This window comes from Convolutriloba macropyga, chromosome 9, assembly GCF_964194025.1.
Source record: "Convolutriloba macropyga chromosome 9, txConMacr16.3, whole genome shotgun sequence".
Taxonomy (NCBI): Eukaryota; Metazoa; Xenacoelomorpha; order Acoela; family Convolutidae; genus Convolutriloba; species Convolutriloba macropyga.
In genome coordinates this window covers 5940164-6084342 of record NC_134476.1, presented here as the reverse complement: position 1 = coordinate 6084342, position 144179 = coordinate 5940164, and the positions used below count along the sequence as shown (strand labels likewise).

The window sequence follows — 144179 nt, the reverse complement described above, 5'->3', positions numbered from 1 at the left end:
GTCAGCTAGCAATCGCTCTAATGAACTTTGATAACCAAATGCACCATGACTTAATGACCGCGCTTAATCGTTCATCCCATTTCTTTTGATTCTCCTCTTTTGACTTTGACTGTATTCACTACATTGCCTAATTCAATTGGTGGAAGAAAATAAAATCCATTCAGTTAAAACAATGAGTGAGGTAATCTTCAAAATCGTGACTTATGTAAATCGAAAAACCTGATCAAAAGCCAATTTAAAAAAACATAGCAGAAAAATTCTGGCCCGCGATTCAATTTTCTTTGACTTCACATAAAAAATTAGACGTAGTATGGACTATTAAGAAAATAAATCCTACAAAAAAAATCGAAAAAACAAGAATCAAAGCCAAAGTGCCGCATGTGAACAAAAACATGGCGAGAATGCAAATTTCTGTTCACACACCGTTTTAGCACTCTAAAACTCTAAAACTTAAGTAAAAAAATGCCACGTCAAAAAACCGCTCGCTTTTTTGTTCAGGCCCACTTCTTGTTTAGGCGCGACCGAAATCATTTCTTCAATTTGACCTCAAAAATAATGAAAATGTGTAAACAGATCTTTTCAGAAAACATAGCTGGAAAAATTGCGGAAACGACTCGAAGTCGTATCCCACGAAAGAAATGGCTTTTCAAATAGCTAACATCTCCTCACAAAAGTCAAAGTCTTAAGTCAAAGAACAAAAGAAAATTTGCCAGAAAAAATTAGGGAAACCAATTTATTTTTCATGTAGATCAATACACACAAAAAAACCGTTGCCTTATGCAACGAAAACTAGTTAAACAACTACAAAATATCAGCCAAGCCTCAATGAACTCACAAACATCTCTTTTTTTGAAGAAAAGGAGAAAAAAGAAATTGATTATTTGGCAAATTGCATAGAAACAGACAACTTTGTAGCAAAAGAAATTTTCATCCTTTGTAAAAAACAGAGCCCAAAAGCATGAGGCCGATTACCAAAAAATTCAATTAAAAGATACAATGGGCCCAAAAATTCAAAAAGAGTAAAAATAAGCATTGAAAAACCTTCAAATTATTCAACAAAAACACAAAAAAAAACAGAATACAAAGGAAAAAAACGTTTAAAATCAAAATTAAGACAGAGAAAAAATAGTAGAAAGTACGTATCACTCAAAATGATGCAACGGCACTCAAGCAAATTCTTAGTGATGTACTAAGTTAAATGAAATCAATTGCGATCAAGAAGCTAAGAAAAAGGCTAAAATCATTTTTTTAGCAAAGTCGTCAAAAAAATTAAACCAAAATTTCACATACGATAAAAATTTAGAAAAAATTCAAATTCTGAACGCAAAAAATAATCCAATTATTCGAAAGAGAATTAGGATCCCTGAAAGTGCACAAAAAAGAAAAATTTAACTAAATGAGTGAAAAAACTTAAAATCCATTTAATTGAAACAGTGAGTGAGGTAAGTCAGAAGTCAATTGTGAAAATCGTGACTTATGCAACACGAGAAAAACGTGATCAAAAGGTAAAGCGAATTTAGAAAAATGTACAAAAAAATACCAAAAACGGGCAAGCATGAGTTGAACTCATTAAAACATATATACCTCACGTTATAAAAAGGCATTCAATGCAAGAAATATTAAAGGTAAATTGCCATTTGCACTGATTTTTGAAAGCAATTCCGCTTTAAGATTCCAAAGCAAGAAATTAATTTAAAAACCTAAAAATGAAATGAAAAATTGGGAAATATGTTCATTAAGATTTTAAATTGCATTACCAGACTCTCAAAACACTGTGTTATCAATTTCAAAGGTTCACATATTAATAGAGCTTCTAATAAAATTCTACAAAATCTAAATACGCAAAATAATTAGGCCCATTGAACAAAAAAACGCCTTAAAATGGTTATCTTGAAACTCATCATCGAAAACTTCTCTCGCTGAGGCAAACTAGGTCACAGCAATTTTGCTCTTTTTCGCTTTTAGGTCAAAACGCCGTCTGAACGAATAGTACTTCCGGTAAAAATATAGCCGGCAGATAACCGGAAAATAGCCGCCGTTGACGCACATAGCAGTTGAAACTGAAGAAAGAAATGGACAATTTTTTTGGTGTCAAACAATTTTCTAATTTGTGGGGTAGTTTCAGTTAGATTCCTAAACCATACTTAACTCAGTTCCCAAACAGAAGACTATTAAGCTTAAAACTAATGTCGGCTTTGATCACCCAATGCACTATAACTTAATGACCGCGCTTAATCGATTCATCCCAATTATTTTGATTCTGCTCTTTTGACTTCGACTGTATTAACTACATTGCCTAATTCGATGCGTGAAAGAGTTTAAAATCCATTCAGTTGAAACAGTGAGAGAGGTAAGTCAAAAATCAAGCGTCAAATCGTGACTTACGTAAAACGAAAAACGTGATCACGAACAGATTTTTTGAAAAAAAACATAAAAGGACAAGTTCTGACCCACAATTCAAAAAATTTTCCTTGGTTAACAAAAAAAGACGTAGGATGGACTATTAAGAAAACAAAACCTACAAAAAAATGGAAAATACAAGAATTAAAGCGAAAATGCCTTGTGAACAAAAAACCAATAGCTAGAAAGCAAATTTTTCTTCACACACCGTTTTAGTAATCTATCTAAAACTTAAATGGAAAAACTCCCCACGCAAAACCTCTCGCTTTTTTTGTTTAGGCCCACTTCTTGTTTAGTCGAGACCAAAATCATTGCTTCAATTTATCCTCAAAAATCATGAAAATGTTTAACAGATCTTTTCAGAAAACATAGCGGGAAAAATTCCGGGAACGACTCGAGTCTTATCCTATGAAAACACTGGCTTTATAAATAGCTAACATCTCCTCGATATTCCTTCTTCAAGCTATCTTACTGAAAATTATTGGTAAACATAGCAGACAGATTGCAAATTCAATAATGTATAAAGATAGAAATAACAAAAGACAGAAACAGCATACAGACAGAAAAAAAGTAATAGCATAAAAAGAAATAAACATACGCGTCAGATTTCCGGAAAATACCCGCTGTTGATTCCCATAACCAAGATTGGGATTGAAAGAAGAGAAAAAACTGACAAAAATGATTTTTGTACACAAACAATTTTAAAGTGCGAACTATTTTGTCTTTGTGGAGCTGAACAAACTCCTGTTTCGTAGTGAAACGACACAGGGGCTACTATCAATGCCCAGAAGAATTAGAGATGTTAACTAAGAAAAAACTGAGTAACGGCATCTAAAATTGGGCTTTATGGATTTATCCCGTTTCTATTTCTGATTTAGTTTTTTGATACTGACTCTGTTCATTTTGAATTGCTTTGCTGAGCAACTGCTGTCTAAAAATACTTTTAGCAGAAGTAGAGAAGAGTGAAACTAGCCTTAGGATGTCAAAAAGATTTCACGTCACGCTAAATGTTGATCAAGCTGTGAACTAAGGTAAATCGAAAAAACTTTTGTTCGACCAAGTAAAAAAATAGGAGCGCAATAATAGCCAGCTGAGAAGCTGAGGCAACTATTAATGAACATAGGCCGCAAAATTCCGGAAAAAAGCCGCCGTTGACCCGCTTGCATATTCGGTTAGATTCTAAGATTACACTTAATTGAGCTTTTAAACTGAACGCTGTTAAGCATAATACTAAAGCAAGGTAGCAATGCCTTTACAAACTTTAGAAACTTTGCCAGCCTAAACCACTATGACTTAATGACAGGGTTTCATCGGTTTATCCCGTTCTTTTCATTTTGCACTTTTGAAGTTGGCCGTATTCACATTACGTAATTCAATACGTGAAAGAATTTAAAATCAATTCAGTTGAAACAGTCAGTGACGGAAAATGGATGTAAAACGGAAAACCTGGTCAACACGCAAAGCGAATTAAAAGCATAGCAGGACAAGTCCTGACATACAATTCAAAGAATTTTCATTGACTAAACAAAAAACTGGAACTAAAAGGGACTATGAGTGAATTGGGAAAACCGTTTCAAAATTCAGATAGAAAAAATAAAAAACAGAAAATCAATGTCAAAATGCCACATGTGAAGAAAAAACCACTAACGAGAAATCGAAATTTAGTTGAAACAAAAAACTAGGCCTAGAATGAACTATGAATTGATTGGAAAAACCACTTAGAAATCCGATCAAAAAAATTGAACTGTAAAAATCGAAGTGAAAGTGCCGCATGTGAAAAAATTACTAGCGAGAAAGCGAACTTTTGTTCAAACACCGTTTTCTCACTCTACTATAAAATTTGAGCGAAAAAATTCACGCCGCAAAACCACTCGCTTTTTCGCTCCACTTCCTGTTTCGGCGTGACCAAAATCACTACTCCAAATTGACTTCAGAAATCATGAAAATGTGTGAACAGATCTCAAAGACAGCGCGCCCCAATACAGTTCAAATTCTTTGAATTTAGAAAACAGACCTGTTGTACATCAAACTGTGTCATGAGTCCATGCTCTCTGCTTTCCTTAATACCCATCTTACACGTGACGTAATCAGGCACCTCGATCGGCTTGTTATCTTTCGTCTTCAACTTGGGCAACACACTCTGAGCCACTGACACGTTGTTCTCATCTGTCTCAAAATACCTGAGAAACAGAACTTGATTTTCTTCAAAAACTCTCCCATTTTTTGCCAATATAAGTTATTGTCTTAAAAAAGAATATTATCCACAAAATTTATTCAATTCTATTCAATTTTGGGAACTGTTTCTTTAGTCAGAACCCACGTTAAATCGTGTCACCCCACCCAAAAATCAAAAATAGAGCAAAATTACACACCACTTTGTTCACACACAATTATGATAACAGCCGTTGAGAGGCTAATGGCGGTTATTAAAAACATAGCCGGCAAATTGCCGGAAAATAGCCGCCGTTGACGCTCATTGCGGTTGAAACAAAAAAAGAAAACATTAATCGACTAACGTCGGAAAAATTGCTCTCGAATGACAGGCGGGGAAATTTAATTCAGGGGCTGTAGCCTAGATAAATTTTTCTTTAAGTGCAAAAACATCAGACTAAGGTCGGGTTCGAACCCCGACCTCCTGCGTCCAATTCCGTCACCTCCACAGAGTTATTAACCACTCGGTTATCACGGCCTTTTCCTCATCTCTCTAACAATCAGTTTTGTTTGAACAACAAACATTATTTCTTTATTTCGGAGAGAGCAATTGAAATCACCCAGGTCAAGAAGTTCGCGAAAAAGTCACTTGTGGAGAGAAAGAAAGAAGAGCGCAAAAACGCTCAAATGAAAGATTTGCATAAAAAAGACACACGTTTACAATAATTGCTTCTCATTCGAGACCAATTAAAAAAACAGAAAGAAATTGCCAAAGTGTCAAAGTTCTCATTTGATGTGCAAATTCGGCATATTCGCCTGGATTCCAAAATTATATACAATTCAGCTTCTAAACTGAAGGCTATTGAGCACAATACAAATGTTAGCCAGCATTCGCTTTAATGAACTTTGATAACCTTATGCCCTATGACTTAATGACCAGGCTTTATATGTTTACCCCGTTCCTTTTGATTTTGCCCTTCTGACATTGACCCTATTCAATACATTACGTAACTAAATGAGTGAAAAAACTTAAAATCCATTTAATTGAAACAGTGAGTGAGGTAAGTCAGAAGACAATTGTGAAAATCGTGACTTATGCAACACGAGAAAAACGTGATCAAAAGGTAAAGCGAATTTAGAAAAATGTACAAAAAAATACCAAAAACGGGCAAGCATGAGTTGAACTCATTAAAACATATATACCTCACGTTATAAAAAGGCATTCAATGCAAGAAATATTAAAGGTAAATTGCCATATGTACTGATTTTTGAAAATAAGTCCGCTTTAAGATTCAAAAGCAAGAAATTAATTTAAAAACCTAAAAATCAATTTAAAAATTGGGAAATATATTCATTAAGATTTTAAAATGCATTATCAGACTCTCAAAAACACTGGTATCAATTTCAGAGTTTCACACATTAATAAAGCTTCTATTAAAATTAATTTCTACAAAATCTAAATAATAAGAAAAAATAGGCCGATTGAACAAAAAACTCCTTAAAATGGTTATCTATATGCGGCATGCTGTCAATAACACTTCGAAGTCGAAAAGCATTCACTGATCGAAACTCATGATCAAAAAACGCCTCTCGCTCAAAAAAATTAGTTCAAACAGCAATTTTGCTCTTTCGCTTTTAGGTCAGAACGCTGTATGAACGGATTTTACTTCCGGTAAAAAACCAATACTCGAGTCGTGACAAAAGTCAGCGCCCCAATACCATTCAAATAGCCGTTGAGAGGCTGACGGCGGCTATTAAACAAAACTTTTCTCCACAGGGGCAGGAAAAAATAGATTATAACCGACTAACGTCGGGAGAATTGCTCTCAAACGACCAGCGAGCGGTTGGCTTTGTCAGTAGCTAGCCACGGTTTAGTGACGCTAGCTTGAGCTTAATTGAAGGGGCATGAGGTGAGCGCAGCGGTTGGGGTGCACCGGGGGTGGCAAAAGTGGGCGGGGGCAACGTTGAGAGGGGGCTCTTTGGCTGCACGGGGCCCTTACGGCCTGAAAAATGTGCAGGTGCGCGGAGTGGGGGGAGGGGGTAAAGTGCGTGGGGGATGATGGGGGAAGGGGGTTGTTGACTAGGGGGGACTAGGGGGGCGCTACCTGTGTATACCTGGGGGACTAGTGAGCTGAAAGGCTCTAAGAGAACTTAAGGTCCGCTGGGCGCTACCTGTGTATCCCATTTTGGAGGACGATAAGTCAAATGGGTCAGACGAAAAATCGGTCGAGCGAAAAAAAGCATAAGACCAACAGGACTAACATACTTGCTACAAACTTCCTTTGAGAGCAATTAATCATAATTTTGAATGTCAATGAAAAGCAGGATGGATGCTTATTATATTCAACATTCTGCTTATTTTTGTAGAAAAAAAAACGAGGTAAGGCTGGGTACTAAAAACTTCCAAAATCACTCTTTAAATGGTAATTCAGTTTCTGAACATTGCGAATGGCTTCGACTATTTTCCTCATTCGTTCACAAATAATTTCACTTGCGTTATCCGATAATATACTCTCCTGTTTGTGCAAAAATCTTGAAAACATCATTCTGGGCCATTTTGGCTGCTCAAATATGCTGCAATTATTAGCAAATGAATGATAATCAATTGACAAATGTAATCTTGATTTTAGTGAGTTATTATACCTGAGATTGAATGGCATGAACTGGAACTGGGTGTTGGCATAATTGAAGAAGTGTCGACTCCTCTTACTCTTGAGACTGTAGTGCACTTGCTCCAGCTTGAAGATTGTCGTGTCTAACTCTGTCGGCCTACACGTTCCTAAAATAAAAACAATTCTTAACATCCTTTTTCTTTTCGTTGATTTCTTTGAGATTCTTTTTCATTCGAAAATGAGGTTGTCAAAAAGTTTTCTTAATATTGTCACGAATTTGTTCACAGAGCTTATGTGAAACGGACCTTACCTCTAAACCATTTGATCCCATCGAAAAATTACGGACAATTGCTCGAAGGGGGAGGGGTTGACTTTGATTGTAAGCGGCTTACGCTTCGCAGAGCTGGCCTCCGTTGGTGAGGATTAAATCTGGAGATAGTCCAAGCCTCTCAAAATTGCCCTTCACAATTTTTTTGCCTAAGTGTTTCTCGGCAACTGCGCTAAAACCTTATAATTAACGCCTGCTAAGAGAACTTCTCAGAAACTTGATACTCTTGGATTTGCCAGTTTATACTGTTTCTTTTGACGAAAACTCAAATGAGTCAAGCGAGCAAAAGAACATACGAGAAAAACGGTCAAGCTAAAAATTCTGCATAAAATCATCAAAAATTCAATAATTGCAATAAAAAATGGACGATCAGTTACCTTTGCCAGATGAGACTAGAACATCGACTGCGTAAACATCGAACTCTTTTACATCAGGTTGTGAGTGATCCTTTTTGCCCTCTACACTCCCGTTGATTAGAATGCCTGTTTCACCCTCTAATCTAAAAATTAATATATTATTGCAAAAAATCAGTAACCTTTGCAAAAAATCAGTAACCTCCCCATAAGCGGGATTCTTGGTAAAAAAACAATAAACCTTTATGGTCATGGATTTGGTTGGAGAGCAACAATGATCTTATCGAAGAATGTTCGGACCTTTTCCGTTTGTTCCCTTTCCCAAATAAGTGGTTGCATATTGTTTACCACACACACGTGCTCTGTAACTGGGCGGTTCATTACGTACTGGGGGGGGGGGGGGGGGGGGGTGCATGGGGGGGGTCACAAACGGAAAAGATTTTCACTCCCTAAAAAACTGTCAGAGTGACTTTTTCTACATCATTTCAGCCTGGAGTTTTTTATACGGTCAGATATATGTCTATCAAAGCCTTTACAGGCAATACATCCTGCATTTGGCTCCACATCTAATTGTGCACCCTGGGTGCCAGTTGAAAACAAAGAAAAATCAAGCGGCAGCTCAGCCCACGTTGCTTCTGCGATTCCATAACTACTTCTTGCGTGATCAGGGATCATATTGCTTAGGCGGAGGGAGGCATTCAAAAATTTTATACACCAATTGAACTATAAAAATCTACTTCGAAGTATAACTGACTTGTTCTGGTCCATAGCATAGAAGAGCATGTTTTCGACCGGCTTGCACTCAAACTCAGCAGTTGTATTCTGAACAATATCTGCCACGCTCTGGCCAGGAGTACCCACTTTTAGGGTTCTAATGGCAGCCTCTGCTCCGTAATAAGCTGCCAAAATGACATCTGCCTTCTTGCCAGTCGCCGGAGACTCCTAAAGCAGTGCGTATCAGGCAGTATACATTTAAGGTTGCATATAATAACTAGCAATACGGTTCGTGCGAGTCTGTGCGTAACACTAAATGTTAACGTACTTTTGCCGAAAATATCTATCTGTTATCAGAGAATTTATTTCCTAAGATTATCAGATAAAAAATAGAACCAGTTTTTAGAGTTTGAAGTTATGCGTACTCTACATTTTCCAAGTGCTGCAAAATGAAGTAGACCGAAAACCTTATTGGCAAATTGATGTTTTTTATCGTCATTAAAAATCTTCGAAGGTTGCTCATTTTCAGAGCTGGGAGTACCAACTTTTTTTCATGACAGAATAGCGGACAAAAAACAGAACGTCAGCTCTCACAGACTCCCAATTTTTCCCGTTTTTTCATATTTTCCTTCCAATCGCATAAAGGTTGGTTTTAACATATAAACGTAAATGACTACCGTCGGAAGAATTGCTCTCGAAAGACTAGTGGGAGCTCTAATTAACTGAAGTCTGCTTCAGTGGGGGTAAGTCTGAAAGCGACTTAAAAAAATCACTATTGGGCTTCAAATAGGCTCACTATAGGTTAATATATACCACTATTAAGTAAAAAATAGCATCTCGTTGCAATTATCATTTGACTTTTAGTATTAAATTGCCGCCAATTGAGGTCAGCTGCTTGAAATTAAGAATGAGAGAGAACTTAGATCACGCAAAACGCAGAAAATCAAGGGCGTAAAAGTCACTAGAAACGTCAAAACACGAAAAAACATAGCCGGTAGAATACCGGAAATAACTCGAAGAGTTGTGCAATAAAAACTCCTAGCCTTACCTAAGTCAGAAATATGAAGAAAAAAGCAATATGTAGTCAGAAGAAATCAATTTATAGTGAGAAATGTCGGTATGTAGGTGGAGAGAAGGGAGTAGGTGTTGGTGGAGGAGGAGGCTAGGCGTGGGGAGAGCAATTGGGGGGGGGGTAGGTTAGATAGGTTGGAGTGACTTAATTGCGATCAAAATTTTTAGTGACCTTTTCACCTTGAATATTACCAGCAGTTCCCAATTACTATACATCATGAACTAAGTTACTCTTAAAGTCCAATGTTCGAAAACAAAAATAAACGCCCTAAAAAAGAAGTTAAAGTTCGAAAACAAAAGTCAAACATAAACCGACTAATGTCTGAAGAATTGCTCTCGGACGACAGGCGAGGCAATTTCATTCAGGTTCTGTAGCTAAATTTTTTTATGGGTGCAAAAATTTTTGACCACACCGGGATCCAAAACATGGTCCTCCCGATCCCTCACCAGCAGCACTGCCAATTCGGCTATCAGTCCCTTCTTGTTGGTATTCTTGTTCAGCAACAAGCTTTACTTCGAAATGAGAACAATAGAGATCACTCAAAAATGAAGAACGAAAGAGTAAAAAAGTCACTCGAGAAGCCACAGAATAATCTAAAAGAAAAGCGCAAAAATGGTCCAGCAAAAAATTTGCATAAAAAAGACCAACACTTTTACAATAATTGCTATGAACTTCGTTCACGGGCAATTAAAAAAAGTACGTCATGAACTTGCTTCAGCCAAAAAACCTGTAGACTCTCAATACTCCTCTTTGAGTTGTAAAAACACACACATACACGTTTACAATAATTGGTTCGCTTCGAGAGCAATTAAAAAACAAATGGTCGTGAGCAATTAAAAAAATGTTTTTGCTGCAAAAAATTAGGGAGTCACCGAATAGGTCTGGTAAAGAAACGCAGAAAAGTTCTATTCTTTTAGATTATTCGCAGAAATATTCAAAAGGGAGCCAGCTGACCACACTCAGAACACTTCCAAATAATTCGGCGCTAAAGATGAATTTCAACATTAAAATTGTTTTCCCTGTTTCCAAAAACTTCCAAAGAAATAACATTTGCAAATTTATCCAGCCCAAAAATTTGCTTCTTGCCAAGCCGTTCCTGAGTCAAAAAACATCTCAAAAAATATCTCAAAAACCAACGGTTGCGACACTTAAATTATTTTTCTTCTTGAAAATTTTTCAAAAAATACACTCTAAGAGCAAAAAAAATGGTGTCATGGAGAGAAAAGTTATAAGTTCTATTGAACAAAATTTATCGTGCAGTGCTTTGTTTATTCTCACAGTACTTTAACAATTCAGTGTTCACTGCTGTAAAGCATTATCAAAGAACTAATAAAAATTAGTAAATAAACTAACAATAAACAATAAACCAAATAACTAATAATTATTAGTAAATAAACAAATAATAAGAATTAATATGAAACTAATAAATTATAAATTTCAAACTAAATTAAAAAGTCACCTCAAAAAATTTCAAACATTCTTTTTTCAAAAAGCCAATGTCATTGCATAAGTTGAATTATCAGCAACTTGCGAGCTCAATATGCTTGACTTTAATATTGTGAAATTTAAAAATGAAAAAAAAAAATCACTATTTGAAATTTGTATCACCAATTCTAGTTTCGCTCATTTGTCATCTCACCCAAAATATCACGCATTTTTTCGATCTTGTCCAACTATTGAAACAATTTTGCTGGCAGCATATATTTTGGTTATCTTTACAGTAAAAAACAAAATGCAAAAGAGTAAACTTCGCAAATGTTTTTAAAAATTATTTAATTTCAAGTTGATAGCTGATCATTTATAAAAACATTTTGAAATTTAGTTCAAATATAAAATTCAAAAGCTTAAATTTGCATAGATTTGTATTGCAGATAATCTCCAGTTGAAAAATTCCATGTAAAACTCTTCTTGGAGTCTTACCACAATTTCTGCTGCTCTCTCCAAATGAGCGTTTTTCTCATTCTGCCTGTAAACTTTTTCAACGATAAGAGCTGAGTTTTTATTTTAAAAATCTTGACTTTTCAGAGATTTCAGAGAAAACCCGTTTACTTTAACTGAAGTGTTCATTTTAAACAGGCATTCAGAGAAAGAAGAAGTTCTGAAATTGTAAACTTTTGAATATATTTAAATTTAGTAAATAATTAGTAAAATTTAGTAAACAATTAGTAAATTTTACCTTGGAAGCAAAATCGAGAAGCTAAAAAGATACTGTCTCTCTTTTCTTGAGGCTCAGATCTTTTCTGTGTTATAATTAGTTATATTTAAGAACGATTTTTTAAAATCGAATCAGGCATCATTTTTTAATAACAAATCTGAAGTGAAAACGAAAAAAAGTTCAATTTCAGGAATTTTTTTCCGTTTTTAAAAGTTGTTCAACTTAGAATTTTTCTATTTTAACAGATCTATAAGTTGCGTCCAGTTGTCCTAAGTTCAAGAAATGCTAGTATTAGGAAGAAAAATGGAAAAAAATGGGTTTTGTTTAACTTTCAAAAACCCACGTTTTTACTCATGAAATGAATACTGATAATTTATGTTCGTGCGTATTATGGAGAAAAATCTATTGCACGAGAGGAAAAACATGGGCACGAGTTAGTTACGGAAACAAAAAACAAAGTAGCGAATTGTGTTTCTGCATTTTTGCAAAAACATTTTGAACAAAACCATTTTAATTTGTCTATAAAGCAAAGTTTAGAAACTCAAAAATGCCCCGAATCTGCTGTTCCAGATCATTATTTTTTCTATGGAATTTTTCCCTTTGAAACCTTTAAGTACTGCCCCATCAATCAAATATTTGAAAAATCGAAAGCTTTTTTATTTGAAAGTAGACTCGAGGAGCTACGTAATGGCTTTTATCTTTTTCTCTTCGATACGTAAACACCAAATTAAAATTTGACTGAAGAAAAAACAAAATTGTGGAACGTAACCGATTAAAGTCGGGCGAATTGCTCTCAAACGACTGGCGAGAGTTTAGCGTCGTCAACAGCTAGCTACTAAAGTGAAGAGGGTTAAATGGGGGTTCGAACTTTAGGAACCGCCTTTCGCACCAAAAATCTATGTCTCCAAAACAGTTTCTGACAATCGCACACTTAAAGTCTAGTAAGCGGAAAGGCTCTAAGCTCTAAGAGAACTTAGTGCCCTCCGGTTCTAAAAAAAATCAGCGAAGCAGAAAATTGCATTAAAAATGACCAGAGGACTAATATAATTGCTACGAACTTAATTTGAGAGAAATTAAAAAGCGTCCAAAAATGGAAAAAAAAACTCACATGTCACATAAGGTTCCAAAAATATAATATAAACAAATTAACAGATTTTTGAGAACGCAGCATGAAACTATTCCACTAAATCGAAGTTGGGACCTTTTATGTCTTACTTCTACGTTTAACAGCGCACAGCCAAACATGGGACATTAATTATGCTTATAATTATCCTTGATTTTACAAATGATACTACGTGATATCAATTATAGAGATTAAATTGTAGAAGTAAACATAAACATGTGAAATTTGGTTATGTGTTTGAATTGAAAATAAAAGCCTGCCTCGTATATATATTCGCCCATTTTTAAAATTTTGGAACAATTATAATCAACGGGTTATTTAAAAACGAGAGCGTATACCTTCGATGCTCCAACAACAAACGAAAAGGCAGATATGGCTACGTATCCATCAACATGAGTTCCCAACTCCAATTTCACCAGATCTCCATTCTTCAAACACACGTCATTGGCCTTGAGAGGTGAAAAATGGGCCAGGTGCCCGTTAAGGGAGAGACAAGTTGGGAAAGCGATGCCCTTCTTATAGGTTGCTTTCTTGGCAAATTCGCCGGTTTTTTGGATAATAAGATTGTCACCTTCTTGACAGAGATCGACAACTGAAGCTCCACCCACGCATTTGCTCTGGATGGTTTTTATCGTATCTAATTGAAGAAAACATTTAAAATGACAATAATTCAGCTATCTGACTTTAATCACTAACTTTAATCATATTAAGCTATATAACTATCCTCTCTAATGAAATTCTCTACTCGAAACCAATGCACAGATAATCGTCTCCGCTACAAAACGGTTATTCAAAAATATAAATACCGTTTGTTATTCTAGCTGCAGTTTTGTACTTCTCGGCAACTTCAGCTGACGAAATGTTTGGCACTTTGTCCTCGTTTTCACTCTTCTCATCGCCCGAATGGCTGTTCTCGGATGCACTACGTGAAGACATGACAAAACTGATGAACAATTAAAGTTGCGATGCCTATTTTCTTACTCTGAAAAATGTGATTATACTAACTTATTCTGTAACCGATGCATTACTTTCCGAGGGAAAAGAGTCCAGTGCGAACCGTGCAAAAACTGGTTTCAGACAAAATGACAAGGTATCAGTGACGCGAAGTAAAAAAACATGCAGGAAATTGTATGAATCTGTTCCTATTGTGCAGAAAAAAGGTACAACAGAAGACAAACAGGAATTAAAATTATTCAAGAGGTATGTGGTATGTGGATGACATAGTGTACACTGTCAAGGGAAACCCTCTAGATTACCTTGAGTTTGCAAATTCTCTTCAGAAAAACTTACGATTCACTCTTGAGACACCCAACGGTAATGCAGACTTGGCGTTCCTAGATCTGAACATATACGTATAAGATGAAAAATTAGGTGTCATTGGTATCAAAAATCGGCTGATACCGGCATAATCTTAAATTTCCACATCTGTGCACCGTGACATGACTTGTAACTCAACGGACGGTACATAGGATTTTCAACGCAACCAGTGAGAGAGAGAGAGAGTTTAGGCTTCTGTGGGTCTTTCCACATGGGTTTGCACCCTTCATATAACGACTGAGCTGAGCTTCTGCACCGGGTTACAATGTCCACAGCTGCAGTTGAAAGCCCAGGAACATAAGTTGACTTCCGAATAACTTTTGAAGAAGTAGTTCCAGTATATTTTTGTTAAATATTTCTTATCAATTTGATCGAGATCGACGTTCCCTACTTTTCGTATTATATTTATTAAATAACTGGTTCTTTTCCAGAAGTTTTCATCAGCCTTCCTTGTTCTTGTTTTATTAATTGTTATTAGCTCGTTTTGACGTGTGCTTAACAACCCTTCATTATTGTTTGTTTTAATGGGTATTTTTATATTGTAAGATCGTTTAAGCAGTGAGATGAGCATTAATAGATCATGCAATTCGAAGTAATATGACAAAGGCAGCAACTTCAGTGTGGTCAGTCTTTGCTTGTAACTAATTTCCCAGTTACTGATTATCCACGACGTTGCTTTTCTTTGAATGCGCTCGAAGTCTTTGCTTTCGGTCTTATTCGCGAACCATGCTTGTGAGGCATAACTTATGACTGGTATAACGTAGCCGACATATGCATTGAGTTTTGTTGTTTGCTATGCAAGGTTTGATATGTTTCATTTTAGGAAATAAAACGCTTTCCAGGCTTTGCTACAACGTTTCCTTATATTCCCTTTCCATGATAACTTAGTAGCCATAATTATACCTAGATCTTTTTGCTCGCTTTTATTTGAGAGAGTTTTAGAGTTTTAGAGTAAGTATAAAGGAGTGCCAGTTTTTTTCGTTTTTTTTTTTAATCGGCAGGATGTGACATTTGCTTTCATTGAGTTGCATTTTGTTGTTATGGCACCATTTTTCGATTTTTTCCAGGTCACTTTGTATATTTGCTGGATTTGTTGATACAAGCTTGAAATCATCTGCGTAGCCAAACGCAGAGCATTTTGATGTTTGTTGTGGAAGATCGTTTATATATATTATGAAAAGTAGGTGACCTAGGAGAGATCCTTGGGGGACACCACTGGTTACTGGTACAGTTTCAGATTCCGAGTCATTTACTTTCACGTATTGTTTTCTATTTGATAGGTAACTGGCTACAATCTTTAAGAAATTTTCCCCTACACCCAGGTTCTCCATTTTGTTAATCAGAAGATCGTGAGGAACTGTATCGAACGCTTTTTTGAAGTCAAGGTAAAGTACAAAAATTTCGTTGTCTTTTTCGTCGAATTCATTATACAACAGGTCTAGGAAAAGCAACATCTGGGTTACTACTGATCTATGCCTTCTAAATCCGTGTTGTGATTCTTCTAGCTTTGTCTTGACAATTTCATATAGTTCGTCGAAAATTAGTTTTTCTAATACTTTTGAGACGCTACATAAGAGACTAATAGGGCGGTATTGTTCAATCATTGCCCGATTCTCATCCTTAAATAATGGTACAACTTCACTGATTTTCCAGTAGGATGGAAAAAAGCCTTTGTTCAAGACAGTTTTGAAAATCAGAAAAAGGGATTTAGACAAGACTGGCAGATTTTTTAGTACCGTGTTTCCTATCCTGTCTGGGCCGCAGGCTTTGTTTTTTTGAAGTTTTGACAGGATTTCTTTGATCTTGCTCTCGTCTATTTCAATTTTATTGTGCTGATTTATATCGAAGGAGTTTTTCTTGATTTGATTGGTTTTAAGGAAAACTTTAGAAAAGAATTCACTGATAAACGCACACTTTTTCTTATCTTCATTAGTTTGTGCATCCTTGTACTTCATTGTTTCCGGGTATCTACTACTTTTATGACTTGACTTGAGATATTTTTGAAGATCCGAAAAACGTCTACCTTGAAAGACTTTACTTTCGAATTCTGCTTGGTCCTCATTCAAGGAATTTCTTAATCGTTTTTCCATTTTCTTCAGGTTTATTAATCTCGCCAAGGTGGATTATCGTTCACGACTGTTGTTTGATTTCAGTTCAGGAATGCCTCGGAATCTTATGCCTTCATAGTTTTCATGGTTTTTTGGGGTTTTTTGTTGGGGAAGTTTTATTGATTTAGTGACTGGCAATCCTTTGATGTAGCTCTTAAGAAAACTGGAGATCTGGACTGAAAATCAGTATACAACTGAGTGGTCTTCCAGTTAATGAGACGTTCGAGAAATAGTCACGAAGGAAAAGGTTACAACAAAGCCCCCAAAAATGAAAAACATCTCAAAACAATTAGGAGTCTCAACAAAAATGAGCTTAAAAAAGATGTTTTTTGTTCAATACAGAGGAAACATCAAAGTGTTGCAAATGTACTGGAAAAATTGTGATATTCAAATCATTTTCACAAGGAGAAAATTAAGAACTTCCCTGCCCACCTTTTTTATCTTTTGATAAAAACCTGAAATCCCATGTGGTATATACAGTTACATGAAAATGGATGTAGTTCTGTGTCGGCCAAACTAGCCGACTTATTACCACAAGAATTTCGGAGCATCAAAAGAAGAACAAACCCAGTGGCACAACACCTCGTTTAATAATGTGGTACAGCGATTCTAGGTGCATGTCGCGTGATTGAAAAACTGATGACAATAGAAGCGATCTAAATCAAAAAGCTGAAAAAGCAGCTAAGTACGCGCGACGAGTACTGGGACCGGGAGTTGACATTGAAGCTTTAGTTCAAATTCAAAAAACTTCGCTTTTGAATTTCAAAAATAATTTTGTTACATGTTAATTCGTCAGCCCCAATAAAGATTGAAATAATTTGGGTTTAATGAAAATAAATAAACTATTGTAAATGTGATTTAAACAGTTAACAATTTCAAAAACTCGACGTCATTTTAATTCATCACTTAGAATTCAATAGATAGAGTCAAAGACAAGTGTATATACTCTGTAAATAATTTTGTTCAGTTTCTAAACCTGACAATGCGCGCAATGTTCACGTTCGTTTTTTATAAATCAATTGAAATTTTAATTGAAAATTTTTTCTCCAATGCAGCTCTAACAGGACAATAAAAAAATATAAAATCTTTTTTTCCTTTGATTTTAGCAAGGAATTTAGCTGCTATCTCCTGGCCTGATTACAAAATGTAAAAACGTAACCAACCCAAAAACATGGCAAAATTATTGAAATATTTAGGTTGCAAGTCCTCTTTATTTACTCTGAAAAGAGTCATTTTAAAAGCAAAAATTTCTGAATTTTTTTTCAGATATTGACTGGGCTGTCAATTCCAGTCACGAATAGGGACTATCATCATATGCCTCGGGCACGCAAGCAATATATTATGCACCCACCAGTTGCAGAGCATGTGACATTACATAGTAAATTAGCATGTGAAATTGCGGCCAGTGAGTTGGCGGCACAAACGTAAACAAACTGTGATACAATATGGGAATATAACCTAAAGATTGGCTCAATAACGATTATAAAAGTGATCTCTAGGCTTCAAATTTGTAGTGAAATAGAAAAAAAATCTGTATCAACATAATGAGAACGGGACTAATAACATTAGCCCCTGCAGTCGTCAATTAAGTATAGAAAAATGAAGAGCTTCAAATAGGTAAACAGATCAAAACTTGTTTTGTCATTCATTTCTGAACAAAAACTCGGCGTTTGAAAGATGGACCACCAAGATTCTCTGTTTAAGAAGAACGCCGACTCTCGGTTTGTTTTTTACATCGCAAAGCAAATTGTAGACATTTCTGAGAAAAAATTCAGAGGAGGACCCCGCAGCATCTCAAAAGCTATAGGCTGGAAGTAGCATTTCTCGGCAAATTCTTTATATTATACCGTTTTTATTTTTCCGGCCTCTCCAGCTGTTCTGTCCCGGTTGGCAAAAAATCCACTCTCAAGGCAAGCGGGGGCAAGATTGTCCGCTACTCTAACATTCCACGAAAACTGGCTGCTTACTTGTCTTCCATGGTACGTGTATGAGCTCATCGGGTCTCTTGATGCCTATTCGGTAGAGAGGACTCCTTTATAGCACTGAAGGTAAATGATCTGAAGCCTGTCGTTGCGAGAGAATCTCCCTGCGTTCCTGGGACACGAAAAACAGTGCCAGCAAACTGACTCTACCATTTTACCATATACGCATTTGTGAGGTTCACAGAGCTTGGCTCCTAGGCACAAATCTATCGAGATTCTTCATTTATCGATAGAATTACATTTAACCATTGGGAAGCAAACTTATCTTGGTAGCTGTTTAAACGATCGACTCCATAAAGACAATTTTCTAAAATGAGTTCCTGAGTGATTTTCTTGTAAACTCGCTTCGACCAATATGTTTAATGTTCATTTCCGCACAGTTTACCTTAAATTTCAGACATTTTCTCCAAATCTTTACTTTGGATCTTTTACGTTTGTGCTCCCCTCGGCATAGTTGGTGCATATTATTTGCACCACCCAGATGTTTTTGTTTTATTCTTTCAAAATGTTCTACTATGTAAGGGCAGGTGCTCTGCAACAGGTGCGCATAGCTTACGATGCACACAAACGGAAAACAATTTTTTTTGAGAGCAGAGAACGCTTCTTGTTCTTTCCGATTGAGGCTCCTAAGACTAAAAGACCACCGTTTGCTGTAACCTTTGAGCTGGGGCATAATTCTGCAATCCGTTGAGGACATTGCTTTTTCTCTGAGTCTGAACTGGTTCTCCCAAGAGATACAAATCACATTTATTTTTAAAGTTACGGCTTAAGCCTAATTCTTTATCAGAAGATAAAGAATTCTGCTTAATTTGTTTTAAGTTTGTAAGAACAATTTTAAATTCATCTGCCAGATTCTCATTGTCCAAATTCAACCTGTTGCTTTTTGACTTCATTTTCATAACAAGTGCCTGTATCGTTTTGGGGGGAAAATGCAGGCGCCTCCTTCTACTATATAATAACATCTCCATATCATAGGATACTCGGTTTACTTAAGGCGGTGGATGCATAATTGAAAGCAATCGAGTAAACTGAGTTATAAACTGAGTAATTGTTTATGTTTTGTTTCCCTAATTAGGCAGTTGAAGGCATTTTAAATATTTTTAACGTAAAATATCAGTTTTGAGGAGCGTGGCGCGAGCAAGTTTCAAAAAATGCATTCAAACCCTAGGAGTTTGACGTTGTTAGCTCTATCTCTGATTATGAAATGAGCTAGAGCTGATCTTTTTCTTCCCAGAGTGATTGGGTGGGCTTCGAAAATGCATAATTGACGCAAAGAGCATAATCATTTTCAGAGGTTTGGAGGGTTTAGTTACAATCCCGTCATTTTAGACCATGAGAGAATTGGCAAGTTGGACCCGTCCGTCTTTAAGAACGCGCTTGAGAAAACGCGGTTTGGAATATTCAACGATGTTATCAAGGCTCAAGATATCATGTTAAAGACCGAGCTCTCCAACAAGCCCTACAATTAAATCTCAAATAATTTTTAAGTTTGAATTCAACAAAAATTTCTTTATGTAACTCTTGGCCTGATTGTTTTTCCAAAAATTTTTATTAATTTTGATTTCACTGAAAAGTTTAAATGTAACTCTTGGACTGATTGTTGTTGTAAAAAAAACAAAAAGAGCAATCAACATAATGAAAAAAAATCAACAACAAACCGCGCCACTGCAACGGCCAACTCATGAAAAAAAATAAAAATTCAACAAATAGAAAACCTATTCAAACTTTGTTTTTGTTATTTAAGGTTTCCAACACAAACGCCGTGTTTGAAACCTGGATCGTACAATAGATTCTCCGCTTTGGAAAAATTCTGGCTCCGAGTCCGTTGTTTCCATCGCAGAGCAGATTATATTTGTCTGCCAAATAGATTCGTGGGGGTCCGGTTTACACTTACACCTCAAAAACTATGAGTTAGCTGTCCGTTCTCAGTATAGTTTGGCCGTCCAGTTGGCCGTTCTCAATGAGTTCGCACTACTTTTTTTAGTGCTTTGGCCACTGCAGATGCTGTGTCCAAGTTTGCTACCCATCTTCTCCTAAGGCCAGCAGGGACAAGCTAGTCTACTGCTATAACACCAAAAAAAGCTGCCTATAGTAATCTATCTCGTCACTTGCCGTCTGTTCTGTTGAGATGTTTTGGTTCTAGCAATTACAATAAATGAACGGAGGAAGTAATTTGCCTATTAAGATAATTGAGATTAGCCTTCCAATAGTGCACCTTCAATCTCATTCTCACATAGAGCACGAAGTACCGTGAAATCCTTATGACACTGCAATTTTACCTTCCTCCTATGCACAAACCTATTGAACTTCTTATTTTTGGTTCAACAGGTTCAACTTTAGGTTTCTGCGGAGTATTATTACAAGAGTTGCCCATGTTCCAGTATGCAAACTGTCTGTTTTTAGACTATTTGAGCTAGGAAATAATCATCAATTGCCAAACTGCCGGTACCAGTGTTGGTTCCGAAGAAATAGTATCCAATGCCCCGTGACTTCCTAGATTAGACGAATAAAGATCCAAAGCAATTCCACCCATTCAAATCCTCGCCAATGAAAAATCCAAGACTTGTGGAATGGCAGACCAAAAATCTGATTTTTCCGAAGTTCAATATCATATCCTTGCCTTGCATGAAAGAAAATTCAAGATATATCCCACTTCATACCCCCAGCAGGCCAATATGATCTAATTGTGTTGTTCATTGGTGGGAACTTTTTCTTCAAAAATTGCATGACCTATACTGGACAACTAGAAGAGATTGAGGAAGAACTAAGTTAGTTAGCAACCAGTTTTTCGCCGCTGGTGAAAAAAATTGTTTTTATCGCAAACTCCTGGTGTTAATTGTCAGCGCTTCTTCAGACTATGTGTTCTCATACGATCACTCTAAGTCATTTCTGAGAGTGGACTCAATAGCACCCTCGCACAAGAAGTGTGTGAACTGGAAACCTGTGTGCGCCAACTGCTGAAGCTAAAACAAGCTGAAAGAGCAATTATTTGGGCAGAAGGGACACAAATCCACCCCTTGAGGTGCGTAAGACTGCGTAAGGAATCACATTTTCATCAAACGTTACGTTTGTTATACTACTCATTCCTGGATTCAATATAACGTCGTATTTTTCCAGTAAATCTTGTTCCAAGAAACGAGGGCTTGTTCTAAGAAAGTAGAGCAATTTCAGTTAACCGAAACAATTTCGGAAGGAAAATAAACCATAGTCTAACAACCGCATCTAATTTATCAAGACATTCTTACATTTTTTCCAGATTTTTATTTTTTTTCTTTTGTTTTTGCGTCCCCCAGCTTAGTGGGCGCATATTATTTGCAGCACCCAGAGGAAGGTATCCTATTCTTTTATTATGGTTTACTATGAGATGGCCGGTATCAATGTTAGTTCCGAAGGAATAAACATCCAATGCCCCGTGAATTCCTAGCCTATACGATTAGAAATCCAAAGCAACTCCACACGTTCAATTCTTCGCCAATGAAAAATCCAAGACTTGCAGAATCAGAGACCAACATTTGATTTTTCCAAAATTTATTATCATATCGTTGCCTAGCGCGAAATTTCATTCTCTGTCCCAGTTCATATCCCCAGCATTTGATAGTGTTGTTCATTGGTAAAAAATATTTCTTCAAAACCTTCATGCTTTCGACTGGAGAACTAGATGAGATGGTGGAAGAACTCAGTTAGTTAGCAAAAAACTCTTCACCGCTAGCGAAATGGCTTTTGTTATCGCAATACCCACCAGAGATGAGTAGCTAGAAAACAAAAAATATCAAAAGCCGTGAACAACATTCTGCCTAAACTAGTAAGCAGCAACGACTGGGACTTTAAGGGAGTCGCAAAGGAGATATTTTGTACCGATTATAACCTAGAAAATGACAAACTACATCTAAACGGTGTATCGCATGGTAGTGTTTGCACAATACTAAAGAAGAACTTTCTTTGTAATAATTTCAGCTTTACGATTGACAACTAACACCATATTTGAACCCAACACACAAGTGCAAAGACGGTGTGTGCGAGCGTGGTTGCTTTAAAATTTAAAGCCAACTGTTCCAGTATTCAATCCAAAGTTAAATTTATAAAATTTATAGTAGTTTTTACTTTTTGCCCAATACTGCCAAGACCAGTACTGGCTCCATAGGTTTTCTTTTTTCCAACGCATTTTCTTTCAAACGTTGCAGCCGGTACTAGCGTGTGTTCTATAGGTTACCGATAACTTTACGGAGACGCTGTACCGGTATTGATTTAATAGGCTTCTCATAACACAATAACAAAAACGAAACCCGCCGTACCAGAATTGGTTCCACAGATTTCAAAAGCAATGAATTAACTAAAATATTTATACAAGACAGCAATGAATAGTTTGCTCCGAATTAAAACCGAAGTTGTTAAATAACATTGTAAGCTGAAATTAGCCTCAAAAACGTATTAGCAGCAATTGCGCACATGCAACAAGACAATCTCTAAAGGTCTAGTTTTGCACCTGTTGCGCAAAAGGATGCACATGTCCCCCAATGCACAAAAATTGGCAACGAAGTCATTAACGCACTACACGAAATCAAACAAAAACAATCGGCAACAATTGCGTACGACATAGCAATCAATACATAGCATCGAACGTGCTTAAAGAGACTCATTAAACATGCTCAGATAGGAAAATTGAAATCAAAACAGAAATTGTAAATACGAAGAACGAAACTATCAGTACCAAACTTGCTGAAATTGAAAACGAAATGAAGCAACAAATCGAAAAACCTAAACATTACAGAACTCAAGCTGCTATACCAATTTCCATACAGGAAGAACCTGTAGTATTGATTCGTGGAGTAAATTAAAGTGATTTCAAGGACGTTTGCGCAGGAGCAGTGCTTTGCAAAACACCAGGACAAGAATTTATAAAGATCTTAAGTCTTAGCATCAAAGTAATTGACCGCAGACGAAAAGGTTCCTATTGGCAGTTAGAAAACAACTTATGTTGGCTAAAATGACTAGCAAGTACGATAAGCGGCTATTTCTGTTATCACTGTCTACGCTAAAACTTCACACAGTCCCCATAAACGTACGCAAACATTTTCTCGCGCATGAAGATGAAATGTTTAAAAAAACTGAAAAAAAACTAAAAATTGATAGACAAAGATGCTTCAAGGTAAGACTTGAAAAATAACGACTCCACATTACTTAAAAAATAGACCGATCACTACATTGAAATGGACCGTAAAACCAATTGACAAGACCAAACCAATCAATTGGAAAAGCAAACTCTTAATGTTCATATACTATTCGGTTTATTTAGCCGACTTTCTTTATCAAATGCAACAATGCCATATTTTCTGTCATCTCATATCTAACAGAAACCTGGTTAACCTCTAGCATACCCAGTGATGCTCTCTTTCTTAATAATTTGAACATATTTCAAAATAATTGCTTGAAAGGCTATTGCTGTACAACCAGACATAGCGTAGTATTAAAAGTGTTTAAAAAATGTCTTAAATTAAAACTCTTGATTGACCCGGAAAACGAATACGACTTTTTTGACACAGTGCCACACTATTGTGTAGTCGCAAAACTTGCAGAAAAAAGAATAAGATGAAAAGATCTTCAATTCATCACAGACTGCATCAAAGACCGAAAACAATCTGTCAAAAACAATATAATGATAAGTCAACTTTCAGAGGTGTAATCAGTGGTTTACCTCAAGGTTCTACCTCAACTCGTAAAGTTTTCGTTGATTATATCAACAATCTGCCACACAACTTTAACCACAGTCTACTCTTGTTTACCCAGATGATTATAAACCCTATGCAAAAACTCAAGACAATTAGAAGCACATCTAAATATTCTCCAAAAAGAGTGTGTTTAAAATGGTATATGCTTTCTTGCATGATAACAAATATACAGCTTTCAAAAGAACCCTTTTAAAAATTACCTATGACATTAAAAGACCTCTGGAATGCAAACTCACAGAAACATCTGCGAGTTATCGTTTGCAAAATCCTCAAAAAGCATGAAAACGCAATACAGAGATCGAAAGGCAATAAGTTTTTTTGGTTCCTGAAAAAGAACCTCCCCTATATGACAAATATAACGTCAAAATTAAACGCATACACAGAATACGTTTTCCTTGTAAGTGCGAACGGCTGTCAGGTCCAGTATAAAACCAAAACAGATCTACATGCGATCGAAAAACTCCAATAAAAAATAGGTCGGTTTCAGGAACAAACAGAAACAACAAAAACGATCTATTAAACTAAAAGTACAGGAACGTTTACTTTAATTTTTGCTTTAGTTTTATTTTAACCTAATTGACTGTAGAAACGATAATAATATCGCTCATCATACAAGGATTACTGAAAACAATATTACAAGACGAATAAAAAGTAGGGAGATAAAAGCACTGAAACTTGTCTTTATAGGAGTGACAAAAACTTTTGGTTACGCGGCTCCGAATTATACATTATCATTAGCGAACAATCAAATCTTTCAGATCCAGAACAAAGGAAATCAGCACTTGGTAACTTTGTTGGTAACTCCTCTGGTGCCAATTTCTAATGTGATTATGGCGAATCTAATACGTGCAGTTGGAGAATATTATGCTCATAAAAATTGCCTTCGGCAAATTTGGCAAATATAACTCACTTGTAATTTAATGATGTGGATTCTAAAACACTGGTACTCAGGTACTAAATTCTAGGTGAATACTACTACCAATACTACTACTATTACTACTATTACAGTCAATCATTTGGAGGCAAGTTGTCGTCGTACCCGTTAAAAAGTTTAACTTCTCAAGGATAAAAGTGGAAAACGGGGTCACCAGTGAGTTTTCTCGAAATCGCTCCAACAATTCTGTTTGGTGTTCCAACACAGAAGCCTGATCGGACTGCGTCTTCTCACACCAACTGTCTAGGCCACGATTGAGACTCAATTCATCAATTTCCTCAAGAAGGATCTGGGATAGATTCCCGCGTGCGACCACTGCGGTAGTGCGGGAGAACTATCAAGCGGGAGAGCAAGTCTTTGCAGCTGCCACATAGCAAGTCCACCCCCTGTTGAGACACCAATTCCACCCAAGACTGATTATAGGAACAAATTTTCATTCAGTTTAACATTTGCTTCTCTGTTCAATTCTGATTTCAAAATGAAGTCTTGTCTCTGGAATAAACCTTGTTCAAAGAAACAAAGTTTGCTGCTGAGAAAGCGGACAATCTTCGGCATATTGAAACAATGTCGGAGACAATGGAAGCCCAAATTCAAATCTAGTTTATCATTTTTTGACATTTTTTCCTAAAGCTGAAAAAGACTCATGTTCGTCACTATTGGATTACATGTTCGTCTTTTGCTGTAAATTTTACTCCGGGGCATTATTGTGCGAATTGATTCATTATGTTAATTTTTGAGCCTGGGCAAGTATTACCAACAATCAACTCATATTGGGCAAACTAAGGATGAAGAGATATCCGTCTTCAGAGAATAAATTTAGTTTTAAGTCATTCAATAGTTCAGTTTGATAGTTATTGGACAGATTGCCATAATCGAAGCTCCAAGTTTTGAGTTTTGACATTTGATTAACAAAAACTTGTATTGTTTCGGCGAACAAAGGATGAGCATCATGGTTCACTGCTAATTACTTTCCTCTGACAATGGAACAGCATCTCGTAATGGAGGAAAATGGGTTGACTATTGGGGGCGTATGTAAGTAAGGAACAATGGGTCTGACGTTGCTTCCATGTTTAAGCAGTGTTACCCTATTAGAGGAGTAGGAAGCGTTTCTGAAAAAAAATTTAAAATTTAAAAAATAGCAGTTCAGGGATAGGGTAGTGCCAGCAGCCTTCCAGAACGATGAGCTACTATTTTTGCAACCTGGCGTGCTCACTAACCAAATTGGGAACTACCAAAAAACGTCTAATGTGCGTCAAAAACTTTTGAGTGGCACCCTGAGACACAAATCTACCTAATGCATATGTCAGAACTATTGGGTTTAGACCGCCATTTTAATTGGTGCAATCAGTCTTGCCTCAAAAAAAAAGTTTCAAAGTTTCAAGTCTTTTTGTCTGTAACCAAGTTCAATAATTTCGTAGTATTTTTCAAAAACTGGAAACTACGATGCCGTTAGAATTAAAGAACAAATTTTAAAGAACTTGGGGGCAAAACATATCTTGAAAATGGTGACCTTGCCTAATGTCCAGTCTTGTCCAAGGAGTCAAGTGGGACTTTTGTAAAAACTGGTTCCACGCAATTTGGTAGCGGATTTCAAACACAATTTACACCCGTTATTGCACTTTACTTTTCGAACACTTTAATAAGACAGCAACCAGCGCTTTTTAGATACGTGAATTAACGTAAAAAAGAAAAAGTGCCGATAATCACTTGTTGTGGCTTCAAAATTAAACTGCGGCAGCTGTGATCCCGCCCGGAATAAAAAATCATTCAGGAAACGATTCATCACCTTTTGATGAGCACTAGTAGTTTTAAGTGTTTCAATGAAGCACCGACAAAAAAATGGAAACTGGTGGTAGGATCTTGAAAATCAATATCTTGAGGACTGGATACAAGAAATAATGAAAAGAACGATAAACCAAATCCTAATGAATGAACAACAAAGTAAATTGAAAGTCAAGACTAACGTGAGCAGCCAACAAGAACTTGACAAAACATGAATTTTTATAACAATTAAGCCCGGGTCGAGGTGTCACCGCCATTCAACGCAAAATTATGTAAGATAAGCGGCGATTGTGGAAATTTTTGTAAGATAAGCGGTGAATGCGGTGAAATTACATAAATAAGGCGGTGATTGCGGTGAAAAAACCTTTAGCTCCTGGTAGCGTTGAAATTACATAATTTCACCGCTTAATTTAGCGGTGAAGTTACATAAATTCACCGCTTTGAAAAAAGTTGTACAAATTATGCAAGATTAGCGGTGAATGCGATGAAATAACATAAATTCACCGCTTAACTTAGTGGTGAAATTACATAAATTCACCGCTTAGAAAAAACTGTGAATTGTGGTGAATTTTTCTAAGACCACTCTAACTTACTATATCGGTGAACTTGCATAATTTCACCGCATTCACCGCATTTCATTGCAAAATTATGCACGAAATTTGAGTAAAAAAAAACAACTTTTTTACCACTTATCTTACATATTTTTCCGATTTTTTCTCGACCCGGGATGGTCAACATCTACTATGAACTTCAGATCAAACAACAATATACACATTATTCAGATGATCTTTACCTAAATGAATTTTAGGAGCTGTCTTGCCAGCCTTCAATCTTTCTTCGAAAAATACTAAAGATTGCGTTTGGCATACAAAATCACTTGTAATGAGCGTAATCCGCCTATATTGGGCAAATTGGCCGACATATCACAACGCGGATCAAAAAGCAAAGAGAAATTGGCTGGTCTATTTGAATGCACGGAAATGAGTGCGTCGAGGACAACATAGCATAGCAGACGGAAACAATAAACTACTGCCGCTACCTAAAAATATAATAGAAAAGGAGGCGATCAATAAAAAACAAAGAGTCCTGCTATCATTACGCGCACCAAATGCCGCGCGCAAGATCTCACACTGAAGTTTTTTGTCCTGAAAAGGGTTCGACTACATATGGAGACGTAGGGAATCGAAATGTTTCGTTCTCTAGGTTAAAGAGGAGAGCTCAAGCTGTCTAAAAAATGGAATAGAACTAGTTGATTAACATTTGCTATTTGCTACAGGCAATTAAAAAAAGATACATATCATATAGGTCTGAAGCAAGAACACTTTAGAATAATTAAAATTTATCAGGTTTAGTTTGATCTTTATCATATATTTATTTATTCTTAATACTGATAGATAGACACATAGAATTTTGCTCACGCCAGCAAAAAAGGATGTCTACTATTAGTATAAAGATGTTCATGTACCTCACGTAAAAAAAGACTTTATATGTGGATTTGTGGACTCATGGAACCCTGGCATCTTCATCTTCAATGGGCATCTACAAGCATAAGGTTAGTTTTTTAGTCTGGACATGAACGCACGAATTTTTGTGCGTTCATGATCAGACTCTCGTACGAGAGTCTGATCATGAACGCACAAAAATGCGTGCGTTCATGTCCAGACTCTCGTACGAGAGTCTGATCATGAACGCACAAAAATTCGTGCGTTCATGTCCAGACTCTCGTACGACAGTCTGATCATGAACGCACTAAAATTCGTGCGTTCATGTCCAGACTTTCGTGCGTTCATGTCCAGACTTTCGTGCGTTCGACAGACTTTCGTGCGTTCATGTCCAGACTTTCGTGCGTTCATGTCCAGACTTTCGTGCGTTCGACAGACTTTCGTGCGTTCATGTTCAGACTTTCGTGCGTTTTTTGATGTTTCCAGACTATGTAATTTTGAACGCACGACGCCCCCCTCGTGCGTTCATCTTCGGTCTGGACATACTTGCTTCCGTCTGGGACCTCAACCTGGGTAGTCTCTAACTCCCACTGATTTTGCGAGACTCTTATTGACTGCAACTAATTTGGTGGAACTCGCACTCATTCTCGGCTTGTTGTTGTTTTGTTTATACATCTGCTTTCATCTATTTGTAATTTCCCGTTGTTCTCTCTAACAAAACATCATTCTTTTCCTCCACAATTTTTGTAGTTTTCCTCAATAAATCAGGTTTTCGGATCTATTCTGTTTGGGCCCCCCAGTGTTTTTTATGACCCCCAGTTACAAATTATATGTTGTTATGTAGCACGTTACTATGTAAGAAAATAGCACGTGCGCCTGGGGGTCATTAAAAAGTTATGCTCACTAAGCTGGGGGGGGGGGGCGAAACAGAATAGATCCAGCTTTTCTTTTGTAGGAGTCATGTCAAATCCCATCGCTTTTCAGTATTACTTTGTTCGATCACCTGATAGTCCATCAGCTTCGGATCTTTTCCGTGTGTGCCCCCGCCTAGTAGATGCGTATTATTTTACTTTAATCGGGTCTTTCCCATTATAGCCCCCCCCAGCTTAGTGGTCAGATAACCTATAGCCCCCCCCCCCCTCCAATCATGGTAAATATACCATAATGGGGGGGCTATATTTTCATAGGGGATATAATGGGAAAGAACCCATTAATCATACATCAAACTGTAAACCATTTTACATCAAACACACGTGCCCTGTTTTTACATTATTAATTAACATTAAATAACACGTGCTGTGTAACTGGTTGGAGCATAACGTACTTGGGGCACAAACGGAAAAGACCCGCAGCTTCTATCAAACCCTTCTTCTCGACGCGCTACAATTAATATTTTTTCTCGTTTTACATCACGACGCGAGATCAAATTACTTGGGATTTGGGGCTCCGAAAAGCTTCTTCTGAGTTCTTAGAATACAAAAATTATCCATAAAAACTTTAATAAAAAGCATTTTATAAAAGAAACCTTTTGAGAAATCAACTATCGTGCTTTCCGTCGTGCTTACTATAGATCGTTTTATTGAACGAATATCCTTTTAAATGTTCTCTCATGATTTATTATGCTCGTTTCTTTTTTAATATTCGAAGAGCATTTAATCAAGTTGTTGATCAGTGTTTGTGCAGAAGTTTTGTCATGATTCATTCGAGAAGTTTTTATTTGTTACTGATTTCACTTGGCGCTCTTTTTTGATTACCACGCCTTAAACATTGGAGTTCTAATAGGTCGTCCGTTGAAACAGGAATAATTATCAATTTTGTCTTCTAAATTTTGTAGAAAACCTAAACCTAAAACAATAACATAAATCGAATAAAACTTTTATTATGTGTACAGTAAAACTCATGAAAAAGATTTTACCTGAAACAAACCAGTTTTAACACTTGTGAATAGGTGAATTTATTAAACTACAACTTAAGTAGTATTCTGATGTAGTAGTCATTCGAAATATACAACTTATAGATGGTAAGCTACATTGCTTCGAAGTCCGCCAATGAAAAAAATTTCCCCTCGTTACATATTTATCTGTGTTTTTAGCGGCTAATTCGCCTTATTGTGCTCTTTGTCAAGCTCTTGTACTGTCTAGATCTTCACCTTTGGCAAATTGAGGCCACAAATGTTGGAGAGAGAGACTTTTGTCAAAAGATGGCTTTGACATCATAAAGAGTTCAACAAAGGCAGTTCAAAGGAAATTTAGTAATGTTACTTGTCACAGCTTTTGCAAAAAAGTTTGTTTTCACAAAAATTATTATGTTTAAGAGTTGATTTCATATTTTGCTGTCATTTTCCGCACAAAATCTTTTGAAAACCAGGCAATGAACTCGCAGATATCAAATACGTTCAGAATAACATTTTGATTGACAACTCTTTTATTCTTTTTAATAGTTATTGTCGAACATCGTCTTTTATCTATTTGAGAATTTCTGCGAAATTGTTTTTTTTTTATCAAAATAGACCCCCAGTGGACCCGTGGCTGATAGCACGTAATCCTACTCGCCGTTTTCTTGTTTGATTATCAAATTTTACTTCATATGAGAAAAATACTTGACGTATACTGTTAGTGTATATATGATGTTTTTATGCTTTGGTCAAGTCCTACTTCATTTTGAACAAATTTGTCGCTGGATATTGTTTCATGCGCAACTTGCATTATTGTTCGTATTTAAATAGTTTTTTTTAAGATGACATGCTCTTTGAAAGTTGCCACGCTGTATTCTTAAAGAGTTCCCACTTTTCGACACACTCAAATTGTTCAATTGGTTTGATTTTAGGCTGATCTTTGCATTTAGGTTTTCGTTCCCTTCCTTCACTTTTATACTTGTCATACATTTATCGGTTCCTCTGATTGTGCAAAATTGTTCTCGCTTGTAAATTAATTTTTAAAAGACCTTCTTGAACAGCCCCGAAAAGTTGTGCAAAAAGTACGAGGAATTGTTGTGCAAAAAGTACGCGAATTAAACTCCTGCAAAAAGTACGAGGAATTGTTGAAAAACACGTTGAGGAAGGCTGCAGAAATTGAGGAAAAAATTCCACAATTTCATTGGCTTTCCTCAACGTGTTTTTCAACAATTCGGCGTTCCTTTTTCAGGAGTTAAAGCCCAGCGTTTTTAGATATCAATTTGTTTTTGTTCAATTAATAGTTTAGTCGCTTCTGGCTAATGTTAACGGTCTAGCCCTTCCTCGAGTCGCAATCACTCACATTTTGGTTGTCAGTTTAACAAGTGCACCCAACCGAAATAATTGATGGTTGGGGCGTCAAAGTTTTTTAGCTAATTTTTTTAGGATACTAAGATCTGCTTTGAAGATTTTCATTAATTAAAGCTAATTGTAAACCAAAAGTTTTGAGAACGAACTTTAGTAATTGCATACACTGAAGGATAATAAGTAATATATCTTTAATTAAGGTGAAAAAGAGCAGCAGCATTATTACAGTTTTTGGATTTGAATAATTAATGGTAGATTTCCTCTCCACCAGCGGTTTCTTAACAGTGTATTTCTTTCGAACATTTTGCTGAAAAGGATAAATCTTGTTTGTGGTGTTTTGGAAAATAATCTGTTTTCCGTTTGTAAACTTGACTTAATTTTTAAAATTTTGAGGCGTGAAATTATAAAAGCACATATATATATATATATATATATATATATATATATATATATATATATATATATATATATATATATATATATATATATATTAAGATTTACTCGTTTTTGAGGGTGTTTTTTTATTCAATTTTAGTTTAAAAATTGTACAACGCGACGACCTGCTATATAGGTAAATTGAAAAAAAAACAATTGCAATATGCAGCAAGCTTATCATTAGATATGCATTGATTTCATTTTTGTCCATCATTTACCTTCTGGCCGCCTGGTACAAAAAATGAGAAAATATTGTTCATTTTTTTAAACAATGTTTCGACTTGTTTGTGGTGTTTTGACAATTTGGAAGAAAAAGTATTTATAATTGATTTGTGCCTCCCAAAAAAAAACAAAAATTCATTGAAATTTGACTAAAGTTCTCAATGCCTAAAACAAAATTTTAGCAAAATTCGTTTGACTAAATCATTGATGCTGATCTCTGTCAGCTAAAAAATGCATTTTATTTGTTTTTTGATTAACGGGAAACAAGAAAACAGTCTGATAAAGCTCAAGAAAGTGTGAAAAAAATAGAGAATATTATAGCAATTATTTTCTAGAATATTGGCTTGTTCACGAAGTTTAGCGCCCATAATCACCGAGAAAATTATGTTAGGAAATATTTTTCAACGAGCTCTGATCAAAAATGCACGCTGAAAATCGGAACATTTCCGGCTTTCTTTTTAAAATTATTTTTCATCGCCTTCAGAACGCTAAAACAGCTAATACAAGCTTTCTTGCTTTGCACAGTAACGTTCAAAACGAGAAAAACAAAAATTTGTATTCAAAAGACAAAATGTTTAAGCTGAATTTTGTAGTTAAAGTAGCTTCTTGTACTGTCGACAGAACACATTTTTGAAGAGAAGTATTACAATTCATTTTCATTTTTTATAGTTATAGTTTTAGTTATATCAAACGGCAGATTTTTCTCAAAACAATGAATCAAAATTGCTTTGATACCGACTTAGATCGCTTTTACATGTTCGAGTTTTACAATGAAATATCGGAAAAAGTCGCAGCGAGTTGCAGTGAGGCGTTTACCCTCGTCAAAATGCACTTGGAAAGAATATCTGGTTCGTATAAATTTTCTAAAGACACAACTTTCCAAAATTTGGTTTAAGATTAGTGGTTTAACAAAATGTGACTGATTTTAATGGGTAATTTTTACAAAGCAGGTGTAATGGGTAATTATCTTGCAGATAACGTGATGTTAGAGTCCTGTCAATCAAAAACGTAGATCTTAACACAACTAAGGTAATGTCACAGTGTTAGAAGGGGCAACAAAAATGCCGAAAGTCAGTGGTTCGAGTCTCAAAGACGAAGGTCTAAGCGTTGCAGCAATGCGAAATCAACGCGTCGAAAAAATAATTTTAAGTAAGCTCTACGCTTAGAAACGCAAAACTAAGTAAGATATACGTTTAACACCACAACATTATGTACGATTTACACTTAGAAACGCAAAATTAAATAAGACCTACGCTTAGCAAAATTATGTAATATCTTGGCTTAGAAAAGCAAAAATAAATAAAATCTACGCTTAAAAACGCTTTAAAAAATTTTATGTGCGATTTGCGCTTAGAAATCCAAAGTTTTGTAAATCTTAGAAACGTACGAGATTAATTATGTACGATCTTCGCTTGGAAACGCTAGAAAAGCAAAATTAAATAAGATTTAGGCTTAGCAACTATATTTAAACACAATCTACTATTAGAAACGCAAAATCATGTAAAATAAGCGTTAACTAGCGTTGAGAAGTTCAACGCATTCACTGTAAAACTAAGTTGGAAAACTGCAGTGAACTTTTTAAGTTATCGCTGCTTATCTTACATAGTTTAACCAATTTTTTCAACCCCAGCGCGACTCAAAGACTCCCTCGATAGCTGGCCCCAATATTCCACGTAGGACTTTTTTTTAGTGATATTGTTTTCAAAAAACATTGATCATATCACTGCAGACTCGAATACTTCCGAAATTAACAATTTCAAGATCTCTAAAAAGAAATAACCCAAGAGGGGGCCTTTGATCGAGAAAATGTTATAAGGTTTCATCTCAGAACTTTTTACGTATATGTGGCTTATACTTACCCAAAAATGCTACGCGGGCCGAGGTGTCAACGCTAAAAATCTCGAAATTATGTAATATTGGGGTTGAATGCGTTGAAATTATAGATGATCAACGCTGGAGGGTAGCTCCTACATAAATTCAACGCATTCAACGCCAATCTTACATATTTTGCGTTGAATTTAGCGTAGATCTTACATAAATTCAACGCATTGAACGCAAATCTTAACTATTTTGCGTTGAATTTAGTATAGATCTTATACATTTTGCGTTGAATTTAGCGTAGATCTTACATAAATTCAACGCAATGAAAGCCAATCTTACATACTTTGCGTTGAATTTAGCGTAGATCTTGCATATTTAGCGCTGAATTTGGCCAAGGTCTTACAAATTTTGCGTTGAATTAAGCGTTGATCTTACATAATTTCAACGCATTGAACGCAAATCGTAACTATTTTGCGTTGAATTTAGAGTAGATTTTAGATTTTTTTCGTGGAATTTAGCATAGATCTCATTTATTTTGCGTTGAAGTTAAGGTAGATCGTACATAAATTCAACGCTTTCACCGCCAGTCTTACGTTATTTTACTTTGAGTTTAGCGTAGATCTTACATAAATTGGGACGGGGTACTTTGGGGGAGAAGGTTACTTGAGTGGGAGAGGGGTGTACGAAGCGGGCGCTGTACTTGGGTGTGGGGTTACGTGGAGGAGGGACCGTGGTTGGGGGGCACGTAGGGAGATGGGGTACGTCGGGAGAGGGGACACGTTAGAGGGTACGCGAAGTGGGGGATACGTTGAGGGGGGTGTAACTTGGGGGCAGAGGATACGTGGGAGGGGAAATTGGATGATAGGATGAGGAAGGTATGCACAATTTTTTACCTGTTTTTTCCGAAAATCAAAAACTGCAAGAGAAAAAAAAATTGAAAAATCTAGTTGCCTGAAAGAGAAACTGGAAAGAGTTGAAAGGAGAGAAAAGTAGAGCAAAAATGAACAAAAAACGACTAAAAAACGACTCTAAATTCAACGCAAATTATGTACGATCTACGATTAGAAATGCTGTAATTACGTGAAACGTGACTTTATAGTCCCATTCATAAGGTGTGCGGTTCTTACGCTGAAATAAGCTTCCGTGGCAAAGTGGTAGAAGAGCAGAGAAAAAGGCAAGATGTCAGTGGTTTGAGCCCCAATTACAGAAGTCTACGCGTTGATTATATGTAAGGTCAACGCTTAATTAAACGAAAGATTATGTGAGAACTACGCTAAATTCAGTGCAAAATTAACTAAGATCTACCCCAAAATCAACTCAAAATTTTGTAAGATGAGCGGCAACAAGCGTTGAGAAGTCGGAAAATTCGCTGCTTGCTTCTTACATATTTTGAGTGCGTTAAATTTAAAGACGTAAATTCAACGCATTCATTGCAAAATTATTGAAAGAGATATCGGTGAATTTTCCGACTTGTCAACGCTAGTTACAGCTGATCCTAAACATTTTTGCTTAGGTTGTAATTATATCCAATCTTTGCTAATTAAAAATAGAAGTTTCTTTAGTGTTATCTGCTGCCTTATTATTTCGGCCTATCTTGTATCCTATTCTTATTCTCTTTTTCTTTAAGGAAAATAATTAACAAATGGACTAAAATGCAAAAAAATAACCAAAATTATTTTATTTTTTGATTTTTCAGTGCAATCTTCTTTGCAGAGATATTCGCAGTGGATTATGTCAAGATTATGAGTATAAGTCTCCGACCTCGCGCATGCGCATTTATGTCATAAATGTCAACCATAGGACATTTGGTCAACATAAATGTCTACCAGATAGAAAACACACAAAAACTAAAGCATTGTTCAAAAAAAATGTGTAGGAACAAAAAGACTGCCACCAAAGCAAACACAATATTGGAGTAAAAATTTCTGCAATAGATTGATTAGCTGAGCCATTATTGAGAAAGCAAGTCAAGGCGAACTACAAAATCAAACAAAAATGACAACAAATATTAATTAATTCCAAAACTTTACGTCCATTTTTTAAAAAAGCTTATTAATAAGGTGAATATAGCGTCAAATCAAACTGAAAACAAAAAAAGAACTTGCAACTCACTAGAAACCATATGGAACCTCTCCATAATAAGGCTCGGTAACAAGTAGACAAAAAAACAACAAAAAACAGCAAAGTTGAAAAAAATGGCTTAAATAATTAACATAAATTAAAGCCAGATATGCTCAATTGAGCCAGTTGCAATTGATGTAGTGTGCGACCTCTCATTAAGGAGAATAAGTAAAATGTTGACAAAAAGAGGGAGAAAGGTCAAAAATTAACTAATCTTTTGTATTTCTCAAAAACAAATTTATTCAAAATCATAAAAGCTATTAGCTAAAAAATAAAATAATTAAATAGGTTCGTTTATTTGTCCAAAGGAAGCGCTTGACACCTGTAATTATTCAGAAAATATTTTACGTCAACAAAAAGAACGTCAAATATAGACAAAAAGAACGTCAGATGTGACAATATTGCCATACTGACCTGAGTAGTAATAGGGTGAGCAAGTCTCCCCGGGGGGGGGGGGGGGTGTACACCCCATGTATTAAGTTAGGGTATAGGAGTAATTTTTGAGAGAGGGTCTACACTAATGTATTAAGATGGGGTATAGGCGGCGTACATGTTTTAAGATTAGTAATAGCGGACGCCACGTATTAAGATTAGTAATAGCGGCCGCCACGTATTAAGATTAGTAATAGCGGCCGCCACGTATTAAGATTAGTAATAGCGGCCGCCACGTATTAAGATTAGTTATAGCGGCCGCCACGTATTAAGATTAGTAATAGCGGCCGCCACTTATTAAGATTAGTAATAGCGGCCGCCACGTATTAAGATTAGGAATATCCTCCGCAATGTATTAAGATTGGGGATAAATCTAGGGGTGTTCCAGGGGGTGAGTAGTAAGGTGGGAGCAGATCAGGGTGATTTTTCGGAGCCACTTGTCACGTGATTTTAGAGGTCATTTAGGGATTAGCAGGGAATTATACATGCAGCGCGCAGGGAATTGCACAGTCAGCGCGTACGTACAGGCGGGGAATTATACATGCAGCGCGCAGGGAATTGTACAGTCAGCGCGTACGTACAGGCGGGGAATTGTACAGGCAGCGCGCATTAACGGATAATTTCCCTCGCAGTAAACTTCAACATTTTTTGGTTTAACCACAGCAATGTATTAAGATTAGGTATAGCCGCCGCGATGTATTAAGATTAGGTATAGCCGCCGCAATGTATTAAGATTAGGTATAGCCGCCGCAATGTATTAAGATTACGTATAGCCGCCGCAATGTATTAAGATTAGGTATAGCCGCCGCAATGTATTAAGATTAGGTATAGCCGCCGCAATGTATTAAGATTAGGTATAGCCGCCGCAATGTATTAAGATTAGGTATAGCCGCCGCAATGTATTAAGATTAGGTATAGCCGCCGCAATGTATTAAGATTAGGTATAGCCGGCGCAATGTATTAAGATTAGGTATAGCCGCCGCAATGTATTAAGATTAGGTATAGCCGCCGCAATGTATTAAGATTAGGTATAGCCGCCGCAATGTATTAAGATAAGGTATAGCCGCCGCAATGTATTAAGATTAGGTATAGCCGACCCTAAATAGCAAGATGGCGCAGCGGAAGCGTGCTGGGCTCATAACCCAGAGGTCGGTAGATCGAAACTACCTCTTGCTGATCTGACATTGTCACAGTACTAGTGGAGTTTTACGCGCTCATAACATGGAAAAAGTTAAATAAAAGAAAAAAAAATTGAATTAATAAGTACAAAATAACAGACACAGTACAAATTAAGCACATGCAAATACAAATTTAATCAAACGTTTACATGATGATAGTACAAAAGAAAAGAGTATTAAAGTACATTTAGCCGAGTAGTTAATAAAGTCGACAACAAAAATTTGAGTAACTAACGAAGAATTAAGGAATTTAGAAAAAAATTACTGTCGACTTTATTACACTTCGACTTATTTTACATTAAATTTATCTAATTCACATATAATTACTTATAAAGTTTAAAACATGAACGTCATGAACCTTGTTCAGTTTTGTTTGAAAAAAATTAAATAGTTGAAATGCTGCAAATATTGTGTAAAATCAACACAAATTATCAGTTTTCTGAACTGGTTGTTGTATCATTTTCTGATACTTTTTATTCAAAAATTTGTATTTTGTGATTGGACGAGCCAAAGAATCAGCATAGTAATAAGTTCGATTGAGTCGAGCAATCATTATCCAATGCTCTCCAGCTTCACTGCTCGGAGAAGTGTTGATGATAGCAAAACTGAATGTGGGTAGCCTTGGAACACAATCTGCTGGAAACGATCCAATATAGCGGTATTTGAGTTCTGGGATTCGTTCAATAATCTGTATCAGGGAAGTGTTATCCATGACAAACAATTTTTCTCTGCTTTATTTCGCAAGTACCATTAACACACGGATTTCTAACTGTACAGTCAAGCTGAAAAGACTCATTCTCTTCATAAAAGCAACAATCATTGGACTTTTTTTCTTGCTCTAATAAAAGGTTGCTTGACTTTTTAATTTTGTCAACAGAATTGTTATGGGATTTGGGGTAGAATAAAATAATTATAAAAAGAAGTACCAGAAAAATTAGGAGAGGAACGTAAACAAAAAAGTTCGAATTAGTTCGCCCCCAGTTAGCGTCCATTTTAAGAAATTATTTGGTGAAGAGAATGGCAACTGGGTGACGATAATATATAACCCAAAAATGTTCCAATGCAGAAAGCAATGATGTAAAACCCATAAAAAACTGAAAAAAATATGAAGAAATTTTCGTTAACGCAAAAATCATCAGACATTTTTAGCAACCGTTCCGAACTGATCAATTTTAACAGTGGACATCCTTTCTCCTAGAACAATTAATTCTGTCACGCTTCTTAGCGGGCGGTCGAAAAACATTTCTAATCGGATACTTTCACCACTGAGCTCAGGATAATGAATACTTTCTCCAGCATCTTGAAGTGAAGTGAGATCAAATACAAGCACGTAATGGTTCTGAAATAGATTATGTGGTAACGCGGGAATCTCTTCGTTAAAATTCATTGCTTTCATTGTTGTTACATATGCCCTACAGTCATTGGTTGTATCAGCTGATACTATAGCTCTACCTCCTCGAACAATTCTTAGTTCTCGTAAACCAAATTTCTGATAATGGAAAGGATTTTCTTGAAAATGTCCTGTGAATGCTGAATTTGTGTTCATCGCAATAGCTACTCTTCTGATTGGAGCATTGTTAAAAACATTTTCCTGAATAAACTGGTTCTGTCCTGAATGAATAATAAATGTGCGTGCAATTGTTTCCATAAAGTTGTAACAAGCAGGTTGATGAGTTAATTGATATTTGATAGTCTGGTGATACACTTCGTTAACAACAACACGTCTTGTAAACAGGGAACAGTCAAGAACTTTAAGGGAGACGTGAGGATTGTAGGAGATCATGTAAAAATTGGGTCTTGCACGAATCAATTTAAGTCTAACTTTTGTATTTGGAAGCAGTAACTTTTCACATTGGAACAAATCAATTGCTAATTTACCGTAATAAGTAGTTCCATTTTTCAGCAAAAGTTCTTCCTCTCGATCTATAAAAGGGCTTTTCTCAAAATCGCTGGGTTCTTTTTCAAATTCATATCCATGACAAGCCAAAATACCTTCATTATTTCTTGTGGAAGCGTTAAATTCATTAGAAATTATAGCTTTGTGTCCATAGAGACCATTTGAGTTGTAAACCTGTTGATTGTTCAGATACACCTCACAGTTGGAAAAGAGCGAGTGCAATAAATTGTTGACGTGAGTTAGATAATGTAAATCATCATCTTTGAAGGACATTCCCATATCTGCTTTTCCATGCTCGTCTTTTTTCATAAAGTCATCAAACAATCTTCCCTTTTGTAATCCAACTTTGATTCGAAGGTGGATATCTCTCATATCAAGATATATGCTTCTATCTGTTTCAAACTCGAACTCAATGCTGCTTTCATCCAATGAAGTACTGGGATAAACTTCTTGAACGTGAGAAGATTCAATTGGTTCCAAAACAGGAATTTTGTCAAAAATATCCAAGCAAGAGTTCGTAAAGTGACCATAACGAAAGTTGCTATCGTTTGTTGATCTAGTATTCATTTTAGCTTAGAAAAAATATCTCTTCTATTTCGACGACGTCGACTGGTTTTTGGGGTAATTCTTCGAATTATGCGCCGTTTCCTAATTTTTCCACCACCTAGCTGTTTACGTAATGTTTTCTTTCCAACATCTGCAGCCACAGATTTGAATTTTTTCTTTCCAGTTAGAACATTTCCAATTTCTGGTGCAGCTATATCAAGCAAATCAGCACCAACTCTTTTTGCTGCTGGGACAACATATCTCCTCAAGAATGGAATAGCTGTCCTCCCAATTGTTTGTGCTAACGCTCCGAATCCTCTTCCCCTCTGTCTTGAATAACCACAAAAATACGGTAAATCACTATCAGCAACCATTTTCTACAACTTTAAATCTAAAAATGATTGTCAGAAGTTTTTCTAAACATTAGTACCGCTCTAGTCACACCAACAGAGTTGAAAGGAACTTTTTCACCATAAGAGTCCCGGAGCTCGAGTTTTATGCTGTGGAATGAGTTTTTTAGAATTTTTTTAAATTGTAAGTTTGGAAAATTTTGATAATTCATGTATTGTCCCGTTGAGATGATATCTCCATTCTTAACTTTTGATATAAACGGAATGCATCGTAAAAGAGCAGCTTTTGTATCACCCACAATATTGTATTCAACAATATCACTATATATCATTAAGGTGTGTATTCGTACAATGTCATAAGGAAACTTGGGAAAATGTGGACCACCACCACTCATGAAAACACCCATACCATAAACAACTTCTTCGCATCCAAAGACATGACAAAGATCGGCACTAAAAATGACAAGTAAAGAGTTCTGGTTTGGAAGACTCAAAGAAATTCGCTGTGTAATTTTGTTAACGTGTAACTTGATGGGCGTTTTTTCATATTTTTCACGTTCCTGAATTTTTCTATTCATTTCATTGACAATATCAGAGATCGAGGGGTATAGACCTGGATCAAGTGTGTAATAATCCGATGGTTTTGTATCTGGTGTTGCTTCATCTAGATAGAAGAATTTACCCTCTGTTATGTTTTGGTACAAGGAAGGATACGACAGTTCTGTTATCGCTACCTCCCATTCTCCATCAAGATTAATTTGTTCAGGTAGAAAATTCGTGAAAGAACTTAGTGTATTTTTTGGGTAACAATCAAACGACGCATTGGAAACCAACTCAACAGTGAAAGAACTCATCTTTAAGTGATACACTTTGAAAGCTCTTGTTCATAAAATTTACCTAGAATTTCATCACCTTGTTCTCCACAAAGGTTATAGGTTGGCGGTTTAAAAGTAGCAACTTTAACAATTTTGAATATTTCATTTGTGAACTGTGATTTATAACCTTTTCTGAATGGAATATCTTTTTTTGATATACGAACATTTTCACCAACTTTAAGACGTGGTCGTTTATATTGGTTAATTGGGTTTCTGTAAAAAATTGACAAAAAGTCTTTGTTTGTTACATTTTTTGGAGCTTTACCTGTTGAGCGATTAACTCTTGTGTTCATAGTTTTGACAAAGGAATCCGTTTTTCTCATGTATTTGTCACCATTTTCTTCCATATAGCGATAAATAATGTTTTTCAGGGATTTAATGGCTCGTTCTGCTACAGCAGCTTTCGTTTCACTTCTAGTAGAGTAAATTTTAATTTTCTTGTCCATACAAAACTTTCGAAACTCACCACTGAACTCTGTTCCCTGGTCAACCCATACTTTCGCGGGCATACTTTTTTTACGCAACATTTTTTTGAAAGCTACAACTGCATCGGTAGAGTACTTTGACTTCATTGGTTGCACACGAACAAAGCGAGAAAAGACGTCAACACATACTAATAAATACTTCACTCCATTATTAGTATCCGATAATTTATCCATAAAAGCTGGATCGAGACACCAGATCTCATTGATTCGCTTAGCAAATGCTGGTAATCTTTTGAAATGTCGTGTTGCATGACGATACTTTGTGTAGGAATCTTTACTGTGTAGAAAGTAGGCAATTTTCTTTTTGGATAACCCACTTGCCTTTTGTAGATTTTTAATTGATCCATATGCGGCTTTTCCATCTCTATACAGCCTTTGTAGCTTGGCTTTTTCAGATTTTGAAAGGAATCCAGCTCCCTCTGTCTTTGCTTTTGGCATCTTTGTTTATTACTTTTTGCGGATTTATTCCGGTAGCATCAAGTATTGTGTAATATATGTCGGGAAAATCAACGTTCTTTCTTTTTAATGCAAAAATAAAATCTGCAAAAGCTACTTCTGTATCTCTTCCATCTAATAAAATTGTGTCGTTGAGAGATAGCTTGACTCGCGGTGAATTCAAAATTTGATCTACAATTGATTCGTTCTTTAAAGATCTGGTTTTGTTGCTGATTTCCTTGTAATTAGGGTTCAAATGTGTTGGGACAGAAACTGGTTTCTGCTCAAAAGTGTAAAACTTTTTAACTTCTAATTTGAATTTTTGTTCGTAAAGGTGTTGAGGAATCAAAACAAACTGTTCCATTTCAAGACAATCGATTAATGATAGATGGTGTCAAAATTGATATAAGCTCTATTCCTTTTCGTGAACTTAAAATTGCTCTTCTTTTATTTATTCCGGTTCTTTTTAGCACGAGTTGATGAATTTCGTCTCTGTACTTTATTACGTCTTGTTTTTGTTTTTCCTGTAGTCGTCCCCCGAGAAGGTTTACTATGCATTCGTTTAGAAACTGAATGAAATCTTTTGGACAATTTCTAAGGAACAATTTCTTGAAGTTCTGGGAATACGTTTGGAACGTTATCAGCGTAGAGAGATGTTGTGTGTTCATCGTTCAAAAAAGTAATCTCTTGTTTCGTTTTAGGGAGAAAAAAATAGTGGGAATAGAACCACTGTTTCTGCAAAATCTAAGAGAGTCGACTGTTTTCGGAGTTAGATCAATGAGTAAGTGACCATACGGGATTGAAGTAGCTTTTGTATACCAATCTTTTAATTGTGATCCTAACCCGAGCTGTTGACTAAGAGTGTTAATCTGGAGAACATCTCTAGGAGACTTGAATGAAACTATAGGAGTATTTTGTAACTCAATATCTCTTCCCAACCTACTCTGATGAAAAAGATTATGCTTTATATATATTGTACTAAGACCTTTGTGTCTTCCAGCTGTCGCAATTTTAACAAATTCTTTCGAGCTTGAGATTTCTTCACAAGAATCATCAAAAATCAGCAAATACTTTGTTCCATTATTGGGTAGACTCTGAATGAACTCAAAGTCAACTCCTTGAATAAATTGAATGTTTTTAATGTTTTTGGACATTAGACCGTAAAGTGATTGATAATGTTGATAAAAATAGTAAATTTTATCAAAATCGGGTTGAAAAGTTCCAATAATTAGCCAATCATGGATAAGATGAGATTTTCCAGACCCGCTTGGTCCCACCAATGAAATAAAAATGCGTTCCTTAGTAGAGATTATTTTGTTCATAGTTTAGGAGAAGGTAAAATATAACCGACTGTACTAGATAATATAGCAATCCAAACTGTTGTTTCTTCACAGGTTTTGGCAAGAGTTATTCTTACTATACAGCACGCTAATATTAACAGAATAACAAAAAATTGGGACAAAAAAACCACCAGAGATCTATTACAAGTCTGTCCAAAACATTTCCACGATTGTCGTTCCTGGTTATTATCATCAAAGACAAAATTACCTAAATTTAAACCGTTATCTGTATGCTCGGTCATTTATACCTTATTTTTAAGGGAAAATCAATTTTTTGAACTGGGAATGCAACTTCTCTCTGATTTCAAAAGTAGTAAAATAAAAACAATAAATTACAAAACGATCACAAATACAAATAGAAATTACAAATAGAAATTACAAATATTATACGTTATCAAAAAATCTAGAGTCCAAGTTCCGTAAGCATAAGCCTTCTTCTCTGCACAGTGAAATGTCTTTTTGTGTCGATACGGATAATTGCTACAATCCCAGTCAGGATCCGAGTTATTGAGAAGTTTGGAAACTTTTGGACAACCAAGATCATCTAGATTCTCCACATCTTTACACAAGTAATTTGAGAGGATTACACTTCTCTAACCCTTTTTGCAAAGTATTCTGTCGTAGGTGAACAATGTTGGTGAATGATTGATGACAACTCAGTGTATTCCAGTTTTCCATTGTTCCAATTAATCCCATGTAAATTTTTAGTGTTCCATTTTGCTTGAAAAGTAGGTCTATAGTCTTTGGGTGCGAGGAAACTGTATCCCAATACAATTCCATCCTTGAAAACACCCAACTCCTTGACAATTTTCCCTTCCAAGCACTCAATATCAAACACAACGAGAGACATTCTTTTTTCTAGGTTGAATTATTACAAAAATGATTAGCAGTCTAGCATTTTGAAAATTTGAGGATGATAAAATTTAATAAAGACACAAAAGATTAACCCAGTTAAATGTCCCAAGAAATATGAGCTTGGAAAATTTGGTAACATGTAACAGTATCCTGGTCCCTTGTTTGTAGTTGCTTTAACCGCTCCAGCAGAATCGTGTAGTATAGCATGTAATCGAAAAACTTTCAATCTAGCAAAGAAAAAATCTAAAAAGGAATTTCTATAACCAATAAGTCCTCCATGAGGAAATTTTTGGTTAATTTCCTCCAAATTTATATTCTCGTCCCAAATTTTACAGGCCGCTAAAAGACAGTTTTTGCGTTTTTCATTTTCGGGAAACATTGAAAGGATGCTTCCGTAGCAATTGAATAGGTTGACAAGAATGACAATATCCATCAACTTTGCGTTCCTTCATCCATGTCAATGCAAGTTTTCTTTAACTTTTCAATATAAGATAAAAGTGTAGGGAGATGCTCTAGTAAGTTCTCGTACTCTTCTTTTTATAATTCAATATTTGTCAGAAAACTCCACTGATATCCGTTCCAACAATGTTGTGAAATGGTAACTTGTTGTTTATCTGAACGATATATAAGACTTGTTCTGCGTAATCCGTTGTGAATAACCCACTTAAATTCTAAAATTTGGGACTCTATGTCCAAATTTTCTAATTTGGGAAAATTTTGAGCTTCAAGAACAGTATAGGAATATCTTTTAAGTTCGTAATGAAGTCTAACGTGAAAAACCTTTGACTTGTCTCTGAGACTCAAAAAAATGTTTCTTGAGCAGCCAATATCCCAACTCATTCTCAGATCAAAGATTTTTAAAATGAAAAATTTAATGTAGAGAAGACAAAGACATATTACAAAATCACACAACAATTATTATTGAAATGTACATTGTTCATTGTTAGAAAAGTCATTCAAATTTTGAATCAGTTCCTTGAACTCGTCCAAAGTGTAGCTGACATAAGTCACCTGCTTGAACTCATTGTTTTCTTTGCGACAAAAGAGCCGAATCTGCACATAAATGGAGGCTGGATTCTCCTGAACGTATTGAATGAAATTCACATATATTCGTCGATTTTGTCCTATGCTGACCTCTCTGACTTTGTGACATCGTTGCAGCACATCCTCCATAGATGGGTTCTTATCAAATTGAGTCGGGTGCTCACTCAGTTCCAACTCCCCATCCAGGATATTGTTCTTGAGGAAACAGAATTTCTTGAATTCGTAATCTCCTATTCGAAGTTGTTGGTACTTCTCAAATGTTCCAGAATTATCTTTTTTGAAGACTTGGAAAGTTGATTCGGAATAATTTTGTCCGTTTTTAAAAATCTGGGACACAGTAAATCTCCCAAATCTTTTTGGGTTAGAACAAAAGTCTATATAAAATGGAACCGAATCAGTTCCAGTTTTAGGTTGAGAATCGGTAAACATAGACGGAGCACTCGAGTAAAACGGAGAGACTTGAGAGAGAGACATTTTATCAACTTAATGTGACAGAGAGAAATAAATTGAATGATTTGACTTGCAATTTTACTTCCTCTATTGTTTCCGATCACCTTTATTTGGTAATGATGTCATTATCTTTCTTTCATTTCCAAATATGGAAAGTTCAATTGCGTCATTTTGCAAAAATTCCTTATAAGGAAACTTAGTTAGAAATTTTAAGTTGAGCAAACATTTGAACTAGAGCAGCATATTTATCTTGATGTTTAGCACGTCTGTGTTGCATTAGCGAGTAATAGTGTTTGAAATATTTAGAACAAGTAAAACAACGGATTTTTCTGAGTTGCTGTCTCTTGAACTGTGTCATTTTTCAAATGAAATTTTCGCTGCGTTGGAACTGAATTGCGTTATTTCCTTATACGGTAGTTTAAAAGAATCACTCCAAAATCACTTTGGTTACAGAATGGCAGCAGTTATGTGTCAAGTTTTACCTGACTTTTATAAAAAATTTTGTGAGAAATCCTTGTTCATTTGCGTATCACTTAAGGATTATAAACCTTACTTGCTTACTAGTGAATACTCTGTTGCGTCTCACAATTACACTTTTTCTCCTCTGAAAAATTGTTCTTATCACATAATTCTCATTTCATCTTCCATTAATGAATTACTCCAAAAATTGGATGATTTATCTTTTCAATATCAGACAGTGGACTGCTTATACACCTTATATAAACATCAGTTTTTTGGTCACACAAACGAAGAAGCAGGACTTGTTTTCACCCAATTGAAGAGAGCGGTACAACATAATTCGGCAAACAAATTTGTTGAAAAACTACCCAGCGTGTCTAAGAGATTGAGTAGAAAAAAGTTCGAGAGACATCTACTGAGAGCTGAGCAAAGAAATGCAAGCACACAAACATTGAGATCATCCTTCTTCGACCGAATTCAGTCTCTTAAGAACTCAAAGTATGAGAGTGAATTAATAAAAATTGTTGATTGTTTACTAGATGGTCATGGAATAATTGATAACCCCATGTTGTACTTTGAAGTTAGAAAGTAATAAAGTGTTTGTACTAAAATGTTTTATTATTAGTGTATATTCTAAAAGTCAAAATTTGAAGTCGATTTGTTTGTTAAATGTCGAATTTTCACACAACATTTTTTGTTAAAAGTCAAAAATAGAACCTCAGATTTTTCATTAAAAATCAAAAATGTTACCAAACTGTGGGTGCAAAATGTGCACTTTTTTCTCATTTTTCTTAGTTTTACGGTATGATTTTAAACAAAAAATATAAATTTTAATAATTTTTAAAATGACAAGTTTTGAATCTGTTCTTGCAGCTTAAAAATCGGATTTGTAACAGTAATTTTTTCTTAAAGATCGAATTTTTCCTCGACATTTTTTGTTAAATATCGAAAATAAATTCGACAAATTTCTTAAATATCAAAATTAAATTCGGTATTTTTCTTAATTGTCGAAAAACAAATTTTCAATAATAACCAAGTACCTAAATTATCAAGTAACCTTTCGTGTTAATCTTTTATTCTGGAAAACTATAAAAAAATTATAAAATTGAAAATGTAAATTTAATACGAAACACCCAAAAGGTATTCAGAAACTTTATTATTTTTACGAACAAAAACAAAATAGTTTACAAAATTGAACATAGAAATCATTCAAAAAGAGTTTCAATAACATATTCTGGTAAGTTCTGAATTTCATTACCGAAACCTCTTTGTCGCTCAATTCTACCAGGTAGTTGAGTTGGTTGAACAGTGACTGGGGTATTAGGTACATCACTCAAAAAGATAGGGTTGTGAGCTGTTCCTTCCTCAATCGATGGGGTTGTCATCGAGGGTGTAGTTGACATGTCAGTAGATCCATAGTACTGCGCTGGATCAAAGTTTTCCAGATCGTTAAATGACGTGGTGGTACTAGTATCAATACTCAACTCGCTATGTTCTCTTCTATGAGCTCTTGAAGCTATTTGGAGAAGATTATTTTCCACCTCCGGGCCTGATACCTCACCTACATCCGGTGTAGTGAACCAACTGTTTGGAATTTGCCCTTCCTCCCAAGGAAATGTGTACTGAATATTTCCAGCTACGTAGTTGGCAGGAAAATCAGATCCATTAACGTGAGGATAGTGGTGTCCACTGACAACAGCAACTTCGTGTCCCATCGCGTGAGTTCCGAGTTGATTCTCTGTGATTGGGACCTGTCCCTGATGATATGTATCAAACTGTTGTCGCTGGTGCTCAATAATGTGCCACACAGTAATGGGTAAAGTGATCAGAGTCTCATACAGTCCGTTTGATAAATCTCGAACTCCTATCCGATCAATATCCTCAGTAAAAGAAAATGAGTACAGAAGGTTATTATTTTGAACGGTGAACTCCATTTTGGAATAAATGATAGAAGAGGTTTTTATTAGAAAGTGATGAGAATAGATGAAAAGATTCTTGTCGAGAACGCGATAAAAGCAATCAGTGGAGAGAAAGTTATAAAGCAGCAAATTTCCTTTTTAGGAAGGGAACAGGATATATAAATTAGATTTAAACAAAAGTTAGAACTGAAGTAAGTATTTTTAAACAAAAAGAAAGTGAATGTTGGAGCTCGATAGCAGGATAAAATGTTGAGGAGTAGTTAGTATAATGTGAGAAAGTAGTGATGATGTTTTCAGAGAAGTTGGATCAAATGATAATGTCAAAATCATCAACCTCTATATATAGTGTGCTCTGTCCAATCAGACAACAGTAAACAAAGATGGAAGATTTTATGAGAAAAAGTGACGTTTAGCTTGAAATTTCTGGACGAACTGAAATTCAAATCCAAATTTGGGTAAAATTTTCTAACAAGGTAGGAAGTGAAGGATACATACAGGTTTCCGACTATGCTTTTACCTAAAATGGTCTATTTAAGTTGAAATGAAGTGACATAATTTACCAAAAAAGTCAAGCTTTGATAAATTTTTTCCAATTCGTCAAATTTCAGATCAATCTCGGAAAATGTTCCATTTTTGGAATCAAATTTCTGTATATATACGTTAGGTAAACGAATTCCGAACCTGATCAGTACTCCCACTGCATTGTAGTCGTTGTAATAATGGAAGTACAAAGCACTCTGTAGTGAAGAAGTTATTGTTATTGGCTCTGGGAGAGGAACAAAGTTTGTTTGTGAAATATTTCTGTACTGTTCCAATATATCGGGGACGGAGTTCAAAATGAACAACAATTCGTATTTGCTTACATGCAATTCTGAGGATAAATCGAAAGACTGTTTCGCAATAAACTCCTCATATTCAAATTTTTTAATAGAGAACGTTGCATACTCAAGTCCTTTACTAAATCGGATTATTCTGTTGGATTTTGTGAAAATGTCCAAAAAATTGTAAAAAAAGTATGAATCTACATCGATTTCGTCAATTTTGTATGAATCAGGTATACCTTCTTTTCTCTTGTAAATCTTCTCCAATATTTGTAAGTGGTTTTTGATCAACATGTTTCACAAATGAGTAAAATTTCACGTATTAATCTATTAAAATAAAAAAATGTTAAAAGAGAGAATGAGATAAGCAAAACGATATCATTAACTTTTACAACAAGTTTCTTAATACTAAAATTTGATTGGTTTGTAGTTTGTAATATAATCACGTTAACGTCAATTGTATATAAGTTATCTTCAATTAAAGTAGGAGTTTTCTTCTCTAATGTTTTAATATTATTGTAAAAACACATTTAGTGTTTTATCGATGAAATTACAAAATTAGTTTGTTTACAATAATATTTGTATTCTCTAAGTGAGCAAGCATCTGACAGATAGATTTTGTTAAGAAGTCCGTTTTGGGATGAATAGTATTGTTTTGTAAAAAAGTAACACAAATCAGCAATATGACAAATAAATATAACTTAAGATTTCCGATTTTCCTCCAAGGAATAAGGTTACACATTTTTGATGTTTTCTGGATTTAAATACAATGTATAATGTAACACTGAGACTGCTTCGTAGGAAGTTCTTGAACTTTCGTATTGCGTAATGTTACTAAAAATAGAAATTACGTCATTTCCTTATATGGAAATAATTAGTCATAAAAGTTATTGTAACTAAAAAACCAAAAATTGTATTCATTCTCACTTTGTTATCAGATACAGTTGCTCGGCAATTTACTTAAAATTTATTCAATTTATTTTAGATCACAACAATACAATGCCTTCTCTTGATAGAAATCTACCTGTCAAATGCTCAAAGTGCGAGAAAATGGTTGTCAAGCAGCAAATGGCTCGACACAAAAAATCGTGTGATAGTGGGACTTTAAAATGTCCCAAGTGTCCACATTTCTACACAAAGAGGAAAGAGGACTTGAACTACCACCTTGCTAAGCATCACGCTCCTCAAGAAAAGAAGCTTAGTACAGTGTGCACTATGTGCTTGGAGAAATTTCCAAGTTTTTATTCTCTTCAACAACATAAGAGACGGAAACACGGAACATCGACCAAAGTTGGAACCAAATCCAGCGAAAACTTGAAAGAAGTACTAGAATCGGAAGAATTGGATAGGAACAACGAACAGTTACAGCAGGAACTTAGTGCCTGTCAACACTTCTTTGACAATACTGAGATGGAGAATGGGAGACATAGAGTATTCAATTTTAAATTGTCGAGACTTGATCCCAGCGAAATTAATGAAAAACTGAAGGAAGTGTTTGAAAAGCTTAACTGTGCTGCAAAAATAAATTTATCCCTGGGATTTATTTTACGAAATGTTGACACAGACGAATACCGATACTTTTATGCTCATGAGAACAACACCTTCTTTGAGAAGTCTCATTTACTTTGTTCTAAGGGAGACTTAGTCTCACTTCAGGATAGAGTAGAGAAATTGGATTTGATTGAGTTTTGTGCTCAAGAAAGGGCAAACACAAAATGGCGGTATGCACTAACTACGAATGTAACAGTTTTCTGTGCTCTTCTCAACAATATCCCAATGGGATGTTTAGATGCTGTTATACCTGAACAGTTGTTGAGGAGAAACGATGTAAATTGTCTTGTTACGAATGGATACGGAGAAACCTACAAGGACTACCTTTGCTTGTTTAGAGCTGTGGCTGTTCACTTGTATGGATCAGCTGAGCTGGAAACAAACGCAGCTAAGTTCTTCAGTGACTTTCTCCACGAGTCTGGTCATGACGCAATTAACTTTAGAGGAGTGTCAATGGATCACCTAGTGTTTGTTGAAAATGCTATAAAACACAACATTTTCATTTATGACATTGACATTGAGGACGGGGATTTTGTAGGTGAACTTGCCAGAAGAAGTATTGAGATGTACGAGAACAACATTAATCTACTGCGCTACAACAACCACATTTGCTATGTTGATGATATCAACACGTTTTTCAAACGATTCCGCTGTCCTAATTGTGATACCTTTATTAAGCGTGCTGGTAATTTCCACCGTCACGTGAAATCTTGTAAAGATAGGATACAGCACATTTATCCGAAGAGTGTTTACACTTTGAGAGAAACTTTGTTCGATAAACTTGACGGTTTTGGAATTGGATATGAGGAAGAAGAAAAACTGTTCAAAAACTTGGCTGTATTTGACTTTGAATCAATCTGCGTTCCATCTAATGAACTAAAAGATACCAATACAACTACTTGGATAGGAAAACATGAACCAATATCTGTGTCAATTTCCTCTAATTTATTACAAGAACCTATTTTCCTTTGCAACAGAGACCCCAAGACACTGATTGTATCTTTTGTTGAAGCATTAGAAGAACTAGCTAGCAGAAGTAAAGCAGAAATGTTGCCAAAATTTTCCTCAATTGAAAATGCAATTAAAAACAGAGTAAGTTCTATTTTCGAGAAGCTAAATGGAAGGAAAGATGAGAGTACTCCAATGTTTGAATTTCAATATATCGAAGAAGAAGAAATTGATATGTCGACTCAATTCCTCCAAATTCAGAAAAATCAACTTCTCGAACTACAAAAACATTTTGAACGTTATGTCAGCATTTTACCTGTATTTGGATTCAACAGCGGGAAATATGATCTGAATCTTATCAAGTCTTATTTACTACCCTACCTCATTCACGAGCGCGATATTCAACCAACGGTTATTAAAAAAGCTAATCATTTTGTATCCTTTAAATTTGGCGATGTTCAGTTTCTCGATATTCTAAACATTCTTGGTGGAGCAACATCACTAGATTCGTTCCTCAAAGCTTACAAGACAAATGAGACCAAAGGGTTTTTCCCTTATGAATGGTTCGACTCACCAAACAAATTGGATGTAACTTTCCTACCCCCTTACGAATGTTTCTTTAGTAAGTTGAGAGATCACAATCCCTTGGAAAAAGAATTTACGGATTTCACAAAATTGTTAAATAGTGGACTTTCCCAACAGGAAGCTCTGAAAAAACTTAGGTTGAAGGTAGTGCCGCCCTCGGGATTCGACAACTACAATTACCTGGAAAGTGTGTGGGAGCACGAACAAATGACAACTTTTCAAGACTTTGTCAGGTGGTATAATAACAAAGATGTTGTCCCGACACTAGAAGCGATGCAGAAAATGATGGAATTCTATCATAACAAAGGGATTGAAATGTTAAAACTGGGTTGCACACTACCTAATTTAGCAAATATTTGTCTACACAAATCAACTAATAGTAAATTCTATCCTTTCGTTGAAGCAGACAAAGATTTACATGATAAAATACGCGAAGATATTACCGGTGGTCCCTCTATTGTGTTTACTAGAAAAGCAATTGTGGATCAAACCTACATTCGAAACACAGAAAACATCTGCAAATCAATTGTGGGTATAGTCAACTTTACCCCTTCTCAATGTGTCAAGAAATGCCCACTGGGCTTTACACTAGATGGGAGTTTGATTCAGACTCTCAGAAGTTTAAAGCTAGACAAAATAAATCGAGGAAATTTGAGAACATGGTTATGTCGTACCTACAATCTCAACGTCCTAACTGCACTATTGAAAGCTACTACACAACTGGAACTCAGAGAAAGATTGATTGTTTTAATGTAGACGGATTTTGTGCTCACTGTAAAACTATTTTTGAAGCAATGGGTTGTTACTTTCACTTTTGTGCATGTCAGGAAGCAAGAGCAAGCATGTCAGAGGAAGAGACTCAGAAAGGATTAAAGAAACGGGAATACGATGAACTAAGACGAGACTATTTGCGAAACAAAGGATATAAAGTTGTTGAGATATGGGAATGTAACTGGTGGGAAACTGTCAAAGGTGATGAATCTGTAAAAATTCACGTGAGAAACAATTTCCCATTCAAGCTACCTCTGACTCAAGAATCTCTACTTACAAAGATAAGAGAAGATAAACTATTTGGTTACGTTCAGTGTGATCTCGAAGTTCCAGATGGGTTGAAATACAAATTCTCGAACTTTCCACCAATCTTTAAAAACTATAATGTTAGTCAAGCAGATTTTGGTGATTATATGAGGGATTATGCAATTGATAACGATTTACTCAAGCAACCGCAACGCATGTTAATTTCAAGCTTCAAGTTGGAGAATGGAACAGTCATAACACCATTACTCAATTTTTACCTTAGTCTTGGGCTAAAATGCACCAAAATTTATCGTTTCGTTCAGTACACACCCAAAAAATGCTTCAACAATTTTGTCCAATCGGTTGTTGATGCTAGAAGAGTTGGAGATGAAAATCCTGAATCAAGCGTTGTAGCAGAAACAATGAAATTGTTAGGGAATAGTTCCTATGGTTACCAAATCATGGACAGAAGCAGACATACAGAGACAAAATACTTGAACGATAAAAAGACACACAAAGCTATCAACGGGAAATTGTTTAAGAGACTTAACAGTGTGTCAAAAGAACTATACGAAGTTGAACTTTTAAAATCAAAAATTGAGCACCGTGAACCGATAATAGTAGGCTTTTTTATACTTCAGTACGCAAAATTACGTATGTTGAAGCTTTATTACAATTTTTTTGATAAATTTTGCGATGTCGACACGTTCGAAGAGTTAGAAATGGACACTGACTCCTTATACTTAGCTCTAGCGCACAATAATTTGTACGATTGCATTCGTCCATCTAAAAAAGCAGATTGGGAAACTCTGAGGGAACACGATTGTGATGATTCTTTCAAAGCTGATGCTGTACAAAATTTCTTCCCTAGAACTTGTTGTGATAAACATAAAAAGTACGATAAGCGTGAACCAGGTCTGTTCAAGGAAGAATTTAGATGTACTGAAATGATTTGTCTCTGTAGCAAAACATATTGTTGCTACGATGCCAAATCGGATAAGTACAAATTCAGCAGCAAAGGACTGAACAAACGAACATTGGAAGAGACCGGAGATGGACCATTGGAAAAATATTGGCGAGTGATGGAAGAAATCATCAATTTAACATCTACAAATAGAGGATTTCGGACAATCAACCACTGCGTCGCTACCTATGAACAAACAAAGAAAGGACTCTCATATTTTTATCCTAAACGAAAAGTGTTATCTGATGGAATTCATACTGTACCCCTGAACTTGTAATTTATTGAATCAATTTTTGTATTGTGAGCGCTCTCTGTTGTGTTTAAAATTACTTATAATGTACTTGATTAATACTGTGTCTGTCTTTTTGTACCTTCATAATTCATTCTTTTAAAAATTTTCAATTTTCTCATTTTTAGTGGATATAACTGACCTTAATACATTGCGACGGCTATACCTAATCTTAATACATTGCGGCGGCTATACCTAATCTTAATACATTGCGGCGGCTATACCTAATCTTAATACATTGCTGCGGCTATACCTAATCTTAATACATTGCGGCGGCTATACCTAATCTTAATACATTGCGGCGGCTATACTTAATCTTAATACATTGCGGCGGCTATACCTAATCTTAATACATTGCGGCGGCTATACCTAATCTTAATACATTGCGGCGGCTATACCTAATCTTAATACATCGCGGCGGCTATACCTAATCTTAATACATTGCTGTGGTTAAACCAAAAAATGTTGAAGTTTACTGCGAGGGAAATTATCCGTTAATGCGCGCTGCCTGTACAATTCCCCGCCTGTACGTACGCGCTGACTGTACAATTCCCTGCGCGCTGCATGTATAATTCCCCGCCTGTACGTACGCGCTGACTGTGCAATTCCCTGCGCGCTGCATGTATAATTCCCTGCTAATACCTAAACGACCTCTAAAATCACGTGACAAGTGGCTCCGAAAAATCACCCTGATCTGCTCCCACCTTACTACTCACCCCCTGGAACACCCCTAGATTTATCCCCAATCTTAATACATTGCGGAGGATATTCCTAATCTTAATACGTGGCGGCCGCTATAACTAATCTTAATACGTGGCGGCCGCTATTACTAATCTTAATACGTGGCGGCCGCTATTACTAATCTTAATACGTGGCGGCCGCTATTACTAATCTTAAAACATGTACGCCGCCTATACCCTATCTTAATACATTAGTGTAGACCCTCTCTCAAAAATTACTCCTATACCCTATCTTAATACATGGGGTCTACACCCCCCCGGGGAGACTTGCTCACCCTATTACTACTGACCTGTATTTAAAAAGACTAGGTAACAAAGAGACAAACGAACAAAAACTCGAATTTAAAAAGTGCTTTTTTAAAAATGAATTGTTTTTAAAGTCATGAAAACCATCAGCTATCTATTCAAATCAGAATATATGCTCATTTATTGCTCCATAAAAAGTCAATGAGACTTGTCTTTATCCAATAATTTTCATACGACTAAAAAGACATGGTAATAGCGACAGTTAAAGACAAATGTAAAAATTCATTTGAATTCTTCGAGAAAGGGATGTCCGAGCCGTTAATACTATAATCTATGACTTTGAAGACTTTTATGTGTTAAATTGTGCCCTATTTTGAACACCGATAAAATTATATGTGAACTGTCAACAATGTGATAATGTGACAAAACGAGAAAACATCTTGAAAGTGGGCCAATGCTAAAAAATAAATAAGAATTGTGAAAATTAGTAATATCAAAGGCGGAAATCCATAACAAATCACGAACTGCAAAAAACATTAAATTTTAAAACAGTAGAAAGAAGAGGTTGAAGAAGCATTCCTTCTCTGGTAACACTAAGCTACAAGTTGGCCAAATTAAGAACTTGTCACCTCTAGTTACCGCTGATCTAACACAATTTTGGATAAATTCGATTAGATTGATTAGATTGATTGGCTCGGTCATTATTGAGAAAGAAAGTGAAAAAAATATTTTAGGCAAAATATTTTAGGAAAGAAAGCAAAATTTTAGGCAAAATTCCGCAAAATGTGAATAAAAATAACGCAATTCGGTCTCATATTCACAAAAGTTCAAAACATGATAACTCAATCTAGGAAACGAAACTCAAATATTTATCCCATATTCTACGCAGGACGGGCTTTTTAATGGTACCACTCACAACCCTCTAAGATGATTATATCGATGGGTTGACTGAAAAATTGACTGAATAAAAATAGCCATTTGAGTATATATTTCCTCCCCCACAAGTGAGTTCGGAGCAATAATTATCTTCTTAAATGTCAAATATTCTTATCCTAAATAAAGTACTGTGAGACAGTAGGAGAAGAGGCGACAAGAAAGCAGGAGAGCAGTAGTTCAAGCCCCATACACAGAAGTCTACGCGTTGATTTTATGTAATATCAACGCTAAATTAAACGCAAGATTATGTAAGATCTACACTAATTTCAACGCAATATTATGCAAGATTAGCTGTATCTAGCGTTGACAAGTCGGAAAATTCGCCGCTTGTTTCTTACATAATTTTGCGTTGAATATAAAGACATAAATTCAACGCATTCAACGCAAAATTATGTAAGAAAATTTAGGTGAATTTTCCGACTTGTCAAAGCTAGTTACCGGTGATCTAACACAATTTTGGCTAAATGCCTCGGACCGGTATACTAATATCCAATTTTGGTATTTAAAAGTAGCAGTTTCTTTAGAGTTATCTGCTGCTTAATTATTCCTTCTTATCTTGTATCCTATTCTTATTCTCTGCTTGTTTAAAAAAAATAATTATCATATGGATAAGAATGACAGAAAACATTAATCAATATTAATTTATTTTTCTATTCGTAGTACAATCGTCTTTGCAGAGAGATTCGTAGTGGATTTTGTAAAATTAGATACTACGCTCATAACATTGGCAACGAAACATCCAATTTTTTTTCAAAATATGATGACCGAGACTTGGCGGTTACATGGTCCTTGTGTCAAGATGTGGGAACTATATGATTGCAGTCAATAAATGCGAATCACTGTGTGATCTGGTAAAATGATGATGTTATTAAGAACAGTAGAGGTTACGACAATTAAGCACAAAAATAATGTCATAATGAGCTACCTTCCCTCTTTTTCACTAGTTTTAAATGTGATTTAACAACAAGGCGGCTCGGTAATGTGCAATCGCACATAAGGTTCCGACCCCGCTCATCCACAATTTTGGCATAATTGTCTACCAAATGAGTAACAGATGGAAAAACACAAAAATTCAAGTATTTTTCAAAAAAAACTGGTGTATGAACAAAAAGATAGCCTCCAAAGCAAATAACTCAGTGGAGTAAAAAATGATGCATTAGATTGATGAGATATGTCGATATTAAGAAAGCCAGCGAAGACGAACGGCAAAATCAAACAACAACAACAATCAGTAATTACATCAAAAGACTTAAAAAACAAAACGTAATAACAAAGTCAAAATAGCGTCAGAATAAAACTGAAAATAAACAAAATAACTTTTAATTCACCAGCAAAAAATGGTTTTTCACCAGTTCATAATAAAGCTTGGTAACAATTAGACAAAAAAGAACAGAAACTTTAAAGTTTGAAAATTCGCTGATTTTTTTTTAAAAAACATTTCATTTTAAGGTAATGAAAACCATTAGGAATCAACTAAAATATCCCATAGGTTTACAATAACCAATGCTTCTATAGAAGGGAATTCAAAGAACAACAAATAGACAACAAACTAAAAATCAATTAAAACCTGCTAGAAAACGCTTTAAAAGCCGTAAAGCCATACTTTGGCCCCCAAAAATATGTTCGATTGCACATTCGTCGTACACCAATAATGTATTATCTGGCCGCTGTTAAATGAAAATCAGCAACTATTAGACAAAAACGAAAAAAAATGCAAAATTATTTAAAACTTGTTTTTTTCGAAAATAATTTATTTCCAAAGACATAAAAGCCATTAAATGCAAAATGAAAAATTTGAATAAGTTCGACACCAACCCCTTTCGACATATTCCATTGACAAAAATAAAGTCATCTTTAACCTTTAATTAACGAGACCAGGTAACAATAAAAGGAACAAAATTGCGAAGTTGAAATGTTTTTTTTTCGTTTTGGAAAACAATTGTTTTCAAAGTCATGAAAGCCAATAATTATCTTCTTATATCCAAACATCGGCTCATTTACTCTTCCAGGAAAAGCCAATCAAACCGGGTCATTGTACAGGAATTTAAATTTGACTAAAAAGACAAAGTAAAAACGACAGTTAAAGACAAAATTTAAAAAATAAATTAAATTCTTCGAGAAAGTACTGTCGAAGCGGTAAAGAACCACAATCTACATCGTTAAGGATTTAAATAATATTTATTGTGCGTTATTGGCAACGCGAAAAATGTGATATAAGAACTGACAACAACGTGATATTTTGACAAAACTAGAAAAAATGAAAAAGGGGGCAAACACCTAAAAATTCAAAAAAAAAGTGTGAAATCTAGTAATAGCGAAGCCAGAACACCATAACTTAAGGCGTGAAACCGCATTAAAGACTCAATTCGATTTCAGCAGAAAGAAGGAGCATTCTTTGATTGCTGGCACTAAGCTACAAGTTGACCAAATTAAGAGAAAACTGGAGGCAAAGTTCAATAAGCCATATTTTATTTAAAAATCAAATACTTTTCAAGTCAAAACGACCATAAGCTTTCAAGCAATCAACCAGATAAAAAATTTTTTTTGAGCTAATTAGGAAACCAATAGGAACTATCACTAGTGGGCTTTGATTTGAAATGTTCTGTTTTTTAATTAATATAAAAAAGAATTTTTTTCATAAAAAACCGACTGACGACAATCCGAATTATTTTTAGTTTGTAACGTTCCAAGATTGGTACAGAACTAGTCCTGCTAATGCTGATTGTCCATTGGGATTGTTTAATTTTTTGAATGTCATTGATATAGATATTTTGATAGTTAAAAAATCAAAAGTAGATGCTGCGTTTTTGATAATCAACGAATAAAGTTAGCAAAAAACGCAAAGTTTTAACTACAGAGCACTCTCAACGGAGATTGAATTGAAATTAGCCCCTTTTTCAGTCTACACAGATTGTGTTAGTGGTGTTTGGGTGTGCACTTACTGCAAAATTAATCAGAGTGGACTAAAGAGTGAATATTTAGCCGGAATTTGTGACAAAAAAATTTCAATGAAAATAGCTGACAATATATTTTGTCTTCAGGCGTAAAATCAACAACATTTTCGTTAAAAAAATTATTAAATTTTATCAAATTTGGCGAAATTTTAGTCGAAACTTCTGAAAAAAGGTGAATGAACTCAACGGAATTCACTCTATTTTCTAGAAAGTTCAATTAAAACTTGCCAGAAAATGCTTTGGAAGCCGTAAAGCCATAATTTGGCACCCAAAATATATTCAACTGCACCTTTGTCGAACACCAATAATGTATTATCTGGCCGCTGTTAAATAAAAATCAGCAACTATTAGACAAAAATGAAAAAAATGCAAAATTATTTACAACTTGTTTTTTTTCGAAAATAATTTATTTCCAAAGACATAAAAGCCACTAAATACAAAATGAAAACTTTGAATAATTTCGACACCAACCCCTTTCGACATATTCCATTGACAAAAATAAAGTCATCTTTAACCTTTAATTAACGAGACCAGGTAAAAATAAACGGAACAAAATTGCGAAGTTGAAATGTTTTTTTTTTCATTTTGAAAAACAATTGTTTTCAAAGTCATGAAAGCCATTAATTATCTTCTTATATCCAAACATCGGCTAATTTACTCTTCCAGGAAAAGCCAATCAAACCGGGTCATTGTACAGGAAATTAAATTTGACTAAAAAGACAAAGTAAAAACGACAGTTAAAGACAAAATTTAAAAAATAAATTAAATTCTTCGAGAAAGTACTGTCGAAGCGGTAAAGAACCACAATCTACATCGTTAAAGATTTAAATAATATCTATTGTGCGTTATTGGCAACGCGAAAAATGTGATATAAGAACTGACAATAACGTGATATTTTGACAAAACTAGAAAACATGAAAAGGGGGCAAACACCTAAAAATTCAAAAACAAGTGTGAAATCTAGTAATAGCGAAGCCAGAACACCATAACTTAAGGCGTGAAACCGCACTAAAGACTAAATTCGATTTCAGCAGAAAGAAGGAGCATTCTTTGATTGCTGATACTAAGCTACAAGTTGACCAAATTAAGAGAAAAATGGAGTCAAAGTTCAATAAGCCATATTTTATTTAAAAATCAAATACTTTTCAAGTCAAAACGACCATAAGCTTTCAAGCAATCAGCCAGATGAAAATAATTTTGAGCTAATTAGGGAACCAATAGGAACTATCACTAGTGGGCTTTGATTCGAAATGTTCTGTTTTTTAATTAATACAAAAAAGATCGAATTTTTTTCATAAAAAACCGACTGACGACACTCCGAATTATTTTTAGTTTGTAACGGTCCAAGATTGGTAGAGAACTAGTGCTGCTAATAATGATTGTCCATTAGGATTATTTAATTTTTTGAATGTCATTGATATAGATAGTTTGATAGTTAAAAAATCAAAAGTAAATGCTGCGTTTTTGATAATGAACGAACAAAGTTAGCAAAAAACGCAAAGTTTTAACTACAGAGCACTCTCAACGGAAGTTGAATTGAAATTAGCCCCCTTTTCAGTCTACAAATATTGTGTTAGCGGTGTTTGGGTGTGCACTTACTGCAAATTTAATCAGAGTGGACTAAAGAGTGAATATTTAGCCGGAATTTGTGACAAAAAAAATCAATGATAATAGCTGACAATATATTTTGTCTTCAAGCGTAAAATCAACAACATTTTCGTTAAAAAATTTATTAAATTTTATCAAATTTGGCAAAATTTTAGTCAAAACTTCTGAAAAAAGGTGAATGAACTCAACGGAATTCACTCTATTTTCTAGAAAGTTCAATTGAAACTTGCCAGAAAATGCTTTGGAAGCCGTAAAGCCATAGTTTGGCACCCAAAATATATTCAATTGCACCTTTGTCGAACACCATTAATGTATTATCTGGCCGCTGTTAAATGAAAATCAGCAACTATTAGACAAAAATGAAAAAAATGCAAAATTATTTAAAACTTGTTTTTTTCGAAAATAATTTATTTCCAAAGACATAAAAGCCACTAAATACAAAATGAAAAATTTGAATAATTTCGACACCAACCCCTTTCGACATATTCCATTGACAAAAATAAAGTCATCTTTAACCTTTAATTAACGAGACCAGGTAACAATAAAAGGAACAAAATTGCGAAGTTGAAATGTTTTTTTTTTTCATTTTGGAAAACAATTGTTTTCAAAGTCATGAAAGCCATTTATTATCTTCTAATATCCAAACATCGGCTCATCTACTGTTCCAGGAAAAGCCAATCAAACCGGGTCATTGTACAGGAAATTATATTTGACTAAAAAGACAAAGTAAAAACGACAGTTAAAGACAAAATTTAAAAAATAAATTAAATTCTTCGAGAAAGTACTGTCGAAGCGGTAAAGAACCACAATCTACATCGTTAAGGATTTAAATATTATCTATTGTGCGTTATTGGCAACGCGAAAAATGTGATATAAGAACTGACAATAACGTGATATTTTGACAAAACTAGAAAAAATGAAAAAGGGGGCAAACTGCTATAAATTCAAAAAAAAGTGTGAAATCTAGTAATAGCGAAGCCAGAACACCATAACTTAAGGCGTGAAACCGCATTAAAGACTCAATTCGATTTCAGCAGAAAGAAGGAGCATTCTTTGATTGCTGACACTAAGCTACAAGTTGACCAAATTAAGAGAAAAATGGAGGCAAAGTTCAATAAGCCATATTTTATTTAAAAATCAAATACTTTTCAAGTCAAAACGACCATAAGCTTTCAAGCAATCAACCAGATAAAAATAATTTTGAGCTAATTAGGAAACCAATAGGAACTATCACTAGTGGGCTTTGATTTGAAATGTTCTGTTTTTTAATTAATATAAAAAAGATCGAATTTTTTTCATAAAAAACCGACTGACGACAATCCGAATTATTTTTAGTTTGTAACGGTCCAAGATTGGTACAGAACCAGTCCTGCTAATGCTTATTGTCCATTAGGATTATTTAATTTTTTGAATGTCATTGATATAGATATTTTGATAGTTAAAAAATCAAAAGTAGATGCTGCGTTTTTGATAATCAACGAATAAAGTTAGCAAAAAACGCAAAGTTTTAACTACAGAGCACTCTCAACGGAAGTTGAATTGAAATTAGCCCCCTTTTCAGTCTACAAAGATTGTGTTAGTGGTGTTTGGGTGTGCACTTACTGCAAAATTAATCAGAGTGGACTAAAGAGTGAATATTTAGCCGGAATTTGTGACAAAAAAATTTCAATGAAAATAGCTGACAATATATTTTGTCTTCAAGCGTAAAATCAACAACATTTTCGTTAAAAAATTTATTAAATTTTATCAAATTTGGCGAAATTTTAGTCAAAACTTCTGAAAAAAGGTGAATGAAATCAACGGAATTCACTCTATTTTCTAGAAAGTTCAAACCTCGATATCTCCCTGCCAAAAACGAAAATCAAAAAAATCTTCTTTATTCCTCATTCTACACTGGACAAGCTTTCTAATGATACCAGTCTCAACTCTCTTCGATGAATATATCGATCGGCCAAAATTGACTGAACAAAAAAAACCCATTTGAGTATATAGTTCCTCCCCCCTCAAGAGCGGCCGGAACAAAAAAGAATTTCTCGTTTTGGCATGGCAACACATAGCACAATAGATCAAGAAATATAAAGTGATAAAGTCACGCAACCAAATCAAGAGGACAGGAGAAGAAATTGATTTTTTGAATATTAATATAATTTTTATTAGATAATTTAAAATATTATTTATTGCAGAATTATAGCTTAAATGCAGAGGATCCATTTTCAATATAATGAGAATTGCGTTGACTTTACAGAATTGAAATTAGTAATTGGGATAACTTAGCCAATATGAGATTCATTGCACGTTATTTTCAAAATAAGGCAAGCAAGCCGAATTTTGAAAATGAGTTCAAGTAAGCCGCAAAATTTTGGGATACTCGTAATTTAAGTTGCCGCTGGCGAGCCGCTGGGCCGTGATAACCGGCCCTCGGTTTCCGGATTACATCCAACAGCGGATGAGAGGCATGGCCATGGACAGCGGTCTGCCGAGGCCTGTACCCACTAATTCTGTAAAAATTGACATTTTTGTTTCTTTGGTGCATTGGAATAGAATATGCACTATAATACTACTCGCAGTATTGATTGTAACGGCTAACAATGTATTATTTCTGATAGATTACATAACTATTAAATAACTTTCGGCTTCCTTTTCTGACGGCTTACTTTTATTTCGGCTTCCTTTGCGTTCGCCGTTTTCGCATAGGGTGATCAGAAATGAATTGTAAACTGAAAATGCAATGCAAATGCGCAGTACATATGATGCGAATTGCTTTAAGCATTGTAATTCTTGAACGAAAGTAAAAAGAAATAATTTGTTTTGATTTTTGTTTAACTATAATCAAGAAAAAAAGTTCACTGCATAAAATGACGTTTGTTTGAGTTTCAGAATACCTAATGGTGGATTTCAGAATTCTTTGCCTGCATCCCACACCGATATTTCACGTTCCTATTCCTAGTCGTGGTAGGTATAATCGGCGTATCAAATTCTAAGGTCTGGTCTGGGGGGGGGGGAGGAACTTGTCCAATGACAAGATCTTGACGGTAGGGTGGTAGAATTTGCAATTTATGTTGCTTTTGTATAATTTTTTTTATTGAAACTGTTGCCTGTTCCAAAAGTTCTCCTAAATTATGTTCCTCCTTGCGTTTTCATTTTTCACTTCTGAAGATGACGTTTGCATTGAGGTCAGCGGAGAAGTTTGAGGAGAACAGGGTTTGTCAATGGTCTTTTCCGATTTTGCGTCTTGGTTTTTTTCGGCTTACGAACTGTCATAGCTCTTCAGTTGTCACAGTTTGCAGATGAAACTACTGAAGTCGTATCACGCTGACGATGTCTGATTTTTGTTTGTACACGCTTTTGTTCCCACTGTTGCTGCGTTTTGGGATTTTTCTTTCTGTTGTTTATTGATATGCTAATCTCGGCCAGAGGTTGATATATCACTCAGCCTTTGGGACAAACTTGACAATGTCACCATCTATCATTTTTTTCACAAGATTTTTTCCGGATTCCATAATTATTGAAAGGCCTGCTGATGACTTTGTTACCGTTAAGCCAGGTTGTATTACGTCATTCATTTCAGCAAGAAGCACCTTTGCCCTCTTGTTCGACAGAAGTTTTTGGAACTCTCGAATCTTACTGCTCTAAGCTTAATATCAAGTATGCTTTGAAGTTTTAAGATATATTTTTAAACCATCCTGGTGCACTTGAAGCAGCGACAGTGCGTATAAAGACAAAGAAATTTTAACCTAGCTGCCCGGATGCGTTGAATGAACTGATTCTAGCATTGCCTTTTGGGGTCGGAACTGGTTGATCCACACAAATTAGGCTGATTTTGCAAGGAGATTCATTTAAATTGAACGAAATTTGGACTAACCTACTGAAATCTTTATCATCATTATCATCTTGTAATACAAAACCTCTGATTTACTTCAGATGTCATCTTTTGTATTGAGGGAATGCGAGGAAGGCCATTGTGAAAAAATGATTGATGTTTTTTTTTCAAGTTTTTCCTGCCATGACAGTTTGATTTCCGGATCTTAGGATTATCCCAGTTTTTTGTTACAGTGACGTGTCGTTGTTTGAGTCGAATCAAATGTCGCTTGGTATGCAATGTGGAAGGCTGGTTGTGTTGTCATTGTGTTTGATTCCATGTCTTTTGCTATAGATCACAACTTTTCAACTGGTTTTATACGGCGACTGATGGCAGACAACGCTTGAACTTTGCTTATTTTATTGATTGGAGAATTTTTGTCATTGGACTTTGTTGTATGTAAAGACGTGGTCTTACAACTAGGAGAAGCTCCTCGTCGTAATTGGTTGTGATTTTTTGATTTTCGATTTTGGCGGTCGCGTAATGTAATATGCTAGCCTATCCTGATTCCTGGGATACGCTCAATGCGAAAATCAATTGGTAGTGAACAATTTACCCAACGTGTCAAACGACAGTTTTAAGATTTGCTTGAAAGATTTGTTTGAACGATATTCTTTCAAAACGGAAAAGGATGCTCTACGATCTCTTACAAAATTTAAATAGTTGTCCAGAGAAATTTTAGTCGAAATATTGCAAGGACCAAAAAAGACCAAAACTTTAAAGTTCATTTAAACTCTATCGTTTTACTCTATAATTTTAAAACCTTCATGCGAATGCTAATGTTTGCCATCCTTCAAGAGTTTTCTGTTCTAAAACTGTTCCTGATCCCGTTCTCGAAGCTCTCATTTCGCACAAGCATCGCACAAGCGTCTCCAGATTTGGAATACAATGGGTGTGTTCTGTTGCGTTTGCAAATCTTTAATATAATCAAAATGATTTTGAGGAACTTCGGTCCATTTTAAAAAATGTTGATTGCTAATGTTGGTAAAAGGTGACAAAATAGAACGAAGTTTGGTGTGAAACCACTAAGATTGTAGACACTTCCCAGAATGAAGGCAGTTGCTTTTGGGGTGCTTTGGTTTCAAAAATGGCTGATGTTTTCAATTCAATGGTTGAGATTGCAGTTTGTAGAAATTTGTAACGAAGACAGTGAATGTTTTTGCAAAATGACATTTGGATCTGTTTATACAAGACCAGCTTTATTTAGTTTTTCCCAACATTATTAAATATATCTCGGGTTGTCCGATTTAATACCTCTGCTTAGTGTCGATGCCTTCTAAGAAACAGCATGTTTTCTGAAGTCCGACTAAAGTGTAATCCCGGGCACTTTGATTTTCTGCCAGCATATCGGTTAATCTTTTTCAGACCTGTGTTAAACTTGTATGCACCTGTAAATGCCGCAAATATGTTCAACCGGTGATCATGTTTTGTGAAATCGAGTTTAGTATACATTCTATGCTTGGCATTAAATATTTACTTTTGTATATTGCTTTATTTAGCAATTTTGAGTTAAGTGCAAGTTTTTTGAGTAATCTCGTTTTATGATAAATTGAAGTTTTGACTGGAACAATATTCGGAGTATGTATATACAAACAACAACTTCGGAGTATGTCCTAGAGGAATATGTCTATGAATTTGAAATTTCTTTATAAAAGAGTAATAATCTGGTCTGTTACAATCAACAGTAGCCTCAAATCGAAATGGGGTACTAGATTTTAAATGAAAACATTACCAAAATGTTCAACCAAGAAGATCGGACAGCCCAAAACTGTTATGATTTTGGAGATATGCATTCAATAGAAGGTGTTGGAACCCATGTTAGAAGGTTGAGAGAGAACAACCTATTGTAAATTGTGCCAAAGATAATATTGACAGTTTGTCAAGAAGCTCTGCTTCATCGAGCAGAAGTTGGTTGGAGAATTGAATTGTGAAGGCACAAGAAAGAACTGGAGATTGAGTTAAGAGAGGACCAAGTTCTAGAGAATTGATGTAATGGTTAGCACACTGTGATTGAAAGTAGGAAAAGTTGGTTCGATTCCGGTACTAGTCCAATATCACAGTACGAGCACCCGTTCGTGGGCAACAGCTGGTTCAATCCGAGCTACAAATGTATTGTTTTTCAGGTGACCCTGAAATTTCTTCTAACGAATTGCAGGATCAATTTCATTCAGAGCTTATTCCAGTTCTTCTGTTTCTGGACAACGTTCATCTGGCTCTATGTGCAGACCAGATGAGATTGCTGGACGAAAATGGGGAAAAGCTTGGAAAAACTTACCTGGACGTGGCAGAAAAGATGCAAATGTCGATTGAGAAAAGCAAGCTTGAAGATCACGTGCTTCATCCTGCTCTCAAATATTTTACTATCAAAATGCGAATTTTGTTGTTGCAACAGAACAACAACGTCTTAAGAGTCATAAAAAATTTGTACCGAACTTCAAAAAATTACAGTAAAAACTGCGACATGAACTCAATTTACTGTTTCTGTGCACATGTTTATTTCGAACGTGTATACTTATCCGTATTTTCACGTTTCGGGGAAGTGGATAATAAAAACAAAAAAATGACAGAGCTGAAAGAAACGTTTGATAATTTTCCTCAGCATCATAGTTTTTCTTTCGTCAAATTCTGCTTTGTCAATTTTTTCCATCAAATGATTGAAATGTCGATTGAGAAAGATGACGTCATGCAAACTGACTGGATTGCAAACAAGATGCTTGAAAACGAGCCGAATCTTGTTATGAAAACGGTCGCTTGGCAGTATCAAGCGGTTGTACGTTTAAACACCCCTAAATCGTTTTTCACAACTCATGAAATTAAATACATTGAACAGATAATTGAGGCTGTAAAAACCGAATGGCTCAAAATGCAAGAAAACGAAAATTCAGCTGCGAAACATCACAGATATTTCATTTTTCTAATTCACGCCACGTACACGCTGTTCCAGCGAACTGAAGATGAGGAAATTAAACAAAAATTTGGGGAAGAATTACTTTCAAACTTTGAAGAAAACTGCTTCACGACAGTAATGGGGTCACTGGAATTTGCTAATGTGGATATAGCTAAAACGTATCTGGAAGTCTGTCTTAAAATGCAAAAATATGATAAAATATCTAATTTTTGCAAAAAGTTTCTGAAAGGCAAATCAAAAATCTCTTTGCCCTTTGAGTTTAGAGAGCTTTTGAACGTTGCACAGTTAATATCTTCTGTGGGAAAATTAAACGCAAGCGGTGAAAAAAACTATTTATCAATACGAACGAATTTAAGCAAGCTACAACAGGCAATAAACATTTATACCGACAGTTGTTATAGTCTTCGAAAAAAATCGTGGCTCGACGCTTGTACTAAATTTCAGTATGAGTTTCACAAGGAAATGGGTTCGCCCGAAGAATTTCACAAACTTCGTTTGGAATCAAACTTCCTAATGCCAACTCTCTATGACAGATGCTGTTCCCTTGATATGGGTTCCAATGGAAGCCTTATCACAACCATAACTGAAGTCGAAGAAGTCGCGATAAAATCAGTGAAATTTATTCTAGTCCCAGCACTTTTTCTCACCTGGAGCCCAGAGGAACGTAAAATATTGCAAAAATTCAAAGAAAGTTACGAGCGATTGAAAGATGTTTTAATAGTTGGGTTTCAATTAACGGAAAACAATTTTATCCAATGCGATTACGGGAGCAGAAATTGGGTTTCTTCACTTCAATCTAACCAATCAGGAAGCAGAACGGACCATTCAAGCTATATAATCATTTTCCAACAAGTTGCAGGTAACTTTATCCTTATCAGAAAAATGTACTGGATCATGTGCAATATTAGCAACAATAAGCGCATATAATTTCGAATGCTCAAATTTGCAAATTAAATAAAAAATTGCCGCAAATTGGAACTAATCCTCATTTCAGAGAAAAATAGCAGGACAAGTCCTGACTTGCAATCTAAAAATTGCAAGAACAAAAGATTCCCGTCTACAATTGGTCAAAAACTAGCGTCTGGTGGTCAGCAAAGCAAATGACCCAACACAAACAAAAAAAGACCCAACAAACAAATAATCAGAAGAGATTGAAAATTTTTTTAAAAAAAACAATGTTTTTTTCACATTTTTTAACGAAAAAGTCATCCATACACTTGGTTGTATTCTGAAATCTATAAACTCATCATAGTATTTAAAGTTAAACTGCACATAAACTGCACAACTACACCATGGACTGATTGAAAAAATTATTAACAAATGAAAGATATATAACAATTTCACTACAACAACTACAACTCTTCGTAAAAAACAATTTCTAATCATAAGAACTGTCAGACAATAGGAAAATTAACATAAGACAACAGAAAGATTAACAAAAACGGGCAAAATACAAAAATGCACCAATACTTTTTTGAAAACATAGACTAGTTTATCTTTAAAAAATACTAAAAGAGCTGAGCTTCACGTCTAAGCTGAGAAATTCCTCCTGCAAGAAACCATTGCGCGCGCTTTGTTCATATTTTTACAGTTCAAAGAATTTGAATTGTATTGGGGCGCTGTGTTTTTTTTAAGATGTGTTCACACGTTTTTCAATGACTTTGATCTTTCAAGACGGGATAAACAGTTAAAGCCCAGCGGGCATTAAGTTTCATTAGAGGCCCAAAGTGGGCTTTAGTAGTCGTTCAAGTGCTTAGAGTGGTGCTGCTGCTGGGATGGCCTTAATTCAAGGTTAAAAGGTCATTTTTAGGAGTTTTCGGGCTCATAATGGTGCAATTTTTCATGTTTTTAGTGATTTTGTTGAGTTTTTTTGTTTGATTAGTCTTAGGTTGAAGTTTTTGAAAGTTGATGAAGGCCTTTCGCGAGACAAAATTACTTGTTATGACCCTTTTATGAGCTATATGTTTTGGTACTACAAACACAAACACGCAAAATGATACTAATTTTTGCTATTTTTTTCAAGTTTTTTTGAAAATTTTTGTCAGTTTCTGACTTTTTCCTGCTTCAGGGGCCAGGAAATCTCCATTAGGGTTTGATAATAGGGCATTGAATAGTTTCTAGTAACAATGGATTGGTTTTCAACATTTTAATGTCTCAAATTTCAGCTTTTTTTTTGACAAATCTGCAATTTTTTAAGGTTTTCTAAAGTTTTGTCGATTTTTGATTTTTTTTCCATTCTCAAAAGCCAGAAAACTTATTCCATGGTCTGATAAAAAGTTACGGCATTGTTTTTAGTTTCAATGGATTTGTTTTTCAAAAATTTAACCCTTCGAATTTGAGAATTTTTTTTGGTAAAATATGCAATTTTTTTAGTTTCAAAACATTTGTCTTTTATTCACTTTTCTTGTCTCACTAACAAGGTAACCTCATCCAGTGTTCGATAACATGATATTAATTACTTGCTTGGGGCATTTGAATGGCTTTCAACATTTTAATAGAACAAATTTCTATTTTTTTGAATTTTTCTATTTCTAAAAACTATTGCCAATGAATTTTTTAAGGCTTGAAATTGGCTTACTGAGTAGCCCCTAGAGACAGGAAAATGATTCTGAAAATATTAATATCACGGTTTTTTGCAACATTTCATTAAAGTTTGCAATTGATTTTTTAAAATTTTTTGGTCATTTTCAAGTTAATCGATCTTCAAGGGCCAATGAATTTTTTTGGGGTCTTGCAGATATAATACTCGACCAATTTCAAAAACAAAATTTGGTCTTAAACATATTTTTGAAACATGCATTTTTAAAGGGATGAAATTTTGCCTAAGGTATAAAAAAAGCTTCAAGAGTTTTTGTAATGACTATTTTTTGTTTACTTTGTCTGATTGTTTAAGTTTCTCAATTTTTTAGATGATTTTGTTTATGTTTTGGCTGGCTTTGTTCAATTGATCTGCTGGTCAGGTAGAGTACTTTTAAGTTTTTCATTCAATTCTTTGAATTGTATTTCAGGACTTGTCGTGCTATTTTTTTTCTTTTTACGACTCTTAATCAGACGACGATGCAAAGTGTGAGAGATAGCGTGTTTTATTTATACAAGTTTTATTTAACAAGTTTTAACAAGTTTTTATTTAAAATTCATAATATGCGTTTGGTCAAGCCTCTTGAAAAAACATATTTCAAGCCCGGGTTACTCAACTTTTTATTTTTTTTTATTTTGCAAGTCAATTTGCGGTTGATGTTCTTACCAGAAGAACTGATAAACTAGCAATTTGTTAGCGATTCCAACTACTGATATTCTTTTCAAACCAATACATAATCAGAGAGGTGTTTTTCGCGTTTTACTGTGTCAAAATGAATTATCACTCTACCCTATTCTGACACCTAACGCAAAAATTTTTAGAACTAACCGATTTTGAAAATGGTTATAGGAATCTTTCGGCAATTGGAACATAGCCTCAGGCGCAAGTTCCCTCAGCTCTGAGCTCTAATTGCCTTAGGTTCACAAAAACTGCATTCCTAAATATACTTGGAACATTTGTATTACCTTAGTTGCATTTGCAAAAAAATCAAACCCAGAAAGAGTCATAGGAATATTCAATTTGCTGCACGTGGAAAAAAAAACTTTCTCTTAAGAAAATTGTTCAATCACTATTTTTTTCCAATTTAAAAGACATTGATAAACTTGAGAATAACTTGAAAAATTTCACGATTTAAAGTTACTCCCGTTCCACCACTTGTTTTTTAATAATCCAGTGTAATTAAAATCGTTCCTCACACTTAGCTTCTCAGCGACATCAAAAGGTCCAAAAATGTGAAAAATTTTTGAAAAAAGAGTCCAAATACAATCCGAGCACTTTAGATTGAAAAAACCTCAAAAAAAACCCTCAGAAAAAGCTGAGAAAAATGAGCAACAAAAATTGTTTTCACTGCGCGCGTGAATAAGACTAAATTGCAAACTAAGTTGAGCTACGGGGATATTGAAATGCCGAATATTTTTTAACCTTTTCTCCATCAATTATAATTGTGGCTCCTCTATAACTGTATCTGAACAACGTTAATATTGCAGCTCATGTTCTCAGTTGTCAATCCCAGGTTTAGACCTAGGGTTACGAAATTTTTCCATTTTTTAATGAGAAGTTATCGAGGTTGAGAGTGTTCCCGGACATGAGTCTCAGAGCATTTCAGCGCTGAACCAGCACATTCCAAGCGTAAAAATTTCATTCAATTCTGAAACATTGCAACTCCAGAAAGTTTTCAGTTTCATTATGTGCAGTTTTTCTACATTATGTTCATTTTGAGGTCACAGAGCTCGCTCAGACTAAATTTATCCTATGTAGTAGGAAAATTACTCATAGCTCAGAAATAAGTCTGAGCAAAATAATGTCATACTTTTGTAGCTGATAACTGGTAATTATTATAGTAGTGTACACACTACTTATACATTAGCTAGTTTGTATGAAAGTACCACAAAGCCCATTTAGCTACGCGAATTAAATGTTACAAAAAACCACGTGGAGGTTCGAATCAAATATCAAGGAACCTTTGTTGACGGGAGTTAAGCCGAATATATTATTTCTATGAAGTGAATTTTACTCAAAAATCAAGACTGGCCAGTGTAAATTGTGCTATGAACAGAGTACTGGCCATCCTAAAAAACAGAATGTCTCTACACTCATTCAGCGCTGATTTGCTCTGCCACCAACAGCCTCCGTGTTGTAAAATATTTGGCTGATTTTCACCATTTTTTCCCTTTTTTGTACTTCAACTTCATTTTTTCAATATTCTGGTAAAATATTTTGAATCTTTTGGTATAATGGTGTTGATAATATGTTTAGCATCAAAAAACGACCCGACAACATTTGCCACATTTGGCGAAATATTGAGAATTCAGCTTTTTGAGGAAAAATGGCGCCTAATCAGCTTCTTTTGAGGAAATTGTTGCCCAAATTCTATTTTGCAAAAGTATTTTGAATTTGTCAATCATTCTCAATAAAAAAAATAAGTTCAAAGAGTGTTTCAGATTAGTTTATTCTTGCTAAATGTGGCTGACTTTGCATTATTCACTGTTACCACTAAAAACTGACACAAAATGTTCGATTTAATGACAGAAAATATCTCTTTTTAACCAAATTATGCCAAGAAAAAAAATTAAGCACACTCTAGACTTTTCAGAAGAGCTTTAAGCAACTTTTTAAAGTGTCATAGAAAAAATATGTTCTTCAGTCTAATTGTCAAATTAAATTTTTAGATTTCACTCAATTCACCTTGTTCTTGGGCCAAAAACACTCATTGCCTTCTGGCTTTTAGTGATTTTCTAGAACTGCTTATACTTCCAATTACAATGAAAAACATTTTGATGTTCGTGGAAAGCTATTTTAGTGTTTCGTTTTGTTTTACAATTTTGAACACGTTATAACATTTGTTTGACAACATTCAGTTTTTGTTCCGATCCGATTCTATATAGTGGTTTTTTGTTCAGTCAAATTTGATTCAGCGTATAATAAGGAAACAAAGAGATTTTTCTGAATTTCGTTTTTTCTGGGCAGTTATCGAGGTTCAAAGATTTGTGAACATTGGAATGATATCCGTTATTTTTCGTAAATATAGCAAAAATTTTGAATTTTTGTGAATAATAGTGCTATTCTTTTCACCTAGAGGTCCAAAGGAGGGCTACTGATGCATCTGAACCGACAGTTTTAGCTAAAAGTTTTTTTTTCAAAATTTGGCTTTTTTACATCAAAAATGGCATCAAAAAATAATTTATCAAATTTTTAAGGCTTTTTCTATGTTTTTACAGGCCAAAAAAAAATTCAATCCAAATTCAACTACTACCTACTCACTTTTTTGTCAAAAATAGGCCCTCATTATCATTCCAGAGAGCATTTTATGGTTTCTGTGACTTCAACAAAATGTTTTCTTCAACAGAATTTTTTTGTTTTGACCGCAGTTGTTGTCCTTTCTTCAGTCAAAAGACTGCGCAACAAAAAATAAAGATCCAGAGGGCTTCTCTAAAGGGAATACTTGAACCAATACAACACGTTAATTTGACAACAAATGGCTCTGATGTTTTTGAATTAAATTCTTTTAAGAAAATGTAAGTTTACTTTTGAGTTTTGCCAAATTATTCCGAAATTCTGTCAACCTGTTGCTTAGTGTCAGTAAGCACAAATCACATTCTCTTCAAGGGATCAAACAGTAAACACAAATAACATTTTCTTCAAGGGAGCAAAAAAAATTCCCAGGTTTTTTTTTAATTATTGGCTTCATGCTTCGATACCAGGAGTTCTAAAAAACTATTCTTTTCATTTTTGGACATTTGCCCCTTTTGAAAGTTATTTTTGTAGCCTTGTCCGATCATCACATTGATAACAAGTCACATAAAGTTTGAAAAGAAACGCATGTGTACCTATAGAAAGTTCTTAGTGAGTAGCGTACGATTTTGTGGATAACAACAGGTCTCAGTGGCCTCTTTTCAAGAAGTCATAACCAATCGTATGAAATGATTTCAGATGACTGCTAGTGGTATTAACGACTATGAAGTTTCTCAATTTGAAAAATTTGATTGACCTTTTGAACTCTGCACCATTCGGTTTTTCGCTTTGACAAGTTTTACCTCAGACCTATAAAAGACATCTCTCGTCCACTTATGGCGGAGCAAACAAAAATTGTGTTAACAAAAAATTTTGTTGCAGCTGATGGTTTTTTTGTGACTATGACGCAATGTAGTTTCCGATTTCTTTAAAGAAAATTGTGACTGGTTCCATCAATTGTGGTCTTTCTTGTCATCGTTTTTGCATAGTCTCTTTGTAATGAAGGCTCATTGATATGAAAATTCTCTAAACTAAGCAGTCACAATCTATTCCGTTGACAGCTTATGGTTGTAAAGGCTTCAACAATGTCTTTTTGAAACATTTTTTGAAACAGTTCTGTATCTACTCGTTGTTAATTTGTTGCCTTAAGACTTAGTCTCCTCTAAGGTACTTTTGGCGTGCCATGAATTTATAAAAACTTTTGTTCCACTTTTGTTAAATATATCGTTTTTTAAAATTTTTGAAGAAACTTGTTTCAAAAAGTTTTTCCTGTTTTACTAAAACATTAATAAGGGTTTGCATTCACTTTAAAGATGAGAGCAGGAAATTATAGGTAATGACTTCAATGAATTAAAAATTTCGTTCTCTCCAAAATTTTAACTGAACACTTGGTTATTAGATTTATATCTCACTTTTTAATATAGTCCTATGACAAATTCTGGACAAAAGGGATCTCAATAGTTACCTGCATGGTTGTATGAAAGAGCCTAACAATTATTTTTAGTTGGGAGCTAATTTTTTAATTTAAAATTGTTTTCAAAACTATAAACCTAATCAGATTCCGCTATCTGGTTCTTTTTTCTGTCTCTAGTTCTTTTTTTTGTCTACGTGTTTTCTAGTCCCAGTAGGGACCGGTCCGGATTTTTTGGGAGTAAAGTGAATATTTTTGTTGATTCAAATTAAAGGTTATTGGTGTTTTGATTGATACTATTTAGTCTTTTATCTGATATTTTTTTGCTATTTTTGTTCGTAGTTAGCAGTTGTTTTCTTTAATTATTTTGTTTTTTATGTTGTCTCTTGATCTCAAAATTGGCAATCATCATTGGTTTTCCGTGATAGCGTTATTTAATTCATTTTCTCGCTAATGAATGCTCACAACAGCTACGATTGAGCTCATTGAGTCTATATCTTGTATTTGGATTTGACAGCTCTTTTTAAAATTGTTCCTCTTGACTTCTAAAACGTATTTTATGGAAAAGTCATATCTGTTTTTAGATAAACTACAATTTGATTTTTTATGTTTAGATTTTAACTGATGTATTTTGACTTTGTTAGTGAATTTGTTAAGAAAAAGGAAATAGATTTTGAGTTAGACGGGAATTGATGTTTCATTGTTTTTGTTGCTTATCTTGTTTCTGAGTTATCTTATTAATAGCAGGTATAATCGGTGCTCCAATGCAGTAGCAATTAATTCGTTAATCTGTTTGCATTTAAGGCAAATTACTCATTAATCATTTATTTTCGAAGGGTATGTGTATTTTTGAAAGTTTTCTTTCTCATCCTCATTTGGTTGATGATTTAGTCAAAAATATGAGCGGGCTTGGAACATTATGTGCAAACGCACAATATTGAGCCTCCATGTCTACTTCTATCAAAAAATTTCGACTGAAATGTTGATTCTAGTGCAACAAGAGCAGCACCGATATAATAAAAGAACAGAATAATACTACAAGCTGCAGAAACAACAAAAATTGAAATAACGTAAACTTCAATAGACACTAATTATTCTTTCTGGATTAAAAGTTATATCATTAAATGTTTCGAAGAATATTTTTCTAACGAAATAGTTCTAAGAAGCCTGAATATGGAAATACTAAATAATTGATCCCAATTACCAAGGCAGAACTTTGAAAAATAAATAGAAAAGTTCAGAATTTTTCTGGCTCTAATGGTTTCATTTGATGTTCTTTTTGTTCCATTATTAGGCTGAAAGGTTTCCTTTTCATTAATATTAAACAATTTGAAGTTTCAAGTAGTACAGCTGATAAGAGAAATTTGACAAGTTTGGCTGACATATATATTCCAATGATACCGCTACAATGAAAAGTTACAGCCACTTTTTTTTACTGTTTTAAGAGCGATTACTGATAATTTTCAATTTATCATTGGGTCTGCTTCACAAAACTTTGTCTGCAGTCTTAAATGAAAAAATTTTGATGCTCGACATCGAAAAGTAGTATGATTGATTTTTTTCTGAGATAATAAAGGAATTTTGTCACCAGATTCGTTAATTTAGAGAATTTTTCTGGTCTTTGTGTCATCACTTATAGCAAAACGAAAATTGCGTTTGATTGAATGTTTGTCAAGACAAAACAGCTCAGTAAAAGAAGTGCTAAAAATCGGTACCACGTCCTTTTTTTCTCACCAATAAAATAATGATGTGCTCTATACTTGTACCCTTAAAGTACGAAAAATTTAAGGATAATAACTGCAATTTTACCATTCAACTTCAAAACCTTCCTTCATTTTCGGAACAAAAAAATTATTTCAATTCCAGCGGTAAAATGTAGAAAAAAGTTCATCATATCGTTTTTTGGATTGCCAACTGTTCTTTTCTTTTTTTCAGCAAGTATTACAGCTGAGTACCGATCAATTGAAATTCAATAATAAAGTTAGGGATCAAACACAGCTGAAGAAATTATTTTTGTTTTAAGAAATGTTGCTTCAACACTTTTGCTTTTTCTGCTCTGGAAACACTTTTTATTGTATGTTTTTCATAAGAATGGGGAATATGCTGACTGTAACTCGATACTACAAGGAAACGCTTCAAACTTTTTTAAAAAAAAGTTCAATAAATGAATCCAGAAATCTGTTTATTTTTCAGAAATGGACGAAGCTGCTCTTGCTGGTGCTGCCAACAAAGATGCCTGGGATAGTTGCATTCTGATATTTATATAGATTTTAATTGCCTATTATCTAAATGAATGCCTATTATCTCAGTTTTTTCTTTTTTAATTTTGCTTTTGGTGATTTATTTATGCAGAATGTAATTATCGTCAATTGATGTCCATGCAACGATAGATCAAAATGCGTTTTTTTTGTCATTAGACTAAGAGATGAATTTTAAACTTCAAAGTTAGCGTAAAAGTGTCATTACCTGGCTAGTGTCCGGAAAAAAATATATTTCAGTAAATTTTGTGTTCTGCTAAATCGAGCGACAAAAGTCTGTCCCAAGATTTCACGATTAATATACTGTTTTCTACAAAAGAATGTAGCTACGCAAAAATTGAAAGAAGTAACCTAAAAAACCTATAAAACCTATAAATTAAGTTCCTATAGAAACCTAAGTTGAAAGGTCTCACATTTTGTTACAAATATTCCAGGATAAACGTAACCTATTTCTACAACTCTAAACAAGTAATCAGCCCAAAATTTTAGTGCCTGAATTTGTTTGTGACTACTTGAGACCCATTTCAAAGACTTAGTTGTTCTCGTGAACAATGATATATGTAATTGTCCTCTTAGTCCGCAATTAGCATTGAGAAAGAGATTTCTAAAATAGTCATCAACTGCGTTTTCTTTTGTTTCGAACTAATTGACACCAATATAGTTTTTTTTTGGAAAATGTCACTTATTGTTTGAAAACTCGTAAAATATAGCGTGCAAATTAGTGACGAAAGATGGTCTCAACTTTTCAAGCTAACCCCAAGAAAGAGTTTTGTGAAAAGCGACTATATATATGTATATACATATTATGTTTTTGAGTATTTTGAACAAATTAAGCTTAGTGTAACTCGTTTGCACATACGCTTACGACTCTAATTTTGGAACATGGGTCGTGAAAGACAGATAAAATCGTGTATTTCTACTCAATTTTTTGGATATTGGCTTTGTGAAATTTACATAGAGGCACAATTTCAATTACGAGTAAAAATAAATACAGGTCGTTTTTTGCTTTTAGATATTCCCAATATCACAAAATGTCTATCGAAAGGAGATGTCTACAAAATGTGTTCACAGAGTCTTTCTGGAGCTGTACCTTCAATGGTATGGGTTCTAATGGAGACAATCATCTTGGGTCAATTGCCAAAAAAACTCCAACCAGGTGTGTTTGATTGACACTACCCGGGTTGAGATAATGACCGTATGAAAAAAAAGATATGGTCAAAGAGGGGATGAGGAGGAGGTGGGGGGGGGGGGGTGTTACTTCCATCATCCTTTATTTACATATGGTCAAGACTACAAATAATTTTGACACAAAAGTTTTTCAATGGGTTGACCCCCGATCTTTCACACCCAATATCAGTGCACGACGGTCTTTGTCATCTTTGTCATAAGTGGACTTGACTTCACGACTAGGGCACGTTTGCACGTATGATCTTGTTATAAAATGACAAAGGACGCACTTTTATCGGCAAAAATGTCAATATCATTCTAAAATTTGCGGTTAAAAAGTCGGTTTATTTGCTATAAACAGAAATTTTTTTCCACATTGCAGATTTTTTTTTGCCAAATTTTGCGGTTAAAAAGTCAGTTTCATTTGCTATAAACAGATTTTTTTGCCAAATTTGCAACTTAAATACTCTGTTTTTTTAAACATCTTGAGCGATGTTTCTGTTCTCATTGCCGAGTTTGAACTAACTAATACTTGTTTTGAATAGTATGAAAAGAGGTAGAAAGGATCACTCTGATTTTTATATTTTATTACAAAGTGTTAAAGTATTAACTATGAAGGGTCAAAAGATGCCGCAGATAAAGTTAAAACGAACCCAAAATGAACTTAGCGCAATCTCACCGAAACAAGAAACGTTCATGCTTTTAAACGAAACAACCCAAGGCCAGATCGCTTATTTGTCTTGCAAGATCTTGGAAAACGTTTGGAAATCAATAGTTATCCTGCAAGATGTTGAAAGATAAATAGTTTTTTTGGAAAGATTGTTCTAGTTCATTCCGGTCGAGCCGGGGGGTAGGAACTATATACTCAAATAGGTTTTTTTTGTTCAGACAATTTTGGCCGATCGATATATTCATGGTAGAGAAATGTGACTGGTATGACCAAAAAGCCCGTCCAGCGTAAAAATCGGAATTGAATTTTTTTTTGAGGTTTCTTTGAGGAGTTATCGAGGTTTAAAATTTTGTGTGAACACGGGATATTTGCATGATTTAGTTCACTTTTAGCGTAAATTTCGTTCAAATTAAGATATTTTCATTTAAAAATATTTATTCAAAATTACATTTCACGCTACAAAATGAAATAAATTTGTGTTACCAATAGACGAAAGGCGATAAAAAGCTAGTTCTGGTCTGATAGGGAAGTTTACTATCAAAATGTTCGAATTCAATTAGAGAGCTGTTTTTTTTAGAAAACTTTTCCTATTTTTCATTGTTTTTTAAATCACTTAGAGACCATTCACTTTTCATATTAAGGATCCGTTAATGACAAACCTCATTTAGAGTCAAATGATGCCCAATGAACAAAAATTCTTTTTCAAGGACACCCTCACGTTTTTTGGCTTTTTTTCTGAGTTTTCAAAATGTTTAATAAAATTTTGATTCTCGTTTCGAGATTCATCAAATTTTTGGAGTCCTATGGTATAGACCCGCTCACAAAAATTGCAATAGGTTTCCTAATGTACATCAAGTGAACTTATATAGTGCTTTGAATGAAAAACTAATGGCTGTTAAGACTTTAAAAATAATTTTTCAAATTTTTTTGAACATTAACCGATCTTAAATTTATTTTCGTAAACTGTAGGTCAGTCTCAGTAATTACAGGACACCCTCCATTTTATTGCAACCAAAAAAACTTGGTTCTCGGTTTTATCTGCTAACTTTTGGTTTTCTGACTTCGATGCAACAATTTCTCATTATTTCCTTTTAAAAATTTTGGATATTTTTTTCGTAATAAGGTTTCCTTTTGAAATCTTATCTCTTTATCCTAATACTCACAGTTCCCGTTGGCTTAGAAAAGACGTCCAATGGATCATAGATAAAATTTTGAGAGAAGAGCTTATGTTTTAAATGGCTTCGACAATTTCTTCTCGCACATTTCTTTTGAATTTTTGGTTTTTACCTGTGTTTGTCGTTGTTTTCATAGTCATAAGACCTACTGTGATTTCTTATTGACAACTTTTGAATGACAAACATCCTTGTCTTCCAGTCCCATCGAGGCATAAAATTGGTGTATTTATTGACCTCCGTTAAAAGCTATTGAATTTAATGGCGTTGATACTATGGGTTTTCTCAAAAATATCGTGGTTTTAATATGTTTGTCCATACTTGTTGAGTTTTTGTAGCCATATTGTTGAAAAAGCAGATTTCTATTGCTGTTAAAAAGTTAAATGAAAATGGAAAAGTTTTTAAAGCAAATTTCTTTTTAAATTGCATCGACACTTTTCTTGCTCAATTTTTTCTTTAATTTGCTGCCTTTGCCTGTTTTTTTCTTCATGTAGCCGTAAAATGTTGACTAGTGTCATGAACTTCTAATTGAAGATTGAATGAATGATGATACTCAAAGCAGTCAGTTCATAGCGAATAGTCTTAAACTTTATGATATTATTCGTTTTCAAAGATTTTTTAAAACTTTTTTCAAACTCAAAAATCTTTTTTGATGATCTCTTCATTTGGTTGACAAATAAGTCAAAAATGTAGATGAGCTCTGGTTGGAACATCATCTGCAAACAGACTTTTACGAGCATCCTTGTTGGTTATTTTGAAACACCATCTTTCTTCTTTGACGGAAATTTCCCAAAATATAGTCGCGTTTGCTCTATGAAAAAAAATAATAGAATAAATTGTGAAGATCTGTTTTTAGTTGACACAGAACCATTTTTTGCATACATGCAACTAAGCATAAACCGTTACTTTGTTGATTGAAAATCACTTAAGGATTTCATTTTTTTTGAATTTACACTACTATAGGTTTCAATTACTTGTTGTAAAATTAACTCAATCATTTGATACGAATATTAATTTCGCTTAGATGTCTGTTATATCTTTTCTTACTGAACAGTTTAGGATTCGCGTTGCGAATGCTTTGTCTTAAGAATGTAGTAGCAAGTGCAGGACGAATACACAACTAATTGTGTATTACGAATTCTGTCTATTGGAAACGCGACGCGGATCCACTGCTAAGATTAACTTAGGGTTATGAAGAGCGTTTGCAGAGTAACTTGAATTCAGATTGACTAAATGAGATTATGATTACTAATAATAAACTGGTATGAACAAAATATGAAATAATTTAGTAGACTAACGGGAATATTAATATAGGTGAATAAATGGAAGTCATAACTTTTAGTTTATAAAACACATGATATAATTATAGATATAGAGGGTAAATAATTTAGTACACATAAAGGTTTCGATATATATATATTTAGGTATCCATATGTATCACATTTTCCTCGTGACAAAAAAAATGTTATGTATTTACAATTTTTTAGTATCAACACAAAGCATGAAATTGAATGAGATGAACATAACTTACCTCAAAATGTAGAGGTAATACTATTGTTAAATAATTGTGTAAGTGTAAGGCGAATACGCGTCAAATTTTAAGCATGTAAAGTGAATACATTATACTGAATAATTTAAATGCACACACAGAAATAAAAGGATTCGCAGGGCGAATACTGAAAGAAATTAAAGGCTGACAATTGAGGATGAACTGTAATCAATTAAAAGTAAAATTAACATTAAATTTGGATCAGAAGAGCGGGAACAAGACTAATTAAATGAATGTAGTTTAAGACAGTTTTGCTGAGTTTTTGGGCTTAAATTTCATTCTCGGCATCCCAAACCGACATTTCCCGTTCTTGCTCATATTCAAAATATCGAACTCTGGGGTCCGGTGGTGAAACTTGTCCCAATTGTAAGTCGGGCCGGGGAGGTGACGGGATTCTAGATTGTTCGGCCGTTTGGATGAGAGCTACCACCGAATCTGACTGTTTTGATCGTTTCTTCTCTTTTTTATTCTTGCGCTTCTTTGGTTGAGCAGAACTTGTTGAAGCCAGAGAACTTGTAGGAGAAATGTCGGCATCTGTGAAGCCATAGAATTGGGGTCGATTGCGCTTGCGGCCTTTTGTTTGGTCGTCTTGTGTCTGTGCGGAGGGTACTTGTGATGCAGGTGTAGGTGGAGCCGGTACAATCGAAATGAGGGGCTGGTTTTGAGCTGGTACGTCTTCTTGAATATCAGCTGTGGGGACATTGAGGCGTCTTTTGAATTGTGGTTTGGTCGGCTTGCGTACCGTTAGCGCACGCGATACGTTCGAATTCACAGATGATACTACTGATGTAGTATCACGTTGGCGATGTCTAATTTTGATTTCGCCCCTCTTCTGTTTCTTAAGATCGTTACTATGCTTCGCGATCTTAAATTCTGTGGTTTTTTCGTAAGGGGCAGGTCGTCTCGGGTATATACCCACAAGTTGGTGGATCTTTCGGCTTTAGTCCCAAATTTTGCGAGATCACTATCTCGGACTTTCACTGGGGTTCTGCCAGGCTCATTGATTATCGTCGTTGTTGGTGACGACTTGGTGACGAAGGATCCAGGCTTTAGTACTTCGTACAGACCCGCCAGTTGTCTTTTTGCTCGTTTCTTTTGTGGTAATTTTCGAGCCAGTTTGACATTAAGGGACTGTTCTGTCCTGGGGATAGGGTCTGTGATCTGCGGATGAGTTATGAAACGGGACTCTTTATTGTCGGACTCCCGATAGCGTTGACCTGCGTCTAAGGAGGCCTGGCACATCTTCTGCTCTATCTCAATGTCACTTCTGTTGGCACTGATCCATCCAATTTCGTCCAGCAAATCCTCCGCAGAAACTGTTTCAGCATCTAAAGAGTGATTAACAATTTTTTCATAAGTTAAATTTTGACTTGATGGAAGTGTGCTAATATTCCTTAAAGGAGTATTTGCAGGGCGACCGAAATGAGCTTCAAAAGTTGTTATCTTTGTTGTTTTCTGCTTAGTTAATCGTAAATCAGAGACTATTTGTTTTATTGCTTTAGCTGTGGAAAATGTATCTTTATTTTCGGCTTTCATGCAAGATAAGCGCCTTTTAATTGTTTGGATCATTCGCTCCACCAATCCAATAGCTCTATGATCACCGACCGGAGCGTCGAGAATGTCGATATTATTTTCGTTACAATAGTTTGTAACTTGTCTACCTACAAGACAAGTTGCTTGGTCTAAGCGTATTGTTGGCGGGATTCCATGAGTATATGCATAATCACGAAGAAATTTTACTACGTTTACCTCATTAGCATTGTCGAATATTCTAACAGTTGGATATTTTGAATAACGGTCAATACATGTTAAGAAATAAATGTCTTTGTCTTTATCATTAATTATTGGACCCCCAAAATCAATCTGTATTTCTTCGTTTGGTTCTTGACAAGCTTTGTGTGGGTGCCATTTAGATTTTGGTATAACAGGTTTCAGATTCTTACCAATATCCGTACACGGGACGCAATCAGATGTTTTTGCTAAAATTTCCCTATGCATGTAGGGCCACCTTGCATATTGAGAGAGAGAGATATCATCCCCCAAATACCCGGGTGCGTCAAGTGGATGGATTCGAGCACCGCCTCCTTAATAGAGTTTGGAATGGCCACGCGTTGTTCAACACACAGACACCCAGATTTCACGTGTAAGTCCTTCCAAAAGGAGTGGATGTATGTGCTCACTTCTTTACAACGGGCCTCGTCATCCTGCATTACACAATCGCGGATCTCTTTCAACACCGCGTCTTTGCTCGTGAGGACCGCCAGGAAAGATTTAGTGAAGAGCTGGTTGAGGTTGTTTTCAAATACCTCTTCCCGAGAGAGCTCGATGTCATATTCCTCGGGTGATGATGATGCTTGGGTGTTGCTGGGTCCGGCTCTGGTAGATGAGATGGGGGTGGATTGGGTGCGGATTGTCACTCTTGGGGTGTGTGGAGAAGTTGATGGATTGTTTTGTGGTGCCTCTTTTGCTGACATGTTGTTGTGAAGTACTTGCTGTGTGGAGCTAGCTATCAAATGGCAATTAGAATTTTGCGACTGGATTCGAAATGCGAGTGTGGTATCAGATTGAAGCAATTGATTTGCACGGCAATTAAAGTTAGAAATGAATTCAGAATTGTAATTGTTTACTTGTGCTCGAGGAATGAATGGATTAATTGAGGCATTTGAATTATGCGCGCTAATTTTAGCAGGTTTGCAAGAGTGGACGCGCGTCGGGTGTACTTGTTGCTTATAATTACTAGTTATGTGCCGCTTTTGGAAAGGAATTTCATTTGCGTTACTAAAAAAAGATGTAATCGCGTCGCGGATACGGGAAATTGTTGCTACCATAAATTCCTCATCGTATTGATTGACACTTTTAGCGTTCTGATTTGGTTGTCGCGAAATATAATCAACCAAGCCCATTCGGGTACCAGGAATATGTTCGATGTTAAAATCAAATGGTAACAAACGGTCAATCCATCGTGTTAATCTACTGTTGTAGGATTTATTAGAGCGGTGTGATTTTAAGACTGAAAGAAGTGCTTTGTGATCTGTTAAAACTGTGAAAGTTTTCCCAAATAGATAATATTTAAAATATTCAATGGCCCAAACCACCCCAAGTAATTCGAGTTAATTTACACTATAGCGTTCTTCATTGCTATTAAGAAAACGAGATGCAAAGGCTATTGTTTTCCACCCTTCACAATCTAATTGTTCAAGCGCAGCGCCTAAGCCTTGGCGAGATGCATCGCATTTGATGCGCGTTTCCAGTGTTGGATTAAAATGAGTATTTTCTGTAGCGTTTGCAATAACAGTTTTGATATGTTCAAAATGTAATTGATGATTCTCATTCCAATTAAATTTTTCGTTTTTCTTTAAAAAAGGTCGAAGAGGGTGGCATATTTTGGCAAGATTAGGTATAAATTTGCTTAGATAGTGAACGCTACCTAAAAATGACCGTAATTGTTTCAATGTTTTTGGGGCTTTGATTTCCGCAATTGCCGTTGTTTTAGATTCGATAGGTTTAACACCACGTTGTGAGAATGTAAAGCCAAGCATATTTATTTGATGTTTTGCGAAGTGGCATTTGCTTAAATTAATTCTAAGGTTATCTGCTTCAAGTTTTCGGAGACATTTGTATACGTATTTGAGGTGCGATTCCTGGGTGCCTTTGCTAACTGCGATTATGTCATCCAGAAAACAGTATGTGTTAGTCAGCCCAACCAATGTGTAATCCATTGCCTTTTGAAACTCGGCCGGCATATCTGTAAGGCCATAAAATCCCGTTTTAAAACGATACGTACCTGTTGCTTCGCCGCAAATGATATTAAAATTACAATGACGTGCAGTATCTGGATGCAGCTTTAGTTGGCTATAGGCATATTTTAGATCAATTGTTGAAAAACAGACATTATCTCCCAGATTTGAGTTATTAATATGTTGTGAAATTGAATCGATGTGACTATCTATGTTTGGCATTTGATACTTGTTTTTGTGGATCGCTTTGTTTAATATTTTCGAATCAAGAGCTAATTTTACAGATTTGTCCTTTTTGACCGTAATTACAATGGGAGAAATGAAGTTTTTATCCGAACATTCTTGTGTCAATGTGTCCTTGTTCAGAAAGTTTCTTTAGTTCAGCGGATACTTTGTCTAATAAATTTATAGGAACACGGCGGCCTTTTTGGTGTGATGGGGTATAATGTTTGTGGAATTTTGAACGAACTGTATGTACTTTGGACTTACCAATTCTGGAGATTATGTCGGGGTAATCAATAGCAATCTGTTTTTTGATTGGGCAATATTCTTGATCTACCTGATTGATTGTTACTTGATTACTTGATTGATGTATTGAAAGTCCAAGAGCTGGAAACAAATCTCTACCCAATAGAGAACGATGTCCATCCGCCACTACTTGAATTTCGATTGGATTCGCGTACCAATTGCTGCTTTGAATTGAAGTTTGGAGGATGCCCACCGTATGAATAGGTTCATTTGAAAATGTTTTCAATTGTTTAGGATTCGCTTCGCGTATCCACTTCAATTTTGGGTCATGGGAAATGATTGAGTTCGCCAAGGATTCTTTTATTATTGTGCATACGCTGCCCGAATCCACCAAAACATTTGTTGATGTATTGCCGAGAGTTACAGGGAGATTGGTTGCGTCCACCGAAGTTGCGGAATCTGTTGAAGATATTACTGCTACACAGTTATCTTCATCTGAAGAATAGTTTGACTCCAAATCGGGATCAAAATTGGCCGAAATTTGATTGACATCTTCATTTTGATCGTCTTTTTCTACGTTATTGACCCGCGGTTTAGGTTTTGGGTACGAATTGGGATCTATAGGTTTGCGACAAACCTTTGCGAAGTGGTTTTCAATGCCACAGTTATTGCATCTTTTTCCCCGAGCGGGACATTTATTACGGTGGTCAGAGGTCCAATTAGATCCACAGAAATGACAAAGTGTAGGCTTTTTCCGTGCTGTTGTGTTCATATTGGAAAAAAGGGTAGCAATCGCGATACGTGTCCGTTGTACTTGGTTAATCGTTGATTGTGACTCGGTTTTGCTTGCGTTCATTTTTAGTTGGTTGAGTGTACCCATCTCAATATTAATTGCTATTGCCAATGCTTTTTCCGGGTCTACTGTTTCTTTAAGAAGTTCCTTCTGAATGTCTTCATTTTGCATATTCGCGATAAAGACGTCCCGGATGATAGTGTCCCCTTTATCTCCTAGATCACAGTTTTCCGAAAGTTCTTTGAGATGTCCATAGAACTTCTCAATAGGTTCTTTCTTTTGCTGTTTTCGGGTGAGGAAGAGGTATCTATCGAAGGTTATATTATGGATCCGAATGAAGGTTGTATTTAGAACATCCCAAAGATCCTTCGTTGAGATTGTTTCGAGGTTGACGGTTGAATTTTTTGAGTTGAATACGCGCCGCCCTTCCATGCCTAAGCTCAAGTACATCAGAGAGGATGCTTTTCGATCACATAACTTCCACGGTTTGTCACCACAAAGTACGCCGACTGTAATGACACGTTGACATTGATTTTTCCACGCTGTTTTTGCCTGCTCATTGCGGGTACGTCGATCTCGTTCTGATTGTGCCGTCGGGTTGTCCACTGCGTCATCATATGCTGGTTCAGGAGGTAAGAGAACATGTTCTGGAGGGTCTACCAAGAGAAGGTCCACTTCAATTCCCTCTCTAGCGAGGATTGCGAGTTTCAATTGTATTCTCCAAAACTCCCAGCGAATTGGGGGTTCTAGTGTCGCCTTTTCCCAAAAGGGTTGAATTCCAAGTGGGGATTTGCCGCTGTCCTTTGTCGCTGACTGCGCCATGTTATATCTTTTCTTACTGAACAGTTTAGGATTCGCGTTGCGAATGCTTTGTCTTAAGAATGTAGTAGCAAGTGAAGGACGAATACACAACTAATTGTGTATTACGAATTCTGTCTATTGGAAACGCGACGCGGATCCACTGCTAAGATTAACTTAGGGTTATGAAGAGCGTTTGCAGAGTAACTTGAATTCAGATTGACTTAATGAGATTATGATTACTAATAATAAACTGGTATGAACAAACTATGAAATAATTTAGTAGACTAACGGGAATATTAATATAGGTGAATAAATAGAAGTCATAACTTTTAGTTTATAAAACACATGATATAATTATAGATATAGAGGGTAAATAATTTAGTACACATAAAGGTTTCGATATGTATTTAGGTATCCATATGTATCACAATGTCTTTGCGTTTCAAATGCTCTCGATCCCATTCAGTCTCTTAATACAATAAACTCATAGGTTCTTTACTCATGCTATTTTTCGGTTGCACAGAAAGTACAAATTTGGGGCTGAATTGAGTGTCGAAGGGTGTAGCTTTTTAGACATTACTATTAGCGTCAAATGCTTATCATGCTCATACTTATTCAAGTAATTTGCACATTTGCAATATGATTGGTTATCTTGTAAAATTTTCTCGAAAAATTTGGGAGCTGATGCATAGTTATGCAATATCTAGTAGCAAAAGTATTGCATGAACTCCCGGGCCGAGGTGTCACCGCCATTCAACGCAAAATTATGTAAGATAAGCGGTTAATGGGGAAATTTTTGTAAGATAAGCGGTGAATGCGGTGAAATTACATAAATCAGGCGGTGAATGCGGTGAAAAAAAACTTTATCGACTGGTAGCGCTGAAATTACATAATTTCACCGCTGAATTTAGCGGTGAAATTACATAAATTCACCGCTTCGAAAAAATGTGTCCAAATTATGTAAGATAAGCGGTGAATGCGGTGAAATTACATAAATTCACCGCTCAACTTAGTGGTGAACTTACATAAATTCACCACTTAGAAAAAATTGTTAAAGATGTTCGAGATCAGCAAAGAATGCGGTGAAATTAATGGTGAGTGTGGGAAGAATTGTTAGATTGGCCTTCCCACTAGAACTACCCCTTAACCTTACATCTTTTTGACACTTTTTTCTAAGCGGTGAATTTATGTAATTTCACCACTAGAGTAAGCGGTGATCTTACAAAAATTCACCACATTTCACCGCTAAAATATGTAATTTCACCGCTAAAAATTGCAAATCTTACAAAAATTCACCGCGCATGTTTTGCAGAAAGTAGAGTGAATTCGATTTATATTCAATAAAAAAATAATTGAAGTTAGTGAGAGATGGCGCAGTGGAAGAAGAAGTGGATGACATGCAGGTGGTGAGAGGTTCGGACCCTTCTAAGGGCAGTGAAATTACATATTTTAGCGGTGAATTGCGGTGAATTTTTGTAAGATCACCGCTTAGTCTAGCGGTGAACTTACATAATTTCACCGCATTCACCGCATTTCACCGCAAAATTATGTACGAAATTTGCGGTGAAAAAACTAACTTTTCACCGCTTATCTTACATATTTTTGCATTTTTTTTCTCGACCCGGGCTTGCAAGATGCCTTTTCGTAGATGTCAGGAAACTTAAAATCTGTTGTCCAAACAATCTAATGAGGAGAAACTTGTTTACTGAGTGAAGTATTACTTCAAAAAGTTGATGACCAAAAATTAACTTCTTTTCAGTTGACATTTTCAGAGTTTTAGTTTAATCTTGTCTGCTTAAAGAATTATACTTGCTCAATTTGTTGGCAAAGATATACTATAATTTTCCGCCAAAAGAGAAGCATGGTCACTGGTCACCCGCCCTTTATATATATATATATATATATATATATATATATATATATATATATATATATATATGTATATATATATATATATATATATATATATATATATATATATATATATTGTTATCTATAAAAGGAGGGTGAGCAGTGACCATATTTCTTTTTTGTTGGAAAATTACGGTATATATTTTCAATATTATATCTCTCAATAAAACAATCAATAGCTTTTTTTTTTCATTTTCTTCATCTATTGTGTGAACTTAATTACATCAACAAATTGATTGAAGTAAATTGTATTAAATTTTTAACGATCGAGGTTCTTAAAAAATAAAAATTTAACACTCTGAATGAACGTTGTCAACAGTTATTTGACAAAATTCACACAATCTTTCTGGCTCATTGTAATTTCAATCGAGCCGGTTTTTTGATTCAATTAACATTGCCGTATCTAAATATTTGTGGGATGAAATCACTATTGAATTAGCCCAGAAAAAAACTTGAAAAAATATTTTATTTTTAAAAGATATAACAAAAAGTGGTGTGTTTTTTAATTCAACACAAAAATGGAGGCCTCATAGATTCACCACACTCATTTTGGCATCTATGATGTTATAAAAATATAGGCAAAGGAATTGCAGATTTTCATGCCGTCTGTCACACTCTATTAGATTTGTGTATGCTTTCGCGGTGCGAGAGCGTTTTACTTTGCGAATTGCATGTCGCAGTGCGAAATCACAATTTGGTTTTATCACTAAATTTGCGGCGCGAAATCAAGAAGAAAAAGAGCACATGAATTTGAATTCAATAAATGAAAATATAACTGCTTATGAACAAAGCGTGAACGTATGATCAGACATGTCTGATCACGAGGCGGGAAACAAAAGATAAAAGAATAAGAGGCAAATCGTGACAGGAAGTTAGAACCAAGTTGAATTACAAGGAAAGAAAGGCAATTTAAAACGAACTAAACAAATACATTGTATCTAATTTTACTTCACCGAATAAATAAAATGAAGATACATTCTCAGGTATCACATACCCCCCGATACGAAAAAGAAAATTGAACTTATAGGACAATTGTATCTTTGTTTATAATATTTATGACAATAATTACCAATTAATACTTGGTACCCGGTTAAATAAATAAAAACAATATTTGTAATGGTTACCATACCTAACCTAAAAGATATAATATAAAAATTATGAGTTCATGAGTTTTAAAGTTTGATTGACAAGATCATGAGTTTCAATCATAGCTCTCCTGGTTTTTCGCTTCATACAACGTCATTGATCTAATATGTTCATCGGGAGTCGGGGTCTGCTGATCAATCAAAGGCCGAGCTCGCGGGTCGGGTGGCGATACTTCTCCACTGGGTCATTGGAGAAACATTATCTTCCTCGGGTAGCTGGTCCGCAGTGGTCTGTACCTTTTCAAACACCAATACAGATGGGGGTTGATAATTTTCGATATCATCTGCCCAGCGTGGGCGGTTTGGCGGCGTTGCAATCGTAGAGTCCGACGAGAAATTATCGAAGCCGTAATACAAGGGACTACGGCAGTTTCTATCAGAAGAGCGTTTGGTCTGCGTTGTAGGGGCTGCTGGTGTCAATTGTTATGTGGAAGCCAAATTTTGTGGTAATACTAATTTGCTTTTCAAGTGTTGTGCTGCTTTCGCAGCGCGAGGAAGTTCGGAATACGCCTTCGCATCGCTTGTGAAACGTTTGAGCGTGAAGAGAAAACTACACTAATGAGCTCTCGTCTTCGGTGTTTCATTTTGTTATCGCCCTTTATCTTTCAAGTAAACCGCTATATATGGCTTTGGATCTGTTCGTCGATAATTCATTCGCTGGTGCGAGGCCCACGGTGAACGGTATAAACTTTCAACAGGATTTTTCGTTCTTTCAAGGTGCCCAATTTGGAATGTCACTTTTCCTCAAAGTCACGATTGATTTGCCCGGTTCTCATTTTGTGGACGTAGTTAGGGTCACTTTCATGATTTTTTATCCTGCGGCTAGTACCTCGTAGAGCCCCTCAAGAATATTTTTGGAGCGTCTCTTGCCGTGTATTTTCCGCGCCAATTTGATCTCAACCACTCGCTATGTGAAAGGAATTGGTCGGCAAGTTCCAGAGCAAAAAAATCTGGACTTCAGGTCTGTGCTCTAACTCTCACGTTCATTTGCGTCCCTCGTAGCCCAAGTCAAACCCATCTCAACTTCGATGTCACTCCTGTAGCCGTTGATCTATTTGTCATCTGGTAGGATTCCTTCAGGAGTAACAGTATATTCATCTAAATAGTGGTTTATAATGTTCCCGTAAGAAATATTAGATAGTTTAGGTTTAGTATAGATTACGCTCAACGGGGTATTAGGTTTTCTGCCAAAATGCGCTTCAAAGGGCGAAGTCTTTGTTGTTTTCTGTTTACATATACACAATTGGTGAATAATGATATTTATTGCATGCTTTATATTGAATGAGTTATTAGCCATTTTCTTCTTTGATACATGCCAGTCTATTCTTAATCTTCTGAATTATTCTTTCTACCAAACCAATAGCACAATGATCGTTAACATGAGCTTCACTAATTTCATTGTTTATTCTATTGCAGAAGGTGTTTACTTGGTTCCCAACAAGACATTTTGCTTGATCCAAACGAATGGAACGGGGAATTCCGTGATTTTTCGTGTACATATTCAAAAATTTCAACACATTAGGACCGTTGGTTTTTTTTTAATAAATACGTGCAGTAAGGTATTTATAGAACCGATCTATAGCAGCTAAGAGAAATATTTCAGTCCCCTTTTCATCAAAAATTTGTCCTCCAATATTAATTTGAATTTCCTGGTTCAATTTGACATACTGTATATGGGGTTGAAATTGCTTGGCGGGAATAACAGATTCTTAACGATTGCCGTGCATGGTTTAAAGTCTGTTGATTTAACGATCAACTTGTGATTCATTTATGGCCACTAGCAGTGAGTGGCAACGCATATCATTCCCCAGGTACCTGGGTGGCTCGCATGTATATCATATATCTAAGCTTCGCTGAGAACGTTGGGATGGCGCTATTTTTTAATCTATGCAGATGCAGCCAGAGCAAACAAGTAGGTCTCTCCAATAAAAGTGAAAATATGGATTAAGATATTTAGGGCTTCTTTCATTGTTATTTAATATACAGTGACGGACCTCTTTTAGGACTGCGTCTTTATTAGTGAGTGAAGCAATGGAGGATTTACTAAAGAGCTTGCCTATGATGTTATTGAATGTGGTATTTGAGGGCTAGGGTTTAGGGCAGTGCTGACACCGGACGATACAGCTGGGGCAATTGGGCTATTTGGAGTAGGTTGAAGATTCGCTGTGCGCGAGGAGATTGGGGGAGTCGAAGGTGGATTCTCGGGGGCGGGATGAGTCATTAAGTCAGACTCGAGTGATTCGCTGTTTAGAAGGCATCATAGTTTTATTTAAATTGATGGAGTTGATATCCGAATTTTTAGCTAAATTAAAATGAGATTGAAAGTGAGAGTTATACGACTGAATTCTAGAGTGATCTGGGGCAAAAAGCACTGATATTTTTTTTGGTTGGTGACTTTGGAAAAAATTTTTGGAATGTCTCTTGATTGGCGGGAAATTAGGCTTAGAGAAGTGAGTCTCAGGCCCTGCCGAATACTTTTCTTTCCAATTTTGGAAAGATTGCTTGAATTGAGGTGATTTTCGCTGAGTAAGTGGAGTGTTAATTGGTATTTGCGGTGCGGGGTATACGTATTTAGAATTTTTAAAATTAGAGCCAGTATTTGTTAATCGGATATGCGGCGTAGCGGATAAATAAAAATCATGCGTATGTGAGCGAGTGACAAGTGTGCTTATTGTATTGATTGATTTTTAGCAGGTTCACTTTAGGTGTGATTTGTGTGAGAGATCATGTGCTTGTAATAGAGTACCCAAATGAAATGCAGATTGACTTAAGCTTAAGTTTAATGATTTTACGGATGCAGAAATGAGATCTGGTTTGGCGACAATAAATTCTTCATCCTATGCAGAAACTTTTCTTAGCTTTTTGATTTGGATATCTTGAAATATAGTCCACTAAACCCATTTTCCCCCTTTGCCGCTGGCATATGTTCAATACCAAATTGAAAAGGTAGAATTCTATCTATTCAACGCTTTAAGGGACTATTGTATGATTTGTTAGAACGATTTTCTTTGAATATGGGGATCTTTTCCGTTTGTGCCCCCCAGTACGTTTTGCGCCCCCAGTTACAAAGAACCTGCCATTACATAGTAAATCATTTTGTAAATATTTTGCACGTGCTTCCGGGGGTGAAAATAATATGCGCCACTAAGCTGGGGGGCACAATCGTAAAAGATCCCAATATGGAAAGAAGAGCTCTGTGGTCTAGGACTACTGTAAAATAAATTCCGTACTAATATTTTTTTAAAATATTCAATAGACCAAACTACCCCAAGAAGTTCTAATTCGTTGACACCGTATCTCTCTTTGCAAGAATTCAAAAATCGGGATGTAAACGCAATCGGTTTATATCCGTCGAGTGTTATTTTTTTAAGTGCCGTCCCAAGACCAGCCGAGATGCATCACCTTTTACGGGTGTTTCGAGTTGTGGGTTGTCGTGACTTTTTTCAGTTGCGTTTGCAATGCGATTCTTCATTTCAGAAAAACGTTTCTCATGTACATCAGTCCAGATAAATTTAGATTATTTTTTCAGCAGTGGACGTACTGGTTGGCTAATTTGTGCAAGATTGGGAATAAACTTACTAATCTAGTGTACCGAGCCCAGAAAGGATCGAAGTTTCTATAATGGCTTTGGTGCTCCGAGAGTCAAGCTGAAGTTTTGTTCTCGAGGAGCGAAATAGTAGATTGTGAAATATGACATCCCAGCCAGTCATTTTTTAATATAGATAATTGACATTTTGGAAGATTAATCCTAAGTTTTCTTCATCCAAACGTCAATTTAGAACATACTGTTCGTGCTCTTCTTCCGATCCTTTACTAACAATTAAGATGTCATCAAGAAAACATTAAGTGTTTCTTAAACCAATAAAGGTGTAGTTGATGGCTTTTTAAAATTCCGCGGGCATGTCTGTTAAACCGTAAAACCCAGTTTGAAATCTGTACGTACCGGTAATATTGCCGCTGACTATATTAAAATTGCAAAGATAAGCTGTTTTAGGGTCTAAATTTAAGTGAATACACGCGTACTTTAAATCCAGCGTAGAGATATAAGTAGTGTTTTGCGACGCAGCATCACCTATCTGTTGAGATACAGATTCGATAAGCGTATCGATAATAGGCATTTGATATTTATTTTTGTGAACGACTTTATTTAATATTTTTGAATCGTGTGCAAGTTTAATTGATTGGTCTTTTATACGGTAACCACTATTGGGGAGATAAAACATATATCAGGGCAATTAGTTATTTTTGTTGTGTTTTTCAGCTAATAATTTTTGTGTTCATTGTTAACTTTATTTTGTAAGTTGATGGGTATGCATCTACATTTATGATGTCTGAGTTGAATGTTTTTGTCATATTTTGATTTTGCCACACGGTTTTCTAAACGTCCAATACGGGAGATTATGTTAGGGAATGTGAATGCAATGTTTTATTTGAATTCGGAATATGAGGAAATAGTGTTGACTCGATTACCGACGGAGATTTTGTTACTTCTAGTCCCAATTTGTTCAACAAATGCCGACCGATTAGTGATTTTCAACCGTCAGCGACGACCGTGAATGTAACCGAACGTGCAGTCCAGCCGTTGCTCGAAACCGGAGTTTGTACTTTATCTTCGATACGAATTGGTTCATTCGAAAAAGTCCGGAACTGCGGGTTTGCAAACCCAGAATGCATTTTGACTGCTTTTGACCACTTGCTACGCGAGTGACTGATTGAGAAAATTGCATGCACTCCCGGAGTCCTTAAGCAGTGTAGTTGAGATTTTTCCGATTTCGATCGGCCTGTTCAAGGATTGTATGTTTTGCAATAGAAATTTGAAGGAGAGCAACCATATTGTCCTCCCCGCTACTGTAGTCAGATTCGTAGAGTTTGGAAGATTTAAGAAAAGTTACGGAATCTTCAGAATGTGGGTCTTCGTCCACCGTATTTTCTTTTCTTTGTGTTTTGGGGCTTCAAATTCTTTTGTTTTCGGCATACATTAGCAAAGCGATTTCGCAAACCGCAGTCATTACATATTTTGCCCTTGGCGATGCACTTATTTCGTTGGCTTGGGAGCCAGTTTCCACCACAATTCGAACAAAAGAGAGGTGGACGTTCGCCTTGTTTGTGGAATTTATTCGAGAGTGACCAATTCGATGAAAGACAACTAGGGGGATACTTAATTGCATTTACGGGGGATACGGGATGAGGGTCTCATTATGTTGTTGTATTTGATGTTGATTTCGCATCCCAAGTTGAGTTCTATGTTTAATGCCAACTCCAACGCTTGTCTCGGCTCCACTATCTGTTTAAGGAGTTTTTTTTTGAATCTCTGGATCAATTTATTTGGTGATGAACAGATCGCGCACCAGGGTTTCCTCCTTGTTCTCGAAACCACAATTTCCCCAGTTTTCTGAGCTTTCCGTAGAATTTTTTAACAGTTTCGCCTCGGAGTTGCTTCGTGTTCAGGAAAAGATGACAGTCGAAAGTAATTTTTTGGGGTCGAATGAAAGCAGCCTATACTATTCAAAAGAATTCAGCTGTGGAGAAGTCATTGATCAATTTATGTGGATTTTTGCAATTCAGGATTCTTCTTCCTTCCACCACGAAAGTTAGAGAGAGAGTAAAGAAACCATTTTTTGATCCACGAGTGGTCTAATTTTGTCCCCACATATTATGCCAATTTCATTTAATATTTGACATTTCTGCTGCCAACTCATCTTCCGTTGTGTATTACGAGCGTTTTGTTTTCTCTCGGGTTGCGCAGAAGAGGGAACAATTGTCTCCTCGTAGATGGGTTCCAATGGGAGGTCAGGCACCTCTGGCTTCCGGCCGAGGCGAGTATCTAGAATTATAATTTATTTTACAAGAAGTGCCAGTATCCATTGAACTCTCCACTTCTCCCCTCTTAGTGGTGGGTCGGATGTTGGTTTATCACAGAATGCGTCAATTCAGAGTGATGTTCGCCTATTTGCTGACTGCGCCTTGAGAGCGTTTTACTCTGCGAATTGGAGTTCGCGGTGTGTGAATCACAATTTGGTTTTATCATTAAACTTGCGGCGCGAGATCAACAAGAAAAAAAGCAACTGAATTTGAATTGAATAAATTAATGTATTACTGAAGTGATTATAAACAAAGCGTGAACGTATGATCAGACATGTGTCATCACGAGGCGGCAAACAGAAGGTAAATGAATAAAAAGCAACCCGTGACAGGAAATTTGAACAAAATTGAGTAACAAAGAATTAAAGGCAATTTAAAATCAACTAAATAAATACATTGTTTCAAATATTACTGCACTGAATAAATAAAATGAAGGTACAATCTCAGGTATCACACAGTCAAAGATTGGTAATCTTTTCCAATTATTTCCTGCATTCTTGTTGCTAATGGCTTCAAAAGCTTTATTGCTTTGTTGCAAAAATTTTCACGTTTTGCGGACCTTCGACCTGTAACGAAAAATTAAAAAATTATTATAAAATTTAATTTAAATAAATTAATAGTAGTTTAATTTAATAGTAGTTCTAATAATAGAAGTTTAATAGACACAAAATAAACTTCACTATCTCTGCAATGCAATTTTGCTTTTAATTTTGACAAATTGGCCATAAAGTCAGCGTAAAAAACTTAAATTTTGTCGTTTAGTTTTTTGACGTTTTTGCAATTTTATCCAATTTATTTAAAGATGCAGTCATCTATTTCTTTCGAATACTAAAGAAATTGAGCTCAATTATATATGACCACATGGATCTAAGAAAATGATTACTTAGGTTAGCCAACCCCCCCCCCCCCCCCCCCCACCCCCCATCTCAGCGCCACCTTGACTGGGACGCTGCTTGTTGTTTTATACAATGACCAAAAAGGCTTCCAATAAGATCAACTAGTTTTTTTAGATACCGACGAATTTGACATGTTCCAGCATAACCCATTGGACTGTTATACAACTTCAACGCATTCAAAAATGGAAAACTTGTATGAATTATCGAAAAGGAAAACACTTTTAGATTGTTTACGAGAGAATTTTGCCAGACAACGCGGCCAGAAACAAATTGATGTTCACGACCTTGTGAAGGAAATGACGTCACAATTGGCTTTATCGCCCGAAGATTATGTGTGCAGAAATTTAGAGTCGAGCAATTTGAACTCTAAAGTGTTTCATTTGATATTCTGAATTCGGAGTGAAGTCAAGATAAAAAATTGAAGGAAATCTATTGTATCCTAACCATTTTTGGAAAAATTGCATAATTTAATAGCGCAAAGCGCTCTGGGGCTTGAAATCACATTTGACCTGAAATATTTTGTAGGGGTTGTTGTTGGGGGGGGGGGGGGTCAGAGACTAAGAGATTCAAACGAAAACGCTGCTTTAATTCCTTGTACATTTATACTCTTTCTAGTCTTCAAAACCTAATTTGCCATTAAAATGCGTGAGTGGTGTTATAAAAGAGGTTTTGGAAACTGAATCAAGCGATCCGAACTCAATTGTAAATTTTGATACCCATTTGTTTTTGTCTTAAATACAGACAGACATATATTATAATATAATATACATACATACAAGTAGTGGATAAAACAGGGATTCAAGCCCCCAGTAAGTTTGGCCTATTTCTCGACACGCTAGTCGCGTATGTCGAAATAGGCCAAATTGTACTGCTAACTGGAATCCCTGTTTTATCCACTACTCTATATCCGCTCAAAATCTATCATTTCCCGTCTCACTTAGTGTTATCATATTAAAAAATAAAAATTTTCTTTGTTCCCTTATATCTAAAACTAAAACTTTCTGTCGTTCTCTCGTAGTGGTTAACTCTCTTAGTGGTTAACTCATCGATTCGAGTTAAGTTGCTTTAGCAAACCGAAGGTTTGGGGTTCCTTCCTCACTGTCTCCAGTGAAAGTCCCCCGATTTGAAGAATTACTATGAAACTAAGTGAGATAAAAAAACCAAATTCACATTTCTTAAAAAGGATGATCCCTGCTGTGAGACTGAATATGGGACACACTGTGATGGGTATACAGTCAAAAAAACTAATCACTGTGTTTCGGTGGAAACACAATGATTAGTGTTTTTCAGTGTAACTAGTGAGACCGTGTAAAAAGCACGTAAAATATAACTCCAAAAATTGGTGAAGCCACTTCGTGAATAACTTGAACAAAAAAGAGCAGCTGAACACTTTTATAAATTTTAATTTTGCTAATAATTATATGATACAACTCAACTTGTGCTTATCTTATACACCAAAAGCAGAGCCCCTTCAAACATTAATCAAAGGGAACCTGCTTCGCAGATAGGGCTTCACTCATGTTTCAAAATCGGTGAAACCGCTTCACAGATTTTATATTTATGAAAGTGCTCTCTGAACTGATTTCCAATATGAGTGAATCTATATCTATTAAGATAGATGCACAATCTGCATTTTCCATTTCTAAACCTAAAGAAAGAAATATGTTTATAAACTTTACACATATTTCATGCTAGATATTGATGTGGATTAACATAGTGGTCCCCCAAAATTTTAATATAATTTTTTACTTTAACTATATCCTTGCATATATAACAACAATATTCTAACTCTTTGCAATCATTACAACATTTTTTCCAAGGCTTATTTTTACAATTATCACACTTCATTTTTCACTTTCGAAAAATTATTTATTCCAAAAATTTTCGATAATAAAGTACACCATGTCTCACTCAAAAAACCGTAATGTCTCAATTGTGAAATTCTGCGACGTCTGTAATTTATCTTTTGAAACAAAGAAGGGTTTATACAGGCAGCAATCATAAAATTCTAAACAAAAAGAACTGTTAGAGAAAATGTTTGATCCGCGAAGCATTTTCACTGATTCTGACGAGGATTGGGCTAAAACTGAAGCCCCAGCTAAAACAAAAGAGCGAGTGTATGATTCGGATGGAGACATTACTTTCTATGCCAAACCTTCTATTTAAACTGAAACTCAAGATAATAATAAAAATTTTATTAAAAATAAACCCAGTACAAAAGCTAAAACTAAAACCGAAGATTCTACAATTAAGTCTGAATGTAAAGAATGTCATGAAGAATTTAGAAACAAAATAGCTCTAACTACTCATTCATATAGTCATAATCGTAAGTATCTAGAAAACACAGAAGACATTGATATAAACTCCAGTCAGAACATGAGAAATTTTATATTACTGATGAACCTGGAAATTACATTGAAGATATAGATGAAGCTATTAATAACTCTTTAGAAGAAATTAAAAACTGTTTTCAATCGGAGAACCCGTTGGAGAACCAAGGGCAGAGCCCCTTTCACGGATTCAGAAAAATTAAGAGTTTAAAATATAAGACCAGAGCTAAGTGTGAGCACAAGAAGAGAACCAAAGAAGAAGTTAAAACTACTAAAACATTCTTCAACGCTGACTATATTATTAATAATGCCATATATGAATATGGAGAATTCAAATAACGGTTAGATTTCGAAAAAGAAATATATGAAGGTGAAGGGTATGGCTATGACTTTGAGTTTCGTGGATTAAGAAGTATTCAGATGAATGTTGAACCAACTAAAGCATCTATTGGTAGTTATATAGATTTACCTCCCGATCTCAAAAACTCTATATCAATATTAAAATTACGTAATTATAAATAAAACTGCTTACAACTAACTATTACTGCTTGGCTACATCCTGCTATGGACAATGCAACACTTGAGAGTAAATATGTAAATAATCTAATTGAAGCACGGCAAAGAGATGAAGATGACTTTGTTTATATAATAAGAATACACAAATTATACAATATTAATATATGGGTATACACACTTTGTGGTGAGGGCAAAGTAGATTTGTTTAAACCACTGGATGTTTTTGATAAAGATAGAAAAAATGTGAGATTATTGGTTTGGGAAATTGCTGGAGTAGAACATTGTGCTGTAATTAAAAACATAGGAACATTGATAGAAAGACCGAATAAGAGCCAACACAAATTCTATTATTTTAATAAATGTACATATTGGTTTGATTACCAAATAAAATACGGCAAACATGAATGTAGCCACTCTTTGAAACCCGAGATTGTTTGTCCTAAGAGGAAGGAAATTACTTTTATGAATGAACATAAACGTCAGAATAAAAAAAATATTATAACTGCTGATATAGAATGTTGTGTTGTTCATGTTACCACTAACAGCAATATATATGTAATAATAGCTGAACACATACCAATAAGTGTGGGTTACATCTGTCAAAGTAATTTCAAATACTACTTCGGACTTGATTGTATCAAAAGATTTGCTAGCGATCTATTGAAATTAGAAACTGAGAATAAATTCAAGCGCAATAAACAAATGATATTTACCAAAAAAAATAAATTATGTCATAATGCTACAAACTCTTGTCATATATCTGGTAAAACATGTATTAAAATAGTAAGAGATCACTGTCATGAAACTGTAAATATAGAGGAACATTATATAAAATATGTAATCTAAGATACAAACAAAAAAACTTCATTCCCGTTGTATTCCACAATGGCTCTGGTTATGATTTCAATCTACTATATAGTGAACTCTTAAGACAGAATAATGATAAAAGAAAAGTAGATAACATACCGCTAGCTGCTGGTAAGTCTAAGATGTTTAGCATTGGTTATCTTGAATTCTTAGAGAGTTATAACTTATTAGCTATGGCTCTAGATCAAATGGCAAAGATATATGGGTGTAAAACTAAAACATTATATCCATATGAATATTTTGGTCTAGACCAACGTAGTTTCAGCCCCGCTGATACCTACCCACAAGTTATAGGTAATCTAAATATAGAAGACTTCAAATCTTATTTATCTAATAAATTACCAACACAAGAAGAAGTCGATAACAATAACTCCACAATAACGAAAACAGTCATAACTCTGGTAAAGATCTAACTATAGAGTATTTACAGAATGATGTGGAAATATTAGACTACAGCGTAAATGAATTTGTTAAATTAAGTATGAAGGGAGTTCGGTCTCAAACCTCTACACGACGTAAGTCTCCCAGGTTATAGTTTTGATTGTTGCTTAAAGTCAAGTGGTGCTACATTAGATACAATACAAGATAAACAAGTGCTAGATGATTTTGTTGAAGCAGAGAGTGGGGTATATGTGGTATAATGGGTGATAGATAGTATTGAAGAGCATTGAAAGTGACAGACAGATGGCAGGGCATGACCGGAGGTCCATCTGGTACATAGACGCAAACAACCCATACTTCTATGCAGTAATGCAAAAGCTGCCTTATAAGGACTTCGAGTACACGCAAACATCTCTAGATGAAATAATGAAAATTCCAGATGATAAAAATCATGGTTATTATATAGTTTGCGATTTTGATTACAATGATATTTGTGAAGATAGAAGACAACAACTAGCACTAATGCCCAATAGAAGAAAAATAATTGATAATGATTTAGGTTATAGAAAAAGAGAGAAAGGTAGAGCGAGAACAGAGAAATTAATCTTAGACCAAAACAACAAAACAGAATCTATAGTTCATTATAGGATGTTAAAATTCTATATTAAGATTGGTGTAAAAGTAATAAGCAAAGAGTAATTAAATTAAAACAAGACTATGTTCAAAACAATACTAATGAAAGAGCAACAGCTAAAACTGAAGCAGAAAAGGATGTAAGGAAATTAATGAACAACTCACTATATGGAGGAATGTGCATGAATCCTCTACACTTCATTCAAAGCAACTTCTTACACGATGAAGAAAAAATAACGAAAAGTATAAGTAAACCAACATTTTAGAATATAACTAGATATAAGGTATAAGGATTATAGCCAAATTCAATATACAAAGAAAAAAATAGAATTTGATTCTTCAGTAAGTGTAGGTTTTACTATATTAGATTTAAGTAAACTACACATGTATGATGTATTCTATAGTATTCTTCAACCATCTCTCAAAGATCTACAACTCCATTATATGGATAATGATAGTTTTGTATTAAGCTTTAGCGAGGGTAATGTCGACAATGAACAAATGGACCTAAGTAATCGGGAACCTCCAATCAAAACTAAAAATAAAGTTCCAGATAAATACAAACATGACTTGGGAAGTAGAATAATAGAAGAGTTTATAGACCTATCACAAAAGACATATAGCTTTAAAGATTACCAAATAAATCTAAAGAGGTTGCAATAAAGAACTGTAACAATGATAAACATGAAAAGTACTACAATGCGCCAATGTTTTACACACAGAAAACTGTAGATGAATGTAGAATATAAAAAGTGGGCGATATCATGACAACAACAAAAACTACTAAGATTAGATTAAACACATTTCATGATCAAAGTTTTTATGTAAATAATATCAAAAGCTATCCCCATGATGAGAATCTATATCTATTCCAAAGAGATCTAGTGAATAAAATTAAAGCTGCATTGTTAGATTTAGACAAAGACCAACTGGCTAATAATATTCTAGAACTAACTATTAATGATGATAGAACGTAATTTTTCGCTGCTATTAAACTATATAATGATCTGTGAACAGACTTCGTCTGTGGTTTACCAACAAGCTCCGCTCGTGGTTTACCAAGCAGTTGGATCACCAAGGACTTCGTCCCTTTCACTGATTTAATTAAATTTTTATCTTAATAAATAAAAATAGACTAAGCTAGATAAACCTATGGAATTAAATAAACTAGAAAAAGAAAACAGAAAGAATAGACTAGAAGATAAATTAAAACAACAAGAGTATTTTTGTGAAATAGAAGAATTATTTGATCCTTTGACAAAAATTTTAAATACTATTAACGAAGCATGGCAGGCGCATAGTGAAACATTGCAAGCTCTTCCAAACAAGACATTAGCGGCATTAGACAGTAATACTAATGCTTCAAGGGTTTAGGGTAACAAAGACAAAGCAAGTTTCTTGAAGAACGAGCTGCTCTCCTTTGACCCACACCTGATCCACCTGTAACATTAAAAGATGATAGAGGCAAAACATTTGCTTTAGATAATGATATGATTGATATTTTATTACTAATCGGTAAACAACCAAATAAAGAATTCAATTTATTATCAGTTGATCCAAATTGAAACAAATTTTAAGTAAATGGTATAGATGTATCTGTAGTACCTGATGGCGTAAAAATGAAAGGTAAAGTCCATGATTTTTCTAAGGGCTTTGTTATGTTTGCTTTGTTTATTACTTTAAAAAATGTAACCGAAAGGGATATAAAGGTGATGAAAACAAAATAAAACAAATTCTAAGGGATATCGGTTATAAACAAAAAGGAGATACTAAAAGTATTAGATCAAAACTTATAAGAGGAATGTTATCTAGTACCGGTGAGCCCACTTCACAAATTGCAAAGCCTATAGTGTTTTCCACTAGTTAAGATGAAATATACCGAGGTGATACTAGTTATTATAAAGTAGTAGTTGAAGAAGAAGAAGAAGAAGAAGGAGAAGAGACTGATTACGAGACTGATAAACAAATAGAAGCTAGTGGTCTTAGGAAAGTGAACTAACAAAGTTGTTATCACATAGACCCAAACAAGTTAACAGAAAGATTAGAATTACTAATACTAGAGACAATAGCTGGCCATGATTGATTATATCATGAAATGGTAAATATATCTAAACAACTACTATCACTGAAAATTATTAATAAAGGACAACTAGTTAATTTTGTTTTTAATTATGGTAAATAGGTGACCCCATGACTATGTCCATAAGCAAAGCTATAACTACATCCATAATAAAACTGCAACAGCAACAACAACAAATACTAGCTAACGAAGTATTCAATCCTCTAGCAGAAGACACGAATTTTGTGGTTTCCGTTGACCAACAAAGCCAAATTTCATTTAAGTTTTGCTAGATTACGTTAAATGGCTTCAATTAATGAATGATTTTAAGCAATCAAATTGGGCAAATGAGAAGATTTTTTGGGGTTATTTTGGTCGACTCTTGGCGTCTAAAAATAAGAAGTTGTGGTGGTACTGTTGTTATCTAGTTTAGTAAAAGTGAAGGCAGTTTCAACGTCTAAACCTAATAATTTATCAAAATATCTCAATTCTTTTTTGGAATTAGCTGAATATCTGTCGTGTCATGGCAATATGCATCAATTGCTTTTTTCACTGTGAATTTACAACGAATTTTTCAGAAAAAATCTTCAGAATCTTAGAATAAAAAAACAATAAATTCAGGAGGTTGGTTTATATCATCTGTTTATAACTTTAGAAGTGTTTAATTTAACAGATGAATGTTTTTTGGAATATAGCAAAAGAAAAAGTGTAATATTTTTGTTACTGCAAAATTACGTTGAAAGTGGTACATTTTGCATCGGTTAAAACTTTGAGCTCTGTCGTAAAAAAAATTGACAAAAACTGTCGTAAAATGTATTGACAAAAACTCGACATATATATTTATTTAAGCTCAGTGATCTCCGCTAGTAAAAATCGAAACCCTAACCGTTGTAAAATTGACGAAAATGCAGATGTTAGCATTCACTTCTTGGAAGACTCTTGAATCAATTTTCAAATAATTTCGCTCCTCTAATTTCATTAGTAGCTTTCAAAGACGTTATTCAGAGAAATAATCATTCAGGACAGCCAAGATAATTGTATAAGGCCTAGTTCAGAATAAAAATCACTCCTGCGACTTGTTCTTTTTAATCCGCAGTTAGAAAACGAGGGAGTTTTTTTGTAGTTAATAAACAATTATCTTTTCTCACTTCTTGTAACACGTTGTAAGTTATTAATGTCAATAGATATAATAATGGTGGAAAACAGTGAAGGTGAGAGGGGAAGGAAAAGAAGATCAGGATCAGGATATTGTTATTGTGGTCCAAGGTTGCAAAAAAAATTAAATTGTGCGGACGCATGTGATTATTGCAATCAAATGTGGAGTAGGTCTGAGGTAATTGGACCAACTGTCGTAGTTGCTCATAAACGTTGCTTACAACTCAGCTTTAATTTTGTTTTTGAATAATACAGACATTTCAGTTTTCAAGCAAAAATTTTTTTTATGGGTGCAAAAACATCAACCCACGGCCCACGGTTGGATACGCACCCCAACCTCCTGAGTCAGAATCCGTAATCTCGACAGATGCACTAACCACTCGGCTATAAGAGCCTTGTCATCATCTCTCTAACAATCGGTTTTGTTTGAACGACAAATTTTATTTCTGATAGAGAGCAATTAAAATCACTCAAAAATCGCGAAGTGCGTACAAATTTTGCTTGAGAAGTCTTCTACGATTATTCTAGAAGGAAAGCGCAAAACGGTCAAGTGAAAACATTGCATAAAAAACACACGTTTACAATAATTGCTTCTCATTCGAGAGCTTTTGATTTAAAACGTTTTTCGGCAGAAAACAACATTGATGCCATGAACAGTGTTTTGAATCTTCACAATTGATTTTCCATTTGACTATCGCTTCACTGGAGTTCATTCTATACAAGGAGTCATAAAAAATCAGAGACAAACTATAATATATACTGAACGGCAAAAGTAAATTAGCACCTATTTTAACGAAATAAAATTTCAGTTTTTGAGGTAATACTACTCCAAGTTAAAATCACATTTTGAAAACTGTTTTTACACGATTGATCACCTGCACTAGTCCTCTCACCCAGCTATTAAATTCAGATGAAACACATCGTTCACTTACCAGAAATTCTATTGTGAAATTGATAAAATTCATCCAAGTATCACAGTAACAAGAAAGTTGTCTCAAAATGTGCTGTTTTCACGTTTTTCAGCAATGATTGTGTTTGCATTTGCGTTAAATATTTGAGGGAGAAAAGATGTGATTGAAATGTTATATTGTGGCTCCAGTCAGTTACCACTATGTATAAACCGAATTTCGCAAGACCACTGGACCAAGGGCATCATTGGTGTAAACCTTTTCAAGATTATAATTTGGAGCAATAACGCATAGAAAATTGAACTTTTACCTCGTAAAACTAGTAGATGATAACTTAATTTTGATGTTCAGTATACTAATCATCAATAGTAAGTAAGCACCCCCTTATTTCACCAAGTATCAATTCAATTTTGATGCTATAATACTTAACTTGAAATTAGATTTCAACCAAATTTGTACAATTCATCCACTGCACTAGTCTTGCACTGACTGCTTATAAAAATCAGATATTTTGCAATTATTAAAAAAGGCCATCTAATTTTCACAGTAACAAAGTTGGTCACGAAAATAAAAATTTTTAGCATCAGTTTTATTTTTAATGTATCACTCAAATGCAAATAAAATTATAGTTGAACAAACGAGAAAACATTTCACAATTTCAAACAACTTTCGTTTTATTGTATAACTAGAGAGTGCTCACTCACTTCTGTCAAAGTGACAATAATTATTTATTTCTTTTTTCAGTTTTATTCATGCTTCTACGACCCCCTTGTCCCACATTATTATTTCATTTTGTCCTTCTCCAAATATGCTCTCTCGGACTTCAATCTAAGTGTCTTTTTTATCTCCCTCAACTCAATTTGGACTAAAAAGAATTTTTAATAAAAGGTGAATTAAACTTCTATTTAACAATTTAAGATTAAGGGAAGAAAAAGACATTCAAATAAACCGAAACGTTTAAGAGTTTTTTTTAAATGTCACCAGTTTTATGGTAACACACGGGCTATATCCGGTACCACGTCTTATCCCCAAAGTTATCGTCAATATATACTCATGCCGTAATAACCCAACTTGTGGTATATCAAGCTAATAAAAGTCGAACGTCCGCAAAACTCTGGCGCAACGGTAGTATGCCTGGCTGCGTTTCTGGAGGCAGTCTGTTCGACTCTTCTATGCTCTATATGTTTAGAAGCATACGGACTTGGCTAGTACCTATATGGTTTCGTACACCCAAATGTAAGTCAAAGGCAGTCTAGATTCGTCAATCTCCGATTGAAATCGAGGACTGTTTACCAACCAACCATTTTAGATAAAACTAAATTTACCAAAAGCTTTTAATACAGTTTCTTGTGCGTTAAATGCATGGCTCTTAATACAAAATACGTTTTGGCTATGATATCATATATGATCCTTTTATTAATTATTATACAGAATTATCCGATTAGCGGTTGCAGAAGAAAACACCCACCAAAAAAAGCTCAATTATTTTAGATGTGAATTAAGGCCCCAAGGAAAATAAGTACCCCCCCCCCACACGCGCGCACACACACACACACACACATACACCACACACACACATACACACACATACACCACACACACACACACATACACACACACACACACAAACACACACACACACACACACACACACACACACACACACACACACATGACTGTTTACAAGCTGCACATTTAGCGCCCCAGATTACAAAGAGTTACAAAGTTGAATTAAGTTCAATATTTGAGATCGCATTTTTGGTACCGGGTATAGCCTTAACATTTACTAATTCAAAATGTCATATCGAAATTTCAAGTCGTTATTTGAGCTGGTTTCCACCGTTTTCACCCTTGAGCTGGTATTCTAGTCTAATGGGGTGATTTACCCCATTCACAAACCCCTTTGTGACACCGCCCACTCCACGGACACTGGCTGTCTTTATCACAGTAGATTTCGAAATGGGAATGCACTTTTTCTAAAATAAACCAGAGGTGATTTCAGGATACGGACCATAATTTTCACAATAGAATTTTTTAGAGGAGACTATCGAGATTTTTGCTTTATTAGCCAAAATATATAACGGGAAGACGCTATATTACAGTTTGCTTCATAATTAAATTTAGAATATAAACTTTAATCTATTTCCCTAATTTAAACAGTACTTTGAAATTTTCAAAAATTCTGAGAACAAGAAATTACAGAAGACTAACCGCTGCCTATCAAATATGCGTTTGTTATCGAAAAAACGACAAACATTATTAACCAAGTTATCATCAACTTTTGCATAGTTTTTATGAGGATACTTGCTTTCTCACTGTACCTGTAATTTTTGAACAAATGACTAGTTGCTGAAAAAAAAAAGAAATTTGGTCATTTGGGACCAGAATTTGTTCACTTTTTTGCAGAAATTTTAAGCCCTGAGCTGAACAAATTAGTGACTGCTGAAGCTGAAAATTAAGTGACGGGCGTGAAGTAAATAGGAGTCACGTATTTGAAAAATATTTATCGAATGAAACAAAAATGATTTCTATTACGTCCCGCATTTTAGGTGATTGACGTAGAGTTGAGTGAAAAAATAAGTTCAAGAAACTGAATATTTTCATAACGTTTTTTTTCATTCAATCTGATTCTGTAGTTGTAAGAACGAGCAAAAATAATCATTAATTTTCCATTATTAGGAGAGAACTAATTAATAAATGAGAACACAGTATTAATACTGAATCAACTATCACAATTTGAAATGAATATAGTGTTCGGGTTCTTATTTTTTAAATTCAAACTCGTTCTTTTCAAAACACCACCTGAAAACATTATACCGCATTAATTTAAAGCTATCTAATGTGTTAGATCCAGAAATTACTACACTAATAATCGCAGCAAAACTGTACCAAAAATGACAGACTGGGCTAAGACAGACTGGGTTAAAATAGTTGTTGTAAACTTTAAAGAATTTAAATATTAATTTTGGGTTTTTGGTTCCACAAAAAATGACCTGTTATTTCACCCTTATTTTTTACAAAATAGTTATAATACCTTCATTATTTATACCTCACTATATTTTTTTGTAAGACCAGTTCTTTTTTACGCCCTCAGATGAAATTTTTCAAAATCATTTATTGTACTTCAGCTCCGATATTTCGTTCGGTTTGAGTGTTTGGAACTAATCCGGATAAACATTGATGAAAAATGTTTTGTGAGCCCAAAAGCAGAAAATCTGAAAAAAAATTGTTTTGTTCTAAATGACAAAGTTTTAAATCAGAGCAATAAAACTACCAAATTTGATTATTGTCAGTTGAATTCATTGTTTGATAATTTAAGGGCAAAATTACAGATATTTGATAAGAACTAGAAAACGAAAGTTTCTTTCTAAATTATGAGAATTGATCATTAAATATAAATTCAAGGCAAAAGGTCAGATTCGATTACTACTTCAAGATCCAACGGATCCATAAGAAATACATATACAATACAGTGAATCGAAACTTGGTACATCTTGATAAGAACATAATAAATCTTGGTAAATCTTGCCAAGATCTTGCCATGGTACTTACCAAGAAAACACCAAGATATGTACGAACTTGCAAGTTTTTTGCATGGCTGTCAAGAAACAAGATCTTGGCAGATTTCCAAGAAAGATTAACCATGACATGGTAAGATATATCAAGTATTAAAAATTCAATAGCACCCAAAAACAAGATGTAGCAGGAAATCATAAGATTAAGTAAGAATTATCAAGAAATAGCAAGAATTATCAAGAATTATCAAGAATTATCAAGAATGTCGGAAAATACTGCTCCCGTTAGTTTATTAACCAACAAATGAGCCGCTTTTTTTCCAGTATAATGAAATTTTTAAGTGGATGCTAGCTCGGTATGTACATAGTACACACCTTATACAGGACCGCCACCGTGAAGGCCCCCGCTAAGGTCCCAAAAAAATTTAAAAAATTGTAACATGACATAAGACAAAAAAGCAAGCTTTGAAAAAACAAGACAGCAAAAAACAACAACACTCGGCAAATTGAATACTTACAAAGCAACTACAGTATTTAAGCATCTAGCATCAAATACGAAAAATGAAAAAAAAAGTCAGCTTAAAAACCAAAAATTGTCAGGACTCCATTTTTTTCAAAAACAAAAACTTAGTTAATGCTTTCAGCTTATACCTAATGGCTCTTATGTCTTCTTATTTTTTTGTCGTAAGAAAGTAACAGTTATCGTTGAGTTTGCCACTTTTTTAGATTCGGCCAACTTGCTGCTTTGATCAACAAAAGACAGATTGCATCTTCTTTGTAGAGAATGAAAGTTAAATCTCTCTAGATGTTTAGAGTTTCAATTAATGGTTTCATGGCTTCGCTATTGGGAGTTTTCCTAGAGATTTTTAGCTTTTGGCATTTGCCAAATTTTGTACTTGTTTTTTGTTGTTCTATCATATTATCAACTTAAAACAGGTCCCATTGACTTTTGAGGAAATCGCAATTGAAAATATATTACGTTGTAATTAGCCAAAATAGCTATTTTGTTGTCTCGTTTGTCTGGTCATGGCCGATTTTTCGCTGGATTCCTGGTTCATTTTTCCATCCAGTCACTTCGGGTTGCTTAGAAAAAGTTTTTCTATGTGTCAAGAATTATCAAGATTTTATCAAGTTACACCAAGAAAATTTCTTGACATGTCTTGATAAGATCTTGCCAAGATCTTATCAAGGTGTTCCAAGAAATTTTGTCTATCAAGATCTTGGCAAGATGTGTCAAGTTTTGCACGAGTTGGCAAGATCTTGCATGACATGGCAAGGTGTATCAAGTTTCGTTTCACTGGGGTATAATAACCTTGATTGGCGAGAGAGGGCTATATTTAAAAAGTAAAATGCCAACTAAGCTGGGGGGGAGGGGGCTTTAACGGGAGGACTCTATGTTACAAATTGCTTCATAATTAAATTTAGAAGATAAACTTTAATCTATTTCCCTAATTTAAACAGTACTTTGAAATTTTCAAAAATTCTGAGAACAAGACATTACAGAAGACTAACCGCTGCCTATCAAATATGCGTTTGTTATCGAAAAAACGACAAACATTATTAACCAAGTTATCATCAACTTTTGCATAGTTTTTATGAGGATACTTGCTTTCTCACTGTACTTGTAATTTTTGAACAAATGACTAGTTGCTGAAAAAGAAGAAATTTGGTCATTTGGGACCAGAATTTGTTCACTTTTTTGCAGAAATTTTAAGCCCTCAGCTGAACAAATTAGTGACTGCTGAAGCTGAAAAGTTTCAGCAGTCACTTGCAGGGCGTGAAGTAAATGGGAGTCGCGTATTTGAAAAATTATTATCGAATGAAACAAAAATTATTTCTATTACGTCCCGCATTTTAGCTGATTGACGTAGAGTTGAGTGAAAAAATAAGTTCAAGAAACTGAATATTTTCATAACGTTTTTTTACATACAATCTGATTCTGTAGTTGTAAGAACGAGCAAAAATAATCATGAATTTTCCATTATTAGGAGAGAACTAATTAATAAATGAGAACACAGTATTAATACAGAATCGACTATGACAATTTTAAATGAATATAGTGTTCGGGTTCTTATTTTTTAAATTCAAACTCGTTCTTTTCAAAACACCACGTGAAAACATTATACCGCATTAATTTAAAGCTATCTAATGTGTTAGATCTAGAAATTACTACACTAATAATCGCAGCAAAACTGTACCAAAAATGACAGACTGGGCTAAGACAGACTGGGTTAAAATAGTTGTTATAAACTTTAAAGAATTTAAATATTAATTTTGGGTTTTTGGTTCCACAAAAAATGACCTGTTATTTCACCCTTATTTTTTACAAAATAGTTATAATACCTTCATTATATACACCTCACTATATTTTTTTGTAAGACCAGTTCTTTTTTAAGCCCTCAGATAAAAATTTTCAAAATCATTTATTGTACTTCAGCTCCGATATTTCGTTCGGTTTGAGTGTTTGGAACTAATCCGGATAAACATTGATGAAAAATGTTTTGTGAGCCCAAAAGCAGAAAATCTGAAAAAAAAATTGTTTTGTTCTAAATGACAAAGTTTTAAATCAGAGCAATAAAACTACCAAATTTGATTATTGTCAGTTGAATTCATTGTTTGATAATTTAAGGGCAAAATTACAGATATTTGATAAGAACTAGAAAACGAAAGTTTCTTTCTAAATTATGAGAATTGATCATTAAATATAAATTCAAGGCAAAAGGTCAGATTCGATTACTACTTCAAGATCCAACGGATCCATAAGAAATACATATACAATACTACCTTTGAAAAAATTGAAAACGTGACTCAAAGTTTGCTTTGATTTGAGATACTAGGTTGGTTTAAAAATCACTATTTTCGAAAACTTTAATTTTTTTGATATTGTCAACCCAGACACGTTTTAGTCTGACCCATGGTCGAACATGACAAATATCAGCAGACCCATGGTCGATATCAACAATTATGATTTGAACTATGACCAATATCGGTCAACCCCTGGTCAACCCTGACCATTATTGGTCAAACCAGAGCCGACCTCGGCTATGAAGGCCATCCCAAAGTCATTTAGGATCGACTATCATTCAACCACGGTCTTTTCATAAGTCGACCACTCGACAAGAAAGTCAATTGGCCAAAGAGGATCTGAAACGTCCCATAACGCCTATATTGACAACGTTCTATCAACAATAACACCCTAGAGCTACTTGTAATTTCATCATTTCTTCGCACCTATTCTTATAAATTTATCTTTGAACAAAAATGAAGAAATTACGGAAGACAAATGTGACCCGCCTGAAGTTATAAGAAACATTTCATCTGAGCTGCCATTAAATTTTTCTTTAACTTTAATTCATATTCAATGAAGTAAGAACACCTTTTCATAATGATAAACTTTTTAGTAACGAATTTCATTTCTGCATTTTGAGCTTAGTATGTTTAATATGTAAAATGCAATTTTTTTTAACATTTAAGACTTTTTTGAATATTGTATATGCATGTTTGTAAAAAAAAATAGTTTCTTTTCCTATAGACGAAATTGCAACTATAAAACTGTTTTATAAGTTCCAGACAACCGCATTATTTGGCAGGCCAAGTGTTAAAATTGTTGTTTTATTTATTAAAACAAAGAGTCGGGAATTTATGCTCACACACAATGCTCCATAGACACCCAACTTAATTTCTAGCTTAATTGCTTGCCAAATAAAAAAAGATATGAAAATTCGAAAAAATTTAGAGTAGCTCCACCTCCAAGCTAAACCTCAGTTCTCGACATCCGAAACCAAGTCAATATAAAAATTTCGATTTGTTGCAAATGAGCCGTTCCACTATTATTTTTCACCCATTTGGTTCTCCTAATGGTTAAAAAGGAAACCGGAGTAGTAAGATAATAGGGTACTAAGATAGGGGGGGGGGGGGGGTTATCCTTCGAATTAATACGTGTGATAATAGGGAGTTATCCTTGGCGGCGCTACATGTAAAACGTTTGACTACGGCCGTGCATGGGTGATACATGTAAACTAGCTTTCTTCTGGATACATGTAGGAGGAAATGTGCATTTATGTGGCTAGAGTCATTTTTGAGTGAGCGTTTATAAAATCATATGGCTACCACTGCTACAGTTGATTTGAAGAGCATTAAAAAAATTTACAAGGAAATCGAAAAAGAATATTCAGAATACGGTGAACGATTTTTATACTTTTTGGCTACTTGTCTGCATTTGGATCCTGAGATTGATTTAGATATAGCATTAAAACTACGATCTTATGGTGGTTTGATTGGCATTGACAATTCAGCCCTCGACAAATATTTTAAATCATTCAAAATTTTGAGACTTCATGCGATACTTCACGACGCTTCCTGTTTTGTATATGAATATAGTGAAAAGGGTCCAGGCTATTCTTACGTATTACCTTGTTCAGTGACAAATGAGTACCTTGGTCATGTGACTGGAACTGCTTTTTATTTGTACGTAAAATCCGTCAAAAATAGTATATTTAATTTGCTGGAATGTTGAAATCCGGAGCGGTTGTTCTTGATTTTGACGGCTTTCGAAGTAAAAAATCTGGGTTTATAATAAAAGATCTTGCGGTATCTACCGAAAATTACTACGATATAATTTCGTTTTTACCTCCAAACTGTGAGCAAAGATCTTTCCTGTGGGTATCTAAGTTCCTTCATGGTCTCTCGTGGGAGACCGGAGATAACCCTTATCATTATTTGCAACAGATTTTTCAAAGTATAGTTCTTCGATTTCCTTTTTCTGATTTTTACGAAAAAGGATTAGAAAAAACGGAAACTTTACGGCAGCTGTTACAGAGGAACGTTATCAACTTGGAAACTTTGTTCTGCCCAAAAACTGAACACTTGAAATTATATCGGGAGACACCTGTTTGTAAATTACATGCATTGAGTTGCCCAATACGACAGAGAAGCAAGCATTGTGAAAATAAGAAGGCAAAACTCTTTTACCAGTGGCTGACGAATGAATCGTCGGTTCGAGAAACAAGCTCCGTCTCTACTGCAAGTGAATTTGTCTCCAAATTTGACAGTTTACAGTTGCATAACACCTGAAATTCAGTTAACGGTTACTCTTATCAAGGAATAAAAAATTGACACAAGAGGCCAAACAGTTTTGAGAAAACAGCAGATTGTGTGTGCTGGTGCTGAAATAGAAGCTTTCAAAAAGTATCTTTCTCTGCTGGAGTACTTTCAATTGTACCATGTCTTTACAAGAGAAAATGAAAAGGTTGAAACTAACCCCTTTACCTACGCCCAAGCGTGCAGTACCAGTTCCGATGTCTCTGGACGATGAGACTCTTCCCGATGACATCAAGAAGCTAATTGAAGAGAACAATGTAGAGTCTATTGTTTTCAGAGGTAAACAAGATTCGATGAATCCAAACTATACAATCACTTACAAACAAAGAGGCGAAGACTCTGGATATGTTTCTTATGATTTTTTTATTGTTAAATAATTATGTAAAAATTCTTGGAAAACAATTCATTTTCTTGAATAACATTATTTCAAAACGAGCCAAACCGAAGATCAATTAGATTCGGGCGGAGGCATTACTGACTTGGTTCTCGACGCCGAGCACCAAGAAAGACGATCTTGGAGGTTTTGCAATTCGAGATTGCCTCAATCAGAGGTTGTATACTTCACACAAATCATTATAATAATTTTCCTTATAACTGTATCTCTCGCCAAGTTGGTTTTTTTCAGTCTTGACTGTGAAGAATCCACATTTTGGTTTTCACTTCTCTCTTGTACAGTTGGATACGCTCTTCCAAATCCAAAGTTATGAATAAAATTCTTTCTACCACTGACCGTTTGTTCATGGCTGTTCAATCGGGCCATCTTGTTGCGGGAAAACTGAGCTCATTTTCAAAATGTTATTAGTTGGCAAATTTTTTCCAGAGTTTCAAACAATTTACTACTTTTGTCAAATTCTCCAATTTTTAGTTCATTTCAGAGTTAGAGAACTGCCTTCTTGTGTTCGATGATTCATGTGAAGAAATTTTTGATGACAAAGATTTTTCTAAATTAACAACCGCAGGGCAACATAGAAACATCAGTGTAATTTATGTTAAACACAATTTGTTCCAGCAGAACAGATGGTCCAGAACAATTGATCTAACCACAACACATATCATATTGTTTAAATCAGCACGTGACACACAACAGATTAGTTTTATTGGTCGGCAGTTGAATAATGCACAGTTTCTAAAAGAAAGTTATGAGCTCGCCCACCAAAGAACCGTTTGGTCATTTATTAATTGATTTGGATCCCAAAACATCAGAAGTCTTGCGCTACTGTTCAAATATTGTTCCTCCAGGACCATCAATTTTTTATCTGCCATCAGCTAAAGCTGTTATCACAAGTCTGAGCGATGAGAGAGAAAGAATTTTGTATGCTGGGGCGGCTGCTAGAGATATCGGATACAAAACTAAAAGAGAAGATCGAGAGAGCTCCAAATCATTTCAATAAATTCCTTTGCGAATGTTTGCTCAACATTCTCAACGGTAATGTTCCAAAAAAAAGTTTTGTAGAAGGTTATGAAAAATCATTCAGAAAACTATTGTCTAGACAAACAAGTTTGAAAGAAAAGAGGCAACTTTTTGCTAGAGAAACAGATTTGGTCAAAACTGTTGGTTTCGCTTGTCATCGTTATTTGACAAAATCGTAATGCACACGGATGAATTCATTTTAATTCCAAAACGAATGTTTGCTTCACATCAACCGGTAAAAAAAGAATTTTTGGACAATCCCCTTTATAAACAAAAAGCTGCACAGCTGTCTCTTTTGCAACGAAACCAGTCAAACTCAATGGAAAAACCAGAGAAAGCACTTGAAGAGGAAAAAGAAAAAACAGAATTCATGAGCGAAGACAGTGAGATTGAGTCAGTAGTGAAAAAACAAAGGAAAAGCGATGATTTCGACTCCATATTATTAGAGCTAGAATTTATGAATAAAAACCAAATCAAAAGATCAAAAATCATACTTGATTTGATTAAACAATCTGAAACATTAACCATAGAGTCGAATGACGTTATTGACGTTAATAAAGAAACACTGGGCATTAAAGCTTCAACATTTCTGTACAATCTACAGCAACCAACTAAAAAAATTGACATTGCAAAATACTCAAAAATGTTTATTGCTCTTAATATCTCACCTCATCTTGTTGCAGAAAGAATTGGATCAGTTTAATTTAAAAGGACCAGCTTCGTATGGAAGCATGAAGCGACTGCAGACTCAAAGCAAGCTCCCTATAGGTAAAGTCCAGTCCTATTTGGAGTCAAAGCCGTCTTTCACAAAGTACCGTTCAATTCGATTAAAATTTCCCAGGCTTAAAGTTTTTGTAAAAGACATTAACGAAATTTGGTTTCTGGATTTGGCACAAATTGATAAACTGGCAAAGTATAACCGCAATATAAAGTATCTTCTAGTAGCGGTTGATTGTTTGTCAAGATACTTTGTAGGAGGAAATGTGCATTTATGTGGCTAGAGTCATTTTTGAGTGAGCATTTATAAAATCACTGCTACAGTTGATTTGAAGAGCATTCAAAAAATTTACAAGGAAATCGAAAAAGAATATTCAGAATACGGTGAACGATTTTTATACTTTTTGGCTACTTGTCTGCATTTGGATCCTGAGATTGATTTAGATATAGCATTAAAACTACGACCTTATGTTGGTTTGATTGGCATTGACAATTCAGCCCTCGACAAATATTTCAAATCATTCAGAATTGTGAGACTTCATGCGATACTTCACGACGCTTCCTGTTTTGTATATGAATATAGTGAAAAGGGTCCAGGCTATTCTTACGTATTACCTTGTTCAGTGACAAATGAGTACCTTGGTCATGTGACTGGAACTGCTTTTTATTTGTACGTAAAATCCTTCAAAAATAGTTTATTCAATTTGCTGGAATGTTGAAATCCGGAGCGGTTGTTCTTGATTTTGACGGCTTTCGAAGTAAAAAATCTGGGTTTATAATAAAAGATCTTGCGGTATCTACCGAAAATTACAACGATATAATTTCGTTTTTACCTCCAAACTGTGAGCAAAGATCTTTCCTGTGGGTATCTAAGTTCCTTCATGGTCTCTCGTGGGAGACCGGAGATAACCCTTATCATTATTGGCAACAGATTTTTCAAAGTATAGTTCTTCGATTTCCTTTTTCTGATTTTTAAGAAAAAGGATAAGAAAAAACGGAAACTTTACGGCAGCTGTTACAGAGGAACGTTATCAACTTGGAAACTTTGTTCTGCCCAAAAACTGAACACTTGAAATTATATCGGGAGACACCTGTTTGTAAATTACATGCATTGAGTTGCCCAATACGACAGAGAAGCAAGCATTGTGAAAATAAGAAGGCAAAACTCTTTTACCAGTGGCTGACGAATGAATCGTCGGTTCGAGAAACCAGCTCCGTCTCTACTGCAAGTGAATTTGTCTCCAAATTTGACAGTTTACAGTTGCATAACACCTGAAATTCAGTTAACGGTTACTCTTATCAAGGAATAAAAAATTGACACAAGAGGCCAAACAGTTTTGAGAAAACAGCAAATTGTGTGTGCTGGTGCTGAAATAGAAGCTTTCAAAAAGTATCTTTCTCTGCTGGAGTACTTTCAATTGTACCATGTCTTTACAAGAGAAAATGAAAAGGTTGAAACTAACCCCTTTACCTACGCCCAAGCGTGCAGTACCAGTTCTGATGTCTCTGGACGATGAGACTCTTCCCGATGACATCAAGAAGCTGATTGAAGAGAACAATGTAGAGTCTATTGTTTTCAGAGGTAAACAAGATTCGATGAATCCAAACTATACAATCACTTACAAACAAAGAGGCGAAGACTCTGGATATGTTTCTTATGATTTTTTTATTGTTAAATAATTATGTAAAAATTCTTGGAAAACAATTCATTTTCTTGAATAACATTATTTCAAAACGAGCCAAACCGAAGATCAATTAGATTCGGGCGGAGGCATTACTGACTTGGTTCTCGACGCCGAGCACCAAGAAAGACGATCTTGGAGGTTTTGCAATTCGAGATTGCCTCAATCAGAGGTTGTATACTTCACACAAATCATTATAATAATTTTCCTTATAACTGTATCTCTCGCCAAGTTGGTTTTTTTCAGTCTTGACTGTGAAGAATCCACATTTTGGTTTTCACTTCTCTCTTGTACAGTTGGATACGCTCTTCCAAATCCAAAGTTATGAATAAAATTATTTCTACCACTGACCGTTTGTTCATGGCTGTTCAATCGGGCCATCTTGTTGCGGGAAAACTGAGCTCATTTTCAAAATGTTATTAGTTGGCAAATTTTTTCCAGAGTTTCAAACAATTTACTACTTTTGTCAAATTCTCCAATTTTTAGCTCATTTCAGAGTTAGAGAACTGCCTTCTTGTGTTCGATGATTCATGTGAAGAAATTTTTGATGACAAAGATTTTTCTAAATTAACAACCGCAGGGCAACATAGAAACATCAGTGTAATTTATGTTAAACACAATTTGTTCCAGCAGAACAGATGGTCCAGAACAATTGATCTAACCACAACACATATCATATTGTTTCAATCAGCACGTGACACACAACAGATTAGTTTTATTGGTCGGCAGTTGAATAATGCACAGTTTCTAAAAGAAAGTTATGAGCTCGCCCACCAAAGAACCGTTTGGTCATTTATTAATTGATTTGGATCCCAAAACATCAGAAGTCTTGCGCTACTGTTCAAATATTGTTCCTCCAGGACCATCAATTTTTTATCTGCCATCAGCTAAAGCTGTTATCACAAGTCTGAGCGATGAGAGAGAAAGAATTTTGTATGCTTGGGCGGCTGCTAGAGATATCGGATACAAAACTAAAAGAGAAGATCGAGAGAGCTCCAAATCATTTCAATAAATTCCTTTGCGAATGTTTGCTCAACATTCTCAACGGTAATGTTCCAAAAAAAAAGTTTTGTAGAAGGTTATGAAAAATCATTCAGAAAACTATTGTCTAGACAAACAAGTTTGAAAGAAAAGAGGCAACTTTTTGCTAGAGAAACAGATTTGGTCAAAACTGTTGGTTTCGCTTGTCATCGTTATTTGACAAAATCGTAATGCACACGGAAGAATTCATTTTAATTCCAAAACGAATGTTTGCTTCACATCAACCGGTAAAAAAAGAAGTTTTGGACAATCCCCTTTATAAACAAAAAGCTGCACAGCTGTCTCTTTTGCAACGAAACCAGTCAAACTCAATGGAAAAACCAGAGAAAGCACTTGAAGAGGAAAAAGAAAAAACAGAACTCATGAGCGAAGACAGTGAGATTGAGTCAGTAGTGAAAAAACAAAGGAAAAGCGATGATTTCGACTCTATATTATTAGAGCTAGAATTTATGAATAAAAACCAAATCAAAAGATCAAAAATCATACTTGATTTGATTAAACAATCTGAAACATTAACCATAGAGTCGAATGACGTTATTGACGTTAATAAAGAAACACTGGGCATTAAAGCTTCAACATTTCTGTACAATCTACAGCAACCAACTAAAAAAATTGACATTGCAAAATACTCAAAAATGTTAATTGCTCTTATTATCTCACCTCATCTTGTTGCAGAAAGAATTGGATCAGTTTAATTTAAAAGGACCAGCTTCGTATGGAAGCATGAAGCGACTGCAGACTCAAAGCAAGCTCCCTATAGGTAAAGTCCAGTCCTATTTGGAGTCAAAGCCGTCTTTCACAAAGTACCGTTCAATTCGATTAAAATTTCCCAGGCTTAAAGTTTTTGTAAAAGACATTAACGAAATTTGTTTTCTGGATTTGGCACAAGTTGATAAACTGGCAAAGTATAACCGCAATATAAAGTATTTTCTAGTAGCGGTTGATTGTTTGTCAAGATACTTTGTAGGAGGAAATGTGCATTTATGTGGCTAGAGTCATTTTTGAGTGAGCATTTATAAAATCACTGCTACAGTTGATTTGAAGAGCATTCAAAAAATTTACAAGGAAATCGAAAAAGAATATTCAGAATACGGTGAACGATTTTTATACTTTTTGGCTACTTGTCTGCATTTGGATCCTGAGATTGATTTTGATATAGCATTAAAACTACGACCTTATGTTGGTTTGATTGGCATTGACAATTCAGCCCTCGACAAATATTTCAAATCATTCAGAATTGTGAGACTTCATGCGATACTTCACGACGCTTCCTGTTTTGTATATGAATATAGTGAAAAGGGTCCAGGCTATTCTTACGTATTACCTTGTTCAGTGACAAATGAGTACCTTGGTCATGTGACTGGAACTGCTTTTTATTTGTACGTAAAATCCTTCAAAAATAGTTTATTCAATTTGCTGGAATGTTGAAATCCGGAGCGGTTGTTCTTGATTTTGACGGCTTTCGAAGTAAAAAATCTGGGTTTATAATAAAAGATCTTGCGGTATCTACCGAAAATTACAACGATATAATTTCGTTTTTACCTCCAAACTGTGAGCAAAGATCTTTCCTGTGGGTATCTAAGTTCCTTCATGGTCTTTCGTGGGAGACCGGAGATAACCCTTATCATTATTGGCAACAGATTTTTCAAAGTATAGTTCTTCGATTTCCTTTTTCTGATTTTTAAGAAAAAGGATAAGAAAAAACGGAAACTTTACGGCAGCTGTTACAGAGGAACGTTATCAACTTGGAAACTTTGTTCTGCCCAAAAACTGAACACTTGAAATTATATCGGGAGACACCTGTTTGTAAATTACATGCATTGAGTTGCCCAATACGACAGAGAAGCAAGCATTGTGAAAATAAGAAGGCAAAACTCTTTTACCAGTGGCTGACGAATGAATCGTCGGTTCGAGAAACCAGCTCCGTCTCTACTGAAAGTGAATTTGTCTCCAAATTTGACAGTTTACAGTTGCATAACACCTGAAATTCAGTTAACGGTTACTCTTATCAAGGAATAAAAAATTGACACAAGAGGCCAAACAGTTTTGAGAAAACAGCAGATTGTGTGTGCTGGTGCTGAAATAGAAGCTTTCAAAAAGTATCTTTCTCTGCTGGAGTAATTTCAATTGTACCATGTCTTTACAAGATAAAATGAAAAGGTTGAAACTAACCCTTTACCTACGCCCAAGCGTGCAGTACCAGTTCTGATGTCTCTGGACGATGAGACTCTTTCCGATGACATCAAGCAGCTGATTAAAGAGCGCAATGTAGAGTCTATTGTTTTCAGAGGTAAACAAGATTCGATGAATCCAAACTATACAATCACTTACAAACAAAGAGGCGAAGACTCTGGATATGTTTCTTATGATTTTTTATTGTTAAATAATTATGTAAAAATTCTTGGAAAACAATTCATTTTCTTGAATAACATTATTTCAAAACGAGCCAAACCGAAGATCAATTAGATTCGGGCGGAGGCATTACTGACTTGGTTCTCGACGCCGAGCACCAAGAAAGACAATCTTGGAGGTTTTGCAATTCGAGATTGCCTCAATCAGAGGTTGTATACTTCACACAAATCATTATAATAATTTTCCGTATAACTGTATCTCTCGCCAAGTTGGTTTTGTTTCAGTCTTGACTGTGAAGAATCCACATTTTGGATTTCACTTCTCTCTTGTACAGTTGGATACGCTCTTCCAAATCCAAAGTTATGAATAAAATTATTTCTACCACTGACCGTTTGTTCATGGCTGTTCAATCGGGCCATCTTGTTGCGGGAAAACTGAGCTCATTTTCAAAATGTTATTAGTTGACAAATTTTTTCCAGAGTTTCAAACAATTTATTACTTTTGTCAAATTCTCCAATTTTGAGCTCATTTCAGAGTTAGAGAACTGCCTTCTTGTGTTCGATGATTCATGTGAAGAAATTTTTAATGACAAAGATTTTTCTAAATTAACAACCGCAGGGCAACATAGAAACATCAGTGTAATTTATGTTAAACACAATTTGTTCCAGCAAAACAGATGGTCCAGAACAATTGATCTAAACACAACAGATATCATATTGTTTAAATCAGCACGTGACACACAACAGATTAGTTTTATTGGTCGGCAGTTGAATAATGCACAGTTTCTAAAAGAAAGTTATGAGCTCGCCCACCAAAGAACCGTTTGGTCATTTATTAATTGATTTGGATCCCAAAACATCAGAAGTCTTGCGCTACTGTTCAAATATTGTTCCTCCAGGACCAACAATTTTTTATCTGCCATCAGCTAAAGCTATTATCACAAGTCTGAGCGATGAGAGAGAAAGAATTTTGTATGCTGGGGCGGCTGCTAGAGATATCGGATACAAAACTAAAAGAGAAGATCGAGAGAGCTCCAAATCATTTCAATAAATTCCTTTGCGAATGTTTGCTCAACATTGTCAACGGTAATGTTCCAAAAAGAAAAAGTTTTGTAGAAGGTTATGAAAAATCATTCAGAAAACTATTGTCTAGACAAACAAGTTTGAAAGAAAAGAGGCAACTTTTTGCTAGAGAAACAGATTTGGTCAAAACTGTTGGTTTCGCTTGTCATCGTTATTTGACAAAATCGTAATGCACACGGAAGAATTCATTTTAATTCCAAAACGAATGTTTGCTTCACATCAACCGGTAAAAAAAGAAGTTTTGGACAATCCCCTTTATAAACAAAAAGCTGCACAGCTGTCTCTTTTGCAACGAAACCAGTCAAACTCAATGGAAAAACCAGAGAAAGCACTTGAAGAGGAAAAAGAAAAAACAGAACTCATGAGCGAAGACAGTGAGATTGAGCCAGTAGTGAAAAAACAAAGGAAATGCGATGATTTCGACTCCATATTATTAGAGCTAGAATTTATGAATAAAAACCAAATCAAAAGATCAAAAATCATACTTGATTTGATTAAACAATCTGAAACAGTAACCATAGAGTCGAATGACGTTATTTACGTTAATAAAGAAACACTGGGCATTAAAGCTTCAACATTTCTGTACAATCTACAGCAACCAACTAAAAAAATTGACATTGCAAAATACTCAAAAATGTTAATTGCTCTTAATATCTCACCTCATCTTGTTGCAGAAAGAATTGGATCAGTTTAATTTAAAAGGACCAGCTTCGTATGGAAGCATGAAGCGACTGCAGACTCAAAGCAAGCTCCCTATAGGTAAAGTCCAGTCCTATTTGGAGTCAAAGCCGTCTTTCACAAAGTACCGTTCAATTCGATTAAAATTTCCCAGGCTTAAAGTTTTTGTAAAAGACATTAACGAAATTTGGTTTCTGGATTTGGCACACGTTGATAAACTGGCAAAGTTTAACCGCAATATAAAGTATCTTCTAGTAGCGGTTGTTTGTTTGTCAAGATATTTACGAGTGGAACCATTGAAAACAAAGTATGCAACAGAAGCAGCTGAAGCATTCAAAAAGATGATCAAAAACAAACAACCCGCAAAAACATGGGTTGACGATGGTGCAGAATTTCTTGGAGCATTCAAACAATTGTGTACCAAACGTGGAATTCATTTATATAGTACTTACAGCGAAAAAAAGTCAGCTTTTGCAGAGAGGAACATTACATCTCTCAAAACGATAATTCATCGATATCTTGAAGAAAAGTGGACCTATAGCTACATTGATCAATTAGACCAATTTGTGAAAACAATCAATTCAAGAGTCAATCGAGTAACTGAAATTGCTCCTAACAAAGTTACAAAAAAAAGATGTGCCAGGACTAGTGTCATTGGCAGCACAAACAAGCTCAACTCAGAAGCCCAAGTTTTATATTGGAGACTTTGTGAGAGTAGTTAAAAAGATAAAGCATTCAGGAAAAGTTACAAGCAACCGTTCACAGACGAACTTTTTGAAATAACGGGAACACCAACATTAAGCCCACCAACATACTCCTTAGTCGACGCAGACAAAGAACCAATTCAAGGAGAATTTTACCAACCATAATTACAACTTGTCAGGCTCGCTGTCGTTGAAAATGTCGAACAACCGGTTTGAAGACGAGTTTACAGTTCACGTGGTTTCATCTGCTTCAATGGAAATATTTGATTCAAACAGACTTGCATCATTTCGGAATTTTATAAATGACAAAATTCAACTTGCAGGTGATTGGAGAGTGGCGCTAAGTGAAATCATATTCCCAACAAAAATAGAAGACATAGTAAACGGAAATCTAATTGTGTACAACTTAAAAGACTATGAAGATTCCCAAAAGATGTCTTCGAGAGCCAATGTTATTTCTAGACCTTACAGTGGACAACAATTTAATTTTATGCCAGGAACCTTTGATACAGTGGCACAACTTCTTGCTACAATTAAGCGCACAATTGGATTGCCCCATTTTTCATTCAGAGAGTTGAAGAGCTCTGGAAAATATGAAATTTTATTTGGCAAGTATGAGGGAATTACATTTCCCAGCGAAGAAATTCCGAGCATTATTGGATTGAAGGGTATTCCTGACGGCAATGGAATACATATTGGGTACAAAATGATTCCTATTGCGAGCAGATTTATGAAAAGTGATGATACAAATGCTTATTATGGGGAGTTCCTAGCTGACCTTTGTGCTGGAAAGCATCTAATTTTCATCTACACCAACATAATTGAATATCAATACGTTGGTGATACTAAGGCTCCCCTTTTGCGAGTCATTGATTCAAAACAACGTCTGAAAAACGGTAGTGCTTGTGAGCTTGAACCAACTAATCGGATAGTTTTTATAAATTTAGACTATAAGAAGCTCCTAACCAACACAATTCAATCGATTTCAATTGAACTGAGAACAGAAACAGGACAATTAGTTCCTTTTTCTGGATATGGAAAAGTTATTCTAACACTACAATTCAAAAAATTTTCCCCATAAAATGGATTCTTATTATGCTAATCAAGCAACGTCTTTGCCCCACTTCTCTGGACATTATCGCCAAAGAGGAAGTGGTTTTGGAGCCCTAGCTGCAGGCATTGGACGTGTTGCGCTGCCTTTAGCGCGTCGTTTTATTTTGCCTACAGCGTATCGGTAAAGAGCTCTTGAAACAAAGTGTTCCAGAGATTTTGGATGTAGTCGGAAGCAAAAAATCTAAACAGTCATTTTAAAAAACAATATCAAAAACTGTCAAAAAACAGACAGGGGGATCTCAACGAAATACTTCACGTCGGAGGAAGTCAATAAGAGTCAAGCCGCCACAGAAAGCAATCAACAAACGCAAAAAAACCATTTAAACGCACAGAGCTTCAAAAAGAAGTCGGTCAGATTTTTTTGCCAGAGTGAACGATGATCGCTAATTTATTACCATCAGAAGCAACTCACAGTTCTTTGGATTTATTCGAAAAACCGTCTCTCTTAGTAACAATGTATGGTAGCTTTTGTGAAAATTTGGGCCCAGTCTACAGTCCAAATGGATCCATGTTAGAAATTGAAGTCGCCGGTGACCGAAATAATTTTATTGACTTACAGATAATTTTCTTGGAAGTGAAATGTAAAATTGTCCAGTCATCAGAAGCTGATTTGAGATATGACGCAGGAGCAGCAACAGATGTTACAATGACAGATGCTCCCTATTGTTGCAATAATGTGTTACATTCACTCTTCTCTGAGTGTACACTGTCTGCTAAAGGACTAAAAATTTCAAATGCTAACCGAAACTATGCTCATAAAAGTTTTATTGAAATAGAATTTTCACATAACAAAGATGCAAAAAACACCTGATTGACATGTCAGGGCTACTCCTACAAAGAAAATCCAAGAGCGCTGTCAACTATAGAAGTGAACAGAAGGCAAGCCTTAGTGAGGCAATCAGCTGAGTGCACATTCTACGGTAAAGTTGCAGTGGACTTTTTCACCTGTGACACACATTTGCTCAGTGGTGTGACACTTCGCATTGCATTTAGACGGTCAATGGATGATTTTGTTGTATTGTCTCACGATGCAGCCAAGCACTACAAAGTAAAAATTGTCGAAGCTAATTTGTATGTGCGCAAGATGACATTGAACGATGATGCTGTATCGGCTATTGAAAAAACTTTATTAACAAGTCCAGCTTCGTATCTCTACCTGGAGACTCTAACAAAAACATTTCTGGCGTCAACGGGTCTCCACAGTTGGAAACAAGAAGATATTTTTGCCATAGAACCGATTCGTAGACTAGCAATTTGTCTGAACACTAACGAAGCGTTTCTTGGTAACAACAGACAAAATCCATTTAATTTCCGCTAATTCGACCTTGAGCAGATTTATATTTATCGAAACGGTTTACCTCTGGCAGACAGTACGATATCAACAAGTGATGACAAACGTCTTTACTTTAATACAATATCGGATTTAGCTTACATCGACAATGGTCATGGAATAAGTTTGAGAGATTACCCAAACCATTTCATAATGGTTTTTGATTTGACCAGCATCCAACAAGCATTCCAGAATTTTATTCATCCTGAGCTTACAAATTCGTCAATTTCTATTGAGTTGAAATTTTCATCGGCCTCACCGAACAATATAAAGATATTCATTATTGGCGAAAAAGCTAGCACAATTTTTGTTGATAGTGCAAGACGAGTATCAAAGAATCACATTCTGACAAATTAAGATGATAGATGAATAGATGAAGATGATATTAATGATTTAATCCAAGGCCGCAAAACTCTTAAGTATAAATTCCATGGTGTGTTTGCGGCCAACAACTTTCCGGAAAAAATGAACAGAAACAGCTTCCTTATTGTTAATGCAGCAACCGCTGAAAATATTGGCACACACTAGTTACTTTTATGCAGAAAAAACAATCAACTTTTGTTTGCCGATCCCCTTGGTCAGCCCATTTCATCGTACAAACATCTATATCAAAGAATCATCTCTGTTGCCAACAATCACAACATCTATCAACTCTTTGAGAATCAAGCAATTCAAAGTGCAAACTCTAAACTTTGTGGACTTTTTTGTATTTATATTGCTCATTTTGTTTTCAGTGCTCAAAAATTTGTAAATATTAACAATAAGGAATTGATTCGTTTTGCTTTTCATATGATGTTCTAACCCTACAAACTTGAAAAATTGATTTTTCTTCAAAATTTTACTTTTTATTCATACACAAAGCGAACAATCAATAAATCAGAATCAATATTCAATTTTCCATATCCACTCATAAAAATATCCATAATTTGACAAAAAGCACCAGAATGAGGACCATACAAAATTGTTTCAACTCTTCGTAAATTTTCTCTATTAACAAAATCAGTTTGAGTTTCTTTGATGGAGGCCGGACATTGTAGATAGTCTTTTGAGCAACTACTGGCATCTTGGCACTCTGTTTGGTATTGATATTTGTTTGTTTTGTAGAGCTGCTTTCTGATAAATTGTTGTTGTTAGCCAAAGCTGGCAGTCGTTTGCGCACTGGCTGTGCATCGATTTTTTCCGCGGAACTGTTGAATTCGATTGCTAATATAAGCTTTGAATGCACATCTCCATTAGTCTCCAAATTTGGTGCAGTCTAAAACAAGAAATTGAAAGCTGTATAAACGCAAGGCACAGGAAAGCTCTGATATCGTTTCAATGTTTCGTTTTAAAAAGTAGTTGTATCAATCAGAACGTGATAATGGCTATTTACTAAATTGAAAAATTCGGAATCAAAATATGCACACAATACAAAAAAATTTCCAATAGAAAAGCTGGGTGCGCAAGATGACCTTGAACGATGATGTTGTATCGGCTATTGAAAAAACTTTATTAACAAGTCCAGCTTTGTATCTCTACCTGGAGACTCTAACAAAAACATTTCTGGCGTCAACGGGTCTCCACAGTTGGAAACAAGATGATATTTTTGCCAGAGAACCGATTCGTAGACTAGCAATTTGTTTGAACACTAACGAAGCGTTTCTTGGTAACAACAGACAAAATCCATTTAATTTCCACAAATTCGACCTTGAGCAGATCTATATTTATCGAAACGGTTTACCTCTGGCAGACAGTCCGATATCAACAAGTGATGACAAACGTCTTTACTTTAATACAATATCGGATTTAGCTTACATCGACAATGGTCATGGAATAAGTTTGAGAGATTACCCAAACCATTTCATAATGGTTTTTGATTTGACCAGCATCCAACAAGCATTCCACAATTTTATTCATCCTGAGCTTACAAATTCGTCAATTTCTATTGAGTTGAAATTTTCATCGGCCTTACCGAACAATATAGAGATATTCATTATTGGCGAAAAAGCTAGCACAGTTTTTGTTGATAGTGCAAGACGAGTATCAAAGAATCACATTCTGACAAAGTAATGACGGATAAAGATGATATTAATGATTTAATCCAAGGCTGCAAAACTCTTAAGTATAAATTCCATGGTGTGTTTGCGGCCAACAACTTTCCGGAAAAAATGAACAGAAACAGCTTCCTTATTGTTAATGCAGCAACTGCTGAAAATATTGGCACACACTAGTTACTGTTATGCAGAAAAAACAATCAACTTTTGTTTGCCGATCCCCTTGGTCAGCCCATTTCATCGTACAAACATCTATATCAAAGAATCATCTCTGTTGCCAACAATCACAACATCTATCAACTCTTTGAGAATCAAGCAATTCAAAGTGCAAACTCTAAACTTTGTGGACTTTTTTGTATTTATATTGCTCATTTTGTTTTCAGTGCTCAAAAATTTGTAAATATTAACGATAAGGAATTGATTCGTTTTGCTTTTCATATGATGTTCTAACCCTACAAACTTGAAAAATTGATTTTTCTTCAAAACTTTACTTTTTCTTCATACACAAAGCGAACAATCAATAAATCAGAATCAATATTCACTTTTCCATATCCACTCATAAAAATATCCATAATTTGACAAAAAGCACCAGAAAGAGGACCATACAAAATTGTTTCAACTCTTCGTAAATTTTCTCTATTAACAAAATCAGTTTGAGTTTGTTTTGATGGAGGCCGGACATTGTACATAGTCTTTTGAGCAACTACTGGCATCTTGGCACTCTGTTTGGTATTGACATTTGTTTGTTTTGTAGAGCTGCTTTTCGATAAATTGTTGTTGTTAGCAAAAGCTGGCCGTCGTTTGGGCACTGGCTGTGCATCGATTTTTTCCGCGGAACTGTTGAATTCGATTGCTAATATAAGCTTTGAATACACATCTCCATTAGTCTCCAAAATTGGTGCAGTCAAAAACAAGAAATTGAAAGCTGTATAAACGCAAGGCACAGGAAAGCTCTGATATCGTTTCAACGTTTCGTTTTCAAAAGTAGTTGTATCAATCAGAACGTGATAATGGCTATTTACTAAATTGAAAAATTCGGAATCAAAATATGCACACAATGCATAAAAATTTCCAATAGAAAAGCTGGGTTTTGCTTCCACAATGAGAAATTTGAACTGTTTCTGAAATTGTTTAAAGTAATTTGGAGAACGCTCAAACATCGCTTCCACCATCGTTGTTGATAAAGTTCTTTTTGAATTTTTGGTTTCTTCGCTATTGGTGGTTTTGCTGCAGACTGCTGATCAGCCACTGAGTTCTGTATTTTGCTAGCTGAGCTGACCAAATTTTCAAACTCTCCAAGAGTTAACGAAATTCTCTGTTCAAACTCGTAATCGTCTGTTGCTTTTTTGAACAATTTCAGAAATACATATGTCCTTGTCCTTTCATAGGTTTTCAGCGTTGCCCTGATTAAGAGCTTATCAGTTTTGGAAATATTGAAATAACAATTTCCAAACTCTGTGTCTTTAGTGGACGTGAAAAGCATAGTGTGCAGCTTGTTTTTTTACTTTCAAATGTTATAATGTGTAAAATTCCAATACAATGGGAGCGGCAAGTTGGGTTTAAACAAGTGTCGTCAAACTGCCGAATTAAATCCAAATGATTTGTGAATACAGACTCAAGTACGCCTATGGCGTACTTGAGTCTGTCTGTTGTTCACATATTGCATAATTAACTTCAGCTGTGACCTTAGATCAGACGAAAAACATATGTGACCCTAGGTGTGTACTTGACGTCATTGGGGAGTGCAGTGTACACTGTTTATTGAAATTATATGCAGACCATATGTTTTGAGAAAACAGATGTGATCCTAGGTGTGTATTTGGACCAGCAGTGCAGTGTAAACTAGTTATTGGAATTATATGCGGACCAAATGTTTATAACTTGGAACAGATGTGACCCTGGGTGTGTGATATAATTAGAAGCACATGTGAACCTACAGCAGTAAAGAAATTCTGATAAGAATATTTTGTACAATGAAATGCTAATAATAAAATACGTTATAGATAAGAAGTTTGCATTTACACACCATAGAGTGTATCAACCCGTGTGTAATAACAAAATTTAGAGCATATAACAGAGCATATACACTACCAAAATTGCAACCAAATGTGTCCCCAGATATAAATTCTTGAATTACACGTTGTGAAATACAACTTTAAAAATAGTTATTCATTTTCTTTAAACCTTGCGTTCAGTGCACTTTGCTTTCCTTCAAGAGTTCGTTACCAGACAAACACCTACCAACAGTCAAATTGGTTTTAATTTCTTTCTCAAAATGTGTACAAAAAATTATGTCCGTTTAAATACTTGCTGAATCTGTAATTTCGTTGGAGCGAACATTGGTTTATCAGTGTTCGAAAATTTTGTTGTGCTGATTCAACAGAAGAGACAAAGCGATGATTGGCAAACTTACCAGCACTTTATCAGAGAAGACAGAACCAGCAGAATGCAGTCTAATTACATCAGGGGGACATTTACCTCCTAAAACTTTGCCAACATTTCAACATCTTGGCATGGAGTCATTACCTGACGACGTTAAACGAATTTTGTTTCGTTACGATTGCGACTGTGTGCCTCTGTTTCGAAACCAGCTAGGGGCTTATCAAGCTTGCGAAAACTTAGCTGACATTTGAAGCATAAAGTCATCACCTTGCTCCCCAGAAAATCAATCGCAATTGGATTCAGCCAGCTTGCCAGTAACACCAGCAGTTGATCCGAGTCCCAGTTTGACACCGACATCTAGTCCATCTCTCTTTGCGGGAATTCACAAGAACAATTCTACGGCTCTGTTCAATGACAACCAGTTTGATACAGCGTTACTGTCAGCAACACAATTTCAAACACCAGAACCAGCACGTGTTTTTGGTGTCATAGACACGCCAAAGATTTGCAATGCACCAAAGAAACGGCTACCTGAGAATTCTTTAATGGACTTATTTGACTAACTTGAAAACAAAATTTGACGAATCACCACAGAACTCTTTTATATAGTGAGATGCTAACTTGATTTTGTTTCAATAATGTGTGATTTCAAATTCTTGAAAGCTGAATTTATCTTTTTATATCTGTTTTTACAGTTTAAATCTGCTGAGCCAAAGAAATTAAAACTTTGCTACTGATCAAGTTCGAACATGTTCAGAAAAGATTTTCATTACGACGTAAGCATACAAATTCGTTTCATAACAAAAACTCAACTACCACAACTACTATGACGTGGCGTGATTTTTCAATATTATATCCAGAAATACTCTTCTCAATCTACCAAATTTTTGCTAACATTATACATAAAATTTAGAGATATAACCATATGTGAGAGTATGCGGTATTGACCCTAATGGCAAGCTAACTCCATGCCACAGCTGTAGCATGGATTGAATTCCAAATTCAATTCATAAGTTGAAGAAATGTTCAAAAAATGAGAAAAACTCAAAGAAAATTTTCGACAAAAGGCATTTCAAACGTCAAATTTTGACACTTAATTCAGTAGATGCGCTCTTTTGCTTACACTAGAATCACCTCTCATTTGTTACTTATGGATCAATTGAAATAAAAAGAGCATGTTTGTTAAAAAAAAACAAAAAAAAACTCAAAAAATTTTTTTTTGACACATGACCTCTGACCTTTGACCTCAAAAAAGAGGGTTCAAAAATACTTGGGATGAAACTGATTGTTCAGTAAGCCCCAGCATACTCTAAAGTACAAAACATCTCATCACACTCGTCAAATTTTACTCACTCGTTATGGAGATAATTAGCCCCTAATTAGCGACTGGTTAAGGGTTAATTAACCTAATTACCAATTACTGAAAAAAAAATCAAATTTTTGCAGCGGTTTTGTAATCACTGCTTGATGCCTGACATTATTGCTCATAAGCACCATCATCAAAAATGGCTCCTTCACCGATTTTCAAAACATCTGGCAATTAGTGTCACATTAAGATCTGGCATTAATTAGCATATGAAGTACCCTAAGGAAAAATGTTAGGTCGGTTTTCTTTACATTTTTGGACTTATTGGGTCCTCAGTATCTCATAACAGCTGTCATCAAAAAAAACCTCAGAAAAAGACAAAAGTTTATGTCATGTAATTGTCATGTAATTGCTAATTAATGACTTGATTGACAGAAAAACAAACTTTTTATCTGTTTAATTTTGAGCAATTTTTTAATATGGGTCCTATGTTTTTTGGCACGGGGAGCATTTTTGCTCATCACACTTTACAACGTAGGGCAACTCTAACCACCCGTATCTGAAAATGCATCAAATAGCGCTTTTTATTACAATTTTGAAAGTTATCATGTTTTTCCAGCTTCTCAAAAAACGTTTTTGGAAACAAACGATGACCAGCAATACTCGTTAGGGTTCCTTATGGTGTTATATTTTGGCAAACGATTGCTATTGAGAGTTGAAAGCACATCTTTTTTCTCTCATATCTAACAAAATTTCGAATTAAAGGTACCCGCCAAAACCGACCAATCAGATTGCAGCATTTTGAAATTTTGAATTTCGCGCTCAAAAATTACATTCGTGCTTCAGTTTGGTGTCCTTACTCATTTCCGAGTTATTTACTTGTTATCAAAGTTCTGCTAGAATTTGAAATTCGTCAAAACTATTAGAAATGATATATTCGTGCAACTTCTGTTCCGCTACGTTTAGCACTCGTGGAAACCGCTCAAGACATCAACATAAATTTCATCCAGACGATGTTGGGCTTCCTGTGCACCACTGCTCCCTATGTGCGTTCAAATCACGGAAACTGTCTGAACTGGAGCAGCATATGCGGACTTGCCACTCGAAGTTTACAAACTGCTGCCGATCGTGCTTCATGGGATTTAATGATGCGCATCTGTTTGCGCAGCATATGAACTCCCTTCACTCGCTGCCTGTATTTAGACCTGAACACCAACCGAAAGAGGCTACAGTGGAGACAGCCTTCAAATGTGTCTTACAAACTTATGAAATTGTCAATAATACAGCTGACCGAGATCTTGAGAACTTCATGCTCAATCAAAGATCTGCAATTGCAACGCTAGTTGAGCAACGGCTGAGCCAAGGACCACAGAAAGTACAATTTGCGGTAAAAGTACAGTTATTGAAGCTGCATCAAGATGAAAACTCAACCAAAACGGAGGAGCGCATTGAAATTTATGCCAACTCTCTCATGACGCCCATTTACGTAGAGGGTCTCACAGACGAGTTGTACTGGAGTATGGTTGAGAAAATGATGGCCGTCTTGTCTACGTTTGCTTCATCTGGAAGTGGTTGGGTTGTTGAAAAAATAATCAAACTTGACGTCAAATTTGCCCGCTACCGACCAATTCGCGGCTCATCCTATCTTGCCCTACCCCATAAGCTTGCAAACTGTCGGGGATTACTCAATATTCGAAACCACGACGACGCAAATTGTTTCAATTATTGTTTCGTGGCAGCGTATCATGCGCATCATGGAATCAGTCTTGATAGAGATGACAGGAACTATCATATTGATAAAACATCCCCAACAACATATCAACAACAGAACATTCACCAACCTGTAGGCGAATTGGAAATGCCAATGGGATTTGAGCAAATGAAAGCCTTTGAAACCCTCAATGATGTGGCAATCAACGTCTTTGGTTACGATAAAGGACAGCTTTACCCTCTACGAGTCTCCTCTTTTGAATCAGATTTTCTTATGGATCTTTTACTTTTTTATGATGCCGACCTTTATCACTATGTTCTCATTACTGACTTTGTGAAAGTTGTTTGTAAAGTTAGAGACCTGAAATTCAGATCTGGTTATCGCATTTGTCGTAATTGTTTCTGGCTGTGTCGTGATGGACTGGAAAGCTGTAATATTCATACTGAAAATTGTTATCTTAATGCCCCTGCAGTTATTCAAATGCCGTCACCAGATAACAATGAATACATGTTCTCAAATTTTTCAGCCACGTGGTTTGTTCCTCTGGTCATTAATTTTGACTTTGAATCTTTTCTCCTACCCGCCGATGGATGTGATGCAGCAACTGACCAATCGTCAACACGCGTGATTGAAAAGCACAAGCCATGTGGATTTGCTTTGGCAGTTGTTGATCATCACTCAAATGTTCCCTATTTTCATCATGTGGACAGCTCAGAAGATTGTATGGGCAATTTTGTTCGAATGCTGCATTCGTTAGCAAGGGACATACATGAACGCAAAAAACAGTTTCCTTTCTACAACGGTAATCGAAAAATTTTGGCAAACGATTGCTATTGAGAGTTGAAAGCACATCTTTTTTCTCTCATATCTAACAAAATTTCGAATTAAAGGTACCCGCCAAAACCGACCAATCAGATTGCAGCATTTTGAAATTTTGAATTTCGCGCTCAAAAATTACATTCGTGCTTCAGTTTGGTGTCCTTACTCATTTCCGAGTTATTTACTTGTTATCAAAGTTCTGCTAGAATTTGAAATTCGTCAAAACTATTAGAAATGATCTATTCGTGCAACTTCTGTTCCGCTACGTTTAGCACTCGTGGAAACCGCTCAAGACATCAACATAAATTTCATCCAGACGATGTTGGGCTTCCTGTGCACCACTGCTCCCTATGTGCGTTCAAATCACGGAAACTGTCTGAACTGGAGCAGCATATGCGGACTTGCCACTCGAAGTTTACAAACTGCTGCCGATCGTGCTTCATGGGATTTAATGATGCGCATCTGTTTGCGCAGCATATGAACTCCCTTCACTCGCTGCCTGTATTTAGACCTGAACACCAACCGAAAGAGGCTACAGTGGAGACAGCCTTCAAATGTGTCTTACAAACTTATGAAATTGTCAATAATACAGCTGACCGAGATCTTGAGAACTTCATGCTCAATCAAAGATCTGCAATTGCAACGCTAGTTGAGCAACGGCTGAGCCAAGGACCACAGAAAGTACCATTTGCGGTAAAAGTACAGTTATTGAAGCTGCATCAAGATGAAAACTCAACCAAAACGGAGGAGCGCATTGAAATTTATGCCAACTCTCTCATGACGCCCATTTACGTAGAGGGTCTCACAGACGAGTTGTACTGGAGTATGGTTGAGAAAATGATGGCCGTCTTGTCTACGTTTGCTTCATCTGGAAGTGGTTGGGTTGTTGAAAAAATAATCAAACTTGACGTCAAATTTGCCCGCTACCGACCAATTCGCGGCTCATCCTATCTTGCCCTACCCCATAAGCTTGCAAACTGTCGGGGATTACTCAATATTCGAAACCACGACGACGCAAATTGTTTCAATTATTGTTTCGTGGCAGCGTATCATGCGCATCATGGAATCAGTCTTGATAGAGATGACAGGAACTATCATATTGATAAAACATCCCCAACAACATATCAACAACAGAACATTCACCAACCTGTAGGCGAATTGGAAATGCCAATGGGATTTGAGCAAATGAAAGCCTTTGAAACCCTCAATGATGTGGCAATCAACGTCTTTGGTTACGATAAAGGACAGCTTTACCCTCTACGAGTCTCCTCTTTTGAATCAGATTTTCTTATGGATCTTTTACTTTTTTATGATGCCGACCTTTATCACTATGTTCTCATTACTGACTTTGTGAAAGTTGTTTGTAAAGTTAGAGACCTGAAATTCAGATCTGGTTATCGCATTTGTCGTAATTGTTTCTGGCTGTGTCGTGATGGACTGGAAAGCTGTAATATTCATACTGAAAATTGTTATCTTAATGCCCCTGCAGTTATTCAAATGCCGTCACCAGATAACAATGAAAACATGTTCTCAAATTTTTCAGCCACGTGGTTTGTTCCTCTGGTCATTAATTTTGACTTTGAATCTTTTCTCCTACCCGCCGATGGATGTGATGCAGCAACTGACCAATCGTCAACACGCGTGATTGAAAAGCACAAGCCATGTGGATTTGCTTTGGCAGTTGTTGATCATCACTCAAATGTTCCCTATTTTCATCATGTGGACAGCTCAGAAGATTGTATGGGCAATTTTGTTCGAATGCTGCATTCGTTAGCAAGGGACATACATGAACGCAAAAAACAGTTTCCTTTCTACAACGGTAATCGAAAAATTTTGGCAAACGATTGCTATTGAGAGTTGAAAGCACATCTTTTTTCTGTCATATCTAACAAAATTTCGAATTAAAGGTACCCGCCAAAACCGACCAATCAGATTGCAGCATTTTGAAATTTTGAATTTCGCGCTCAAAAATTACATTCGTGCTTCAGTTTGGTGTCCTTACTCATTTCCGAGTTATTTACTTGTTATCAAAGTTCTGCTAGAATTTGAAATTCGTCAAAACTATTAGAAATGATCTATTCGTGCAACTTCTGTTCCGCTACGTTTAGCACTCGTGGAAACCGCTCAAGACATCAACATAAATTTCATCCAGACGATGTTGGGCTTCCTGTGCACCACTGCTCCCTATGTGCGTTCAAATCACGGAAACTGTCTGAACTGGAGCAGCATATGCGGACTTGCCACTCGAAGTTTACAAACTGCTGCCGATCGTGCTTCATGGGATTTAATGATGCGCATCTGTTTGCGCAGCATATGAACTCCCTTCACTCGCTGCCTGTATTTAGACCTGAACACCAACCGAAAGAGGCTACAGTGGAGACAGCCTTCAAATGTGTCTTACAAACTTATGAAATTGTCAATAATACAGCTGACCGAGATCTTGAGAACTTCATGCTCAATCAAAGATCTGCAATTGCAACGCTAGTTGAGCAACGGCTGAGCCAAGGACCACAGAAAGTACAATTTGCGGTAAAAGTACAGTTATTGAAGCTGCATCAAGATGAAAACTCAACCAAAACGGAGGAGCGCATTGAAATTTATGCCAACTCTCTCATGACGCCCATTTACGTAGAGGGTCTCACAGACGAGTTGTACTGGAGTATGGTTGAGAAAATGATGGCCGTCTTGTCTACGTTTGCTTCATCTGGAAGTGGTTGGGTTGTTGAAAAAATAATCAAACTTGACGTCAAATTTGCCCGCTACCGACCAATTCGCGGCTCATCCTATCTTGCCCTACCCCATAAGCTTGCAAACTGTCGGGGATTACTCAATATTCGAAACCACGACGACGCAAATTGTTTCAATTATTGTTTCGTGGCAGCGTATCATGCGCATCATGGAATCAGTCTTGATAGAGATGACAGGAACTATCATATTGATAAAACATCCCCAACAACATATCAACAACAGAACATTCACCAACCTGTAGGCGAATTGGAAATGCCAATGGGATTTGAGCAAATGAAAGCCTTTGAAACCCTCAATGATGTGGCAATCAACGTCTTTGGTTACGATAAAGGACAGCTTTACGCTCTACGAGTCTCCTCTTTTGAATCAGATTTTCTTATGGATCTTTTACTTTTTTATGATGCCGACCTTTATCACTATGTTCTCATTACTGACTTTGTGAAAGTTGTTTGTAAAGTTAGAGACCTGAAATTCAGATCTGGTTATCGCATTTGTCGTAATTGTTTCTGGCTGTGTCGTGATGGACTGGAAAGCTGTAATATTCATACTGAAAATTGTTATCTTAATGCCCCTGCAGTTATTCAAATGCCGTCACCAGATAACAATGAATACATGTTCTCAAATTTTTCAGCCACGTGGTTTGTTCCTCTGGTCATTAATTTTGACTTTGAATCTTTTCTCCTACCCGCCGATGGATGTGATGCAGCAACTGACCAATCGTCAACACGCGTGATTGAAAAGCACAAGCCATGTGGATTTGCTTTGGCAGTTGTTGATCATCACTCAAATGTTCCCTATTTTCATCATGTGGACAGCTCAGAAGATTGTATGGGCAATTTTGTTCGAATGCTGCATTCGTTAGCAAGGGACATACATGAACGCAAAAAACAGTTTCCTTTCTACAACGGTAATCGAAAAATTTTGGCAAACGATTGCTATTGAGAGTTGAAAGCACATCTTTTTTCTCTCATATCTAACAAAATTTCGAATTAAAGGTACCCGCCAAAACCGACCAATCAGATTGCAGCATTTTGAAATTTTGAATTTCGCGCTCAAAAATTACATTCGTGCTTCAGTTTGGTGTCCTTACTCATTTCCGAGTTATTTACTTGTTATCAAAGTTCTGCTAGAATTTGAAATTCGTCAAAACTATTAGAAATGATCTATTCGTGCAACTTCTGTTCCGCTACGTTTAGCACTCGTGGAAACCGCTCAAGACATCAACATAAATTTCATCCAGACGATGTTGGGCTTCCTGTGCACCACTGCTCCCTATGTGCGTTCAAATCACGGAAACTGTCTGAACTGGAGCAGCATATGCGGACTTGCCACTCGAAGTTTACAAACTGCTGCCGATCGTGCTTCATGGGATTTAATGATGCGCATCTGTTTGCGCAGCATATGAACTCCCTTCACTCGCTGCCTGTATTTAGACCTGAACACCAACCGAAAGAGGCTACAGTGGAGACAGCCTTCAAATGTGTCTTACAAACTTATGAAATTGTCAATAATACAGCTGACCGAGATCTTGAGAACTTCATGCTCAATCAAAGATCTGCAATTGCAACGCTAGTTGAGCAACGGCTGAGCCAAGGACCACAGAAAGTACAATTTGCGGTAAAAGTACAGTTATTGAAGCTGCATCAAGATGAAAACTCAACCAAAACGGAGGAGCGCATTGAAATTTATGCCAACTCTCTCATGACGCCCATTTACGTAGAGGGTCTCACAGACGAGTTGTACTGGAGTATGGTTGAGAAAATGATGGCCGTCTTGTCTACGTTTGCTTCATCTGGAAGTGGTTGGGTTGTTGAAAAAATAATCAAACTTGACGTCAAATTTGCCCGCTACCGACCAATTCGCGGCTCATCCTATCTTGCCCTACCCCATAAGCTTGCAAACTGTCGGGGATTACTCAATATTCGAAACCACGACGACGCAAATTGTTTCAATTATTGTTTCGTGGCAGCGTATCATGCGCATCATGGAATCAGTCTTGATAGAGATGACAGGAACTATCATATTGATAAAACATCCCCAACAACATATCAACAACAGAACATTCACCAACCTGTAGGCGAATTGGAAATGCCAATGGGATTTGAGCAAATGAAAGCCTTTGAAACCCTCAATGATGTGGCAATCAACGTCTTTGGTTACGATAAAGGACAGCTTTACCCTCTACGAGTCTCCTCTTTTGAATCAGATTTTCTTATGGATCATTTACTTTTTTACGATGCCGACCTTTATCACTATGTTCTCATTACTGACTTTGTGAAAGTTGTTTGTAAAGTTAGAGACCTGAAATTCAGATCTGGTTATCGCATTTGTCGTAATTGTTTCTGGCTGTGTCGTGATGGACTGGAAAGCTGTAATATTCATACTGAAAATTGTTATCTTAATGCCCCTGCAGTTATTCAAATGCCGTCACCAGATAACAATGAATACATGTTCTCAAATTTTTCAGCCACGTGGTTTGTTCCTCTGGTCATTAATTTTGACTTTGAATCTTTTCTCCTACCCGCCGATGGATGTGATGCAGCAACTGACCAATCGTCAACACGCGTGATTGAAAAGCACAAGCCATGTGGATTTGCTTTGGCAGTTGTTGATCATCACTCAAATGTTCCCTATTTTCATCATGTGGACAGCTCAGAAGATTGTATGGGCAATTTTGTTCGAATGCTGCATTCGTTAGCAAGGGACATACATGAACGCAAAAAACAGTTTCCTTTCTACAACGGTAATCGAAAAATTTTGGACAAAAATAGCGCTACACACTGTTGGATATGTGAAGAACCATTTGACAACGAGCTTGACCCTGAAAAGAGCATAGATTTAGACCACTGTCATTTTAGTGGCCAATTCTTGGGCTGGGCACACAAAAAGTTTAATCGAGCGAGACGATATGTCAATTTTACGCCTGTGGTCGGTCATAACATACGAAACTATGACTTACATCATATTTGTCTGGCTCTGAACTACTGTGAGTCTACCACAACAATAAAAGTCATTCCGTCAACAGATGAGAAATACATATCAACGACATTCGGAGTTCTGATTGATACTATTACAACTCAAGAAGGAAGAACCCAAAAAATTTACGTGTATTTAAGATGCATCGATTCGTACAAAATGATGAACAGTTCGCTGGAAAAACTGGTGGAAGTTTTGCCTGACACACATTTCGATATCATGAAGGCAAGGTTCCCCTCAGTTTCCGAATCTAACGCACACTTATTCAAACAAAAAGGATATTATCCTTATTCTTATGTATGTGATCGAACAAAGTTTTCTGAGGAATGTCTACCACCCCTCTCAGAATGGCGCAACACATTAGAAGGCGGAAAGTTGGATGTTAGTGAAGAAAATTTAAGTCATGCGAACCAGATGTGGAAGTTACTGGGGTGCAAAACTTTACAAGACTATCATGACGCATACCTTAAACTGCACTGTGCATTATTAGCCTGTGTATGTGAGTTTCAACGTGAACTTAGTACATACAAACTCGACTGCATGCATTTCTACACTCTCCTCAATATGGCAACAGAGCCGTCACTAAAAATATGCAAGGCAAAAATTGAGCTGATGACAGAACGAGAACATTTGGACATGATTGAACCAGCAACACGAGGAGGAGTAACATCTGTTTACGAGGAGCGTCATTTTGTTGCAAATAATAAGTACTTATCAGAATACAGGCCCTCTGAGGAGTCAACTTTTGCGCTCTGTGTAGACGCAAATAATCTCTATGGAGGTGTCATGCAGATGGACAAGCTACCAGTGGGGGAATTCGCCTTCAACGTAGAAATTACCCTTAACAAAATCCTCATTACCCCTGACGACGCTTCAGTTGGTTATTTTCTTGAAGTAGACTTAAATTACCCTGTTCACTTACACGATTACCACCGAGACTTTCCCCTTGCCCCTACCAAAGAAATTGTTCAAGATTTGTGGTTGGGCGAATATCAACTGGAGCTAGAAGAACAACACCGATTACCCACCTCGAAGGTTAAAAAATTGCTTCAGACGCTGTTCGACAAAAAGAACTATGTATTGCATTACAAACTTCTCAAATTGTATGTTAGTCCTAGGTTAATTGTTGCGAAAGTACACCGTGTCCTACAGTTCAAACAAGCCAATTGGTTAGCTCCTTATATTTCACTCAACAGTACTAAACGTCAAGCCGCTAGCACTAAATTCGAAGAAAACTTTTTTAAGCTCATGATCAATGCAGTATATGGTAAGAATTGCGAATCTAAACGCAGACGAAGTAAGCTTACCATTGCGCGGGATGCTGATCAAGTTCTGAGTTCCATTTCAAAGTTCGAGTTTGATCGGTTCACGATATTCGGAGATAACCTGGCCGCATTGTTTTTCCACGCCAGAAAGATTTATTGGAATACCCCAACAATGATTGGAGCAACTATACTTGATCTGGCCAAGTATCAAATGTACAGTTTCCATTACTAAACAATAAGCGCTCATTTTGATTGTCGTTTGTTATATAGTGACACGGATAGTTTACTATATAAAATCCGGAGTACAGACTTTTATGAGGAATTAGCAAGAAAGCCAGCTTCAGTTGTTAGCGAATTCGATTTCTCCATTTATCCAAACGATCACTATTTATACATTTCAGAAAACAAACGGGTAGTCCTCAAGTTTAAGGACGAATTTTCGGGAGATTTTATTACCGAGTTTGTATGTTTAAAGCCGAAATTACACTCAATACTCTCAAAAAGTAAGTATTCTTTGTTTATTCTAAAGCATGTTAGTTCTATCTTTAAATTAAAAAGGTTGTTAGTAGGCTTCTGAATGGTATTAGTTTTATTATTATGTACATAGGGGTTTAGTAAACATTTAAAAATTTGATTAAAAGCTTTTTTTATTCTTTAGGTTGTCGAAAACTTTCGGCTAAAGGAGTAACAAAGGCCGCTCAACTACGTCTCCGGCATGATGATTTCTTGAGCACACTGATGACAGGGAACGTGTTTCGCACTGAAAACACACGAATAATGTCCGATCATCATGTATTGGAAACTGTTACTACCAACAAAATATGCCTTTCAGCGTTTGATAACAAACAGTATATTCTACCCTGCGGTACAAAAACTCTACCCTTCGGACATTATGAGACCGTTGATTAAGGTGTCGATGAAATTGATTGGGGTAGTGATGATATTCAGTGGGATAATGACAGTTACTCAAACTTACTTCTCAGCTCTAGTCAAGAATGGGATAATGATTTTGTAGTATCTCAAACTTCATCAACAGTCGTTCTCTCAGTGCCAGCCTCCACCACCAGCTCTTCGGAAACTCCCGACCCGGGTTTAGTAGTAACTGAGCAGATAACTGAATCTGATACTGACAATGAGGATATTGCAGATATTGACTCCAGTTCCAGTGAAAGCTCCTCTTCTGACAACCCCTTCATAAACTTTGAAGCTGAAGAAGCAAGCAGCAGCGAAGAAGAAGAACCAGCACGCAAAATAAGACGGCGCTAATGCCAATTTATTTGCATGCCATTTTGATGAAACTGCGTGTAGTAATACACAGTGTATATATTAATTTTGTTTTGAGTGTTTAGTTTGGTTTCAATTAAATCTTTTCTTACAAATCTAACAAATCGGAGAAAGGCGCAAAAGGAAAGGAATAAAGGCGGAAGAAAGCTAGTTTACATGTATCATCCATGCACGGCCGTAGTCAAATGTTTTACATGTAGCACCGCCAAGGATAACCCCATATTATCACACGTATTAATTCGAAGGATAACCCCCCTATCTTAGTACCCTATTATCTTACTACTAACCGGATACTTGAATGCATGTTAAAAAAGCGCGGTTTAATTATAATCAACAGAACTTTTATGCTTTTTAAAGCCTCAGATATCCGATATCACAAATTTTCCAGTTAAATAAATTCCATAAATTGCATCCTCAGCTAATCATCTGCTCTAACCAAGAGCCAGTAAGTCATCAGCCTTCATTCATCTTTTATCATTCTTAGTTAAATTCGCAAACTTTTTAAACCATTTTTGACTAGTCCGATATACTTGACGAGGTTTTTCTGTCAGTAAGTGTTAGCCTGCAATATCTTGCAAGAATCTGATAAGAGTCCGGTATGATTATGATGCAAAAATCTAGGATTCTTGCAAGAATAAACAAAAAACCGTCAGTCTAGGTTTGCTTTATCAGGGTTTCTGAGTA

General features: G+C 35.5%; 2 protein-coding genes across 2 annotated transcripts in view; one reads left to right on the top strand and one right to left on the bottom strand.

The window, feature by feature from the left end:
- LOC142345580 (proliferation-associated protein 2G4-like) overlaps positions 1–13911 on the bottom strand; it is a 30236-nt gene extending 16325 nt beyond the window's left edge. The window contains exons 1-6 of the mRNA XM_075397700.1: positions 13715–13911; positions 13247–13545; positions 8599–8786; positions 7869–7990; positions 7195–7330; positions 4415–4580 (exon numbers count right to left, since the gene is read on the bottom strand). Of these exons, the coding sequence (XP_075253815.1) occupies positions 4415–4580; positions 7195–7330; positions 7869–7990; positions 8599–8786; positions 13247–13545; positions 13715–13844 (1041 nt within the window). The 5' untranslated portion in view covers positions 13845–13911. The remainder of the gene's footprint in view (positions 1–4414; positions 4581–7194; positions 7331–7868; positions 7991–8598; positions 8787–13246; positions 13546–13714) is intronic.
- Positions 13912–32796: 18885 nt separating this feature from the next.
- Positions 32797–97893, top strand: LOC142345990 (uncharacterized). Its single transcript, XM_075398459.1, has 4 exons — positions 32797–32963; positions 66964–68607; positions 78239–78382; positions 97512–97893. Exons 1-4 carry the CDS (start codon positions 32828–32830, stop codon positions 97787–97789), a joined length of 2202 nt encoding a protein of 733 aa, XP_075254574.1. The 5' UTR covers positions 32797–32827; the 3' UTR covers positions 97790–97893.
- The last annotated feature ends 46286 nt before the right edge of the window (positions 97894–144179 follow it).

What these genes read in the sequence shown, in the direction of transcription:
- LOC142345990 (XM_075398459.1), top strand. Translation starts at nt 32,828, where the DNA reads ATGAATCAAAATTGCTTTGATACCGACTTAGATCGCTTTTACATGTTC. An exon ending in GCACTTGGAAAGAATATCTG is followed by an intron (nt 32,964 to 66,963) that starts GTTCGTATAAAT and finishes ATTGTTTTTCAG; the next exon opens with GTGACCCTGAAATTTCTTCT. An exon ending in GCCAAAAAAACTCCAACCAG is followed by an intron (nt 78,383 to 97,511) that starts GTGTGTTTGATT and finishes TAGTTTTTTTAG; the next exon opens with ATACCGACGAATTTGACATG.